At 43.0% G+C, this 144,179-nt stretch overlaps 2 protein-coding genes across 4 annotated transcripts in view; both read right to left on the bottom strand.

The window, feature by feature from the left end:
• LOC147102833 (archaemetzincin-2) overlaps positions 1–24,115 on the bottom strand; it is a 133,510-nt gene extending 109,395 nt beyond the window's left edge. For 2 of the 3 annotated variants that reach the window (XM_085963714.1, XM_085963712.1), the window contains exons 1-6: positions 23,776–23,970; positions 21,663–21,967; positions 17,108–17,281; positions 15,483–15,611; positions 14,217–14,380; positions 10,180–10,356 (exon numbers count right to left, since the gene is read on the bottom strand). In XM_085963714.1, the coding sequence (XP_085819840.1) occupies positions 10,180–10,356; positions 14,217–14,380; positions 15,483–15,611; positions 17,108–17,281; positions 21,663–21,945 (927 nt within the window). In that variant the 5' untranslated portion in view covers positions 21,946–21,967; positions 23,776–23,970. The other variant, XM_085963713.1, reaches the window with a different exon arrangement.
• A 34,966-nt stretch (positions 24,116–59,081) lies between these two features.
• gna13a (guanine nucleotide binding protein (G protein), alpha 13a) lies at positions 59,082–139,033 on the bottom strand. The gene is made up of 3 exons (XM_085963686.1): positions 138,431–139,033; positions 96,252–96,302; positions 59,082–67,895 (listed from the first exon to the last, which is right to left on the bottom strand). Exons 1-3 carry the CDS (start codon positions 138,950–138,952, stop codon positions 67,323–67,325), a joined length of 1,146 nt encoding a protein of 381 aa, XP_085819812.1. The 5' UTR covers positions 138,953–139,033; the 3' UTR covers positions 59,082–67,322.
• Positions 139,034–144,179: the final 5,146 nt, after the last annotated feature.

The following is a 144,179-nucleotide window of genomic DNA, read 5'->3' as shown; positions in this document are numbered from 1 at the left end:
AGTAGGCCATACGGCCCCTCGGGCCTGCTCCGCCATTCAATAGGATCATGGCTGATCCGAATCTAGACTCACGTCCACTTCCCTGCCCTCTCCCCATAACCCCTAATTCCCTTATCTGCTAGGAAACTGTCTATCTCCATTTTAAATTTATTTAATGTTGCAGCTTCCACAGCTCTCTGGGGTAGCAAATTCCATAGATTTACTACCCTCTGAGTTAAGAAGTTTCTCCTCATCTCAGTTTTGAAAGGGCAGCACCTTATTCTAAGATTATGCCCCCTAGTTCCAGTCTCACCTGTTAAGTCTGTGTGTTATAATGAGAATTACTACACAGACCACAAGAGTAACTTTTAACAGGTCTTTACTAGTCGAAGGTCAGGGCGGAACTGCCCAATAAATCATTACACAGCACTTATATACCGGTGTGGTCACCGCCGGTATTACAGTATACAGCAGCCAAGATAAAGTAGTGCAACTCTTAAAATAGTTCTCTTAAAGGTGGAACGGTTACATACACTACAATCCTCCCTTTTTAGCTTAACAGTATATATATTCCCCATTAAACATAACATATATACACAACTTCATGTAAAAACAGTTCACAGATTCAGTCTCTGCGGAGGCGCCTCCTGCGCTTCCTGACTCGGTCCGGATAACTCGGTGGTGTAGTAGTTCTCGGTGGTGTAGTAGGTTCGCGTTGCTGGGGTGACTCATCTAATAGTCCTTCACTGGACTTAACAGCTTGAACTTTCGTAACTTCAGAACCAGCATTGCTGACTTCTAAAGGCTCGAGCACCTTGGGAAGTTTTTCTACTTCCAGACTGATTTGGCTCAGTTCGGAGGGACCACGTGCGTGACCTGGTAGAGGTGATAATGGTTCAGATGAGTCATCATCTTCTGCTTCTTCTCTATTGTCTTCTATTTCCTCCATCACTTCAGCTTTTGCCTCTGCCACCAATCCCGAGTGGCTTATTGCTGCTGACACTGCTCACAAAAGGGTACTCTTTCTTCTTAGCTTTCAACTGATCGATGAAGTTGACATATTCCCTTTCTTGCTCAGCTTTGATTCGTTTGGCCTCATCGTGTATTCGGTTTGTGTGTTCCTGTTCCATTTTCTCAATCAGCTGCTTCTGCTGTCTTTCCAGATTCTCCCACTCTGTGTCAAAGAACTTTTTCTTTGCATTCATCTCTTGCTCAAAACGGCGAATCATTTGTTCTAATTGCTGTTGTAGTTTGAAATTGAGTTGAGTTCGAGCCCGGTGTTCCTCAGAAATGTGCATGTCTGTAGACTGGACAGACTCAGAATTCTCTGTCAAACTATGTTGTTGTTGTTCAGTGGAGTTCTGTTCTGATACTTTGTTCGCTTCTGAAGCATTTATGCACTCCTTCGTTTTTCCATCATTAGTCTGCAAGTCCATTTTAGACTTGTCTTTTGCACATGGGCTGGTCTTACCATCATCAGTTCCAGAGTCTGAGCTGATTGTCTTCACTGAGTTCTCACTCTCTGCTTTGTCACTGTCACTGCTGCATATGCCCTCATCCAGTACTCTGGACAATCGTTCAGGTTTGACATCTTTTCTTTTTCCAGAATCTACCGTCATTGCTTTTAGGGGGTGCCAGTCCATATTTATTTTCCTGATCCACTCCCGTCCCAGAAGTGGTGGACCTCCCTCAGGTACTACATATAAGTCCATTCCTTGGTGTTCTTTGCCCTTGTGTCTCACCTTGACTTTTATCTTTCCGATGGGGTATACTCTTTGCCCCGTGTATGTCTGCAATACTATCTCCGTATCCCGTAGGGGAATATGTGTGAATAACTTTTTGTAATCTTGCTTATTCATGACCGTCAACGCCGATCCGGTGTCCAAGTACATCTTCACGTGGACTCCTGCTATCTGCAGTGTGGCCCAGATAGTTTGTCGGTCAGCTTCCTTACTCACATTGTGAATTCTCAGACTACCCAGTTCCTTGCTGTTGGAGTCTGAATCCGAATTCTGTTCATCCGAACTCTTCTCAGCCACCTGATGTACCTTTCTGCACTTTTCCTGCGGTGACTTTTTGTTGCTGGTCTTCTTTCCTGACCGGCATACTTTAGCTATGTGACCAAGCTTGCCACATTTTCTACATTCCTGGTCTTTAAACCAGCATTGGTTCTGATCGTGTGTTGTCTTTCCACAACGATAACATTTCGTTGTACCCAAAGCCATTTGATCTACGCTGAGTACCGCTGCCTTAGGCTGCATTTCCGCAGTGCCTCTCGCTGCGGCTTCGTGCGATGCTGCAATAGTGACAGCCTTATCAAGTGTAAGATCATTCTCTTCAAGCAACCGCTTTTGTGTTCCTTCTTTCGACAATCCACACACGAATTTGTCTCTCAGTGCCTCTGTCAGGCTTTCCCCAAACTGGCAGTATTTCGCTAGCTTGCGCAGTTCAATTAAATACTCCGCGTTGCTTTCCTCTTTCAGTTGCGTTCTCGCATAAAATTTAAATCGTTCCGCTAACATCAGCGGTGTGGGGTTCAAATGATTTTTCAGGACAGCAACAATTTTAGCGAAAGTCTGATCCGCCGGTTTAGCTGGTGATAGAAGATGCTTCAATAGCCCGTATGTCTTCGCACCCATTGAGTTTAGTAAGGTTAGTGCTTTATCTTCATCTGATATTTTATTTGCCTTACAATATATCTCTATGCATTCTACATACGTGGCCCAATCTTCAACATCGGGATCGAAATCTTCGCAACCTTCTTGAGAAACAAAAAGAATTTTTTTTTTTCTTTTTTTTTTCAAAATGGCGGTTTCCCGCGCTTGTCTTCTTCCCCCGCCTATGAAAATGGCGGCTTCCCGCGTTTTGCCTTTCTCCCCCGCTGGCTGTAATGGCGATTGCCGAATTGCTGCGTTCGCCCTCCCCAGCGGTTTTCAAATCGTGCCTCCCAGCCCCTCTTGCAGTCCGGTCCTTTCCCCCGGCTGCGGCTGAGTTCTCCGCGGTTTTTTTTTTTAAATTTTCTCCCGCGTTTACGCTGTCCCGGTCGCTGCGCCTCGCAGCCTCGGTAGCTGCCCGGCCTTTTTCACCGGTCGCGGTCGAGCTCTCTCTCGACGCTTTTGCGTCTCCCAGCCCGCTATTTTCTCCCGCGCCTTACGCTGTCCCGGTCGCTGCGCCTCGCGGCCTCGGTAGCTGCCCGGCCTTTTTCACCGGTCGAGCTCTCTCTCGACACTGTTGCGTCTCCCAGCCCGCTTGTAGCCCGGTCTCTCACACCAGCTGCGTTTGCATTCACCGCGGCTTCCGTGCCTTACGCTGCCCCAGTCTCAGCGCCTCTGGCCCCGACTTCTGTCCGGCTCTTATCCCCGGCCGTGGTCGAGTTCTCCGCCCTTATATCCTCCGTTTTTTTATTTTCTCCCCTACTCACAGTCAACGTGGCCGACTTGCTGCTCGTCGCTGGTCGGCTTACCCACCACCGTGATAGAAGGGATGATCACTGCCTGTTGCTGATGGAAGGCTTCGTGTCAGAATTCTTCCTTTGCTCTGCAGACCCGAGTCTTTTCTCAGCAGAATGATGAGGGCGGATGCCTCTTCTCGACGCCCGTTAAACTGCCTTGGATGTATCTCTGCCGCAGGGTAAGATCCCATCCTCGTCGCCACTGTTAAGTCTGTGTGTTATAATGAGAATTACTACACAGACCACAAGAGTAACTTTTAACAGGTCTTTACTAGTCGAAGATCAGGGCGGAACTGCCCAATAAATCATTACACAGCACTTATATACCGGTGTGGTCACCGCCGGTATTACAGTATACAGCAGCCAAGATAAAGTAGTGCAACTCTTAAAATAGTTCTCTTAAAGGTGGAACGGTTACATACACTACATCACCCATCAGTGGAAACGTCCTCACCGCATCCACCCGATCAAGCCCCCTCACAATCTTATATGTTTCGATAAGATCGCCTCTCATTCTTCTGAACTCCAATGAGTAGAGGCCCAACCTACTCAACCTTTTCTCATACGTCAACCCCCTCATCTCCGGAATCAACCGAGTGAACCTTCTCTGAACCGCCTCGAGAGCAAGTATATCTTTTCTTAAATATGGAAACCAAAACTGCACGCAGTATTCCAGGTGTGGCCTCACCAATACCCTGTATAACTGCAGCAAGACTTCCCTGTTTTTATACTCCATCCCCCTTGCAATAAAAGCCAAGATTCCATTGGCCTTCCTGATCACCTGCTGCACCTGCATACTAACTTTTTGTGTTTCATGCACCAGGACCCCCAGATCCCTTTGTACTATAGCACTTTGCAGTTTCTCTCCATTTAGATAATAACTTGCTCTTTGATTTTTTTCTGTCGAAGTGCATAACCTCACACTTTCCAACATTATATTCCATCTGCCATATCTCTGCCCACTCACTTAGCCTGTCTATGTCCTTTTGCAGGTTTTTTATGTCCTCCTCACTCACTGCTTTCCCTCCCATCTTTGTATCGTCGGCAAACTTGGATATGTTGCACTCGGTCCCTTCCACCAAATCGTTAATATAGATTGTGAAGAGTTGGGGTCCCAGCACTGACCCCTGCGGAACGCCACTGGTTACTGATTGCCAGCCCGAGAACGAACCATTTATCCCAACTCTATTTTCTGTTAGATAGCCAATCTTCCACCCATGCCAGTATATTACCCCCAATCCCGTGATTTTTTATCTTGATCAGTAATCTTTTGTGTGGAACCTTGTCAAATGCCTTTTGGAAGTCCAAATACACTACATTCACTGGTTCCCCTTTATCCACCCTGTATGTTACGTCCTCAAAGAATTCGAGCAAATGTCAAACATGACTTCCCCTTCATAAAACCATGCTGACTCTGTCCTATTAAATTATGTTTATCCAAATGCTCTGTTACTGTTTCCTTAATAATGGACTCCAACATTTTGCCAACCACAGATGTTAGGCTAACTGGTCTATAGTTTCCGGCTTTTTGTCTACTTCCCTTCTTAAATAAGGGCGTTGCATTAGCAGTTTTCCAATCTGCTGGGACCTTTCCTGAGTCCAGGGAGTTTTGGAAAATAATCACCAATGCATCCACAATCCCTACCGCCACTTCTCTCAAGACCCTAGGATGTAGGCCATCAGGTCCGGGGGATTTATCCGCCTTAAGTCCCATTATTTTACTGAGTACCATCTCCATAGTGATTTTAATCGGGTTTAGCTCCTCCCCCCCCCCCCCCCCCCCCTATTGGTCCAGTGTTGGGATATTTTTAGTGTCCTCTACTGTAAAGACTGATACAAAATATTTGTTCAGCGTCTTTGCCATCTCCATGTTCCCCACCACTAGATTCCCAGTCTCATCCTCCAAGGGACCAACGTTCACTTTAGCCACCCTTTTTCTTTTTATATAGCTGTAGAAACTCTTGCTATCTGTTTTTATACTTTGATTGCTCAATATTAGCACTTTACAAAGTTACTGGAAAGTGTGCCAATCAGTTTGGGGTTGTACGCAATTTTTGGAGGTATCCACAATTCACATCTGTGCAGTGCTGTATGATGACCTGGCTTGAGTTGCAAATCAGCACGGAGAATGTGGCAACTCCAGAGCACTGTAGTCTAGTCATAGATTCATTAACTCTGATCCAAGGTGAAAGTTTTTTTTGAAGCTCTTATTAAAAAAAATAACTGGAGAATTATACACACAGCATAGCTTAATAGCATAATTTCACACAACTGTTTCCTACTCCTGCCAAATTGCTTCAGATGTCAATGAAGCAAGGTAACTTGTCTCTTTCTCTATGCTGCTACTTTGATACTTTTACACATACAAATCAGTTAGAGACATGAAGACATATTTACGTGGCATGATCCCCACAAGTTTCATGGACTTTTTCTACCCCCTGCAATATACTAGACAGAAGACTGGATATACCTGCAATTTGATGTATACAAGACTAGCTGGGGGGGCCCGGCGTTGCCAAGGCTTTTTTGTAAAACGGCAGTTTACAGGGCTGCGCGTTTGACAGCCGGCCGCTGCAGCTCCCCCACTCTGTCTCGGGCCGAGCGGTTGTCAGGCCCGGCCCGGCGCGAGTGACCCCAACTCACCTCCTGCTCCGGCGGGCCGCCGCAGCTGTCCCGCTCGCTGTTGAGTAAAAGCAGTGAAAAAAATGGCGGCTACATTTCGGGAGGCTGCAGGATTAGGTCCCGCCCACACACGGAATGAAACGCCCCCCGTGACGCACCGATTGGTCAACCATCAGGTCACTGAACTGTAGGATTGGTCAACCATCACGTCACTCAACGCTAATGAGCAGATTTTTGAACGTTTTTTGTATACTGTCCGAACAATTTTTGTCTGACCAAAAAGTAAATACGCCTATGAGACTCCCCTAATCATAAGCTTTCTTTTGATATAACATGTGTAGGTACGCTCTATAACTTTTGAGTGTATAGCAGACAAACAGACAGACATACAGACGGACGGATATATAGATGCAGATGGCCATTTGGCCCATCACAGTTCATCCATTCACAGAGATCCTAATTCCTCCTTTCTCTCTTGTAGCATTGTTTCTTAAATGATTCTAGTGTATTTACCTCCACTACTCTTCCTGGAAGTTTATTCCACATATTGAAAGTGATAAGCCCTTTTCCAACTGCATCTTCAATGTAACAGTTTGGATTATAAGAACATAAGACGTAGGAGCAGGAGGTGGTCATTTGGCCCCTCGAGCCTGCTCCGCCATTCAATAAGATCATGGCTGATCTGATCTTGGCCTCAACTCCACTTCGCTGCTCACTCCCCATAACCCTTGACTCCCTTACCATTCAAAAATCTGTCCATCTCCACCTTAAATATATTCAATGACCCAGCTTTCACAGCTCTCTGGGAAAAGAGAATTCCAAAGATTCACAACCCTCAGAGAAGAAATTCCTCCTCAATTCCAATTTAAAAGGGTGCCCCCTTATTCTGAAATTATGCCCTCTAGTTCTAGATTCCCCCACGAGGGGACATATCCTCTCTGCATTTACCCTGTCAAGCCCCTTCAGAATCTTATATGTTTCAATAAGATCCCCTCTCATTCTTCTAAACTCCAATGAGTATAGGCCCAACCAACCTGCTCAACCTTTCTTGAGATAACCCCTTCATCTCCAGAATCAGCCTCATGAACCTTCTCTGAACTGCCTCCAATGCAAGTATATCCTTCCTTAAATAAGGAGACCAAAACTGTGCGCAGTTTTTGAGAAGTCAGCGATTACTAGTTTCCTAAGTTGGCATATAACTGAACTTAGTGTAAACAGGGCTCATTACATTATATTCCACCAACTCTCAGTAAACAAAGCTATGGTGTTCACTAGCGTCCTCTCCTGACCACTTAGATGCATTGCAATAGTTAAATCAGCTGACAAAACGAAATGGTTTCACTTCCTCAATAGCCTCAAGACTTAATCATGAAAACGGTCTCTTATTCGCTTGCCATGTGCGTCAGGGAATCTGTGGTTCTTTTTCAACAGGAAGTAAAAAACATTGACGATGTTGATTCTTGTTGCGTCTTCTCTGCCAGTGTGTGGGAAGGGAAGAGAACAATCAAAGCAACAATCCCAGTCACCCGTTTCATCATTCCCTGCCCCACGGGCTAGCGATTCAAGGGTTAGCTTCTTCTACACAGTACACCTTACGTATAAGATATTGTACCTGTACTGATAATGACTACTCTGCTGCATTTGCAAATGTCTCACATTTCTGGATACTCAACACTGTTCTTACAGTCCCTTTTCTTTTTACCTTGCACATCGCCGTTTCTTTTTCAGCAAGAGAAAATCCTAAATTTAAAAAGTGTTATAAAAGTAAATCAGAAAACATCAGATTTTTAAAGATTTGGATATGTTTTGTGACTACTAAACAGTGACAGTAGTATTAACCACAAATGTTATTTTTTTTTTTTAAATATCATTTTTTCTCTGTTTCTAGAGAAGTATATTCTTCTTCAGTGGTTATGTCTTGAGTATTTTCCTTTCCAATTGATTTTATACTTTTGTTATCTTATGATATTGTATAAAAATGTTCTTCTTCAATTCTCCCCAATCTCAATGACAAAAAATAAAATTCCGACGATGAGGGACTGAAAACTGGCCACCAAGGAAAGAGTGAGGCCAATCTATATAAATCCATAAGCAACAACTTAGTTTCATGGAACAGTGGAATTTTATAACACAGGTGGTGGTAATCTGATCCAGCCCGCTTGCATGGCTCTCTGAAAGAACCTAGTGCCATTCCTGAGTCATTTCCCCATACCCTTTAAAATTTTATTTTTCAAATAGTTATTCACTTCCATTTTAGAGCTAGTATGGATTCGGTTTCCACATTGTTTCTGTTACGGTATTCCATGTCCTAACAACCCTCCATGTAAAAAAAACTCCTAATCTTTCCCTTCATTTTCTTAGTGAAGATCTTAAATTTATTCCCTCTAGTTACCAATTCACCTACCAGTGGAAATAGTTTTCTCTATTTACTTTCAGAACTCCTCAAAATTTTGAAAACCTCTATTATATCTCCTCTTAACTGTGTCTAGTTTAAAAAAGAGCCCAGTTTCTTTATATCATTGCCACACCGTCCTCCTCCAACACCTCACCTCTGTGGGACATCACAGTGGCACTGCCCTAACTTAGTTCCACCCTTACCTAGCCACTGCATCTCCAGTAATTGCTTCTCTTTCTGCCCCCGCACCATTACCTCTGGAGTCCCAATCTATCTTCCCAATCTACTAATCTATGTCATTTGAAATTGCATACACTCCCCTTCAGTTATCCACACTTCCTATTTTTGTGCTGTCTAAAAATGTTGATATTATATTCCCTATATCAAGAGTCCAGATTATAATATATAATATATATATAAGTGCCGTGGGACATTTTACTACGTTAAAGGTGCTATATAAATACAGATTGTTGTTTTTATTGAGAAAAGCAATGATCCCATCACTGACTCAAAGGACACTGCTGTTGACATACCTCCACTATGAAAAGTATCTGTTTTCGCTCCTTATTATAGCACAGAAACAACAGTGGGAGTTTAAAATCAAACCAATGTAATTTAAGATCAGACTATCAACTGATCAGCTGTGGCTCAGTTGGTAGCACTCTCGCCTCTGAGTCAGAAGGTTGTGGGTTCACGTCCCACTCCAGGGACTGGAGCACATAAATCTAGGCTGACATTCCAGTGCAGTGCTGAGTGAGTGCTGCACTGTCGGAGATGCTGTCTTTCGGATGAGATGTTAAACCGAGGCCCCGTCTGCACTCTCAGGTGGACATAAAAGATCCCATGGCACTATTTCAAAGAGTAGGGGAGTTATCCCTGGTGTCCTGGCCAATATTTCTCCCTCAATCAACATAACAAAAAACAGATGATCTGGTCATTATCACATTGCTGTTTGTGGGACCTTGCGGTGCGCAAATTGGCATTTCCCACATTACAACAGTGACTCCACTTCAAAAGTACTTCATTGACTGTAAAGTGCTTTGCGACGTCCGGTGGTCGTGAAAGGCGCTATATAAATGCAAGTCTTTCTTTAGTTAACCTCTTATCTATGCTGCCACATTTCCTTTAATACCATGCACCTTAATTTTATCAACAAGTCATTTATGTAACACTGTTACAACTTTTAGATCTGCCCTAGATATGGCACTGGTCATTCCCATAATGCATACTAAGCATCTTAAGTTTAGGAATGTGCCCATGCTGCCCAATATCCATTATACCAATGTACTGTACTACTTGCTTTTGTTTTGAATAGTATAATGGGTTCCTGAATTTAAAAGCTAATCTATTAAAATTAATCCACACTGTAAGAACTACAATTATTACAAAATTTGCTATTTATAATGTAAAATGAGTTATACAATTTATATATTTGAGAAGGAGACATATCATTCATGTTATATTAGAGACAAATGAGCTAAGTGAATTCCACCACCAAACTACTAATGTTAATTCATTCTTGACATTAAAGCTTGACATTTTTCAGTTCAAAAGAACATAATTGTCTTTAACCTCTATTTGGAAATATTCTAAAGAAAACCACTGTGATGAAACTATATAGCACTAATCAATCAATGTAATTTTCACAATAAAACAATTTTTCCATCTTTTATTTCAAGCCTTTCATAATACTTCTGAGAAAAAATAAAAAGATTAGTAACTTATACTCTACCTTATATCTCTCTTTAATGTCAAAGTTAATGGCACACTGCAGCTTTCGTAGGCAAATAGGGCAAAGATCAATTGGGCGTCGGTCAGACTCCTCTAAATGGTTGGAACCCTGCATAACACATTGCAACCACTGGCAGTGTTGCATGCCGAAAATGTGTCCAATCTCATGAGTTAAAGTCTGAAAATACAGCAAATTTTATTTAACTGAAGAGGACATAAAAACTTGAAAATAAAATTCTTAGAGAATCAATTTTTAAAAAATTATTCAGCAATGCTATATTTTGCTATCCCATATTATATCTGAAAAAAAGACTGAGTTCATATTAAGATATATCTCGCCACTTTAACAGACCCCAGCATATTCCCAATCCAATTTCCATTCTCTATAAATTTAATGCAGACTATGATATTTCTGGTGCAATGACATTGCCCAGAGATTGTATTTTTTTTTTAAATCTTCTCCCCTTCTGAATTCATGGCTGTAGAGGTTTCAACAGTTCTCCAGAGACAATGACCAGTTAGTCTATTTTTGCTGGTGTCAATTGAGGGATAAATGTTGGCCAGGTTATCAGGAGAACTCCCTTGTTCTTTGAATATTGCCACCTGAAAAGGGGCCTTGATATGACGTTATTCCAAATATACATGAAGGAATGTGAATATAGCACAGCCAAGATAACTAGAAACAGCTATCAAACTTTGCTCAACACAAACTTTTTCAGGTGCTTACAGGTAATTAAATCAAGATTTTTATTTAGGTGAGAAACCAAAAGTGCGTCAATGATTAAATCTACACTTCCCACTCCCTCCCATGGCTCAGAGAATTGACTCAGAGAGCAGCTGAGCAATACAAACCATCTTAGCCAAGGTTGTGTCAGGAATATTACAATTTACTTCAGCATTTCTGACTTAGGATGGGGAAATAAGTAAATGTCCCAAGGTTCTTGCTCCTGGTTACTACACAGGTGGAACTGCATGTTTGTGAACATTGGTTAAGGGTAGTACTTGGTTTGGCTGTTAAGCCCCCTATGATCAAATAGCCTACTGACTCTCACGGTCAAGACTCATATGAATAATAGCCACTTAGTCAAGTTATCAAGAGGGTATCTGTTGAACCGTATATACCCCAGCTTGGAGTCAACACCTTCAGCAGAGGAAGATAAATTGGTGAAGATAAGATTTCACATTTTTGTGTTTATATGGTTATTATTGGTCCTTGAAACAGTTTCATCACAATCAGATAAGGCCTTGGTTAGTGAGAAAGGTTGACAAAGAAAGAAAAAATTATTTGCATCTTTCATATTTCCAAGGATGTCCAAAAGTGCTCACAACTAATGAATTTACTTTGGAAGTGTAGATATTGTTGTGTAGGCAAACATGTAGCCTATTTTCCCACAGCAAGGTCCCTCAAACCTTATTTATGAGAAAAATAACCAGATAATCTATTTCCTGTGATGTTTGTTGAAAGATGAATGTTGGCTGGGAGATGGGGAGAACTCCGATCTTCTCTGAACAGTGCTATTGGACCTTTCACATTCACAGGAAGATAGGGCCTCAGATAATATCTCAACTGAAAGGTGCCATGACCGTCAATACAACACTCCATAAGTACTACTGCACAAGAGAGTGAGCTTAGATCAGCATTGTCCAATCGACTATGGTGACACCATTTTAGCCACATGCATTAATTTTAGTAGAAAATGTCTTACATAGAATATACAGCACAGAAACAAGCCATTTGGCCCAACCAGTCCATGCCAGCATTTATGCTCCACTCGAGCCTCCTCCCATGCTTCCTCATCTAACTCCATCAGCATAACCCTCTATTCCCATCTCCCTTGTATGCTTATCTAGCCCCCGCTTAAGTGCATCTAGACTATTCGCCGCAACCACTCCGTGGTAGCGAGTTCCACATTTTCATAATTCTGGGTAAAGAAGTTTCTTCTGAATTCTCTATTTGATTTCTTGGTGACTATCTTATATTGATGGCCTCTAGTTTTGCTCTACCCCACCAAGTGGAAACACTCTCTCTGTGTCCACTCTATCAAAACCTTTCATGATTTTAAAGACCTCTATTAGGTCACCCCTCAGAGCCTTCTCTTTTCAAGAGAAAAGAGACCCAGCCTGTTCATCCTTTCCTGATGAGTATAACCTGGCATTTCTGATATCATCCTGTAAAACTTTTTTGCACCCTCTCCAGTGCCTCTATATCCTTTTTATAATATAGCAACCAAAACTGCACACAGTACTCCAAGTGTGGTCTAACCAAGGTTCGATACAGGTTTAGCATAACTTTACTACTTTTCAATTCTATCCCTCTAAAAATAAACCCTAGTACTTGGTTTGCTTTTTGTATGGCCTTATTAACCTGCGTTGCTACTTTTAGTGATTTGTACTCCCAGATCCCTTTGCTCCTCAACCCCATTTAGATTCTTAATTTCCAAGTAATGTGAACTCATTTTTCTTACCAAAATGTAATATTTCACGTGTTGAAATTCTTTTGCCAATTATATGCCCATTCTGCAAGTTTATTAATGTCTTCTTGTAATTTGTTGCATTCTTCCCCAGTAATGACTACCACCCCCGCCCCACCCCCAATTTGGTGTCATACACAAATTTAGAAATTGGGTTTTTGATTCCAAAGTCTAAATCGTTAATATAAATTGTGAACAATTGTAAAGCGTGATGGAATACTCTCCACTTGCCTGGATGAGTGCAGCTCCAACAACACTCAAGAAGCTCGACACCATCCAGGACAAAGCAGCCAGCTTGAAAGGCACCCCATCCACCACCTTAAACATTCACTCCCTCCACCACTGGCACACCGTGGCTGCAGTGTGTACCATCTACAAGATGCACTGCATTAACTCGCCAAGGCTCCTTCGGCAGCACCTCCCAAACCCGCGACCTCTACCACTTAGGACAAGGGCAGCAGGCACATGGGAACACTACCACCTCCAAGTTCCCCTCCAAATCACACACCATCCTGACTTGGAAGTATATCGCCATTCCTCCATCGTCGTTGGGTCAATATCCTGGAACTCCCTCCCTAACAGCACTGTGGGAGTACCTTCACCACACAGACTGCAGCGGTTCAAGGCGGCGGCTCACCACCACCTTGTCAAGGGTAATTAGGGATGGGCAATAAATGCTGGCCTTGCCAGCGACGCCCGCATCCCATGAAAGAATTTTAAAAAAGTGGTCCCAGCACTGAATCTTGTGGGACCCCACTTTCCATCTTCTGCCACTCTGAATAGCTACCTTTACCCTTACTCTGTGCTTTCTGTCTTGCAGCCAGCTAGCTATCCATTCTGCCACTTGTCCCCTGACTCCGCATGCTCTGACCTTATTCATTAGTCGATTATGTCGCACCTTATTGAAGGCTTTTTGGAAATCTAGATAAATTACATACAGTACAAATAAAGAGACTTCACATGTATATTTACTTAAAAAATGTCTACCACCATTCAGTATGAAACTTCGTAGTTTTTCTCTTTCACCAAAGTTTTGGAATTCGGGCATTAATTTGTCAGAGACAGAAAATCTTAGTGCAGCTTCTAGGTTTTTGTACAGCAGTTGTGAGCAGTACTTTGATTTCATCAGAGTGATTGCAGAGAATGTTGACGTACAAGATGTGCCAGACTTGCCCCTGCTCTCCATCCAGAATGCGGTCGGATGCTGATTTTCTTTGCAATAATCAAGAAAATAAAGCGCAAACAATCATGAATGGTTGAGTGCACATATATACCATATGCCAATGAGTATTGCAATCATGTGGCCAATGACAATATCTATTACTCATTCTTTATTTACTAAGCAAAAATTTTTATTAGCCACATCTGGATTTCTCCATTAGCCGCATGTGGATAATGTATTGGACAACACTGGCCTAGATTATGGCTTCAACCCACAACTATCTGACTCAGACAAGAGTGCTTTCAACTGAGAAAGGCTGATACGAACTCTAGAAAGCAAAACTCTACTGTTATTTAAAGCAACTGTCTCCAAATGCAGCATCTTCAGTTCTGCATACACACCCACCTTACATGATCTTAGCAGCAGCTTGCTTGTAATGGGTGGTGTGTAGTATCCATCAAAGACCGAATAATCGTCAGGAACCAGATGTTGCTTTTTCTTCAGCTTTCCTTTATAATTTGTGGTGTAAAAATCATCATCATATCTAGCAAAGCTAAAAATGCCCATCCCTGTAAAAGATCCATGAAAGGGAAATAGTTTAAACCATCATACTTCAGCATTTCTTCGACTGGCCTGTACAAATAAATCAAATGCTTTAAAAGAAAATCACATCTACAATTAGCTAACTCATCTATTGAAAATCTGTTATGGTAAAAAATATATAAAGATTCCATTGTAGCGTTCCAATAAATTGCACTTTATTTCTGAAGCAAGAAATGCTCCTAATTTAGCAGTATAAATATTGAAAAATGTTCACAAGTCAATCAGGAGATCAAATGAAATTTACTCACTTCCCACATAGTAGCAAAAATGTCACAATTCCCTGCTGTAGTGAACAGAAACTGGATGCTGCAGTTCATTAGAACAACTGTATTCAACTGCTGCCCGGAATTTGGCTCACTTCCCAGTTTCATTCAAATTAGTGGAAAGTGCCTCACTTTTTTTTTTAATGCTCCACCTCTTAACTTACGCACCCAATCAGCACAGAGCCACAAATAATTGAGGTAAGCAATTTTAATGACAACCAGTCACCTGTGGAAAATGTGCCGGCAAAAACTATGGATTTGGCAGCTTTATTCATGGAAATAAAACAGACAGCACTGCTAAGCCTCTACAAGGGCACAGTAGACCGATCTCAGTCTCAGATTTCCAGCAGAGCATTTCTTCCCTCCGATTTAGACCAAGAGTATTACAGATTTCTGAGGCAACTCTCAAGTGGAGAGATGGAACACTAGGCAGGTGTCAGCCCCGTCTGCTCCTACTAAGAACGTGCAACATGAAACTGATTGTTTCATTTCTCACTGACAAATCAGCTGTTTCTACCAGCACCTTTCCCCACAGATCAGCCTTTCATTAACAGCACTTAGTTATTTTGCTCTGGCTCGGTCATGAGTTATTCAGAGGGCACATAAGAAGGGCCAGGATGAGAAACTGAAATGTATTCATGTACTGTAAAGGTTGTTTGAGGTTTGGATGGGTTGTTAAGGACACAAAGCTGATGATCATATAAATTAACTTCCTTTACAGGAAGATGAGAGTCACTAAAAAATTCAAATGTGAACTGAAACAAAAGGGGCAGGGGAGGAGAATGTACTTCCTGCGTTTCTTTACCTTCGGTGAGGGACGCCTGTCCAAACACAAAATTCCAGGAATCTTCTGGATAAAGGTCGATCATTGTAATTCCAACAATACAGAAAGTATCTTTCAGCTTTTTCTTCTTCAGGTATTTAAGAATACTACCTATGCAAAAAGCAAGACATTGTAAATGACACGCTTGAAGATACATACTACCAATAAAAATATTCAAAACTAGATACAATCAGAAACTTATGCACAAGCTTATCCATAGTTAACAAATCTTCAGTTGCTTCCCCATTAAAACAGAACACAAGGGACAAAACATTTCTAGCCCCACTTGATTGCAGGCACAAAGTGGTGGTGCAGAAGCAGAGAAGGAAACATTTTCAGCCTCTTTCAGGAGTAATTTTCAAAGGCCAATATATCTTTCCTAAGTAGGGCACCTAAAACTGAACATATTATTTCAAACACAGTCAGACTAGTGCTTTGTACACAGTAATTGCAGTAGCAACTCTTTGCTTTCCTATTCTTGAAGTCAGCTTCAGCTTTTTTGATCACTTTTTGCACCTATGAGCTAACTTTTAATTACTTCAGAACCTGGACTTCTAAATTATTTTGTTCATCCATCATCCCTGATGCTTCCCCATTTAGATTTTACTACCATCTGCAGTTCTTAAATCCAAAGTTATGTTTGTTACATTAAACTGCAGCTTCCATTTTGCTTGATTTATTTGCTATTTTGCAATTTTCTGCTCTCATCTTCACAGTCCACTATATATCCTATATTAGTTTCATCTGCAAACTTGGATATATGCCCTTTATTCCCAATTCCAGGACATTTATAGTATGAAAAGCTGGGGCCTCGGCATTAATAGCTGAGAGAACAGTATGTGTCACTGCCCAGCAATCCGAGACACTGCATTTGATCCCATTCTCTGCTTCCTACCACCCAGTTTCCTATCTATGCCACCATGTCCCCTCCAACTTCAATTTGCCAGTTTTCAACTTATGTTCAGACATTTGAACTAGGGCAATAAGAAATTGATGGGCAGGAAAAGACCAGCTGATCCATCAAGCCTGCCCCACACTGTGATGGCTGGAGCATCATGATTTAACATTTCTTCCCACCCTCCTCCCCCTTTTCAGAATGTAATTGTTAAGAGACTTTACTACTAAGAAGGTTCAGTATTTGGATACATTTATGCAATGCAATTGTGACTAATTGTCTGATGAGAAATCAGAAATAGCAGGGATAATTGCCCTAAGCCACTCTCAATTACCACCAAGCCGTAATAGGCAAAATTCTGGGAACTGACTTGCCCCTCATCTAAGGATTGATATGCTACCCCAGTAGACTTAGAAGATGGAAAAAGTGATAACTTGATGGTATATTTTTTTTTAATTTTTTTTTAAGTAAAACATTATTTTATTGTATTATAAATACACACTTTGAAAACCTTCAATCCAGCTCGTTCCATCAATCTGTATGCTGTCTCTAGAGCAGGCACAATGTCAGACTGTGGCTATATTCATTTCTTCTTGTTTTGTTTGAAGAACCTTAACTTGATATACTGTTAACAGTAGAAACACTGTAACAATGTGATAACTAGCAAGTAATTCCTAATGCATGCGCCCCTTTAAACAAAACTGAGTAGTACCTGTATGAATCTGCAGATTGTGTGAATACGTATTAATACGGAACGTACAACCGGTGTGGGATATTGGAACAGGATCGTGGAATTTGACCTTCAGACCATAGAAAAATGCCTCACAGTATTCCTTTAACCAGTAGATATATGTCTTAGTAGTTGCTTCCGAGTCACCAAATGAACCTGAACACAGAAAATACAGCATATATAGTAAGCAGCAAAAAAAATCCAAAGAGTTTTAAACCTTTGGAAAATTTAATTTACTAGCTATCCAACATTAATTGAAGGCTGATTTTATTATAAAACTGCATCATAAACCATTCATACAATTTCACAAAAAAGTCACAGGCTGTGTCTAAAAGCCAAAAATAATTTAGATATATTGATGCACGTGTCTTTGCACAAGTTTATTTACAGTTAACTGGTAAGATCTTGTAAAAGTTGATTGACAACATCTGTATGTTTGTGGATGGGACTGAGAGACAGAATAATTGTTACAAATAAATTGTAAGCAGTTTTCATAACTATACTGTTGCTGTAACTACATTCAGTAGATGAAATTAATTTTGCAATAGTTTTTAACCCTTTTCTGGCAATTATGATAACCAAGGCTCACTAATCCATCTTCTCATTTACATATGCTCACATCCAAAAATTGTTAGGCTGAACACCAATGAATTTAGATGTTTTGTAGCTTACTCAATCCAGTTCTCACAAATCTTTATAAAATATTTATGTTCTGTAAATTTCACATATTTGAGTAGTACAGGTACATGCTCTATAGCTTTAATTCTTTCCACAATGGGCACCCAAAACTGCACACAGTATTCCAACTGTATTTTGTACAGATTTATCTTTACACTCGTGCTCTATGTCCCTATTTATAAAATTCAAAATGCTACTGGCATTTTATGGATTTATCGACCTGCACTTATGCTTTCAACGAGTTATCTATCTGAACCCTTAGGTTTTTCTGTTCATCTACACCCTTCAGTTTCTGTCTATAAAGTATATAGTCCGATTCTTTATTTGCTATCCCAAAATGTATTACCTCCCACTTTTCCACAATAATTGCATGTCACCTGTCTGCACATTCCACTGACCTATATCTTCCAGACGTCCTTTAGTCTTCCTCACTGTATGCCAAACCTCCTACTTTTGGGTCGTCAACAAATCTCAAGATTGCGTCCCCTCTAGCCAAGTTCAAATCATCTAGATATACCAAGAGCAAAAGTGGACCCAACACTGACCCTGTGGTACACTTCGAACCATTCCCTAATCCAAACAACATCCATTTATCCTAACTCTTCATTTCTTGTCCATCGACCAACTTTCTATTCATGCGGCAACATTTCCTACCATACTAATTTTCTTTTTTAAACAAGTCTCGTGAGATACTTTATTAATTGCACTCTGACCATCCAAATACACATTGGCTGCATTCCCTTTATCTATGCAATCACCACTTCAAAAAATTCTGTTAAATTTGTCAAATGCAATTTGCCTTTAATAAATATTGTTTGCTGTCCTTCATTAATCATGCATTTCTAAATGCTCACTACTGTACTATATCTCAAATAATGAATTCTAAGCATTTGCCCACAACTGACAGACTAATTGGCCAATAGCTTTGCTATCCAATAGAAAATGGTGTCTAGGTGTGGTTACGCCCACACTTTTAGCCATATGCACAAATTTTAGTAGAAATTGTCTTACATACACTCAATACTTCGCATGTGTATATTCACTTAACATCTATCCCATTCAGTAAACAAATAAAGCACACACAACGATCAAAAAATAGACCTAGTCTGCTTTTCGGCATACCATTTTAGCAGCAAATGTACCAAAAAGGTTAAAGTACACATGCAAACGGCGTGCGAATCTGAGTGTTAAAATTACGTGTCCAGCAACGGTGTCTATTACTCTTGTTTAAAATTTACTAATCAGTAATGCAATTAACCACATCTGGATTCCCCATTATCTCACACATGTTGCTAATGGCTAATGTATTGGACAACACTGGTCTATCGTCATTTAATTTGTCTTTCTCTCTCTTCTTGAGCAAAGATGTTATATCGGTTATACTTCAATCCCAAGGCACAATTGTATTTTTTCTGCAGTATAGGCTGAGGAGCTGGGAGAACATTTGCAGCGCAGAAAGAGACCAGTCAATCTACATATAATTTATTTAGGAAAAAGTTCTAAGCTGTGTGCATCACACTTCAAGTCACACATGTAAATGTCTGTGTCATACTTTGAAAAAAGGGTATTAGAAACAGCTCATAATTTACAATAGACAAAGAAACTCCCTCATCAACACAATATAATGGACTTCAGGAATGATGGCTAGAAAAATACAAAAAAAGCCAATCTGATCTCTGATTGACCTGAAGCTCTGCGTATCAGCAATTAACATCTAAGTGATCCAGGAAAGTGTAAAGTCTGTAGGTATTATGGCGAATTAATGCACAGACTACAAGAGTAACTTTAACAGGACTTTACTATTCGAAGGTCAGGGCGAATCTGCCCAATAAATCCTGACACAGCACTTATATACCGGTGTGGTCACCGTTGGTATTACAGTATACAGCAGCCAAGATATAGTGCCACACCTAAAATAGTTCTCTTAAAGGTGGACGGTTACATACACTACAGAAAGCACAGTAATTATCCTTTGCGGTCTTAAAAGTTCACACTACTTTACACTTTTAACATTGTTTGCTATGCAGTATAATGCGGCTGTCTTTATAAAACAGCATGTCCTCTGACCTACCATGTTCAGCATTATTGGCCACTTCTACAAACAGACCCCAACAAGTTAGTATGTACTTTTTTGCCCAATATCTAGCTAAACAATCGTGAGACCTAGGGACTGGAATAAAAGAAACCTGATTCTCCATCACATGCCGTCATGATTCTCCTCTCTTTAAAAAGTGAATAGAATTTTATATACTTAGGGTCTAAACCAACAGTTTATTTCAGTAAAACAGGCAAATGAACAGTATAATTATACACTGCGTTATCTTTCTCGATGAATACAACAATGTTGACACTCACTTTCTCTCTAATGAAAGACTTTAAAACAGAAGTGCGCTTCTTACACTGAAACATGCTGCCGTTTCAAAACTAGACCAGCTTCGCTGCTGGCTGGAATCTGACCGTTTTCTAGTATAAAGGCAGCCCAGAGTTGTAATTTCCAGTAGTGTGTGGAGACAACTTGTACCCTGACTGCCTGTAACTAAAGTATCAAGTTGAGCAAATTCAATAGAACGCATCATCTAAGCAGCAAGCGAAGTTTCATGACGTGCTTCTTAGGTATAATGCATCTGAAGTAACCCTTTTGCATTCCAGACTGTAAATTGCCTCCATCTTGCAGAAGATAGCTAGCCATGGCGGACCTTAATCCTGTCTGATGTTTTTAATCCCTCACGTTACTTCTTGTAATAAGAAATATAAGTATAAATAAAATTGAACAACAAAATTCATTTTTTTTTTTTTTTTTTAATAAAAGTGACTTTGAACAGTTGGCAAGCAATTCGGAACACAAATGGCATGTTGGCCTTTATTGCAAGGGGGGTTGGAGTACAAGAGTAAGGAAGTCTTACTACAATTGTACAGGGCTCTGGTGAGACCACACCTGGTGTACTGTGCACAGTTTTGGTCTCCTTATCTGAGAAAGGACATGCATGCCTTAGAGGCAGTGCAACGAAGGTTCACTAGATTGATCCCTATGATTAGAGGGTTGTCCTAGGAGGAGAGATTGAGCCTATACTCTCTGGAGTTTAGGAGAGGTGATCTCATTGAAACATATAAAATTCTGAAGGGGATTGTCATGGGAGATGCTGAGAGGTTGTTTCCCTTGGCTGGAGAGTCTAGAACTAGGGGGCATAGTCTTAGGATAAGCGGTCAGCCATTTAAGGCTGAGATGAAGAGGAATTTCTTCACTCAAGAGTTGCGAATCTTTGGAATTCTCTACCCAAAAAGGCTGTGAATGCTGATTCGTTGCGTATATACAAGGCTGAGATGGATTGATTTTTGGACTCATGAGGAATCAAGGGATATGGGGAGCTGAGATCGAAGATCAGCCATGATCTTATTAAATGGCAGAGCAGGCTCCAAGGGCCGTATGGCCTGCTCCTGCTCCTACTTCTTATGCTCTTATGTTGTGTCTCAGTATTGTGAGCAGAGTAAAAACTGTATTGAAGGTTTTGAGCAAGAGTAGCAGGAAAGCAGTTTCAACAAAACATTCCAAGATTTTTAAAATGGGAGATTGGAATCGATGGTAATTGCGAAACATTGAGACAGGTTGACGATGTCAGTGAGCAGGAGGCTGAGGGGGGAAAGTTAGGTAGTCAGGGAAGGGAACAAGGGAGCAGGTGGGGCCTTTACAGGATTCAGTGACGGCGGTGGAGGGAGATGGGGGAGAAGCTGTGCAGCATGCAAGGCCTCGATTTTGGACACAAAGAAGTCCTTGAATTAATTAGAAAATTAATTTTTCAGGGAATAGATAGACAGACTCCTTATACAAAAATCTGAATGAAATAGTTTTATCGTATCATACCAATGATCTGAATGTAAATAATGTTTTTCCCAGGAACTGGTGCTTTCCTGTGCAGGCTGTTGTAAAATGTGTAGAAATCTTGCTTTGGTTCAGGGTGGCTAAGGATCCAGTCAGACTTCAAATGCAACTGAATGGGTTTGAAGAGGATGCTATCTGGCCGAAACGCTTCTTCTAGGAGTCGTTTCACCTTTGGACTGAATTTCTGATACAGTTCAATTAGGTCCTTGTGGTTAGATATCAGGGCTGTCCTCAGCGTCTCCTCACTGTGTCTGACAGTTTCCATCAGGAAAAACAAATAAAAGTCACTAGAAACAAAATAAATTAAAACTCGGTGTTAATTTCATTGGAATAGTTTGGTTCAATTTCTTTTGCTTTCACACAAACTTTTAACAGGCAACACTTCACTGCTTCCAAAATCAACGTTTTGTAATCCACTCACATAATCTATGAATATCTCTTTGCAACTTTCTGCTCCCAGCTACACTACTTACTGTGCCATTTAACTTGGTGTCGTCAGCAAACATGGGTATATGGCTCTATATTCCTTCAATTATAAAACTGAGGCCCCAGTACAAATCCCTGGGGGACACCACTAGTCACAGTCTACCAACTGGAGTACATGCTCATTATCCCTAATGTCTATCTCCTAACCAATTTCCTACCCAAAAGGTTGCCTCCAATTCCATTCACTTCCATTTTTGCTCAGTCTCTTGCGTGGAATCTTCATGAATGCCTTCTGGAAGTCAATATAAATAACATTCATACAGTCTCCCTTATCTACCACGTTAGTGACCTCCTCAAAAACTTCAGCTAAGATCTGGTCCAGCCAGATCTGTTGATCGATGGCTAAACTGGTTGAGTACCAGATACATTCAAGTCTGCACTCCTTAAACTTGAGGAATTGAAGATGGGAGCCAAACCAGGGGACATTTTCCTGACAGGTTCTTCCACTCACATTTCATTTTACTCCATTCCTTGCTGTACTCACATTTTTCACTCTCCCTCAGTCTCAGACATTGGTATATCATTTAGCATTTTTCATCGTTCCAGTTTTTAAACAAAAAAATTCCTTGCTATGAAATGTATTTTTATCTTTGCCTGCAGTTTTCCCCTTCCCTCACTATGTGGATCATTCCTACGATACTTGCATATTTTCCCTTTCCAGTTCTGATCAAGATTTTTAGCTACTGATAGGCCATTTTCTGTATTCATTGCTACACCTCGAGATGTTTAATTGCTTTGGTAGCATCATTTCCACAGACAGCTCTGCTGTGATTTCAGACTTACTGAAATAGAGCTTATGGTATAATAAACAAGGTTTAAAATAATCAATGCAGCTTCTCCATCAAAATAAGTGAATACCCGAGTAATACGATTACTGGGAGTTGCTGCTTTGGTGGGGGAGGGGGGAGGGGGGAGGGTTTTCCGCTAGAGATAGGCGAGTAACAAACAAGCGAGGATTGGGAGTTTCAGAAACCAGCAAAGGATGACCAAAAAATTGATAAGGGAAAAAATAGAATGAGAGAAAACTAGCAAGAAATATAAAAACAGATTGTTAGAGCTTCTACAAGTATGTAAAAAGGAAGAGTAGCAAAAGTAAACGCTGGTCCCAGGGAGGCGGAGACAGGAGAAATTATTATGGGGAATAAGGAAATGGCATTATGGGGAATAAGGAATTAAACAAATATTTTGTATCTGTCTTCACAGTTGAAGACACAAAAAGCATAACAAAAATGATGGGGAACCAAGGGTCTAATGAGGGAACGTAATTAATAAGTAGAGAAAAAACGCTAGAGGAACTGATGGGACTAAAAGCCGACAAATCTCCTGGACATGACAGCCTACATCCTAGGGTTCTAAAAGAGGTGGCTGCAGAGATAATGGATGCACTGGTTTTGATCTTCCAGAATAAAAATCGTTTAAAGTCTTAATAAATAAGAATAAAACACAAAAGTGATAGCAAAAAAAAAAACTATTTAAAGAACCACGATTTTTCATCTGCACCGAGTTCTCGCTATTTCTTGGCGGCCCACTTAAAAAAAGTCGGTAACTTTCTAGTTGATGATCGCTACCCTTTAACTGATACCAAATAGGGGCGTCTGCAAAACCTCACCTTAACACCACCCAAGGCCCTCAATCCACGCCCTGAACAGGAAACTCCGCCAGCGTTGCGCCTCGCCACAACCGCGTTTCATTCCACCCATATCCTCCGCAGTTGCAACCCATAAACTCGAATCCACACTCTTCCTTACACGCACAACTTCATAAACATACAAACGAGAAATAAGCAACCTTTTCTCAAATTAAATCGTCACCTTGTGTTTGGCGGGGGGGGGGGGGGGGGGCTTTTTTTTGTTTCATACGCAAAACAATGACATTATGACTTGACTCCCGGGACAGCGCCACCGCTCGGTCTCTCGGCTACTTCGCGCGAAGCCTCGTCAGGCACTAACGGCCAACGAGCGGGCGGGGACTCAGGGAGGCACGAGCGGGGCGGGGTCTAAGGGAAGCACGAGCGGGGGCGGGGTCTCAGAGAGGGAGGGGCGGGGTCTCAGAGAGGGAGGGGCGGGGTCTCAGTGAGGCAGGGGCGGGGTCTAAGGGAGGCACGAGCGGGGGTGGGGTTTCTGAAAGGGGCGGGGTCTAAGGGAAGCTCCGGCGCCTCAGGGTCGGCCGCTCGACCAGCCTGCATAAGATGGAGGGCTGCGGATGTGCGTAATGGCAGTTGTGGGGTTTTTCCCCATCCAACAACTGCATTTGGGTTTTCAGACTTTCTTTTATCATCTTTATGTTTGGTTAAGTAAGGAGAATCAATGGTTTTAATCTATAGTAAGTCAATTAAATAGTTTTTTTGAGTGGAAAAATATATAAAAACAGAAAATGCTGGAAATGGCAGGGCAGGTTGTGGAATGCAGTTAAAAAGGCTTATGTGATCATAGAATCACAACAGTGCAGATAGAGGCCATTTCGGCCCATCGAGCCTGCACCGACACATATCCCACCCGATCCCCGTAACCCCTACACCAACACATATCCCACCCTATCCCCGTAACCCCACGTATTTAATCCCCCCTAACACTAAGGGTCAATTTATCATAGCCAATCAACCTAACCCGCACATCTTTGGACTGTGGGAGGAAGCCGGAGCACCCGGAGGAAACCCATGCAAACACGGGGAGAATGTGCAAACTCCACACAGACAGTCACCCGAGGCCGGATTCGAATAGAGTACTTGATTGAGTTCTTTGATGAGATAACAGATAGAGTTGATGAGGGTAATGCGGTTGACATAGTGTACATGGATTTCCAAAGGGTGTTTGACAAAGTGCCACAAAGTTGAAGCCCATGGAATAAAAGGGACAGTGGCAGCATGGATACGGAATTGGCTAAGTGATTGGAGACAGAGAGTAGTGGTGAACAGTTGTTTTTCTGACTAGAGGAAGGTATACAGTGGTGTTCCCCAGGGGTCGGTTCTAGGACCACTGCTTTTCTTGATATATATTAATGACTTAGACATGGGTGTACAGGGCACAATTTCAAAATTTGCAGATGACACAAAACTTGGACATATAGTGAGGAGGAGAGTGATAGACTTCAGGAAGATCTAGACAGGCTGGTGAAATGGGCAGACACATGGTAGATGACATTTAACACACAAAAGTGTGAAATGATACATTTTGGTAGAAAAAATGAGGAGAGGACATATAAACTAAATGGTGCAATTCTAAAGGGGGTGCACGAACAGAGAGACCTGTGGGTATGTGCACAAATCGTTGAAGGTGGCAGGGCAGGTTGAGAAAGCAGTTATAAAGGCTTACAGGATCCTGGGCTTCATGAATAGAAGTATAGGGCAGGAATTTAACTCAGGGGTCAGGTTGGAGGCAGGACTACAACTTTTGGGGTTGTAGTCCCGCCTCCATCAAGATGCGGCCAATCCACGTGATTTTAACTTGATTGACCTTGTTGAGCCCACCCAGCAGGCTCAGCAAGCCAATTAATGGCCACCCGGCAACAGGTGACGTCACAGACTGAAATTTCATCTGTCAAGAGCTTTTGACAGATGAAATATTAGTGTTTCACAGCTGTTTGAAGCTGTCAAACACTGACAGTCTTACTTCTAACCTGAGTCCTTCTCCACAGACTCAGTTAGAAACCTCTCCTGCACAGATAGCTGAAGGCTGTCACTTTTGACAGTTCGCAGCCATTCTGTGCCGGTGAGATGAGGGACTCCCGGAACCTGAAGGAAGGCTGAAAAGGTAAGAAAAGGTATGTAAAACTTATTTAATAACTTTAGACACACCAAACACTTACCTTTACACTCATGCACACATCACTCACCTGAACACTGACATCTCGACCCCTCCAAGTCCTTCAACCTGACGGCCCGCCTCCTCTAACTTGCCGTGGTTTGGAGCCGTTGGGAATCCCGCACTTCAACATCAAAAATAGGGATTAGGCTAAAAACTGCCTGTTAACAGGCAGTTAATTGGCACTAATCTCTTCCTGCCTCAGGTAGGCGGGTCCCAGTGCGGGGCAGGTACCCGCCTCCTTTGAAACTGGCATGGTGCGGGAAGGGGTCGGGACCCCTGATTTCGGGATTTTAACCCCCCCGCATACCTCCAATCCCGATTCCACGGCACAATGAAAATCCTGCCCATAGAGTCCAAAAGTGTGGAAATTACGATGAACCTGTATTAAACACTGGTTCGGCCCCAACTGGAATACTGTGTCCAATTCTGGGCACCGCACTTTAGGAAGAATGTGAAGGCCTTAGAGAGGGTGCAGAAAATATTTACAAGAATGGTTCCAGGGATCAGGGACTTCAGTTACATGAATAGACTGGAGAAGATAGGGTTGTTCTCCTTAGAGCAGAGAAGATTGAGAGGAGATTTGATAGAGGTGATCAAAATCATGAGGGTCTGGACAGAGTAGATAGAGGGAAACTGTTCCCATTGGCAGAAGGGTTGAGAACCAGAGGATACAGATTTAAGGTGATTGGCAAAAGAACCAAAGGTGACATAAGAAAAAACTTTTTTACACAACGAGTGGTTAAGGTCTGGAATGCACTGCCTGAAAGGGTGGAGGAGGCAGATTCAATCACGGCTTTCAAAAAGGAGTTGGACAAGTATCTGAAGGAAAGAAATTTGCAGGGCTAAGGGGAAAGGGCGGGGGAGTGGGACTAGCTGAAGTGCTCTTGCAGAGAGCCAGCACAGGTTCGACAGGCCGAATGGCCGCCTTCCGTGCTGTAACCATTCTATGATTCTATGATGATTCAGGTGAGGCAGCACCCGCAGAGAGAGAAACAGAGTTAACGTTTCAGGTCGATGACCTTTTGTCAGACCTGAAAAGAATATACAACTTGATAGGAAGAGCTCAAAGCAGATGTGTGGGCAGAGCTTTTGAGGCTCCAACCTCCCAGTCAGCTAAAATGCGGGACTGTGCCCCTCCTGTGTGTTATTAACCATAAAAAACAAACATCACTTGGACAGCAACTTACTAGACTAAAGCAAAATAATTTCCAACACACTGCGCAGGTCTTATCAACAATGGTTGGCTGTTATTTGCACGTCATTCTAAATAAACCAGCACTGTATTCTTGCATCAGATATCAGATATTCATCTCATTCTTAAACAGCTTGAATTCAAGTTACATTTAACTACTATGGTGACTAAAGAATTTATGTCAAAGTTTGAACAAAAGGCCCATTTTGAGTACATGGGTATTGTATGTCACAATCATTCTAAAACTGTTAGAGCTGAATTGAACAACAAGTGTGCAGGAACCTCTACAGGTGCATTTACAGAACAATCGGATCAGTGGAATGTAGTTTTGCTAATATTTTGTAATGTGAATCCAGAGGTCAGGCCCTCCAAATGTACACTACAACTTTAGTGTCAATGAGAAATAAAATCACTTTTGTAAAAATGGTACCATTGTAGTAGGGTTGCAAAATTCTGGGAATTTTTTTAAAGAGGAAACTTTCCATGGGAATTTTTGGGTATTTAGAGTTTTTTTTGCACACTGATGGTTTTTGTCTCTGACCCTTATATTATCTTTCATCAAAATAGACATACTGTTCCATACAAATAAAAACAGGCTTTCAAAACTTTATTTAGGTAATAATTTTGAACTTTATTGAACCCCCACAAAAAAACCCATCTAAAATAAAATAAAAAGAGCGTCAGCTTATTTAGCCTGTAATTTGTCCTTATTTTGTCCCTTTGAGTCTTCTACTCGTGAGTCTTCTGAGTCTTCTACTCATCATTGCTCCTCCTGATTCTCTGACTCTGGCTCTGACGTTTCCAGTTCCTCCTCTGTGTCACTGTCTAGCTGTGTGGTGGACACTTCTGTATCTGGCTCAATGAAGGTGGGATTTGGAGTATCACTGATGCAATGGGTGACAGGGCCTCAGATGCACAAAGTCCCTTCCACCAGGTATGTGCACACTGATATGCTTGCATGATTCCCATATCCCGTCCCCATTCCAAAAACCTTGCTTGGTAGAGAACTTTGCCAGACTTCCCAGAACTTTGCCCACGTCCAGATTGAGGTGGCGTGAGAGGGTAGAAATCACACTAAGCGCTGTTGATCTGTTCTCCAGAAAGTATTGATCTTCCAACATGCTTTGGGTCCAGCATGTATGCTGCAGCATGAATCGGCTTGACACAAAATTCTTGACGAGTCTGTATGAATTGAACAATTGCCTTCTCCTTTGCTTTGAGCAGCAGGGATGTGGGTAGGGCAATGCTGATTTGTTCTGTTAAATCAGCAAAAAGCCTGAGAACATCTGACAAGACAGCGTCATCTCCTTCAATCTGAGCAATTGCAGATGCTACTGGTGAGAGTAGTTTAAGGCTGCTAACCACTCTCTCCCAAAATACATCATCCAGCAGTATTTTCTTGATGGTGATTTCCATATCCCCAGACTGGGATATTGCCACTTCTTGCAGCGACTCCTTACCCTCCAGAAGGTTGTTGTACATTATGACAACGCCACCCCATCTAGTGTTGCTGGGCAGCTTCAGTGTGGTGTTCTTGTTCTTTGTCGTTTGCTTGGAGTTGTAGGTTGCTGCAACTACCTGTTTTCCCCTGACATACTTAACTTGTAATTATTAAAACAAGCCAAGTAAGAAGAAAAACATATATTGATTAAGAAATTCCTTAATAATTAAGATTCCATCTCTGTTAGTAATTTTAAGAGAGGACTTGTGGAAAAAAAATGAAAGAAATACAAAAAAAAATATGCTAGCATGTGCTTTTTGGGCAAAATTCCCAAGCTAAACTTCCCCTGGAAATTTTCCAGAAATTTACCGGAAACTTTCCACCCCTTCGCAACCCGACATTGTAGTGCAAATCATCTCTGAAGGCAGAAGAACGAATGGTCTCAATCTTAGTGACAAAGAAGTCCATGGGATCCTTGCACTTGTTAGGGGCGAGAGCGGAGAGCTAGTTGGTGAAGCTGGGAGTTATCTTTAACAAGCTTTTTACAGCATCTTTGACAGTGCAGCATTTCCTTAGTAGTGCGCTGGTGTCAAAAGTAGATTGTGATCCAAGTCTGTGGAGTATGGCTTGAACCCACAACCATCTGACGCAGAGGCAAGAGTGCTACCATTGAACCAAGGCCAACACCTATCTGAAATAATGGCCCGTATTTTCCGATTGCAAGCCTCCCGCAGGCGGAGGCCTGCAATCTGGAAAAATCTGCGCCTTTACCTGAGGGCTCCCGGGACGCACACTCTCCCACTCCTGGGCCTCACCAAACTTGAAGTGCACAGGGCCCACGTATCCCAGAGGCGCAGGTAGTTCGCAGCGTCCCTGGGATCACGTGGGCCATGGGGAGCCAATCACAGAAGGGAATCTCCCTTCATACATTTGACAGGAAGACCTGGCAAATATATGAATGGAGATCAATGAAAAAACATAGTAAAACTTTAAATACATTTTTTTTTAATCACATTTTTAATATCACTTGAAATTACAATAAATTAAGTATTTTAAACAAAAATGTAATTTTTTGAAAAAAATAATTAAAGTTTTTTACGGGGCTAAAAATAAACTTACTTTTTTTTAAGTATTTTTAAATGATAAATCAGTGGGGAAAAAAATATTTTTTTACTTTTTTGAACTCTTATCCTGGTAAAAGCAGGCCTTACGCAGGCTTTTACCAGGCATAAGAATTGTAAGGGTTTTCTGCAGGCGGAGGGTCTCCAATAAGCAGAACTATCCGCCCACAGAGGCCCTTCTCCAGGGCAGCCGGAGGATCTGTCAAGAGCATTCTTGACAGATTGGAATTGCCGGTTTTCAGCGCATGCGCTGTGCATGCCTGAAACCGTCATTTCCGATGTCCCTAAGGGTGGGTACACAGCGCGTACCCACTCGTAGGGATCGGAATATCTGGGCCAACATCTTAAATTCAAGGGGACAAAGGTTCAAACCTGGCTCAAAAAAGGGCAGGATTGGGTATTAAACATTCCTGATTATAACGTGTTCAGAAAAGATAGGTGGTGGTGTGGCAGTATTGGTTAAGGAGAATGTTACAGTGCTGGATAGGGAGGATGTCCTGGAGGGGTCAAAGACAGAATCTATATGGCTAGAGTTAAGAAATAATAGAGGTGCCATTGCACTACTTGGTGTATTCTATAAACCACCAAATAGTGGGAAAGATATGGAGGAGCAAATTTGCAGGAGATTACAGAGAGGTGCAAGAACTATAAAGTAGTTATTAGTTCAGGAAAGTGAAGATGAGGTAGAAGGTCAGCCATGATCTTATTGAATGGCGGAGCAGGCTCGAAGGGCCAAATGGCCTACTCCTGCTCTTGTTTCTTATGTAGTACAGGTACACTATCCCTTATCCGAAAGCCTTGGGACCAGCTGAGTTTCGGTTTTCGGAATTTTTGGGATTTCAGAAGGTATTTTATAAGACTGGGAAATTTGTCGGGGGTCGGGGTCGGCGGGGGGTCGAGGGGGGTCGGCGGCGGGGGGGTCGGAGAAAAGAATATCGGACAGGCCGCTGCAGCTATCGGACCGGCCGCTGTATTGTTGGGTTCACTCTCCCGGTACCTCCTTCACACTGCCCAGCTCAGCCTGCAATCTCCTACCCAGGAGGGAACTCTGTGACCCTCTGCCCTGCTCAGCGTAAGTCGTGCGCCACTCTGGTCATGTCGTGCGCACGACTTACGCTGAACGAAAAAACTTTCGGGTTTTTAGAGGTTTTCGGTTTTCGGAAGTTCGGATAAAGGGTAGTCTACCTGTAGTAATAATGGGGGACTTCAACTATCCTAATAAAAACTGAGATCGTAATAGTGTAAAGGGCAGAGAAAGGGAAGAATTTCTGAAGTGTGTTCAGGAGAACTTTCTTGGTCAGTATGTTTCCGGCCCGACGAGGGAGGAGGCATTGCTGGATCTGGTTTTGAGGAATGAGGTAGATCAAGTGGAGCAAGTGTCAGTAGGTGAACATTTAGGGAACAGTGACCATTTTTTAAAAATTCATTCTTGGGATGTGGGCGTCACTGGCAAGGCCAGCATTTATTGCCCATCCCTAGTTGCCTTTGAGAAAGTGGTGGTGAGCCGCTGCCTTGAACCACTGCAGTCCGTGTGGTGAAGGTACTCCCATGGTGCTGTTAGGGAGGGAGTTCCAGGATTTTGACCCAGCGACGATGAAGGAACAGCGATATACTTCCAGGTCAGGATGGTATGTGACTTGGAGGTGGTGGTGTTCCCAAGCGCCTGCTGCCCTTGTCCTTCTAGGTGGTAAATGTCGTGGGTTTGGGAGGTGCTGCCGAAGAAGCCTTGGCGAGTTGCTGCAGTGCATCTTGTAGATGGTACACACTGCAGCCACGGTATGCCGGTGGGGGAGGGAGTGAATGTTTAAGGTGGTGGATGGGGTGCCAATCAAGCGGGCTGCTTTGTCTTGGATGGTGTCGAGCTGCTTGAGTGTTGTTGGAGCTGCACTCATCCAGGCAAGTGGACTATTCCATCACACTCCTGACTTGTGCCTTGTAGATGGTCGAATGACTTTCAAGAGTCAAGAGGGGAGACACTTGCCACAGGATACCCAGCCTCTGACCTGCTCTTGTTACCACAGTATTTATGTGGCTGGTCCAGTTAAGTTTCTGGTCAATGGTGACCCCCAGGATATTGATGGTGGGGGACTTGGTGGTGGTAATGCCGTTGAATGTCAAGGGGTGGTGATTAGACACTCGCTTGTTGGAGATAGTCATTGTGTGGCGCGAATGTTACCCGCCACTTATCAGCCCAAGCCTGAATATTGTCCAGGTCTTGCTGCATGCGGGCATGGACTTTGTCATTTTCTGAGGAGTTGCGAATGGAATTCAACACTGTGCAGTTATCAGCGAACAACCCCACTCTGACCTTATGAAGGGAAGGTCATTGATGAAGGAGCTGAAGATGGTTGGGCCTAGGACAATGCCCTGAGGAACTCCTGCAGCGATGTCCTGAGGCTGTGATGATTGACCTCCAACCACCACAACCATCTTCCTTTGTGCTAGGTATGGCTCCAGCCAGTGGAGAGTTTTCCCCCTGATTACCATTGACTTCAGTTTTACTTGGGCTCCTTGATGCCACACTTGGTCAAATGCTGCCTTGATGTCAAGAGCAGTCATTCTCACCTCACCTCTGGAATTCAGCTCTTTTGTCCATGTTTGGACCAAGGCTGTAATGAGGTCTGGAGCAGAGTGGTCCTGGCAGAACCCAAACTGGGCATCAGTACCAGGTTATTGGTGAGTAAGTGCTGCTTGATAGCACTGTTGACGACACCTTCCATCACTTTGCTGATGATTGAGAGAAACTGATGGGGTGGTAATTGGCCAGATTGGATTTGTCCTGCTTTTTGTGGACAGGACATACCTGGGCAGTTTTCCACATTGTCAGCTAGATCAGTGTTATAACTGTACTGGAACACCATGGCTAGAGGCGCAGCTAGTTCTGGAGCACAAGTCTTCAACACGACAGCCGGGATGTTGCTGTATCCAGTGCGCTCAGCCGTTTTTTAATGTCACGTGGAGTGAATCGAATTGGCTAAAGACTGGCTTCTGTGGTGGTGAGGACCTCAGAAGGAGGCCAATATGGATCATCCACTCGGCACTTCTGGCTGAAGATGGTTGTAAACGCTTCAGCTTTGACTTTTGTACTCACATGCTGAACTCCACCATCATTGAGGATGTGAAGAGAAAAAAATTGGTAAAGTCAAGCGTAGGTCCCTTGCAGTCAGAATCAGGGGAATTTATAATGGGGAACAAAGGCATGGCAGACCAATTAAATACATACTTTGGTTCTGTCTTCACAAAGGAGGGCAGAAATAAACTCCCAGAGATGTCGGGGAACATAGGGTCTAATGAGAGGGAGGAACTGAATGAAATCAGTATTTGTAGGGAAATGGTGTTAGGGAAATTGACGGGATTGAAGGCCGATAAATCCCCAGGGCCTGATAATCTACATCCTAGGGTACTTAAGGAAGTGGCCCTAGAAATAGTAGATGCATTGCTGATCATCTTCCAAAATTTTATAGACTCTGGCACAGTTCCCATGGATTGGAGGGTAGCTAATGTAACCCCACTATTTAAAAAAGGTGGTAGAGAGAAAACGGGGAATTATAGACCGGTAAGCCTGACATCGGTAGTGGGGAAAATGCTAGAGTCCATTATAAAAGATGTAATAGCAGAGCACTTGGAAAGCAGTGACAGGATCGGACAAAGTCAACATGGATTTACAAAAGGTAAATCATGCTTGACTAATCTACTGGAATATTTTGAGGATGTAACTGCTGAATAGATCACGGAGAACCAGTGGATGTGGTGTATTTGGACTTTCAGAAAGCTTTCGATAAGGTCCCGCATAAGAGACTAGCGTGCAAAGTTAAAGCACATGGGATTGGGGATAAGGTACTGACTTGGATAGAAAACTGGTTGGCAGACAGGAAGCAAAGAGTTGGAATAAACGGGTCTTTTTCCCGAGTGGAAGGCAGTGACTAATGGGGTACCGCAGGGATCGGTGCTAGGACCCCAGTTATTCACAATATATATTAATGATCTAGACAAGGGAACTAGATGTAATATCTCCAAGTTTGCAGACGACACAAAGCTGGGTGGGCGTGTGTGCTGTGAGGAGGATGCAGAGAAACTCCAGTACGATTTGGGCAGATGCATGGCAGATGCAGTATAATGTGGATAAATGCGAGGTTATCCACTTTGGTGGCAAAAAAAGGAAGGCAGATTATTATCTGAACGGCAATAGATTGGGAAAAGGGGAAGTGCAACGAGACCTGGGTGTCCTTGTGCACCAGTCGCTGAAGGTAAGCATGCAGGTGCAGCAGGCGGTTAAGAAGGCAAATGGTATGCTGGCCTTCATAGCGAGAGGATTCGAGTACAGGAGCAAGGATGTCTTGCTGCAGTTGTACAGGGCCTTGGTGAGACCACACCTTGAGTATTGTGTGCAGTTTTGGTCGCCTTATCTGAGGAAGGATGTTCTTGCCATGGAGGGAGTGCAGCGAAGATTCACCAGACTGATACCTGGGATGGCAGGAATGACGTATGAAGAGAGATTGGGTCGATTAGCCTCATATTCACTACAGTTTAGAAGAATGAGAGGGGATCTCATTGAAACTTATAAAATTCTAACAGGACTAGACAGACTAGATGCAGGAAGGATGTTCCCGATGGCAGGGGAGTCCAGAACCAGGGGTCACAATCTAAGGATAAGGGGTAAGCCATTTAGGACTGAGATGAGGAGGAATTTCTTCACCCAGAGAGTGGAATTCTCTACCACAGAAGGCAGTGGAGGCCAGTTCATTAAATATATTCAAGAAGGAGTTAGATATATTTATTAAGGCTAAGGGGATCAAGAGATATGGGGAGAAAGCAGGGACAGGGTACTGAATTTGGATGATCAGCCATGATCGCATTGAATGGCAGAGCAGGCACGAGGGGCCAAATGGCCTACTCCTGCTCCTATCTTCTATGTTTCTATGTAGGATGGGGATATTCATCCTCCCGTTAGTTGTTTAATGGTCCACCACCATTCACAACTGATCCGTTGATTGTGGGATCGCCTAGCTTCCGCTTTTGAGCATGCATGTAGTCCGGTTTTGCAGCTTCCCAAGGTTGGCAGCGCATTTTTAGGTGCGCCTGGTGCTGCTCCTGGCATGATCTTCTACACTCCTTATTGAACCAGGGTTGGTCCCCTGGCTTGATGGTAATGGTAGAGTGAGATATGCCAGGCCATAAGGTTACTGATTGTGGTGGAATACAATTCTGCTGCTGCTGATGGCCCACAGCGACTCAAATGCCCAGTTTTGCGCTGCTACATCTGTTCTGTATCTATCCCATTTGGCACAGTGGTCGTGCCACACAACATGATGAAGGGTGTCCTCAGTGTGAAGACGGGACTTCGTCTCCACAATGACTGTGCGGTGCTCACTGCTACCAATGCTGTCATGGGCAGATGCATCTGCGACAGGTAGATTGGTGAGGATGAGGTCAAGTAGGTTTTTCCCTCATGTTGGTTCTCTCACCACCTGGCAGCTATGTCCTTCAGGACTCGGCCAGATCGGTGCTACCAAGCCACTCTTGGTGATGGACTTTGAAGTCCGCCACCCAGAGTACATTCTGTGCCCTTGCTACACTCAATGATTCTTCCCAGTAGTGTTCAACATGGAGGAGTACTGATTCATCAGCCGAGGGAGGGCGGTAGGTGGTAATCAGCAGGAGGTTTCCTTGCCTATGCTTGACTTCATGGGGTCCGGAGTCAATGTTGACTCAGGATCATGGTATCATAAGGTTTAGATTAGCTATGGAAAAGGACAGGGAGCAATCTAGAATAAAAATACTGTGGAGGAGGAATTCCTGGAGTGTTTACGGGATGGTTTCCTGCACCAATATGTCGAGGAACCAACCAGAGATCGGGCCATCTTAGACTGGGTATTATGTAATGAGAAAGGATTAATTAGCAATCTTGTTGTACGAGGCCTCTTGGGTCGGAGCGATCATAATATGATCGAATTCTTCATTAAGATGGAGAATGAAGTAGTTGACTCAGAGACTAGGGTCCTCAATTTAAATAAAGGAAACTACGATGGTCTGAGGAGCGAGTTGGGTAGGATTGATTGGGGAATGGCACTCAAAGGGTTGACGGTGGATAGGCAATGGCAAACATTCAAAGACCGAATGGATGAGCTACAGAATTTGTTCATCCCAGTTTGGCATAAAAATAAAACAAAAAAGGTGACTCAACCGTGGCTAACAAGGGAAATTAGGGATAGCATAAGATCCAAGAAGAGGACATATAAATTGGCCAGAAAAAGCAATAATCCTGAGGATTGGGAGCAGTTTAGGATTCAACAAAGGAGGACAAAGGGATTAATTAAGAAAGGGAAAATAGAATATGAGAGTAAGCTAGCAAGGAACATAAAAACTGACTGTAAAAGCTTTTCCAGATATGTGAAGAGAAAAAGATTGGTGAAGTCAAGCATAGGTCCCTTGCAGTCAGAATCAGGGGAATTTATAATGGGAAACAAAGAAATGGTAGACCAACTAAATTCATACTTTGGTTCTCTCTTCACAAAGGAGGACACAAATAACCTCCCAGAGATGCCGGGGAACATAGGGTCTGATGAAAGGGTGGAACTGAAAGAAATCAGTATTTGTAGGGAAATGGGGTTAGGAAAATTGATGGGACTGAAGGCCGATAAATGCCCAGGGCCTGATAATCTACATCCCAGGGTACTTAAGGAAGTGGCCCTAGAAATAGTAGATGCATTGCTGGTCATCTTCCAGAACTCGATAGACTCTGGAACAGTACCCATGGATTGGAGGGTAGCTAATGTTACCCCACTATTCAAAAAAGGTGGTAGAGAAAAAGCGGGGAATTATAGACCGGTATGCCTGACATCGGTAGTGGGGAAAATGCTAGAGTCTATTATAAAAGATGTCATAGCAGAGCACCTGGAAAGCAGTGACAGGATCGGACAAAGTCAACATGGATTTACAAAAGGTAAATCATGCTTGACTAATCTACTGGAATTTTTTGAGGATGTAACTGGTAAAATAGATAAGGGAGAACCAGTGGATGTGGTGTATTTGGACTTTCAGAAGGCTTTCGATAAGGTCCCACATAAGAGATTAGCGTGCAAAATTAAGGCACATGGGATTGGGGGCAAGGTATTGACTTGGATAGAGAACTGGTTGGCGGACAGAAAGCAAAGAGTTGGAATAAACGGGTCGTTTTCTGAGTGGCAGGCAGTGACTAGTGGGGTACCGCAAGGATCGGTCCTAGGACCCCAGCTGTTCACAATATATATTAATGATCTGGACGAGGGAATTGGATGTAATATCTCCAAATTTGCAGACGACACAAAGCTGGGTGGGAGGGTAAGCTGTGAGGAGGATGTCGTGAAACTCCAGTACGATTTGGACACGTTGGGTGATTGGGCAGAAACATGGCAAATGCACTATAATGTGGATAAATGTGAGGTTATCCACTTTGGTGGCAAAAACAGGAAGGCAGATTATTATTTGAATGGCAATAGATTGGGAGAAGGGCAAGTGCAAAGAGACCTGGGTGTTCTTGTGCACCAGTCGCTGAAGGTAAGCATGCAGGTACTTGGATAGAGAACTGGTTGGCGGACAGAAAGCAAAGAGTTGGAATAAACGGGTCGTTTTCTGAGTGGCAGGCAGTGACTAGTGGGGTACCGCAAGGATCGGTCCTAGGACCCCAGCTGTTCACAATATATATTAATGATCTGGACGAGGGAATTGGATGTAATATCTCCAAATTTGCAGACGACACAAAGCTGGGTGGGAGGGTAAGCTGTGAGGAGGACGGTTCTTAACAGCAGGCGGTTAAGAAGGCAAATGGTATGTTGGCCTTCGTAGCAAGAGGGTTCGAGTACAGGAACAAGGATGTCTTGCTACAGTTGTACAGGGCCTTGGTGAGACCACACCTTGAGTATTGTGTGCAGTTTTGGTCACCTTACCTGAGGAAGGACGTTCTTGCCATGGAGGGAGTGCAGCGAAGATTCACCAGGCTGATACCTGGGATGGCAGGAATGACGTATGAGGAGAGATTGTGTCGATTGGGCTTATACTCACTGGAGTTTAGAAGATTGAGAGGGGATCTCATCGAAACCTATAAAATTCTGTCAGGCCTGGACAGACTAGATGCAGGAAGGATGTTTCTGATGGCCGGGGAGTCCAGAACCTGGGGTCATAGTCTACGGATAAGGGGTAAGCCATTTAGGACTGAAATGAGGAGGAATTTCTTCACCCAGAGAGTGGTGAACCTGTGGAATTCTCTGCCACAGAGGGCGGTGGAGGCCAGTTCATTAAATATATTCAAGAAAGAGTTGGATATATTTCTTAAGGCTAAAGGGATCAAGGGATATGGGGAGAAGGCAGGGACAGGGTACTGAATTTGGATGATCAGCCATGATCCCATTGAATGGCGGAGCAGGCTCGAAGGGCCGAATGGCCTACTCCTGCTCCTATCTTCTATGTAACTGAGGGAAGGCCAATTTCAGTGGGATGAGAATGGATCTGGCCTGGGTAAACTGGAATCAAAGATTGGCAGACAAAACTGTAATGAAACAATGGGCTGCCTTTAAAGAGGAAATAGTTCAGGTACATTCCCAATCGGGGGGAAAGGCAGGGCAACTAAAGTCAGGGCTCCCTGGATAACGCAACAGATAAAGAATATGATGAAGCAGAAAGAGCACGTATGACAGATGTCAGGTTGCAAATACATCTGAGAATCAGGCTACATATAGAAAGGTCAGAGGAGAAGTGAAAAAGAAAATAAGAGGGGCAAAGAGAGGGTATGAGAATAGAATGGCAGCCAGCATAAAAGATAATCCAAAAGTCTTCTATAGACATATAGATAATAAAAGGGGAGCAAGAGGAGGGGTGGGGCCGATTAGAGACCAAAAAGGAACCTATGCATGGAGGCAGAGGGTGTGGCTGAGGTACTAAATGAGTGCTTTGCATCTGTCTTTACCAAGGAAGAGGATGCTGCCATAGACATAGTAAAGGCTGAGGTAGTGGAGCTACTTGATAGGATCAAAATTGATAAACATAGAAGATAGGAGCAGGAGTAGGCCATTCGGCCCTTCGAGCCTGCTCCGCCATTCAACGAGATCATGGCTGATCATCCAAACCCTAGCACCCGGTCCCTACACTGACAGCCATCCCACCCAAGCCCTATCCCCGTAACCCCACGTATTTAATCCCCCCTAACACTAAGGGCCAATTTTTATCATAGCCAATCAACCTAACCCGCACATCTTTGGACTGTGGGAGGAAACCGGAGCACCCGGCGAAAACCCACGCACATAAAGAGGAGGTATTAGAAAGGTTGGCTGTACTTGAAGTAGATAAATCACCAGGAGCGGATGGGATGCATCCTCGGATGCGGAGGGATTTGAAGGCAGAAATCGTGGAGGTACTGGCCATAATATTCCAATCCTCCATAGATATGGGGGGTGGTGACAGAGGACTGGAGAATTTCAAATGTTACACCATTGTTCAAAAAAGGGTGTAAAGATAAACCCAGCAACTATAGGCCAGTCAGTTTATCCTTGGTAGTGGGGAAGCTTTTAGAAACAGTAATCAAGGACAAAATTAACAGTCATTTGGATAGGTGTGGATTAATTAAGGAAAGCCAACACGGATTTGTTAAAGGCAAATCGTGTTTAACCAACTTGATCGAGTTTGTTGATGAGGTAACAGAGGGTTGATGAGGGTAATGCGGTTGACATAGTGTACATGGATTTCCAAAAGGCGTTCGACAAAATGCATGCCAGCAAAGTTGAAGCCCATGGAATAAAATGGACAGTGGCTGCATGGATACAAAATTGCCTAAGTGACAGGAAACAGAGTGTAGTGATGAACGGTTGTTTTTCGGACTGGAGAAAGGTATACAGTGGTGTTCCCCAGGGGTCAGTTCTAGGACCACTGCTTTTCTTCATATACATTAATGACTTGGACGTGGGTGTACAGGGCACAATTTCAAAATTTGCAGATGACACAAAATTTGGAAGTACACTGAACAATGAAGAGGAGAGTGATAGACTTCAGGAAGACATAGACAGGCTGGTGAAATGGGCGGACACGTGGCAGATGACATTTAACGCAGAAAAGTGTGAAGTGATACATTTTGGTAGAAAGAATGGGGAGCGGACATATAAACTAAATGGTACAATCCTAAAGGGGGTGCACGAACAGAGAGACCTGGAGATATGTGTGCACAAATCGTTGAAGGTGGCAGCGCAGTTTGAGAAAGCAGTTAAAAAGGCTTACGGGATCCTGGGCTTCATAAATAGAGGTATAGAGTACAAAAGTGTGGAAATTATGATGAACCTGTATAAAACACTGGTTCGGCCCCAACTGCAGTACTGTGTCCAATTCTGGGCACCACACTTTAGGAAGGATGTGAAGGTCTTAGAGAAGGTGCAGAAAAGATTTACGAGAATGATTCCAGGAATGAGGGACTTCGGTTATGTTGATAGACTGGAGAAGCGAAGATTGAGGGGTGATTTGATAGAGGTGTTCAAAATCATGAGGGGTCTGGACAGAGTAGATAGAGAGAAACTGTTCCCATTGGCAGAAGGGTCGAGAACCAGAGGAGACAGATTTAAGGTGATTGGCAAAAGAAGCAAAGGCGACATGAGGAAAAACTTTTTTATGCAGCGAGTGGTTAGGATCTGGAATGCACTCCCTGAAAGGGTGGTGGAGGCATACTCGATCGTGGCTTTCAAAAGGGAGTTGGATAAGTACCTGAAGGAAAAAAATTTGCAGGACTACGGGGAACGGGCGGGGGAGTGGGACTAGCTGAAGTGCTCGTGGAGAGAGCCTGCACGGGTTCGACAGGCTGAATGGCTTCCTTCTGTGCTGTAACCATTCTATGATTCTACAAATGGCTAAATTGAGATGAACCTGTTGAGTCTGTGTGTCCCAGTTATGCTTATGATCAATCACTGGACACAGACAACAAGAATAACTTTTAACAGGTCTTTACTATTCGGAGGTCAGGGCTGAACTGCCCAGCAAATCCCTACACAACACTTATATACCGGTGTGGTCACCACCGGTATTACAGTATACAGCAGCCAAGAGAAAGTAGTACATCTCTTAAGGTAGTTCTCTTAAGGTGGAACAGGTTATATACACCACAATCCTCCCTTTTTAGCTTAACAGTTATATCCCCATTTAACATAACATAATAACATATATATATATATATATATATATATACAACTTCATGCAAAACAGTTCAAAGATTCAGTCTCTGAGGAGGCCTCCTGATTCGAGTTGGATAACGCCTTTCAGGGGTCTCTGATTCTCGTTGCTGGGGTGACTCATCTAGTTGGTCTCTTATGGATTGGACATCATCATCAGGTACATTCACTTCTGAGGTAGATGCTTCAGGTTCACTAACTTCTTCCAGGGTTGTCTCTGCCGTAACCATGGGTTCGACCCTTGTTCTCGATTCTACCAGTTGGTCAGCATGACGCCGTATTACATTTTCACCAATATCTACCGTGTACATCAGGGGTCCTTGTCTGGCCCGAATTGTTCCAGATTGCCATTTCTCGTTTTTATAGTCCCGGGCTAACACTGGTTGTCCTATTTCGAAGCTTCGAGTGGTCTTGTTATTTATATGCTGCAACTGTTTGTTTTCAACTTCCCTCCGCACATTTGGTTTTAACAAGTCCAACCTGGACCGCAACCTCCTGTTATAGAACATCATGGCAGGACTTTGGTTTGTCACTGCATGAGTGGCGTTTCGATATGCCAGTAGGAATTTGTCAACCTTGTGTTGTAGTGGAATCTGATCTTCGCTCATGGCCTTTATTGCTTTTTTAAACGTTTGTACAAATCTCTCGGCCAACCCGTTTGTAGCCGGATGATATGGGGCAGAGGTATAATGTTTCACCCCATTCTTCATGAATTTCTGGAATTCTTCTGACACGAACTGCGGTCCGTTGTCTGAACATATTTGTTCTGGCAATCCATTTCTTGCAAATATCGTTCTTAGCACCGCGATCGTCTTTTCCGAGGTAGTGGTAGTCATCTTAATCACTTCTGGCCATTTAGAATGTGCGTCCACCGCAATTAAAAACATGGAGTCCATGAATGGACCAGCAAAGTCAATATGTACACGTTGCCATGGGGTTGAAGGCCATTCCCATGGATGCAGCGGTGCAATCAGAGGTGCATTTTGCACTTTTTGGCACCCTGAGCAGCTTTTCGTCAGATCCTCTATCTGTTGGTCGATACCCGGCCACCACACATAAGCCCTAGCAAGGCTTTTCATCTTGACTCCCCCCAGATGACCTTCATGCAGTTCCTTTAGAACTCTCTCTCTTAACTTAGGAGGAATAATCACCCTTGTTCCATACATCAATGTTCCTTGACAGACGGACAGCTGTTCTCGTCTTGCTGAGAATGCCGGTAACAGTGGATCACCATGTGCTGGCCATCCCTTCACTGTCACTTCGTAGACCCGGGACAGTGTCGGGTCGTTCCTGGTTTCTCTTTCAATACTTGCATTGGTGACTGGTAAACATTCGATGATGGTCGAGTGAAATAACTCAACAGGGTCAACCGTCGGTGCCTCCTCCTCTGTAGGTAGTGGCAGGCGCGACAGCCCATCAGCATTACCATGCTGCTTTGTACCTTTGAATTCAATCTGATATTGATGTGCCCCTAGGAAAAGGGACCATCTCTGGAGTCTCTGTGCTGTCATCACCGAAACACCCTTCTTAGGGTTAAAAATGGATACCAACGGCTGGTGGTCTGTCAGAAGCGTAAACTTTTGGCCCTGCAGGTAATGATTAAACTTCTTTACTCCCCACACAAGGCTGAGAGCCTCCCTATCTATCTGAGCATAGTTGCGCTCCGTGGAGGTCAATGATCTGGATGCGAACGCGACTGGCCTCTCCAGGCCATTTGGCAACTTGTGAGAGAGTACTGCCCCAATACCATATGGAGAAGCATCACAAGCCAAACGAATAGGCAGCGTTGGATTGAAGTGAGCCAACACTTCCTCTGAGGTGATCAATGCCTTGCTTTTGCGAAAGGCCCTCTTACAGTCCTCGCTCCACTTCCATGGTACTCCCTTCTGCAAAAGAGAGTGTTCAGCGGGTGCAGCACCGTGGATAAATTTGGCAGAAACTTATGGTAATAGTTAATCAACCCTAGGAACGACCTCAACTGGGATACATTATCCGGAGCGGGAGCCTTCACAACAGCTTCGATCTTGTCAGGAGACTTATGAAGCCCCTTCTGGTCAATGACATAACCACAGTACGAGATCCGCTTCTGAAAGAACTCACATTTCTGGCGATTAACTCAAAGTCCATATTCTTTCAATCTGGTGAGCACCAGTTCCAAATTTGCAAGGTGTTCCTCGTCATCATCTCCTGTAATCAGAATATCATCCAGGTAACATTGTGTGCCTGGAATTCCCTGTAATACCTGCTCCATGGCCCTCTGCCAAATTGCTGGAGCCGATGCCACTCCAAAAACCAGCCTATTATACCGGTACAAGCCTCTATGCGTGTTGATCGTGAGATACTGGCGTGACTCTTCCTCAACTTCCATCTGTAAGTACGCCTGCACCAGGTCTATCTTGGTGAAGTGTTTCCCGCCAGACAACGAAGCGAAGATATCCTCAATCCGCGGAAGCGGATACTGCACCGTGTGAAGCACCGGATTAACAGTGATCTTGAAATCTCCACAGATGCGAACATTCCCCGGTTCCCCCGGCTTGTTGCTCGATGAACGCTTCATGACGGGAACAATGGGCGTGGCCCACTCACTCCAGTCTACCTTAGACAGTACTCCTGAACGTTCTAGCCCTTCCAGCTCAGCTTCCACAGCAGGTCGTATCGCATAAGGTACCGGTCTGGCTTTGAAAAATTTCGGGTTTGCATGTTCTTCAACCTTGATGTTTGCCGTAATTCCTCTCAGTGTTCCCAGTCCCTGTTGGAACACCTCTTTAGCATCGTCCAATATTCTGGACAATCGTTTAGGTTTGACATCTTTTTTTCCGGAATCTACCGTTAGTGCTTTTAAGGAATGCCAGTCCATATTTATTTTCCTAATCCACTCCCGTCCCAGTAGTGGTGGACCTCCCTCAGGTAGCACATATAAGTCCATTCCTCGGCTTTCTTTGCCCTTGTGGACCACCTTTACCTCTATCTTCCCGATGGGGTATACTCTTTGCCCCGTGTATGTTTTCAATACAATCTCCGTATCCCGTAGGGGAATATGTGGGAATAACCTTTTGTAATCTTGCTTATTCATGACCGTCAATGCTGATCCAGTGTCCAATTCCATCTTCACTTGGACTCCTGCTATCTGAAGTGTGACCCAAATTGTTTGGAGGTCTGCTTCCTTACCAACATTGTGTACTCTTAGACTACCCAGTTCATTACTGCTGGAGTCTGAATCTGACTTCTGTTCGTTCGAACTGTTCTCTGTCACCTTGTGTACCTTTCTGTACTTTTCCTGCGGTGACTTTGTTGCTGGTCTTCTTTCCTGACCGGCATACTTTAGCTATGTGACCAAGCCTGCCACATTTTCTGCATTCCTGATTTTTGAACCAGCACTGGTTCTGATCGTGCGTTGTCTTTCCACAACGATAACATTTTACTGTACCCAAGACCATTTGATTGGTGCCGAGTTCCGGTGACTGTAGCTGCATTTCCGCCGTGCCTCTCGCTGTGGCTTCTTGCGATGCTGCAATAGTGACAGCTTTATCAAGCGTAAGATCATTCTCCTCAAGCAGTCGCTTTTGTGTTCCTTCTTTTAACAATCCACACACAAATTTATCTCTCAGCGCATCTGCTAGTCCTGTTCCAAACTGACAGTACTTTGATAGCTTACGCAGTTCAATTAAAAATTCAGCGTTGCTTTCGTCTTTCAGCTGCGTTCTTCTGTAAAATTTAAATCGTTCCGCTATCATCAGCGGCATGGGGTTTAAATGATTTTTCAGGACAGTAACAATATTCGCGAAAGTCTGATCCGCCGGTTTATTTGGTGATAGAAGGTGCTTCAATAGCCCGTATGTCTTCGCACCCATTGAGCTTAATAAGGTTAGTGCTTTCTCATCATCTGGTACCTTATTTGCTTTACAATAAACTTCCATGCGTTCTACATACGTGGTCCAATCTTCGATATCGCTATCAAAGGTATTAATGTTCCCATGTTTAGGCATCCTTGCAAGTTTTAAAATTTTTCTTTTTCTCAAAATGGCGGCTTCCCGCGCTTGTCTTCTTCCCCCGCCTACTAAAATGGCGGCTTCCCGCGCTTGGCGGTCTTTCCCGCGCTCGTCTTCTTCCCCCGCCGACTACAATGGCGGATTCCCGCGTTTGCCTTCTTCCCCCGCTGGCTGCAATGGCGATTGCCGTGCTGCTGCCGTTCTCGCCTCCCCAGCGGTTCTCAATTCCCCGACGCTGCTTTGCCTCGCAGCCCCGCTTGCAGCCCGGTCCTTTACACCGGCTGCGTTTGAGTTCTCCGCGGCTCTCGTGCCTTAAGCTGCCCCAGTCGCTGCGCCTCTCGGCCTCGATTGCAGCCCGGCCCTTTTTACCGGCCGTGGTCGAGTTCTCCGCCCTTATTCCTCCGTTTTCCCTCCCCTACTCCACAGCCAACGCGGCCGATTTCTGCTCGTGTCGCTGATCGGCTTACCCACCACCGTGGTAGAAGGCATGATCACTGCCTGTCGCTGATGGAGGGCTTCGTGGTCAGAATTTTTCTTTTTAACTCGGGTTCTCGATGCCTCCCGTGCGATGGTGCTCAGCAGGATGATGAGGGCGGATGCCTCTTCTCGACGCCCGTTCTGAGGACGAAGCTGCCTTGGATGTAAAACTGCCGCAGGGTAAGATCGGACTCGTCGCCACTGTTGAGTCTGTGTCCCCCAGTTATGCTTATGATCAATCACTGGACACAGACAACAAGAATAACTTTTAACAGGTCTTTACTATTCGGAGGTCAGGCTGAACTGCCCAGCAAATCCCTACACAACACTTATATACCGGTGTGGTCACCACCGGTATTACAGTATACAGCAGCCAAGAGAAAGTAGTACATCTCTTAAGGTAGCTCTCTTAAGGTGGAACAGGTTACATACACCACAGAACCAAATTACCTTCCTCATCCGTAAGCATCTGGTGCTCTAATAAGAGTACGAAACCAGAAAAAGCCATTCACCCTGCTTCTTCCAACAGGCTATGTGCACCATGAAACAAGAGCATAAACCAGTTTCTAAAGAACTATGTGAGCTAGGACAGTGAGTGACAGCTAGCTATTCAACCAAGCCTGATCCTGTCTTCACCCGATATCCCGACAAGCACTTTCCAGTGAGGTGAAAGGATAGCAATCAGAAGCCGAAACTCTGGCTGATTTCCTCCTCCTAACCCAGGAACACTGAAAACAATTCCAACACATTTTTTCCACCCTAGGTGTGATCAGGTATCTCAGGAAGAACTAGGAATCAAACCTGGCACTTTCTAGTTTGTGAACCTCAGTACACAATTTTTTAAACCAACACAGCCATTTGGGGTACTGCACAAACTATGAAAAATGAGAAAAACCATGTTGCCATCATGTGAAAATGACACAATGATGTGTATTTCATCATTACACTATATGTATGTAAACAAATTGAGAGAGAGTTTGGAAAATGTTTTTCCTTGAAGTTGATGCACCTTTAATCCCATGAAGGATATTGAAAAACAAAACTTTCAATTAAACAATAAAATTTCTCCCTAATCACAAAAGGTATTATGCAAATCTATAGCATATCAACTTAACATTACAAACTACATTATTCAAATGTTATATTCCAGAAATTATATTCCTATAACCTCCACAGGGCTAAGTCACAGTATCCCATAGGAACAGACTGCCATGTCAACTCTAGAAACATAGAAGATAGGAGCAGGAGTAAGCCATTCGGCCCCTCGAGCCTGCTCCGCCATTCAATGCGATCATGGCTGATCATTCAAATTCAGTACCCTATCCCTGCTTTCTCCCCATACCCCTTGATCCCTTTAGCCTTAAGAAATATATCCAACTCCTTCTTGAATATATTTAATGTATTGGCCTCTACTGCCTTCTGTGGTAGAGAATTCCACAGGTTCACCACTCTCTGGGTGAAGAAATTCCTCCTCATTTCTGTCCTAAATGGCCTACCCCTTATCCTTAGATTGTGACCCCTGGTTCTGGACTCCCCGACCATCGGGAACATCCTTCCTGCATCTAGTCTGTCCAGTCCTGTCAGAATTTTGTAAGTTTCAATGAGATCCCCTCTCATCCTTCTAAACTCCAGCGAGTACAAGCCCAATCGACCCAATCTCTCCTCATACGTCATTCCTGCCATCCCAGGTATCAGCCTGGTGAATCTTCGCTGAACTCCTTCCATGGCAAGAACATCCTTCCTCAGATAAGGCGACCAAAACTGCACACAATACTCAAGATGTGGTCTCACCAAGGCCCTGTACAACTGCAGCAAGACATCCTTGTTCCTGTACTCAAACCCTCTCGCTATGAAGGTAAAATTTTGGAGTCCATTATTAAGGAGACAGTAACAGGACATTTGGATCATCATAATTTAATAGGACAAAGTCAGCATGGTTTTATGAAGGGGAAGTCATGTTTGACAAATTTGCTGGAGTTCTTTGAGGAAGTAATGTATAGGGTGGATAAAGGGGAACCAGTGGATGTAGTGTATTTAGACTTCCAAAAGGCATTTGACAAGGTGCCACACAAAAGATTATTGCTTAAGATAAAAAATCACAGGATTGGGGGTAATATTCTGGCATGGATAGAGGATTGGCTATCTAACAGAAGGCAGAGAGTTGGGATAAATGGTTCATTCTCAGACTGGCAATCAGTAACTAGTGGTGTTCCGCAGGGGTCAGTGCTGGGTCCCCAACTCTTTACAATCTATATTAACGATTTGGAGGAGGGGACCGAGTGTAACATATCAAAGTTTGCAGATGATACTAAGATGGGAGGGAAAGTAGTGAGTGAGGAGGACATAAAAAACCTGCAAGGGGACATCGACAGGCTAAGTAAGTGGGCAGAGATTTGGCAGATGGAATACAATACTGGAAAGTGTGAGGTTATGCACTTTGGCAGGAAAAATCGTAGAGCAAGTTATTATCTTAATGGCAAGAAACTTGAAAGTACTGAAGTACAAAGGGATCTGGGGGTCCTGGTGCACGAAACTCAAAAGGTTAGTATGCAGGAGCAGCAAGTGATTAAGGCGGCCAATGAATGTTGGCTTTCATTGCTAGGGGGATAGAATATAAAAATAGGGAGGTATTGCTTCAGTTGTACAAGGTATTGGTGAGACCGCACCTGGAATACTGCGTACAGTTTTGGTGTCCACACTTAAGAAAGGACATACTTGCTCTCGAGTCAGTACAAAGAAGGTTCACTCGGTTAATCCCGGGGATGAGGGGATGGACATATGAGGAGAGGTTGAGTAGATTGGGACTCTACTCATTGGAGTTCAGAAGAATGAGAGGCGATCTTATTGAAACATATAAGATTGTGAAGGGGTTGGATCGGGTGGATGCGGGGAAGATATTCCCGATGATGGGTGAAACTAGAACTAGGGGGCATAGTCTTAGGATAAGGGGCTGCTCTTTCAAAACTGAGATGAGGAGGAACTACTTCACTCAGAGGGTGGTAGGTCCATGGAATATGCTGCCTCAAAAAGCTGTAGAAGCTACATCATTACATAAATTTAAAACAGAAATAGACAGTTTCCTAGAAGTAAAGGGAATTAAGGGTTACGGGGAGCGGGCAGGAATTTGGACATGAGTCTAGGTTCGGATCGGTCATGGCCCTGTGGGTAGCGGAGCGGGCCCAGGGGCCGTGTAGCCTGATCCTGCTCCTATTTCGTGTGTCTAATTCTGTTAGATTCAGGAGATGGTTCTGTGATAGTGGATTGGCGGTTAGGATCAGATCAGCCATGATCTTATTGAATGGCGGAGCAGGCTCGAGGGGCCGATTGGCCTACTCCTGCTCCTATTTCTTATGTTCTAACATGCCATTTGCCTTCTTAACCGCCTGCTGCACCTGCATGCTTACTTTCAGCGACTGGTGCACAAGGACACCCAGGTCTCGTTGCACTTCCCCTTCTCCCAATCTATTGCCATTCAGATAATAATCTGCCTTCCTGTTTTTACCACCAAAGTGGATAACCTCGCATTTATCCACGTTATATTGCATCTGCAATGCTTTTGCCCAATCACCCAACCTGTCCAAATCATCCTGGAGTTTCTCGGCATCTTCCGCACAGCACACACGCCCACCCAGCTTTGTGTCATCTGCAAATTTGGAGATATTACATCTAGTTGCCTTGTCTAGATCATTAATATATATTGTGAATAGCTGGGGCCCAAGGACTGATCCCTGCGGTACCCCACTAGTCACTGCTTGCCACTCGGAAAAAGACCTATTTATTCCAACTCTTTGCTTTCTGTCTGCCAACCAGTTCTCTATCCAAGTCAATACCTTGCCCCCAATCCCATGTGCCTTAACTTTACACGCTAATCTCTTATGCGGGACCTTATCAAAAGCCTTCTGAAAGTCCAAATACACCACATCCACTGGTTCTCCCTTATCTATTTTACCAGTTACATCCTCAAAAAATTCCAGCAGATTAGTCAAGCACGATTTACCTTTTGTAAATCCATGTTGACTTTGTCCGATCCTGTCACTGTTTTCCAAGTGCTCTGCTATTACATCTTTTATAATGGACTCTAGCATTTTCCCCACAACCGATGTCAGACTTACCGGTCTGTAATTCCCCATTTTCTCTCTACCACCTTTTTTGAATAGTGGGGTAACATTAGTTACCCTCCAATCCATGGGTACTGTTCCAGATTCCATCGAATGCTGGAAGATGATCAGCAAAGCATCAACTATTTCTAGGGCCACTTCCTTAAGTACCCTAGGATGTAGATTATCAGGCCCTGGGGATTTATCGGCCTTCAATCCCATCAATTTTCCTAACACCATTTCCCTACAAATACTGATTTCTTTCAGTTCCTCCCTTTCATCAGACCCTATGTTCCCCGACATCTCTGGGAGGTTATTTGTGTCCTCCTTTGTGAAGACAGAACCAAAATATGTATTTAATTGGTCTGCCATTTCTTTGTTCCCCATTATAAATTCCCCTGATTCTGACGGCAAAGGACCTACGCTTGACTTCACCAATCTTTTTCTCTTCACATATCTATAAAAACTTTTACACTCAGATTTTATGTTCCGTGCTAGCTTACTCTCATATTCTATTTTCCCTTTCTTAATTAATCCCTTTGTCCTCCTTTGTTGAATCCTAAACTGCTCCCAATCCTCAGGTTTGCTGCTTTTTCTGGCCAATTTATATGTCCTCTCCTTGGATCTTATGCTATCCCTAATTTTCCTCGTTAGCCACGGTTGAGTCACCATTTTTGTTTTATTTTTATGCCAAACTGGGATGAACAAATTCTGTAGTTCATCCATGCGGTCTTTGAATGTTTGCCATTGCCTATCCACCGTCAACCCTTTGAGTGCCATTCCCCAATCAATCCTACCCAACTCGCTCCTCAGACCATCGTAGTTTCCTTTATTTAAATTCAGGACCCTAGTCTCTGAGTCAACTACTTCATTCTCCATCTTAATGAAGAATTCGATCATATCATGATCGCTCCGACCCAAGGGGCCTCGTACAACAAGATTGCTAATTAATCCTTTCTCGTTACATAATACCCAGTCTAAGATGGCCTGATCTCTGGTTGGTTCCTCGACATATTGGTCCAGGAAACCATCCCTTAAACACTCCAGGAATTCCTCCTCCACAATATTGTTACTAATTTGGTTAGCCCAATCTACATGTAGATTAAAGTCACCCATGATGACTGCTGTGCCCTTATTGCACGCTTCTCTCATTTCCCTTTTAATGCCGTCCCCAACTTCTGCATTGCTATTTGGAGGTCTATATACCACTCCCACTAACGTTTTCTGCCCCTTGGCATTTCTCAGTTCTACCCATACAGATTCTACATCATCAGAGCTAATATCCTTCCTTACAATTGTGTTAATCCCTTCTTTAACCAGCAATGCTATCCCACCTCCCTTTCCTTTTTGCCTATCTTTCCTGAATACTGAATACCCCTGGATGTTGAGTTCCCAGCCTTGGCCACCCTGGAGCCATGTTTCCGTAATCCCAATCAAATCATATTCGTTTACCTCTATTTGCGCAGCTAATTCATCCACCTTATTACGAATGCTCCTCACATTAAGACACAAAGCCTTCAGGCTTGTTTTTTTAACACTCTTACACCTATTAGAATTATTTACTGTGGCCATGTTTGATTTAAACCGTTGATTTCTCTGACTGCCACTTTTGTTTTTCTCCTTCCTATCTTTTGCTTTAATCCTTGTTTCCCTTTCCTCTTTCCCATTGCTCAGGTTCCCAACCCCCTGCCATTTTAGTTTAAACCCTCCCCCAGAGCACTAGCAAACACTCCCCCTAGGACATCGGTCCCGGCCCTGCCCAGGTGCAAACCGTCCGGTTTGAACTGGTCCCACCTCCCCCAGAACCGGCTCCAATGTCCCAGGAATTTGAATCCATCCCCCTTGCACCATTCCTCTAGCCACGTATTCAGCTGAAATGTCCTTCTATTTCTACTCTGACTAGCACGTGGCACTGGTAGCAATCCTGAGATTACTACCTTTGAGGTCCTATTTTAAAATTTACTTCCTAACTCCCTATATTCTGCTTTTAGGACCTCATCCCGCTTTTTACCAATATCGTTGGTACCTATATGTACCACGACAACTGGCTGTTCACCCTCCCCTTCCAAGATGTTCTGCAGCCGCTCAGACATCCTTGACCCTTGCACCAGGGAGGCAACACACCATCCTGGAGTCTCGTTTGCGGCCGCAGAAACGCCTATCTGTTCCCCTTACAATAGGATCCCCTATTACTATAGCTCTCCCCCTCTTTTTCCTCCCATCTTGTGCAGCAGAGCCAGGAAGTTGGCTGCTGTTGCCTTCCTCTGGTAAGCCATCCCCCCCAATAGTACTCAAAGTTTTGGTGTCCATACTTAAGAAAAGACATACTTGCTCTCGAGTCAGTACAAAGGAGGTTCACTCGGTTAATCCCGGGGATGAGGGGGTGGACATATGAGAGGTTGAGTAGATTGGGACTCTACTCATTGGAGTTCAGAAGAATGAGAGGCGATCTTATTGAAACATATAAGATTGTGAAGGGGTTGGATCGGGTGGATGTGGGGAAGATGTTCCCGATGATGGGTGAAACTAGAACTAGGGGGCATAGTCTTAGGATAAGGGGCTGCTCTTTCAAAACTGAGATGAGGAGGAACTACTTCACTCAGAGGGTGGTAGGTCCATGGAATATGCTGCCCCAAAAAGCTGTAGAAGCTACATTACATAAATTTAAAACAGAAATAGACAGTTTCCTAGAAGTAAAGGGAATTAAAGGTTACGGGGAGCGGGCAGGAATTTGGACATGAGTCTAGGTTCGGATCGGTCATGGCCCTGTGGGTAGCGGAGCGGGCCCAGGGGCCGTGTAGCCTGATCCTGCTCCTATTTCGTGTGTCTAATTCTGTTAGATTCAGGAGATGGTTCTGTGATAGTGGATTGGCGGTTAGGATCAGATCAGCCATGATCTTATTGAATGGCGGAGCAGGCTCGAGGGGCCGATTGGCCTACTCCTGCTCCTATTTCTTGTTATGTTCTTATGGTGTATCTATCTGTTTGAGAGGGGGATGTCAACAGGGGACCCCTGCACTACCTGCCTATGCCTAGTACTCTGTCTGTTGGTCACCCATTCCCTTTCTGCCTGTCCAACCTTTGCCTGTGGTGTGACCAACTGATCAAATGTGCTATTCACGACCTCCTCAGCCTTGCGAATGGTCCAGTATGAATCCAATCGCAGCTCCAGTGCCGCAATGCTGTCTGCCAGTAGCTGCAGCTGGACACACTTCCTGCACACATAGTTGTCAGGGACACAGGAAGTGTCCCTGAGTTCCCACATAGCGCAGGAGGAGCATACAACGGGGCTGGGCTGTCGTGCCATGACTTACCCTTTAATTAATTGCAATTAAATTAAATCAAATCAATCCCACCAATTACACTACCGTTAAATAGTATATTTAAGGGCCCTGGTTTATAAACAGTCCTCGCTACACCACAGAGACTTTAGAAACTATAAACCACAGAGTTAAAGTTTATAGAGAGAAATACTCACCAACCAATCACTTACCTGCTTTCTGGTGACGTCACACTTCGATTACTTTTTACTTCTTTCCGTCTGAGATTGGAGATTGGAACGCTCCGAGGCCTACCTGGTCTCCTGGGGCCTTTTGTACTGCCGCCGCTCCGCGATTCCCACCGAGATTTCACCCGCTGATGCTCCGAGGCCTACCTGGTCTCTTGGAGCCTTTTGTACTGCCGCCGCTCCGTGATTCCCACCGAGATTTCGCCCGCTGACGCTCCGAGGCCTACCTGGTCTCTTGGAGCCTTTTGTACTGCCGCCGCTCCGCGATTCCCACCGAGATTTCGCCCGCTGATGCTCCGAGGCCTACCTGGTCTCCTGGGGCCTTTTGTACTGTCGCCGCCCCGTGATTCCCACCGAGATTTCGCCCGCTGATGCTCCGAGGCCTACCTGGTCTCCTGGGGCCTTTTGTACTGCCGCCGCTCCGCGATTCCCACCGAGATTTCGCCCGCTGATGCTCCGAGGCCTACCTGGTCTCTTGGAGCCTTTTGTACTGCCGCCGCCCCGTGATTCCCACCGAGATTTCGCCCGCTGATGCTCCGAGGCCTACCTGGTCTCCTGGGGCCTTTTGTACTGCCGCCGCTCCGCGATTCCCGCGATCTAGATTGAGTGGATCAGAGTCCAATCTGAATATATTTATTATTTTAATAGTAGCACTGCTCATCAATCACCCCTGTCCTCACTGACCTCCAATGGCTTTCCAGCCCCAATTCATTGATTCATAATCCTCATCCTTGTCTTCAGTCACCTCTCCTAACTCTTAAATTGTCCATTTCCTGACTCCCCTTTGATGAAGTACCCTGGAATGTTTCTATGTTAAAAGGACCGTATAAAAGTTGTTGTAATAAATAATTAATTAAATCTTCCCAAACTAATGGCGACTTTCTTCAAGTAATAGTTACAACTTACTACTAGCACACATATTAGCATTGGCACATCATTTTTGGTTTATGACAGAAAAAGGCTATAGTACTGATTGGCTCACTTGGAGCCTCATTTGAGAAATATAATGCTTGGTATCATTGTTGGGTTGGGAATTCATGTACCTGTATTAGAATGGTGATAATCAATATTGTTCATCAAAGATTTGCTTGATGGGAGTTTATCAAGTCTTCTCTGGGTTTCAATTCTCACCTTTGTAAGCTTAAAAAAAAACTGTGAAAATATGGTGCAAGATGTCAATGGTAACAAGGTCTGAAAGAACAAATTTAAATGTTAACAAAAATGATTTGGTTTAAGGTACCAGTAGCACCCCATCAAACAGAACCAACTACAGTAAACAGGTGTTCTAGGACCCAGCAACGTAAAACAATATTCAACCACACTTGATTGAAATTGTAAACTGATTTTTCTTGTGTGCAGTAAACTGAAATCTTGTTTCAAGTGCAATTGCTGACTCGAGTTCAACATTATTTATCATATGCCTTTGTCAAGAATCGGCTAGAAGCTGAGTTACAGCCGTCATCTTTTTGTAATGCTACTTTGCATGATTCTGAATTGGTGTCTGTAACAAGCGGATCTACATTAAAGTCACTACCAGAATGACACGAAAATCTGTGGGTGTTTGTGTGTGAATGGGTAATTTGCCAGAGCTTGTTTGTTTTATTTTTAAACATTACGTCAGCCAGAATCAAATCAATCTTACGTCAGATGGTTTCAGCATTTCCTCTGGAACCCATCTGAGTCTCTGAAATGTGGCTTGCAGAGAGGAAGCTACTGGGAAAGATTGACAAATCAGACTAGCTTTGACATCAGCACTTAATCTCTTTTTTGGCTTGGTTTTATGTGGGTCAAGTGTTGCATCGACTAAAATCTTTAAGTATTTTGATTTTAGAAAGAACAGCAGCATCCTGTGATACACATTTAACCTTTTAATTATACAACTACCGCTAACTTTTCTTTGACCTGCCAACCAGTTAACTTTTGCTGGATTATAAACATATTTTTAGGTTAATTTTATTTTTCAGTGAACTTTAAGAACTTTAAGATTACTATCTGAACAAAATATTTTAAGGCCTACTTTTAAAAAGACATGTAGTCGATGGCATGATGATTTGTGGCCATTTAATAGATTGTGTCAGAATCAGTAAATGTAATGTCTGTTTTAATATTTTTTATAAAAATTGTAACTTTTTACACCAGTAATTGCTTTCTTTGTCAAACAGAGCACTTCTATATTCTTATGCTGGGTTATGGTATCACTTTTCCCCTTAGTAGGGGGGTCAATAACAAGGGGGCATAGATTCAGGGTAAGGGGCAGGAGATTTAGAGGGGATTTGAGGAGGAACTTTTTCACCCAGAGGGTGGTTGGAATGTGGAACTCAATGCCTAAAAGGGTGGTAGAGGCAGGAACCCTCACAACATTCAAGAAGCATTTGGATGAGCACTTGAAATGCCATTGCATACAAGGCTATGGACCAAATGCTGGAAAATGGGATTAGACTGGACAGGGATGGATGGGCGGCGCAGACACGATGGGCCGAAGGGCCTCTTTCTGTGCTGTAAAACTCTATGACTCTATGAGATACTGTCAGCCCTCTGGGTATCTTACTCAAGTGGCCATTCTTCATGTGCAATTAGTGGCAGTTTTTTTTAAAACTGTGGAGTGCTATTTTGCACTCAAGGATTCTAACCAAACATCCCTGTGTATTATATACTCTCCAGGAGGAGCTAGTGATCAGGGGATTTTTTTCCTCCTTAGCTTTCAGGTCACAAAGGGCAATTTTACTCCCCCCACTTGTGTACCAGCTGACATTAATTCATCAGAGCCCAGGGATTGAATCTGGCACCTTCTTGGTCTGTATGGCGCAGTACTAGACCTGTGGAGACAGATGAGATTCATCAAAGAATGGAATGACAGTTTGACATTGCAGCATTATTAAAATACATCTTTTTTGGTTTAGCAGGTCTACAAGATTCAAGCATTGAAATCTCTTATTACAGATGCTCTTCATCCTTATTGTTTTAACTCAGGAAGGGCAAAATATTCAAAGCTGTAGCCTTTTCTATAATTACTGTCTTTTGTCTCTCCCCAATTCTCTCCTCTCCTGAAAGTAGTGATTCATGCTTGGAATAAGTTTCACAGGAGCTGGAAGCTCTTCAGTAATTTTTTTCAAGTAGCAATTCAGGTGAATACTGCCATAACGTTCTTTTGACGGGCAAAGGGAGACATGGAACTTAAGCTTCCTATTTTCTGCTCGAGAGTCAATAGCCCAATTACTTGACCCAGGAAGCCTCTTGCTGATATGAGTTTCTTCAAACATTACTTTTCAATTGGCATCAGTTACAATGGCTTCAACGTTATGTACGAGAACTCAAGGATATTTAGGAACATAAACTGCTAGCAGACCCATCCCTTTTTAATAGATCTCACTGACCCAGCATTTCCTCTACCACTACTTTCCTCAAAAATGTATCTAATTGCATATAGGACCCATTTATACTATTCACTTCCCTAGTAAATTATTCCACAAGACTGTTACCCTTGATGGAGAAAGATTCTGCTTGAATTCTCCTCTTACTCTTAACTTTCTAATTTTTAAACTTGTGTCCCGATAGTTGAAGTCTTTGGCATAATGAACAATTTGCCTGGACCAGCTTGGTCAAATCCCTTCATAATCTAGAAAACATCAATTAAATAATCCAAAATACATTCTTAGGCAAACAGCCTTGACACAAAGCATCAAGGTTATTTGACCAAGAGGAAGAGCTAAGCACAAACCTACCTTTGCCCCAAATCTCTGTTCAATCACTCCCAGCAATGATCATCGGATAATGATCAGGAATAGGAATCCATAATAAAAAAGACTATTGTAGAATACTATGTGCTGTTGCATTCGTATCAACCACTGATTTTGCCAAGGTTATCTCTGGGGAGGGAATGATGCTCATGGCTTCACTTGTGAATACTTGGAGAAAGATTCACTCATCAACTATCTTGTACTCGTCCTCTGTTTCAAGACTATTGGCATCTTTTATGGTTTGTCTACAGCTGCAAATTTTGTTGAGGGGGCAGTAAAAGAGCTCTGTGACTTCCTTTGCAGGATGTTGAGGCTGCAGAAATAGTATAGCTTAATTCCTCTAGGTACAAAGCTTGGATTCTCATCGTAACCTGCGCTCACTCCCAATTTTCTTTGCTCTCTTGTGGGTGGTTGTTTGTGAGAGAATACTGTGCCACAGCTGTCAGCAATTCTCTACTGCCTTGGCAAAGGGTCCATTCTTTAATGTGTGAGCTAGACAGTGAAAGTTGGCAGGCTAGACAATCATGGGTGACATCAGAGCAGAGTCTGATCTTGTCCTCAAGAGGTAATGTGATAAATAAGATGGGAGTTCTAGACAACCTAAAAAGGACTTGAATCAATTGCTATGGATAGGTGGTATTTACCTCAATGTTGAGAGACTAGGGAGAATTGTGAAGTGCTAACAATCATTATGAGGGAATCAGTGAGAAGGTAACAGATTGGAAACAGTCTAACATTTTCAAAAAGGATGACAAAAAAAAGACGTGGGCAACTACAAACCCATGAATCTTCACTTCTGCATAAATGAACGGACTCCGTCCGTCAGGATTAAGCCCGAGGAATTTCTATACAAAAATAATCTAATAAACAGCAGTCAACATAGATTCAGAAGGCAAATATTCTGCCTGACCAACCACTTTGAGGAAGTGACAATCCAAGTGGACAATGGAAATCCCTACAATGTGGTGTACCTACACTTCCAAAAGCCATCTGACAAAGTTCCATAGCAAAGTCCATTAATTAAGCTGGGATCCAGAGTAAATCTTGGGAGGAGAAACTGGCCGAAGAGTAGAAAACATTGGGTACTTGTTAGGGGAGTATATCAGGTGGGGTGGGAAGGCACTGAACACATTCCACAGGTGCTGAGGCCGTGACTGTTTCTAATTTATATCAATGATGACTTGGATTTAGAAACTCAATGTAAATTGGTTAAATTTGTAGATGATGCCAAACTAGGAAAGGTAGTGGAATTGGAGGATACCATTCAGAAATTACAAAATGAGTTGGACAAAATATGTAAAGTGAGTAGAACAATGGCAGATTAAACTTTATTTAGACAAGATCTCCAACATAGGAAGCAAAATAGGTAGTACACTCCATGAATGGTGTTGAGAAGCCAAGGATGAAGCTTAATGAACCTGAGTCTTTGTAGACTCGACACATGTTGAACTAATGTAGAGGCAAATACATGTTTTTCTTCTTTTAAGGTAGGTCTAAAAAACATGTACTGAACTTTCTCTACTTGTCTCAATCGCTCCTATGTCAACGTAGATACTTGAATTTTTTCAGCAATCAACAAATGCAGTAAAATTCTGAACAATGTAGCCAAATCAGCGTAGAAGTCAAGAGAAGATGTGATCAAACTATACAGTTCTCTGGTCAGATCACACATTGAGTAGAGTGTCTAGTTCTGGTCACCGAGATACAAGGGAATTATTCACACTGCAGCCAGTGCAGAGAGCTGCAAGGCTGAGCCCCAGCATCAAAACTCCAAATTATGATGAAATATAGGAGATTCTTGGGCTTTTCAGCCTTGCTAGGGAAAGCATCAGAGAGGTGATCATATTGTGAGGTTTACCAAGATACTTAATGGTATGAAAAAAGTAAATTCAGAAAATTACTTTAAACTAAATTGAGAGTAGGACAAATGAACAGAGATTCAAACTAGTAAAGGCAAATTTAAAACCGATGTCAGCAAGTTCTTCTTTACAAAGAATGATTAATATATGGAATGGCCTCCAGGATAAAGTAGTGGAGGTGAACACCTTAGAATCATTTAAACAACTGGATGCTGCAATGGAAATCTTTCTGGATGTATGAAAAATGGACCAAATGGTCTTTCTCACTTGTGACTCTTTAGTTAGCAATCCAGGAGAAACTCCTATTGATGCAATGGAAAAGCTCAAATCAGGATTAGGACTGATGCTCGCCTTTCAAACTCAACATAGTTACTATTGGAAATCATGATTAACTAATATATGGACACCCTTCTCTACAACTTTGCACATCCAACCATTATAACTGACCTAGATTTATGCGGAGACATTTATCCAACATCCACCCATACAACAGTCACGACAGACCAATCAGAAGTTGTAAATGTTTTTAATACACGTCAGTAAATTTATACAAGGCATTAATGGTTGCAAAGACAAACTTTCTGCATTGTATGTACAGAGCAATATACAAATACAGTATAATGGGAACAGCATCACTATTAGTAACTAAAGCATTAAATCAAAACAAGCAAAGTTACTCTCAGCTTTCCAATCTGAATAATTTACTGCCATTTCTGAACAAAAGAAAATATACAACAAAGTAAAATGTAAAAGATTCAGTCCATTTCCCCCCAAATCCATGAAGATACATATATAAAACCACAACACATTTTCCTATACAACGATACTATATATTTTTAAATGAACAGTTAAAATTATACTTTTAGCTAGAGCACTGTTTAACCAGTTTTGCTGCTTTTTTAACCATGATTGTTGAACTAATCCCTGTGCTGAAAGCAGATTTTCCACAAATTCAATTTTGTTGCTCGAAATATTTTCAATTCAAGTAATGCCACTGAAATAATCAAGGGATAGACAAGAATTTAACTAGACTGATGGAGCACAATGTACACGTGCTTATAAAAATGTGCATGTTTCTAAAATGTAGTAATTTTTAGAAACTAAGCAATATGATCATATAGGCACACACCAAAATGTACAGAAAGCACATGAATTCTTCCAGCAGTACCTTACTGCTAACATGCACCACTACGGAAAGAAGTCGCAATGTCAACTGAAAAGAATGGTGTAACTGCTTGATCTTCAAGATCATGTATCGCATTTAAACCCCAATTCACTCACACCTAATGTTAACTGAATACTGCACTAATGGTGTATCAGAGACACTAATGGGTGTCAGTATGAAGTACAAGACACACTAGAAATTAAGGCTTTTATAACTGGGAAAATTGGCAGACATGGGATTTCAGAACTAGTTAGAGAGGGCTGTAGGCAAATAAATGTTTTTCTTCTTTTAAGGTAGGTCTAAAACAAAAAGTGTACTGAACTTTCTCTACTTGTCTCAATCGCTCCTATGTCAATGTAGATACGTGAATTTTTTTTCAGATATTTGAATACAAAATATGGCTGCTATCTGTTAAGTATTTAGAATTCAGGAAGTTTTTGGTATTATGAGGGGGCAATACAAATTATTTTAAACCTTTGGGTTGCACAGTAAGGAATCTCCTAACAACAGACTGTTAATTTTCCACCCTGACACACAATCAAGAATTCAGAGATACCACTTTATCAACTAACAGAAAATCAAGACACCAAGCAGATGTCTTAATATAAAACCTTTTTCTTACACGTGGCGTAGTTGTATATATTGAATACTTCTAGGTATCTATGCCATCTCATTTACACACACATTTGATTAAGAATGGAGGAACCTCCCATTTGGTCTTCTGAAAAATGGCACCTTCTGGTTTACCACCAAATCAGAGACCTAAAGGTTCCAGGTTTCATTCCCAGTCTGTGCGGAGGTGTCTGATCTCAGGTGGGGACATCATAATTGGCTAAAGATGGAAGAAACAAAACCATGATCCACCGCATCGCTACGGATTACTAACCAGTGACCTTTGCTGGAAAGTGCACATCTGGTGATGATAGGAATGGGTTTTAGTTGCAAGACCATCATGGTTGAGTAGCCTATCCAAATCAACAGATGAAAAATGGCTACTTAGCAAAGATAGTAAGGCTTCCGACATTCGGAAAAACATACCCCAGCATGTCAGTGCCTTGAGAGGAGATACAATTGTGGGGGGGAAATGGAGGCAGAGATTAAACACCAGGCCCTTTAAGTATCAAGTTCTATTTTTTTTTTTTTTTTTTTTTAAATACAATTTTCTCGGTTAATTTTTTTTAAAATTACTTTTCTTACCAATCTCCGTGGAGGAAAAAAAAAAGAGAATGCTAATTTAAGGTATTAAAACATCCATGATTCTATGGGTAAATGTATGAACTTTACAAACTAAAGTGATCACAACCCTGGAACCACACTCCAGTAACACCCTTGTGAACACTATCTGGTTTAGCCAGGATGCCACCATGGAATAGTCTGTAACAGTATTTATGTTCACAAATGAAGAGTGACCAGTAAGGCAGGGTACCTGAAGGCTGTTGGCACCCATGAAATAGTACTTCTGCAAAAGTCAGTGCCTTCACAGGAAAATAATTCTGCAGGGTAACAGAATACCACTCCGTGGAATAAAATATAGCAACAGTCACAAGTTGAGCACTGCGTATGCACAAGTTTCTGCAGTTGCACAGCTGCAATTTACACATTAACCTGCTTTGAAAAAGTCACATGGAAAACAAGCATACGAGCATACTTGCGTGTGCTGCCAGCTTGGATTTCCCAAATTGATGCCACTTGTAGACCAGAATTCCATTCCAGAGAAGTTCGAATGTATGAACTCATCCAATAACTAGTTCCATTTTTAAGCTAAACAGATACTTGCATAGCTCACACTTGAACTTCATGCACACTTCTGAGGGGAGGGCAGTTTTTCAATCATTTTTGGGTGAGAGTTAAGTTTATAGGCATGTCTGCTCTTTTAATGCACAATAGGATTCAGTATGTAAATTCAAGGATAGAAGTCATTTTGCATTCATCTGCGTTGTGACTCATGAAATTAAACAAACTTTTACTTAAGGAAAGTCAGTTTGGTTTGTCCGTGCAAGATTTCTAATCTAACCTCTATATAATCATTCTACAACCTAATGACCTGATATTGCTCTTAAGATAGGTCACTTTTCTCAAAGGTTGAACTCAGATTTTACTTATCTGTAGAGATGCTATGATATAGCTCGACAAAATAACTGTTTAAAATATAATTGCTTTGTGAAATAACCATATTACAGTAGTCACTAGCTGTAGATTCCACAAACTTAAGTTTTAATTTATCACACTTGTGTTTAGCAACAAAGATGTAAAATGACAGCTTTCATTCTTTTTTTAAATATATAAATGTTTATACAATTCAATCCTTTTTGTACTTTAACATAACTGATAGCAACCAGTGCAATATAAATGTAACGTGCCTAGAGATGGTATTCTCAACCTATACATAAGTCTACTGAACTTATTTCTGTAGGTGCTTTATTACAGACTGGTAGACATCAGTTTGTGTATACACAACCTTCCAAACATTACTGAAACGCAAACACAGGTCAATTTGCTACTGCTGGCTTATTAAAATGGGAACAGTACTTCGCAATACTGCAGTTAATACATTGACACTGTACCACTGAAGATAGAAAAGAATAGACCAACAGTTCAACTAGGAATAAAGTAAAAAGAATAAGCACTATATTACACAGCAAGAAACTGACCGTGTAAATTTAACCTAGTCCTGGTAAATAGGATCAGTCTTCTGAAAATAGCTTTTATGTTTAAGATTGTTGTGGGTTTTATATATTGCAATGTACTGGTATATTAAGACTATAACATTAATTTTCTAACCCTTCTCTTAACTTCTCAAGTTTACTGGAAAAGTGCATTTCATTAATCATTGCATGCAAATACACCAGGAACCTATACAAATAAGCCAAATAATAGACACCACTCCTAAACAAAATGTCTTTTGATTTGTGTAAAATGATAGGGAACCAATTCTACGTGGAAATGGTTACTTAAAGTAGGTTGCCATCTAGTCAAGACCTAGATAAACCTAAAAATTGGCAAAACTATTAAATAAATGCTGCTCACTTGTTGACGATCAGTAAGTACTTGCATGTAATGTTTAAATACTACTAGTTTTGATTTGGGTCGAAGAATGAATCCAGTATCAAATCAACTGAGCTAGTGTAAGAAGTGGTACACGAATTTAGAGACAGCCTCTAGAAGTTGCTTTTATTTTAGAAACATACAAATAGAATTTATCAAAGGGCTCATAGGATTGTTTTAACCAGACTTTAAAAAAAACTTTTATAACTTTTTTTTAATATAAATGAATACACAAATGAAACATCTACAATACTAAGCACTCCTATTTTCAAACAAGTGAAGCAGCTGCTACCCAGTTTCACCACAATGTAGAACTAAACATATCTATTCTGGAAATCTAGGATGCAGGATTAAATCAAGTGGCTTCATTAAAGAAAATGGTGGCCTTGTGTAAAAAGGAATGGAAGATGAAAATTGGTATGCAAGTGTTGCCTGATCTTAATTCTCAAATCTTACAGAATTAACAAGCAAGTAAATCGCATTTTTGGAAATTAAACACAAATTCCCATCAGGAAGCTTCTCCACTTCTGCATTACGTCAGATGTCATTAGTTGAGGCTCTTACATGTTTGCAAATTAAAAATGAAGAGGAAAAGGTTGAAGAGTGTCATGATTCCATTCAATAAATCAAGCCATTGTACAACTGGCACCAGTTACTGCTACCATATTAGCTTTACCAGAGCCACTTGCTTGCGATTTTGATCACATTACAAAAATGAAGGGGCACAAAGTTTTTGGGTCTGAAGCTGAACAGCCAGCCGAATTATTTGTGCAGAGCTGGAGGAATCTTTTTGCAATTTTTACATGGCTATGCATGACAGCTAGCAAGCAGCAGAACAATGTAATGCGTCACACATGATACTACAATGGCACTAGGAAGATACCCTTTGGTTTAGTGTACAAATGATTGATTCTGCTCAGAAGGAACAGCTTTCACAAACTTATGCCAACAAGTTCAACTTCAAATGTTTTGCATCAGGTAAAGGTCAGGAGAATTTTAAGAACATTCAAGTACCTCACCTTCACTGCCTCTAAAAATGAATAAATGATTACACTTTCAATGGTCAAATTAGTGAAAATGGTTTGTTGCTGCTGGCCTTAACGATAGCTAGCAACAGTGTGGAAAGTTATTTTTCTACGGTGTTAGCAATCCTAAGTTGGCAATCACAATGGAAGGTGCTACAACTGAAAGCAGCATCCCAGGGTAATGAAAGGTAGAGAAACACCATTATAAATACAGCCAAGTTGGATCTTGTCCCTTCAGTGTCCAAATGCACACTTAGAGCAGGGGTATAAGTGTACATGGGGCACTGAGAAGAGGATCCAGCTCAGCTGTAATGGCCTCGTTCTGTTTACTATTTCTTCAGGTCACATACGAAAAATGGCAATTTGGATTAAATATCAGAGGTGCGACCCAACACTTCAAAAGGTAAGGAGAGAAAAAGGAATGTGCATTACATCAGAACATGGATAATACTAGTTACTTCAGAAAAGCTATAGATAATTCAGTATTACAGCATTTGTTATCTGTTCAATTTAAGGGTTTCTGTATTTGGTTCTTGGCACAACTGACAATTTATAGTCGATTTGAGCATGTGGTTATTTTGTGATGTCTTAAGATCAGTCAGATGAGAAACTACTGTTTGCAGTCTCCTCCCACAGGTCTGTAGTAGCTACAGTAGAAAATTAAGGCTCTTGCATTGTCAGCATAAAATTTCTGCATACAGTTACTCCAGTCTCAATTGTCTAGCGCGTCACAGTACATTATATGAAGTTCTGTAGACTATGCTATAACAACCTACTTTAAAGTAGTTAGATACAGCAAAGATTTCCTCCAGGTCCTAGTTCTTGCCAAAATGATTTTCTTCAAAAACTACATTCACCACAAGATACTTTATGCACACAGTCTCTTAGGGCATAAATGAGTAGCTATTGCTTTTTAATGAACAAAACATTTAATAAAATTCTGTAAATACTGAATTACTTTCTTCTGTCTTGATAAAGGCTTGGAAGCAGCGGTAGAGTTCAACAGACCAATAATAAATGTTGTCTCCAGTTTGTGTATTAACTTTGTTAACAGAAACCTGAATTGCAACAGAATTATTTTTCAAGAAAGGGGACTCCTGCTTAGGGGCTTCCTTCTGGTTCTGGTGTCCACTAAATTAGCCGCAAGCTTTTTCTTTGGTTCTCATCATACAGCTGACAGCCAAATGGCTCAACTAACTCCAAATTCCAAATACAAAAGCAAAATACTGCGGATGCTAGAATCTAAAATAAAAGCAGAAAATGCTGGAAATACTCAGCAGGCCAGGTAGCATCTGTGGAGAGAGAAACAGAATTCGGTCATCGACCTGAAACATGAACTTTGTTTCTCTCGCCACAGATGCTGCCTGACCTGCTGAGTATTTCCAGCATTTTCTGTTTTTATTCCAAATTCTCAATTTCCATTCAACAACTAGGTTTTGGCTAGTCTTCGAAATGACCTGTCAAACTGACCGTTTGGAGGCCTATAGTCACTGAACTGACCTTTGACCAAAACCACTGAAAGACAAAACCTGGGCGGAACTGACTGCATAGATCTGCAAATGCCACAGTAACGTTGAAAATATACTGCGCATTATCAAGTTTGTAGAGAAACGAACATTAAACACAGCATGTAAGAAAATTTTAAAAACATTTGTAGATTTATAAAACTATTCAGAGAGGTCATTAAGCAACACATTACTATACAAGTGTGGCAAGCCTATTATTCAACAAAGTCAGGTAGTCAAAGAAAGACGTGGCACTGTAGGTACACCAGGGTTAGAATTTACTAGTCTGACAGCCCCAACATTAATTGAGGTAAATGTTTAAACAAAGGTATTACCACTAAAATAGATGACAGCAGCACAATTTTTTAATGTATGCTGCAGTGCAGAAATCCCACCAGTGGTGCAGATCGGGTTCTTTGTAATCTACAATTAACAGTTAAAGGTTTCACATACTAAACCCATTATTAACAACCCGAACTTGTAACAAAAGTATGAAAAAAAATGCTTCTGCACTATACATTGTATATTGCTAGATTTAGTAAGGTTTCTGTTAGCAATTACTGACCAACTGTAAAGGGGTTTGCAGATACACTAGTGAATTCTAAACCCTGAATTCAAATAGGATGTATTTAAAACCAATTATAAAAATCCAACTGTTTAAAAAGCAAGTATTTTATCCATGATCAGCATCGCAAAAAATGTATTTTGGCACGCTGCAGTTTTTAGAAAGTGAAACCTAATTTTCCACATCTCCTCTTTGAAAAAAGGCAGCATTAATCACAGATTGCATCACAAATCTAAGAATTAGGTCATTACTATTTAAAATAAACAGCAGGGTTATTTCAGGCATAGAGCAATATTAAATACCTCAATACCAAGACAAATTATTCAGCTACAATTTGCATTGAAGAGCTCATGGGTTCAATTATAAAATAGCTCTCATTGCTCAATATTCGTTTAATGGTGCTTTTACTGAGGTGAGATCCACAGGTCAAATACACAGATGTTAATCACGCTTTAATAAAAGTTTAGCTTAAATCGGATGCTTTCATAAAGTTGCTGATGAACACTTTTTAAGGTCATGTTTTAGTAATTTTGCAGGGGCACGATATAATAAAACAGAATATTGGTTTACTACTACAGGTTAGGATCAGACAGTCAGTAAGGCATGTTGTACCTGTATTATTCAATCAAAAGAGTAAATTTTAGGTTAGGCCCTAGACGCCCATACAATTATGAAGCAATTCTGTGAAATTTGGCATTTATGTACAATTCCGATAAAAATACTATGTAAACATTGCAAATGTTATGTAAATACTGTATTAGTTCTGTAAAACTTCCATTAGGGAGAGGTTTCACATACTAAACCCAATATTAACAATCCTAACTTGTACAAATTGTGACTGCTTCACATTTCAATAGGTTATATATGTACCACTCTTTGACTACTGCACCTATCAGTAGTAAACCAAATAGCAAACTTTTAAGCAATTTTGAGAAGATTTTGAAAACACTTTGAATGTGACAAAAGCAAATTTCACTTCCAAAGGGAATATTTAAGGCCAAGATGTTGCTAACCTGTTTCAGTAATACTCAAAACATTTTGTTGGAATGAATAATTACTTTTGCTTTGTAATAGCCCTTTTTTTTTGTTTGGGGGAGGGGGGGTAGGAAGAGGGAGAGAACAGATATTAACTAGACACAATCCCCATATTGAACACCACAGCTTTGCATTATCTGGCAATTTTTCACATATCTTCATTTTCGAAGAAACAAGATCGTAAACTTTGTCGGGTTGCCTAAGTGTACACTTGATTAGAATACCCTCAGTAAAACCCAACTGGGAGCAAAAGCAATTGCAAGGCCAAAGTCTGGAAAATAAATTTGGCATTAATCTGGTTGAGCAGTTTACAGCAGCTGCCTCAAGTTTCTGAAGGAACTGTAACCTTAATCCCACTCTGGTGTAAGCTGCTGTCAGTGCCAGAAATTAAAAGTAACAAAGTAACTGGTCGTCACTGGAGCATCAGCTGTTTAAGGTTGTCATGGAGGATAGTGTCCTTGACGTCGCGGAAGACCAGACGAATGTTTTCGGTGTTAATGGCGGTGGTGAAGTGATGGTAGAGTGGTTTGTGCTGCTGGTCTCGGCGTTTGTCGCGGAAGCACTGCACAAGGAACTGTTGGACATCCGAGAGCTCATGGGGGTTTCCTTCATATAGAGGAAAGTAGTCTCTGATGCTGACAGTTTTAACCTTCTCCTCCAGCAAGTCCGTCTTATTAAGGAAAAGAATGATGGAGACATTGCTAAAGACCCTGTTGTTGACTATCGTCTCGAAGATGTTTAGGGACTCACTCAGGCGATTCGTCTGCCGGTCCTCCATGAGCACCTGGTCAAATTCACTTGATGACACCAGGAAGAGAATGGAAGTTACGCCATCAAAGCACTCAAACCAACGCCTTCGCTCTGACCTTTGTCCACCCACGTCCACCATCTTGAAGGGCACATTTTTTATTTCAAAGTCGTATTCGTGAATTCCCTTAGTGGGCCTTCGTGCTAGTAGAATGTCCTGTTGTGTTGGAAGATATTCCTAAAGAAGAAAACAGAGTTAAATTAATACTGGGTGCAGATGGCATAGTTTTAGACAGAATCTAACTAATTACTATACAAAAGCATGCAACTTAGTGATAAATTAAAGAGTTCATTTTATGACACCCCATAGCTCCTATTTAGTGAAAATGCCCATAAATATATCATAAAACCGAATCTTATTTAATCCTTAGAATGCTGGGAATTTTCAGGCTTCCTGCGTGGTGTGAGTTTCAGCTCCTGCACCAGGTTTTTTTTTTTTAAAAAGCAGCCGGTGTCAGTAGATTTTTATACATGGAATCGCAGGCACAGCCCACGTTTTAGTCTGACCATGCCATTCTTCAAACTCCAAATTTCAATCACCAAACCTTATACCCTCATTAAGAAACCCGATGGCAAGGTGAAGTAGATCACAAATACATAGTTTTATTGTCCCCCTTGAGCAAGGCTAACAGCAGCCCCACAGAATCAGACCCAATAGCTGGCTGCTAACAGCTACTTCAAAAGCTGCTGATGCCCATAATTTTTTTGAGGGGTACGTACAACAGGGTAAAACTTTTATTTGTATTATTTTTATCTGGACCTCCCATTTGAAAAAAATATCGAGCATTATTTCCAAAATATGGTAAATTAGTTACTAGTTTTACTTGAAGCCTTGACGACTATTTATAAAATGTCGTAGTGAGTAATTAAGTATGCAAAACAGAACTCAAGGTCACCGTGACAGCAGTTGGCTAAACAAAGATCGTTTCATCAGAACCAAAAGGAGTTCCCCATTTATTTAGAAATGGCCTACGTCATGACAAGAAAGGAAATGCCAATAACAACTGTCAGCAATAAAAAGTAATCATACGTATGGATTAAGCAGTCTCTTTGCCCACCCACAAACTAGCAGTGTCAGGTGCTTTTATGCTGATGTTTCACTTTGGATTTTGGGAGATTGGTGACCATGAGCTGGCTCCCTGCTTTTACACCAGTAATTCACACCTCATACATATCACCTTCATACTCAAATCCTGTTTATAGTGGGTCTACAAAGTCTGCCGCTGGAATAGGACTTAGCTTTATAAACGCAATAGTGGTATCTAGAATCCAATTGAAAATACTGCCAAAATAGAAGTTTTTTTAAATTGCCTGTCAAATGACAACTGGGTGCCAGTTAGTGGACAATATCACGTCATGGTTTGAAAAATATTAAAATAAAGTTATCAATGGGAAAACTGCTGGCAGATGTGACAGCTTCTACAATGTAGGTTGTTCTTGGTACCTAATCTTAGTGTCCCCATCATTTACAATTACCTACACGTGTTTTGTAGCATCACATTTAGGGAAACACCTCTAATCTCAACAGTCACGAGTGTCAAACAAGCTGTTTGGTACAGTTACTAATTGATCATTTACTTTAATCGCTGATGACAGCTTTGCCATCTTTGGCTGAGCCACAACATAAACCAGGACAGCCAAATCTAAAACACTGCATAGCACCAAAACAGCTCATTTTGGTTGGTGTCTCCAGTAGTAACTCTGTTGTATGAGGTAGCCATTTTATGGCCACTGGCAGGTGGGAATGACTGAACAACCTTTCTCTGGCTTCTAAATTTCTCATCCTCATTTCTTCTTAGGCTAGATAGAACGAACTTGCATTCATATAGAATTTTCCACGACCTCAGGATGTCCCGAAGCACTTCAGTCAATTAACTACTTTTGAAGTGTAGTCACTGTTGTAATATAGGGAAACACGGCAGCCATTTTGCACATATTAAGGTTCCACAAACAACAATGAGATAAATGACCAGATAATCTGTTCTTGGTAGTGTTGGTTAAGGATAAATTACAGCCAGGACACATACTTTTAAGATAAAGAAAGTAGCATTCAACAATACATCTAAACCAAAACTGCTTTTATGTTTAGCCCTCATTTGTTTTCCTTTTACTTGTTCTCAGATGCAGGTGACCAGCACTTGTGGGAGAAGGAAGAGGAAAAAAGAGATAATGCAAGGAGGAATCAGGAATAAAATGGGTGCAAGTATAGCATACTATAAGAAACCTTGCTGAAATGGCTTCACAAGTGCATTCAAGTAGTTCAAAACCAAATTCAGCTTCAAGTTTTTATAAAAATAATAATGTTCCAATACAGGGATGCTGAAAACACAGCTCCCCAAATCCCACTCTGCTGTGTGTTAGCTGCATGCCTAGCTTCTGTATGTTTCACACAATTTATAATCAGCATATAGTGGCAGCTCTGTATAATTTTTTTTTAAACTACCTACAAGATTCCAAACAACACAAATACATTTATTTGGGTGGCTCGATTATGGTGCTCAGATATTGCATCAACAAAGCAATGGGGCTCAGTCAAGTCTACAGCTCCCGAGTTACCAATTTTAGCTGGGCTGTCATGGAAGTGTGCTCGGAAAAAGAGGGGTTGGGAAGGTAAACTGCAGAGAAGATTCACCTTGTGTTATTCTCACACATCTAATACAAGTTTTACAACAGTATCGGCAGAGACTTGGGACTGCGTTGCATGCCCATTCTCTCAACCATGAATGTGACATGCAAGTCATTAGACAGGAAAGAGAAACAAGTATTTTCCAAATTCTGAATTGAAAATATGTCTGGAATCAACAAGAGTAAATCAATCCCATCTCAGAGGTTGGTCTTAAGACGGCCAATATAAACTGTCTACAGTTCCATAAGGTAATCTCCATACTGCTTACTATTCATTCATACCGTTGATCCTCAACTCCCTAAATTATTTCCCTTCCTCTCCAAGAGCTTTCGTTTTGCCACTTCAGCTAGAACTGAAGATGGGTGGGCAATCTATACATTCAGCTCGGTCACAGCACTTTGAAACTGGAGCCAAAGTTCAAGACAGTATCCAGGATAACTTACTGATTTTCTCTGCATGGAAAACACTTGGCTTCCACTCTTAAGTACCCCAACTGTGGCACTGCTAAGATTAGAAACTTACAGGGATTAAGGGCACAAAGTCATGTTTTATCATTTACCATCAACATATACTGCAATGTGTCACATATACAGCGTAACCCCGAATCAGTCAATAGAAACGGAGCAGCTCCTTCTAAATCGAGTTGATTATTGTACAGCACTGTAATCCAGGATAAACAAAGTACTGTACAACATTGAAAATCAGGAATATTAAAGTGAAAAACAAAACTTGAGGGAGGCGGGGGCAGCAAGGCAGTAACTCCAGTAACAAGTTTCTAGGTAAGCACCCTTTTTAAACTATTAAATAAAAACAGAAACTGCTGGTAACATTCAGCAGGTCAGGCAGCATGTGTGGAGAAAGGATGGTAGTGTTAATTTTTCAGGTCGATGACCTTTCATCAGAATCCCACTCCACGATAGCAGGTTTTCAGCCTCCCTCACATTTTAAAGCATTTCTTTGCAAATTTGCTGCCAACTAAGGGATGCTATAGTAGATTGAAAAAGGACAGGCAAGACAGCCATAAGAGGGAAAAACTGAGGAAAACCGAGCTGGTTATCTTCCTCCTGCCAATTCCTGGAACAGTTACTAGAAAATAATCAGTTGTCCTTGTATATGCTGCCAATAAAATATTGCAGCTGAAATGCCCGATAGACAAAACAATTGTATGCCAGCATGATCTGTTGGCCTTCATATTACTACATACATTTTTGCCAATTTTCTCTCTGCTCCTGAAGGCACTAACTCTTGCTGGCATAAGATTGCACAGTGCTGGAAGTGCTTTGATACCTCGGGTCGTGGTCATTCACCATGCATGAACCCAACTCACTTCCAGAATGGTTCACTGGAGAGCAATCAGAAGCAGGAGCCATGTCCAATTTTCTTCTCCCTAACCTGGGCTTTGGAGGCTGATTGTAGTGCCCCTATTATCCTGGTTGGGGAAAACTAACCCAGCACAAACCAGAATCAAACCTGCTCTCTGTTTGCTTTAGTAATTCAACACCTTAACGAGCTCAGCCACCATGGGCAACATAGATATTTAATGAATTTGCTATGGGCTTGAAATAACTTCTAACCCGGTATTAAGGTCACTGGTTTTGCCTGTGCATCTATATATGCATTTTCTCCCCCCCCCCCCCAAAAACACATAATCAGACAAATAATTGAAACTGACAAAAACTTCAGTTCTTCTGCAGTAAGTACGCCATTAAAATCCCCACTAAAAGTTAGACCCAAAAGGATTAGCTGTGACTGGGGTTTTGATAGTGTTATTACTGCTAAACAAATGTTATGGGACTAGAAAACTAATTTAATTTTGTGTAGTGTGAAATCTGTCCATTTTAATAAAAATTTAAAATTTAAGAACCTTTTCCTAAATTTTTTAAAAAAGTTTATCCATCTTTATTTTAGGTTTGCCTTTTCCCCCACGTGAGAGCCCCAATCTTTGTTTTGCTCTAACTATTTTCAAAAGTTAAGAATTTTAAGAGCTTATTCACTTCCGTGTTCGCAGTCTGAGAATCCTGCCTTTTGATTGGCTGCTTAGACAGCCTGTTGATGTCAAAGAAGTTCGCACAAAGGGATCCCCACTCCAGTTCGTTGATTTGAACTCACGGTCGGCAAACCCAAAGTTCTCAACACAGGGATTGCAAGATCCTTGTGCGAAGCGTACTTTGGGGCCAGCAGCAAACGCCGTTGCTGTAACAGTATGCAAGAGTAGTCTTTGATTACTTGTCCTCCCTGCAGGAATGTGTCTGGTCTTTGGCAAATACCTCACTGAGCAGGAACTCAACAAGTGGGCCCACAACACAAACCCGTATCTGACCACCCCATAGTGCAAGACACTTCTGCTGCAGTACCATCGTGCCACCTACCCACATCATTTAACAGCTTGTGCAGAGTAACAGGCAGCCACCAGTTCCTGTTCACACCTTTGTAATAATTGTAAGAAGTCACACAACACCAGGTTATAGTCCAACAGCTTTATTTGAAATCACAAGCTTTCGGAGCGCTGCTCCTTCGTCAGGACACTTCACCTGACGAAACAGCAGCGCTCTGAAAGCTTGTGATTCCAAATAAAGCTGTTGGACTATAACCTGGTGTTGTGTGACTTCTTACATTTGTCCACCCCAGTCCAACTCCGGCATCAACACACCTTTGTAATAAGTTGCTATACATCAAACACAAATTTGTGTTCTACTACATTTAGGCACACACCCTGGAATCCATTTTAAAAAGGTAATCTATTACAAAATAATAATCTGATACACCCAACATTTTGCATACAGCTATCAATGGGCTTGCAAAACACAATGATCTATTAACTACATCAACACTATTATGTATATTTTAAGAACATAAGAAATAGGAGCAAGAATAGGCCATACAGTCCATTGAACCTGCTCCACCATTCAATAAGATAATGACTGATCTTTTACATCAACTCCACTTTCCCACCCTATCCCTTGATTCCTTTAGTGTCCTAAAGTCTATCAATCTCAGTCTTGAATATACTCAATGGCTAAGCATCCACAGCCCTCTGGGGTAGAGAATTCCTAAGATTCACAACCCTGAGAGAAGAAATTTCTCATCGGTCCTAAGTGCCGACCACTTATCCTTATTCTGAGACTATGACCCCTAGTTCTAGACTCTCCAGCCAGGGGGAACATTCTCTCGGCATCAGACATTTTGATGTCTGACTCTGCCCAAATAATAATTTTAACAATGTAATCAGATCAAAACTAGGTCACCCAACTGTTGTTAAATTGATGCTATACTGTACAATACGGAAGTTCACAAATCCCTCAAAAAATACCCAAAAAAATAGCTTTTGTACAAACTTTAAGCACACAGCATCAATTGGTCTTGTAACCATGGCAAATTCAGACTGCCAAAGAAAATGGATACTGGTCCAAACCATGGAAGTTTTCTCCGATTTTTGAAGAAATAAGCATTTTTAACTTTGCAAAGAATATGCTGTTATTCAAAACTAGAACATACTTTGCATCAGTGAAGGGCTCAATTATTTGTTCAAGCTATTGTTTTGGATGCAAATCCAGGGCAAACATTACTCTGAACATGAATCTCATTCACATGTAAATATATGCAGTACTTTAAACAAGAGGTTTATTGACAGCAGCTTACTGCCGAGTGGAGTACTGGCAGTGGCAACATATTAACATGCATTTCTAACTGACCTAACTGAGTACATGATTAATGAAACATTTATTTGGATGCAGAAAATTCCCCTTATATGAACCAACATGCTTCATATCTAATAAGCGCACACAATTATAGAAGAAGCACTTGAGCCAGTTTAATCATCTCACTGGAACCAAGAATCAATAGCATAACCTCTCACCAAACAAAAGTTGTAGGGAATTCACCCCAATTTATATTGTGGAAGAATTTCCACAGGAACTGATTACACAACTAATGCAGCTGCGTGTGTTCTATATTTCCTAGTTTGCACTAGAGGGTGGATCCAGAAATCAGCACCGACATCAAAATATAATAATCACATGAAGAATTGGAGCACACACATTTTACTCAAGTCGTGATTGTGACTTGAAGACAACCGTTAGGGCAAGTTTGTGACTTCACTTTGCCAGTTGCAGACTTTCTCGGAGGTCGAGCTAAATCTGCAAAGCCCAATGCAAAAAATCATACTGCTGAGGCAGCAAGAAAAAAAACAGCATCCCTGATAGCAAGCACATTTACATTTTATAAGCTTTTGAATTGGGATTCTACACAGAGAATGTGCCAAAGAAAACAGATTATTTTCCAAAAGTATAACACAACTACATGCTATAATGACGCGAAGTTTGTCTAAAAAAGAGGTACACTGTGGGCAAGTATAATAAAAACAGTAATATTTGAATATTAAAAATAAAATGACATTTCTGCCCAGTCATTGCTTGTGTGGCAGCCTAAATCAATGTACAGTTTAGAATCAATAAATGTAGTTTTACAAAGTTAACATCTTGACTTGCATTACACAGCTGATTCAATAACTTAGTTTGTAAAGGCAACACAAAGTCACTCAAACCTTGGTAACACAAAGTTACTCAAACCATAAGGTTCGATTCCTGGCCTGTACTAATTTAACCAGGGCGGCACTAGTACAATTGGCCTCAGTGTCCAGCACTGGAGAAGGGAAAGAAGGAAAAATAAGCCAGGGCTCCTGTTTCTGATTGTGATTCAGTGATTCCACCTGGAAGCCACACCTGTGACCATCAGGTGAATCCCATTCCTGGTCACTGTCCAGTGACAAACAACAACGACAACTTGTATTTATATAGCACCTTTGATGTACGTCCCAAGGCGCTTCACAGGAGCGTTATCAAACAAAATTTGACACCAAGGCACAAGGAGAAAATAGGGCTGATGACCAAAAGCTTGGTCAAAGAGGTAGGTTTTAAGGAGTGTCTTAAAGGAGGAAAGGGAGGTAGAGAGGCAGGGAGATTTAGGCAGGGAATTCCAGAGCTTAGGGCCTAGGCAACAGAAGACAACCAATGGTTGAGCGATTATAATTAGGGATGCTCAAGAGGGCAGAATTAGAGGAGCGCAGATATTGCAGGGGGTTGTGGGGCTGGAGGAGATTACAGAGATAGGGAGGGGCGAGGCCTTGAAGGGATTTGAAAACAAGGATGAGAATTTTGAAATTGAGGCGTTGCTTAACCGGGAGCCCATGTAGGTCAGCGAGCACAGGGGCGATGGGTGAACGGGACTTGGTGCGAGTCAGGACACGGGCAGCCGAGTTTTGGATGACCTCTAGTTTACGTAGGGTAGAATGTGGGAGGCCAGCCAGGAGTCCGTTGGAATAGTTAAGTCTAGAGGTAACAAAGGCATGGATGAGGGTTTCAGCAGCGGAGGAGCTGAGGCATGAGCAGAGACAGGCGACGTTACGGAGGTGGAAATAGGCGGTCTTAGTTATGCCGCAGATATATGGACAGACTAGATGCAAGAAGGATGTTCCCGATGGTCGGGGAGTCCAGAACCAGGGGACACAGTCTAAGGATAATGTTTAAAATTAATATTGAACGTACCAAATGAAGTACAAAGACTGTTTAAAATTAATATTGTTTAAAAGTAATATTGTATGTACCCAACAAATGTCAAATCGATTGACACCTACAGAATGTTGGAAAACTGTACCTTTTTGCTATGTAAGCTTTGGCAATATGGTTCTCTGTAAACTTTCATGCCAATAAAGCATTTTAATTGGAATTGGAATTGGAATTGGATAAAGGGTAGGCCATTTAGGACAGAAATGAGGAGGAATTTCTTCATCCAGAGTGGCGAACCTGTGGAATTCTCTACCACAGAAGGCAGTAGAGGCCAGTTCATTAAATATATTCAAGAAGGAGTTGGATATATTTCTTAAGGCTAAAGGGATTCAAGGGGTATGGGGAGAAAGCACGGACAGGGTACTGAATTTGGACGATCAGCCATGATCGCATTGAATGGCGGAGCAGGCTCGAGGAGCCTAATGGCCTACTCCTGCTCCTATCTTCTATGTTTCTATATGGACAAGGCCTCCTCTGCCTCCTGGCTATTTTAGAAATGTCAGATATTTACCTATGAATACATTTTGCAACTCAAAAGTGGTAAATGTTCTACATAGTAACTTTACTCATTATGCAGACACGGTGGCATAGTGGTTAGCACTGTTGCCTCACAGCACCAGGGACCCGGGTTCGAATCCGGCCTCGGGCGACTGTGTGTGGAGTTTGCACATTCTCCCCGTGTTTGCGTGGGTTTCCTCCGGGTGCTCCGGTTTCCTCCCACAGTCCAAAGATGTGAGGGTTAGGTTGATTGGCTATGATAAATTGACCCTTAGTGTTAGGGGGATTAAATATGTGGGGTTACGGGGATAGGGTGGGATATGTGTTGGTGTAGGGGTTACGGGGATCGGGTGGGATGTGTGTCGGTGCAGGCTCGATGGGCCGAAATGGCCTCTATCTGCACTGTGGGGTTTCTGTGATTTCTGTGATTATATTGACACCATATATTTAGACCACCTGGCTCCCACTGTTCACATTACGAAATTGTGCTCTCTTATCCCAGAAGTCTTGGCTCCTTGTGGGGAGGCCAGCTGATGTGGGTGTGGGAGAGAGATCAGGAAGGGAGCTTGCACCTTTTTTTGTCTGCTGCTGATTCTCCGGCACTTCTCTTAACTTTTTCTATTGTTATTATTTCAGTTTTCCTGCATGCTTCCTGCTCGTGTTTTTTCACTGCTTTACTTGACCACTTTTACATGTTTTTTAAGCCTTTTTTCTTTCAGGTGGACATTAAAAAAAAATCCCACGGCACTAAGAAGCAGAGCAGGGGAGTTCTCACTTTCTTTATTGAAACTAACCAGGAGAATACTCTGAATATTTGTGATCTACTTGCAGGTAGAGAGTCAGTTATGATCAGGCATAGTCTCCCATGTCTGAGATTTGGGACCTTTCCATTCATAATTCACAGTCAGAATTTGAATGAGCAGAATTCCAAGAGTATCGACAAGCAAGACTGGTGATCCCAGGCAATGTGCTTTGTGAAACATACACTGGGAATATACTCCACTTGCTGAAATGCTAACATTTTAACTCCTGCTATCCTACCAGCCGAATATGGTGATTGAATGATCCACAGTCGGGGAATAGTTCAGAAGCAAGACATAGAAGTGCCCTTGAGTTACTTCAGTCTCTTCAAAATACACATCGCAGCATTGGCCACCAATAGATTCCTCAATTGCTAGAAAGCAAAGTCCAACAATTGTTACTTGCTATCGCATGACTGCAGACTTCTCACTCCCCTACCTCCTGAAGGCACGCTCATATGCTATAGAGTATAATTCCACAGGCATTGGCAGCCCTCCAGTACATTGGCCCTTCTTCATACGCCTCAGCAGAAAGTGCTGGCAGGCTATTCAATGATGGAAGGCAGTCTCTTCTCTCTTAGGCAGTCCCTCAGAACCGAGGATGATTGCTTCCACATTAAAAATGAGTTCGCAGGTGACTGATGAGTCCAATGCAGGACCTGCAGTCTCTGTCACAGGTGGGGCAGACGGTGGTTGAAGGGGCGCTTGGGTTGACGTGCGCTCCTTGCGCTTGGCTTCCGCTTGCTCCCGACGAAGAGACTCGAGGTGTTCGGCGCCTTCCCGGATGCTTCTCCTCCACTTTGTGCGGTCTTGGGGTTCCCAGATGTCGGTGGAGATGTTACACTTTTTCAAGGAGGCTTTGAGGGTGTCCTTGAAGCGTTTCCTCTGCCCACCTGGGGCTCTCTTGCCACGCCGGAGCTCCGAGTAGAGCGCTTGTTTCGGGAGTCTCTTATCAGGCATGCGGACGACGTCACCTGTCCATCGGAGCTGATCGAGCGTGAAGCTTCGATGCTGGCCCGAGCGAGAACACGGACGTTGGTGTGCCTATCCTGCCAATGGATTTGCAGGATCTTGCGGAGGCAACGTTGGTGGTACCTCCCCAGTGCTTTGAGGTGCCTGCTGTACATGGTCCATGTCTCGGAGGCATACAGCAGGACGTGTATCACTGCTGCTCTGTAGACCATGAGCTTAGTGCCGGGTTTGAGGTCCTGGTCTTCAAACACTCTCTTCCTCAGGCGACACAAGGCTGCACTGGCACACTGAAGGCGGTGTTGGACTTTATCATCAACGTCTGCCCTTGCTGACAGTAGGCTCCCGAGGTAGGGAAAGTGGTCCACGTTGTCCAAGGCCTTGTCGTGGATTTTGATAATCAGGGGGGCAGCACTGTGTGGCAGGGGTAGGTTGGTAGAGGACCTCTGTCTTACGGATGTTTAATGCAAGGCCTATGCTCTCGTATGCTTTGGCAAAGGTGTTGATGATGGTTTGGAGTTCGACCTCCGAGTGAGCGCAGACGCAAGCGTCGTCTGCATACTGTAATTCGACGACAGAGGATGGGACGACCTTGGATCTGGAGGCGATGGAGGTTATACAGTTTCCCGTTTGTAAATTAGCTCTACTCCAGTGGGGAGCTTACCGAGGGGGAGATGGAGATTTTCGGCAAGGAAGATTGAGAAGAGCATTGGTGCGATGACACAGCCTTGCTTGACCACAGCTCATACGTGGATTGGGTCTGTGGTGGAACCGTTGGTCAGGATCACGGCTTGCATGTCGGCATGAAGCAGGCGGAGGATGGTTACAAACTTTTGAGGGCAGCCGAATTTGAGGAGGACACTCCATAATCCCTCGCGGTTGACAGTGTCGAAGGCCTTTGTGAGATCAAAGACTGCCATGTACAGCAGTTGGTGCTGTTCCCTGCATTTCTTTTGTAATTGACATGCGGTGAAGATCATGTCCATTGTGCCCGAGTGGGCAGAATCTGCATTGCGACTCTGGGAGGAGCTCTTCGGCCACTGGGAGAAGGCGATTGAGGAGGATTCTTGCGATGACTTTCTCTGTGGCAGACAGCAGGGAAACTCCTCTGTAATTACCGCAATCGGACTCGTCACCTTTCTTGAAGATGGTCACAATTACGGCATCTGAGATCCCCCGGCATGCTCTCCTCCTTCCAGATAAGAGAAATTAGTTCATGAATTCGCGCCAGTAGTGCTTCTCCACCATGCTTTAGTGCCTCGGCGGGGATCCCATCTGCTCCTGAGGCCTTGTTGTTCTTCAGTTGTCGGATGGCCTTTTCAACCTCATGCCAGGCTGGGGTTGTGCTGAGATGGTGGCGAGTAGCATGCTGCGGGATGGAGTTGAGGACACTCGCGTCGAAGACAGAGTCTCGGTTAAGGAGATCTTCGAAGTGCTCCTTCCAGCGGGCACTGACTGCCTCCCTGTCCTTGATAAGTACCTCTCTGTTCTTGGCCTCAGCAGAAAGTGCTGGCAGGCTATTAAATGATGGAAGGCAGTAAAACCGCACCAAATACTATACTCATCCACCACTTACATAGATGACCTTTCCAGTTGAAAACAAAAAGGGGGTGGGGTCACTGGGTAGCAAATTAAGAATGGAAACACCAATTAGATTAATTAATTCAGATGTAGTCCATGGCCAGGGTCAGGATGGTGTGACTAGAAGTGAGGCAGGTACGGGGATCCAGGAAGTAGTGTTGGAGGAGCCGCAGCCCTTGCACTTGTCCAACAGGTTCGAGGCTCTTACTCCCTGTGGGGACAGGAGCAAGGACTGCAGGGAGGATGAGCAACCTGGCCACAGCACCGTGGAGCAGGGGGCCATTCAAGTGGGGGGGGGGGGGGGGGGGGGGGGGAGTTAAAAGAAATGTTGTAGTGGTAGGGGATAATATCGTTAGGGGGATAGATAGAGTTCTTTGCAGCCGAGAGCGAGAGTCCCGAAGGCTGTGTTGCCTGCCCGGTGCCAGGGTTAAGGACATCTCCTCTGGACTGGAGAGAAACTTGGAGTGGGAGGGGGAGGATCCAGTTGTTGTGGTCCATGTTGGTACCAACGACATAGATAGGACAAGGAAGGAGGTTCTGCTGAGGGAGTTTGAGCAGCTAGGGGCCAAATTAAAAAGCAGAACCACAAGGGTAATAATCTCTGGATTATTACCTGAGCCACGAGCGAATTTGGCTAGGACAAATAAAATGAGAGTTAAATGCGTGGCTCAAAGACTGGTGTGGGAGAAATGGGTTTTGCTTCCTGGGACACTGGCACCAGTACTGGGGCAGGAGGGAGCTGTTCCGTTGGGACGGGCTTCACTTGGCCAGTGCTGGGACTAGAGTCCTGGCGGATCATATAACTAGGGCTGTAGAGAGGGCTTTAAACTAACTAGTGGGGGGGGGGGGAGGTTCCTAGAGACCAAATAATAAAAATGACAACAGAGAAGGTCATAGACTTAGGTAGCAGTGGGGAAATTAAAAACCAGAGCGTGTCAGGAAGGGGCAGAAGGTATGGAGTAAAAGGTAAAGTAATAAAAAGGGCAAAAGCAGGAACTAAGTGTCACAAAACATCTTTGAAAGTTCTCTATCTGAATGCACGTAGCATTCGTAACAAAATAGACGAGTTAATGGCACAAATAACTACATATGGGTATGATCTTGTGGCCATTACAGAAACATGGCTGCAGGGTGAAAATGCCTGGGAATTAAACATACCAGGTTATTTAACGATCAGGAAGGACAGGCAGGAAGGAAGGGGAGGTGGGGTGGCTATGTTAATAAAGGAAGGAATCACTGTAATACAGAGAAATGATATTGGGTCAAAAGATCAGGATAATGAAACAGTTTGGGTGGAGGTAAGGAATAATAAGGGGAAAAAAACACTAGTGGGTGTAGTCTATAGGCCTCCGAACAGTGGCAACTCTGTTGGACGGAGTATCAGTCAGGAAATAGTTGAGGCTTGTAATAAGGGAACATCTATAATTATGGGGGATTTTAACTATCATATTAATTGGACAAATCAAATTGGGCAGGGCAGCCTTGAGGATGAGTTCATTGAGTGTATTAGGGATGGGTTTCTTGAGCAGTATGTAACTGAACCGACCAGGGGGCAAGCAACCTTAGATCTGGTCCTGTGTAACGAGACGGGATTAATTAAAAATGTCCTAGTAAAGGATCCCCTTGGAATGAGTGACCATAACATGGTTGAATTCCATATTCAATTAGAGGGTGAGAAGGTTGGATCTCAAACAAGCGTGCTAAGCTTGAATAAAGGAGACTATGAAGGTATGAGAGCGGAATTGAGTGGAGTGGATTGGGAAAATAGATTAAAGGGTAAGACGACACATGACCAGTGGTGTACATTTATTTTACAACTTCCAAAAAAAATATATTCCACTGAGAAGGGTGTAAAAGAAAAGACAGCCATCCGTGGCTAAGTAAAGAAATTAAGGATAGCATTCGACTAAAAACAAGGGCATATAAGGTAGCCAAATCTAGTGGGAGGATAGAGGGTTGGGAAAACTTTAAAAGACAGCAAAAAATAACAAAAAGATTGATTAGGAAAGGGAAGATAGATTATGAAAGTAAATTAGCAAAAAATATAAAAACAGATAGTAAGAGTTTTTATAGTTATATAAAAAGAAAAAGGGTCGCTAAAGTAAATGTTGAGGAGGAGACCGGGAAATTAATGGTGGGAAATATGGAGATGGCAAAAACACAATGAATATTTTACATCAGTCTTTACAGTAGAAGACACTAAGAATATCCCAACACTGGACAAACGGGGCTAAGGGGGGGGGGGGGGGGGGGGGGAGCTAAACACGATCAAAATCACTAAGGAAGTGGTACTCGGTAAAATAATGGGACTCAAGGCGGATAAATCGCCTGGACCTGATGGCTTACAGCCTAGGGTCTTGAGGGAAGTGGCGGTAGGGATTGTGGATGCATTGGTAATAATTTTCCAAAACTCCCTGGACTCGGCAAAGGTCCCGGCAGACTGGAAAACTGCTAATGTAACACCCTTATTTTAAAAGGGCAGTAGACAGAAGGCTGGAAACTATAGACCGGTTAGCCTAACATCTGTGGTAGGTAAAATTTTGGAGTCCATTATTAAGGAGACAGTAACAGGACATTTGGATCATCATAATTTAATAGGACAAAGTCAGCATGGTTTTATGAAGGGGAAGTCATGTTTGACAAATTTGCTGGAGTTCTTTGAGGAAGTAACGTATAGGGTGGATAAAGGGGAACCAGTGGACGTAGTGTATTTAGACTTCCAAAAGGCATTTGACAAGGTGCCACACAAAAGATTATTGCTTAAGATAAAAAAAATCACGGGATTGGGGGTAATATTCTGGCATGGATAGAGGTGATGCGCTATCAATTACTCATAAAAGACTGAGAGTTAAGAGAGTAACTAAAGGCTTTTATTAACAAAAGAATGAAGGTCTGCCTCGAGTGGTCGACCGGTCCAGAAATACAAAGGGCTGGGGAGCAGTCACCTTTATACTAGGACTTGTGGGAGGAGTCAGCCGAGGCATGTCCAGGCATGTACACAGTGGAATACAAACAGTGGTTTACCACATTCACCCCTTGTTTAAAATTGAGTCCGGCAGGGTGAAGTGTATTAAAAGTTAGTGTATTGGAGTCTCTCCGGAGGTCTTGTCTGCCGCTGTGATCGGCGTGGCGACGGCAGGGGTAGTGGAGCTTCCGGCGTCGAGTCCTGCGTGGGCTGTGGCACAGGCGTGTCGTCCTCGTAGATGTCGAGCGGGTCGCGGGGCCCAGGCCTGCCGTCTGCTGGGGCTGGATATCGGATCGTTGGGGGGGGGGGGGGGGGGGGGCGGTGGTAGTGAGTAGTGGGTTACTGCGGCCCCCGAGGGTGCAAGGTCTCTTATGGAGACTGTGTCCTCCCGCCCGTCCGGGTGTGCAATGTAAGCATACTGGGGGTTGGCGTGGAGGAGGTCGACCCTCTCGACCAGGGGGTCCGTTTTATGGGTCCTCACGTGCCTTCTCAGTAGGACCGGCCCTGGGGACGTCAGCCATGGCGGTAGCGATGTCCCCGATGTGGACTTCCTTGGGAAGACAAGCATTTTCTCATGAGGGGTGGTGTTAGTGGCAGTGCAGAGCAGTGACCGAATAAAGTGGAGCGCATCGGGGAGCACATCCTGCCAGCGGGAGGTTGGAAGGCCCCTAGACTTTAAGGCTAGCAGGGCGGCCTTCCAAACTGTCGCATTTTCTCTTTCCACCTGTCCGTTCCCCCGGGGGTTGTAACTGGTGGTCCTGCTTGTGGCAATACCCCTAGTTAGCAGGTACTGACGGAGTTCGTCGCTCATAAACGATGAGCCCCGGTCGCTATGGATATAGCTGGGGAAACCGAACAGGGTGAAGAGGTCGTTCAGACATTTAATGACCGTGGCACTGGTCATGTCCGGGCAGGGGATGGCGAACGGGAATACTCATCAATAATATTGAGGAAGTACACATTGCGGTCGGAGGAGGGGAGAGGCCCTTTAAAATCAACGCTCAGGCGCTCGAAGGGGCGAGTGGCTTTTATCAGGTGGGCCCTGTCTGGTCTATAAAAGTGCGGTTTGCACTCAGCGCAGACTTGGCAGTTCCTGGTCATGGTCCTGACCTCCTCAATAGAGTAAGGCAGGTTGCGGGCCTTGATGAAGTGGAAGAACCTGGTGACCCCCGGGTGGCAGAGGTCATTGTGGAGGGCCCGCAGTCTATCGATCTGCGCGCTGGCGCAGGTGCCACGCGATAGCGCATCCGGGGGTTCATTGAGCTTCCCGGGCCAGTACAAGATCTCGTAATTGTAGGTGGAAAGTTCGATTCTTCACCTCAAGATCTTGTCATTTTTGATTTTGCCCCTCTGCTTGTTGTTAAACATGAAAGCAACTGAACGTTGGTCAGTGAGCAGGGTAAATCGTTTTCCGGCCAGGTAGTGCCTCCAATGACGCACAGCCTCCACAATCGCCTGGGCCTCCTTCTCAACAGCGGAGTGTCTGGTCTCCGGGCCTTGGAGGGTTCGTGAAAAGAAGGCCACGGGTCTCCCTGCCTGATTGAGGGTAGCGGCCAGGGCAAAGTTGGACGCGTCGCTTTCCACCTGGAAGGGGATGGATTCGTCCACTGCGTGCATGGTGGCTTTGGCAATGTCTTCCTTGATACGGTGGAAGGCTAAGCGGGCCTCTGCCGTCAAGGGAAAAGAGGTGGACTTGATCAGCGGATGGGCCTTGTCCGCATAGTAGGGGACCCACTGGGCATAATAGGAGAAAAACCCTAGGCACCTCTTCAGGGCCTTGAGGCAGTGGGAGTTCCATAAGGGGACGCATCCGGTCGGGGTCGGGGCCGATGACTCCGTGTTCCACAACACAGCCAAGGATGGCGAGGCGGTTTGTGCGGAATATGCACTTCTCCTTGTTATATGTCAGGTTCAGGAGTTGGGCGGTGCGGAGGAATTTTTCGAGGTTTGCGTCATGGTCCTGCAAGTCACGGCCGCAGATGGTCACATTGTCCAGATATGGGAAAGTGGCCTGCAACGCATTTTGATCTACCATCCGGTCCATCTCCCTTTGGAAGACGGAGACCCCGTTGGTGACGCCAAAGGGAACCCTAAGGAACTGATAGAGGCGGCCGTTTGCCTCAAAGGCAGTATACTGGCGGTCCTCAGGGCGGATAGGGAGCTGGTGGTACGCTGATTTCAGGTCAATGGTCGAGAAGACGCGGTACTGCGCGATCTGGTTGACCATGTCAGCTATGCGGGGGAGTGGGTAGGCGTCCAGCAGGGTGTAGCGATTTATTGTCTGGCTGTAGTCGATGACCAGGCGCTGCTTCTCGCCGGTCTTAACGACCACAACCTGGGCTCGCCAGGGGCTGGTGCTGCCCTCAATAATCCCTTCCTACAGGAGCCGCTCCACTTCGGTTTTAATGAAAACCCTGTCCCCGGCACTGTATCGCCTGCTCTTTGTGGCGATGGGCTTACAGTCGGGGGTGAGGTTAGCAAACAGTGGGGGGGGGGGGGTGACTGAGTGTGGAGAGGTTGCACCTGGTGCGCGGCGGGCAATTTGGGAGCTGCTGGCTGCGGACTGTGAGTGGGGCTAGGGGTCCACCGTACGCCATCGTAACACTTTTAAGGTGGCACTGAAAATCTAACCCCAGCAGGACGGCAGCGCAGAGGTCGGGCAGGACCAGAAGTTTAAAATGATCGTACACGGTCCCGTCTACTACGAGTGTCACTACGCAGTAGCCACCGATGTCCGCCGACTGGGACTCGGAGGCCATAGAAATCCGCTGGTGCGCAGGCAGGACTGGGAGAGAGCAACGCTGCACCGTGTCGGGGTGGATGAAGCTCTCCGTGCTCCCAGAGTCAAAAAGGCAGATTGTATCATGGCCATTTACCTTAATGTCCATTGTGGAACTGGCCAGCTGGTGCGGTCTCGCTTGGTCCAGTGTAACGGATGCCAGCGTAGGGGTCGGTGTGTCGCTGCGGGTATCAGATGAGGCGGTGTTGGGGGCCTGCTGCGTTCCGGCTGTCGTCCAAGATGGCGGCGTCCATGATCCCCATGTGGCTGGAGGCGTCCAAAATGGCTGCTGTACCGGTGGTTCGCACATGGCCGGGGAGGCCCAAGATGGCGGCCCGCATGGCCCACACGCGGCGCTGCTGGGGTTCGGGGTGGCTTTCACAGAATCACAGAAACCCCACAGTGCAGATAGAGGCCATTTCGGCCCATCGAGCCTGCACCGACACATATCCCACCCGATCCCTGTAACGCCTACACCAACACATATCCCACCCTATCCCCGTAACTCCACGTATTTAATCCCTCTAACACTAAGGGTCAATTTATCATAGCCAATCAACCTAACCCGCACATCTTTGGACTGTGGGAGGAAACCGGAGCACCCGGAGGAAACCCACGCAAACACGGGGAGAATGTGCAAACTCCACACAGACCTGCAGACGTTAGCGTAGTGTCCCTTCTTCCCGCAGCCCGAGCAGATCGCGTTTTTCGCCGGGCAGCGCGCTCTGGGGTGTTTTGCCTGGCCACAAAAGTAGCATTTCTGGCCTTGGGGCACTGCTGTCTGGCCTTGGGACACTGCTGCGGTAGTTGGGCCGTTGCTGGGGTGTGGCTGGGGTGGCACGGCGCTATGAGGCGGTCCTACCGTGTCCCAGGCTGTCATTCCCCGCGGCGTCCACGGTGCAGAGGAGTAGGCATCCATGCCCCGGTAGGCTGCATCCAATGATAGTGCGAGTTCAGAGGCCTTGTTGAGGTCGAGGTCACTCTGCTCCAACAGTCGCTGTCGGGTGTAATTGGATCTGCGGCCCGCTACAAAAGCGTCCCGGATAAGTTCCTCTGTGTACACGGCGGCCTTTACATCCTTACAACCACAGGCCCGGCCAAGCACAGACAGTGCCTGAAGGTATTCCACGGTCGATTCCCCAGGTTGTTGTTTACGACTCCCCAGAAGGTGCCTGGCGTACACTTCGTTCACTGGGCGCGTGTACTGGTCCTTGAGGAGCTTGATAGCGTCCGCGTACGAGGTCGCGTCTTGGATGACCGAGTACACTCGGTGGTTCACTTTGGAGGTCAGGACATCCAGTTTGTCCTCGTCCGATTTGATTGCTGCGGAGGCGGTCAGGAATTTTTCGAAACACTTATGCCAGTGAGTAAACTTGGTGGATGAGTCCGCCTCCCGATGATCTAAGTCCAGGCATGCTGGTGTGAGGATCTTCTCCATTATAAAAATTTTGTTAATAAAATTGATGCGCTATCAATTACTCATAAAAGACTGAGAGTTAAGAGAGTAACTAAAGGCTTATATTAACAAAAGAATGAAGGTCTGCCTCGAGTGGTCGACCGGTCCAGAAATACAAAGGGCTGGGGAGCAGTCACCTTTATACTAGGACTTGTGGGAGGAGTCAGCCGAGGCATGTACACAGTGGAATACAAACAGTGGTTTACCACAAGAGGATTGGCTATCTAACAGAAGGCAGAGAGTTGGGATAAATGGTTCATTCTCAGACTGGCAATCAGTAACTAGTGGTGTTCTGCAGGGGTCAGTGCTGGATCCCCAACTCTTTACAATCTATATTAACGATTTGGAGGGGACCGAGTGTAACATATCAAAGTTTGCAGATGATACGAAGATGGGAGGGAAAGTAGTGAGTGAGGAGGACATAAAAAACCTGCAAGGGGACATCGACAGGCTAAGTAAGTGGGCAGAGATTTGGCAGATGGAATACAATACTGGAAAGTGTGAGGTTATGCACTTTGGCAGGAAAAATCATAGAGCAAGTTATTATCTTAATGGCAAGAAACTGGAAAGTACTGAAGTACAAAGGGATCTGGGGGTCCTGGTGCACGAAACTCAAAAGGTTAGTATGCAGGTGCAGCAAGTGATTAAGGCGGCCAATGAATGTTGGCTTTCATTGCTAGGGGGATAGAATATAAAAATAGGGAGGTATTGCTTCAGTTGTACAAGGTATTGGCGAGACCGCACCTGGAATACTGCATACAGTTTTGGTGTCCACACTTAAGAAAAGACATACTTGCTCTCGAGTCAGTACAAAGGTGGTTTACTCGGTTAATCCCGGGGATGAGGGGATGGACATATGAGGAGAGGTTGAGTAGATTGGGACTCTACTCATTGGAGTTCAGAAGAATGAGAGGCGATCTTATTGAAACATATAAGATTGTGAAGGGGTTGGATCGGGTGGATGCGGGGAGGATGTTCCCGATGATGGGTGAAACTAGAACTAGGGGGCATAGTCTTAGAATAAGGGGCTGCTCTTTCAAAACTGAGATGAGGAGGGACTACTTCACTCAGAGGGTGGTAGGTCCATGGAATATGCTGCCCCAAAAAGCTGTAGAAGCTACATCATTACATAAATTTAAAACAGAAATAGACAGTTTCCTAGAAGTAAAGGGAATTAAGGGTTACGGGGAGCGGGCAGGAATTTGGACATGAGTCTAGGTTCGGATTGGTCATGGCCCTGTGGGTAGCAGAGCGGGCCCAGGGGCCGTGTAGCCTGATCCTGCTCCTATTTCATGTGTCTAATTCTGTTAGATTCAGGAGATGGTTCTGTGATAGTGGATTGGCGGTTAGGATCAGATCAGCCATGATCTTATTGAATGGCGGAGCAGGCTCGAGGGGCCGATTGGCCTACTCCTGCTCCTATTTCTTATGTTCTTATGTAAGTTGCAAAGATTAATCAGAACTGTTATAGCTTCAGTGTATAAATACCAGAAAATGGTTCACAGGCAGCCACAGTTGATCGTTAAATTTATTTCCCCACTAACAGAAAAAAGTCTTTGGTATGATCTTTTTTATTCTGTATATATAGTTTATCTTTAATATGTATCCCAAAAGATCACAAAGTGTCTTTCAAGTAGTACTGTCTTTCAATCTTTGTAAAAACTGCGGAGCATAAATGCATTGCACAGGATCTTTTCTCAGCTTCCGCCCTCCGCCCCGCCACCCCAACACAGTATGCAGGTACAATAGCAAAATACTGCAGATGCTGGAAATCTGAAACAACAGAAAGTGCTGGAAACACTCAGCGGGTCAGGCAGCATCGAGGAGAGAAACCGAGTCAACATTTCGGGTCGAACCCTTCGTCAGAACTGGAAAAAGTTAGGGAAGAGAGATTTTTAAGCAGGGGCAGGGAGGAGGGGGAACCGTATGCAGGTTGTAGTTACAAAGCAAAGGGAAGATTTTGCTGGAATAACTTCCAAATACACCAAAATCAGAGTTGTAAGCAGCAGGGTTGTAAGCTACATTCAAAGTATGGGGATGATACCACGGGTGGGTAATCTTGATTTCTTCGTACCATGCCACACCACTGAAACATAGGAGTCAGTGACCTCAAGATGAATGCACTATAAAGAAGATCATCTTCAGAATGCAAGTTCAGACAACAATGTTCAAGGAAAGAAATGAAGATTTATACAAATCGGCTCCAAAGTAAAAAGCTTTGGGACATCCCGCGTTCTTGAAAGGTGTTATAATAGGTAAATTTCACAACTCTGACATATTAGTTATGGAGTTACCTAAAATTGTTTGCCAAATTAAATTAAGTGGTTCAGATTTACATAAATTTTTAATCCCACTAACTCAGCATAGCAAACTCTAAAGACCACTAACCAGCAAAGTCAGCTTTTGCTCACCAAGGAACACTGTTGCAGAAAGAATTTGGACACTAATCTAGATAATAAGCTAAACCGATAATCTTAGGTAAACATAATTTGTCTAATAGCAGCCCAATCGAAGAGACTCAAAATATCGCAGATCTACTAAAAGGGTCTGAACATCAACTTGGCATGCCAAAATTTTCAGGAACAGAAATGTCTTTAAGTGGAAGAAAACAAGGCAACTCAGGAAAAATAACATCCGAGAAACTGTTGAGAAACCAACAAAAATCTCAACCTGCTCATCTACTTACATGAACCTGTACACCAGGAAGTGCTTTCTACATATTGTTAAGTCTGTGTGTTATATTGAGAATTAATACACAGACCACAAGAGTAAACTTTAACAGGTCTTTACTAGTCGACGGTCAGGGCGGAACTGCCCAAGAAAGCATTACACAGTACTTATATACCGGTGTGGTCACCACCGGTATTACAGTATACAGCAGCCAAGATAAAGTAGTGCAACCCTTAAAATAGTTCTCTTAAAGGTGGAACGGTTACATACACTACAATCCTCCCTTTTTAGGTTAACAGTATATATTCCCATTAAACATAACATCATAACATATATACACAACTGCATGTAAAAACAGTTCACAGATTCAGTCTCTCTGGAGGCTTCCTGACTCGGTCCGGATAACGCCTCGTTGGTGTAGTAGTTATCGATCGTAGAATTTGTTACTGGTAGACATTCCACTATGGTTGAGTGGAACATCTCCACTGGGTCCACTGTAGGCGCCTCTTCTACCGTTGGCAACGGTAGGCGCGATAAACCGTCAGCATTCCCATGCTGTTTTGATCCTTTGTATTCTATGTCATATTGGTGTGCCCCTAGGAAAAGGGACCACCTCTGTAGCCTTTGCGCTGTCATAATGGAAACACCCTTTTTAGGGTTGAATATGGATACCAACGGCTGGTGGTCTGTCAGCAGTGTAAACTTCTGGCCCTGCAGGTAATGATTAAACTTCTTTACTCCCCACACCAGGCTGAAAGCCTCCCTATCTATCTGAGCATAGTTGCGCTCAGCGGAGGTCAATGATCTGGATGCAAATGCGACTGGCCTTTCCGAGCCATTTGGCAACTTGTGTGAGAGTACTGCTCCAATACCATAAGGAGAAGCATCACAAGCTAAACGAATAGGTAGCGTTGGGTTGAAGTGAGCCAACACTTCCTCTGAGGTGATCAATGTCTTGCTTTTGTGAAAGGCCTTCTTACAGTCCTCGCTCCACTTCCATGGTACTTCTTTCTGCAAAAGAGCATTCAGCGGGTGCAGCACCATGGATAGATTTGGCAGAAACTTATGGTAATAGTTAATCAACCCTAGGAACGATCTCAAATGGGATACATTTTCCGGAGCGGGAGCCTTCACAACAGCTTCGATCTTGTCAGGTGACTTGTGCAGCCCCTCCTGGTCAATGACATGACCACAGTACGAGATCCGTTTCTGAAAGAACTCACATTTCTGGTGATTAACTCGAAGGCCATATTCCTTCAACCTGGTGAGCACCAGTTTCAAATTTGCAAGGTGTTCCTCATCGTCATCTCCTGTAATCAGGATATCGTCCAAGTAACATTGAGTGCTTGGAATTCCCTGTAATACCTGCTCCATGGCCCTCTGCCAAATTGCTGGAGCCGAAGCCACTCCAAAAACCAGTCTATTATATCGATACAAGCCTCTGTGCGTGTCGATTGAGAGATACTGGCGCAACTCTTCCTCAACTTCCATCTGTAAGTACGCTTGCGCCAGGTCTATCTTGGTGAAGTGTTTCCCGCCAGACAACGAAGCAAAGATATCCTCAATCCGCGGAAGCGGATATTGCACCGTGTGAAGCACCGGATTAACTGTGATCTTGAAGTCTCCACAGATGCGGACCTTCCCCGGTTCCCCTGGCTTGTTACTCAATGAACGCTTCATGACGGGAACAACGGGCGTGGCCCACTCACTCCAGTCCACCTTAGACAGTACTCCTGAACGTTCCAGCCCTTCCAGCTCAGCTTCCACAGCAGGTCGTATCGCATAAGGTACCGGTCTGGCTTTGAAAAATTTTGGGTTTGCATGTTCTGCAATCTTGATTTTTGCCTTAATTCCTCTCAGTGTTCCCACTCCCTGTTGGAACACCTCTTTAGCCTCATCCAATATTCTGGACAATCGTTCAGGTTTGACATCTTTTTTTTCCCCGGAATCTACCGTTATTACGTTTAAGGAGTGCCAGTCCATATTTATTTTCCTGATCCACTCCCGTCCCAGAAGTGGTGGACCTCCCTCAGGTACTACATATAAGTCCATTCCTTGGTGTTCTTTGCCCTTGTGTATCACCTTGACTTTTATCTTTCCGATGGGGTATACTTTTTGCCCCGTGTATGTCTGCAATACTATCTCCGTATCCCGTAGGGGAATATGTTTGAATAACTTTTTGTAATCTTGCTTATTCATGACTGTCAACGCCGATCCGGTGTCCAATTCCATCTTCACTTGGACTCCTGCTATCTGCAGTGTGACCCAGATAGTTTGTCGGTCAGCTTCCTTACTCACGTTGTGAATTCTCAGACTACCCAGTTCCTTGCTGTTGGAGTCTGAATCCGAATTCTGTTCATCCGAACTCTTCTCAGCCACCTTATGTACCTTTCTGCACTTTTCCTGTGGTGACTTTTTGTTGCTGGTCTTCTTTCCTGACCAGCATACTTTAGCTATGTGACCAAGCTTGCCACATTTTCTACATTCCTGGTTTTTAAACCAGCATTGGTTCTGATCGTGTGTTGTCTTTCCACAACGATAACATTTCGTTGTACCCAAAGCCATTTGATCTACGCCGAGTACCGCTGCCTTCAGCTACATTTCCGCAGTGCCTCTCGCTGCGGCTTCGTGCGATGCTGCAATAGTGACAGCCTTATCAAGTGTAAGATCATTCTCTTCAAGTAGCCGCTTTTGTGTTCCTTCTTTCGACAACCCACACACGAATTTGTCTCTCAGTGCCTGTGTCAGGCTTTCCCCAAACTGACAGTATTTCGCTAGCTTACGCAGTTCAATTAAATACTCCGCGTTGCTTTCCTCTTGCAGTTGCGTTCTCGCATAAAATTTAAATCGTTCCGCTAACATCAGCGGTGTGGGGTTGAAATGATTCTTCAGGACAGCAACAATTTTAGCGAAAGTCTGATCCGCCGGTTTAGCTGGTGATAGAAGATGCTTCAATAGCCCGTATGTCTTCGCACCCATTGAGTTTAGTAAGGTTAGTGCTTTATCTTCATCTGATATTTTATTTGCCTTACAATATATCTCTATGCGTTCTACATACGTGGCCCAATCTTCAACATCGGGATCGAAATCATTGATGTTATCACGCTTAGGCATCCTCGCAATCTTCTTGAGAAACAAAAAGAAATTTTTCTTTTATTTTTTTTTTCAAAATGGCGGTTTCCCGCACTTGTCTTCTTCCCCCGCCTCCGAAAATGGCGGCTTCCCGCGTTTGCCTTTCTCCCCCGCTGGCTGTAATGGCGATTGCCGTATTGCTGCGTTCGCCCTCCCCCAGCGGTTTTCAAATCGTGCCTCCCAGCCCCTCTTGCAGTCCGGTCCTTTCCCCTGGCTGCGGCGGAGTTCTCTGCGGTTTTTTATTTTTTTATTTTCTCCCGCGCCTTACGCTGACCCGGTCGCTGCGCCTCGCGGCCCCGGTAGCTGCCCGGCCTTTTTCACCGGTCGCGGTCGAGCTCTCTCTCGACGCTGTTGCGTCTCCCAGCCCGCTTGCAGCCCGGTCTTTCGCACCGGCTGCGTTTGCATTCACCGCGGCTTCCGTGCCTTACGCTGCCCCAGTCTCAGCGCCTCTGGCCCCGACTTCTGTCCGGCTCTTTTCCCCGGCTGTGGTCGAGTTCTCCGCCCTTATATCCTCCGTTTTTAAAAAAAAAATTTCTCCCCCACTCAGTCAACGTGGCCGACTTGCTGCTCGTCGCTGATCGGCTTACCCACCACCGTGATAGAAGGGATGATCACTGCCTGTTGCTGATGGAAGGCTTCGTGTCAGAATTCTTCCTTTGCTCTGCAGGCCCAAGTCTTTTCTCAGCAGAATGATGAGGGCGGATGCCTCCTCTCGACGCCCGTTAAACTGCCTTGGATGTATCTCTGCCACAGGGTAAGATCGTACTCGTCGCCACTGTTAAGTCTGTGTGTTATATTGAGAATTAATACACAGACCACAAGAGTAAACTTTAACAGGTCTTTACTAGTCGAAGGTCAGGGCGGAACTGCCCAATAAAGCATTACACAGCACTTATATACCGGTGTGGTCACCACCGGTATTACAGTATACAGCAGCCAAGATAAAGTAGTGCAACCCTTAAAATAGTTCTCTTAAAGGTGGAACGGTTACATACACTACACACATGGGATGGGAAGCTGAAATGTGCGTCAACTGGAGGGGCTAAATCCAAAAAATCTAATATATACTTGGTTAAGCCGCCCATGGAGAATTCCTTGAATGTAATCCTGATCTGGAAAAGTAGATCTGATTAATTCTTGTGGATCCCATCTGTTTATACATTGTTGAAATTTATTTTCTCCAGCAATATTCTGATTTTTTTTGAGTTTGAGATAAAATAATTTATGTTAAGCATGTAATTTTTATTGAATGTGGATAAATTTCACTTTTTAATATTAGATCACTGTGCAGCACAAATGTGTCGTGGTTCCATTACGTAGATCAAGCTAACATTTATTTAAAATGCATTTTAGAATTTGATTCTAAAACTCAAGCCTATCCTTTGTACTGAACTCCGACCACTGTTTGCAAAGTACAGATAAAATAAATGCTTTTCTACAATCTGAAAATATTTACTTTTATCTGTAAATACATTGTTGTATACAAACAAAAATCTAAAAGATGGGGTTTGAACAGTTTATTAGGGGTTGATCAGTACTGGTAGATTTTAAACAAAATTAAAACAAGCAGGCTTTTGTTTAAAGAGCAACCAGTGCCTAATGCACGGAAGTGGCTCGAAGTTTGATTCAAATCTGTTCAAATGTTCGAGGGGATCTCGCCATCAGAAATCCTTTTTCTTAAAAATTAAGAATTTTGCTCAAAATTTGTTCAGCCTCCTAAAAAGTTTATTTTGTTTAAATAGTAAATGTTCATGCCTTGGATAAAAGGCTCAACCTTCTAAGGGCTTAGAAGGTTGAGCTTGACACAAAGAGCTGATCATTAACCTCCATTAATAATTCAGTACTTGGCCTCAGTAATTTCTTTAGATGGCAATCACAGCTTGGTGGTAGCATCTCACCTCTACGTCAGGAGATTGTGGGTTGAAGCCCCATTCCAGAGACTTGAGCACAGTCTAGGTTGACACTTCTATGCAATACTGAGGGAGTGCTGCACAGTCAGAGGTGCTGTTTTTTAGATGAGACCTTAAACCAAGGGCCCTACCGAGGGATGATGTGGAGCATGGGTCAAGTAGAGAGGGTAACATTGTCAATGTGCAGTAAGATTCTAGGCTCAGGCCATGAGTGATTGTGCATATTTGGATTCGTGCAGATTTCTATCACGTGGTTAAAACATGAGAGAGAGAGAGAGAGAGAGAGAGCGCGCGAGCGGGAAAGTGAGCGCGTGAGAGTTGAGTTTACTGAGATAGTTACAGGTCATCGTAGTGCATCCACCCAGAAAAGTCCAACATTCCTCTCCCCATTTCAGCATCCACCTGTTCCTGAAAAGATTGCCAAGGTTTTTGACTCCACTGCTCTTCGTAGAAGCCTATTCGATACATCTCCTGACAGCAGTCCTGAATTTATCTTGTAGCAGTTGGAACGCATGGTGAAAAAAATTCAAAATATAGTAGATACTTTTATTGTGCGGACTATATAATCTTGTGAAAATCGGGTTAGAAAACTCGAGTCTAAAAAAAATGCTACAGCAGAGTATCATCAAGTCGTATTTACTAAGCTACTAGAACTGTAAAACATTAGTAAATTTCTTAGCGAGATGGTTAAAAGTACAATGGCCTGGTTTCCTAACAGACATTAGTGAATTGTATTTTACATTTATAATAGTAAACTAGAGCTGCAACATAGTTGGCATGCTCATGCCACAATTACATACAGCAAGTTTCTTTCCTTGGCTATGCAGTTCCAGGCAATATTGAGCGCAGGGAAGGTAAAAGTAGAGAGAAAGACAGAATAGGAGAACACGGGAGAAAACTCATTCCAGGTTGTTTACTTGTCCTTAGATTGACTTAAACTTCCGTCAAAGATCACTTGCCAAAACCACAAAAAAAACCTAGCAAATAATGAATAGCACAACCAGAGACCTGTGAACAGATGGCCTGCTACCACCTCAGCTAAAAATGGTGCATGGCACAGGGGAATCAAAAATGGGCAAAGTAGAATGAAATGCCTGCAAAACACCAGGCAGCATTACTGATAACAGATCGAGAGAGAAACACTAATTTCACTCTAAGTGAATAATAAGAGTATGATTTAACCTTATGGAATGGGCTACGGATTGTCATCAGGTCCTGCTGGTTGACAGCAATAAATGCTGTTATCCCAATCATGTCAGCATTACAGGGATACCTACACTGACTGGCTTCAATACAAAAGAATCAAAGCAGCATAGCCCATAAAAAGCCATTTGGAAAAATGTTTCCTCATTTATCGAAAAGTTTAATCAGATTTAAAATCAATTCCGTTTGCAACAATTAAGGTTTAAATTGTCACACATATGCTGCGAGTCCTCATTCTCTCCAACCAAAAGTATAAAGAAGGTGTCACAATATGGAAAACAATGAAATGTAGATTTTATTCAGCCAAGTCAAATTTACCCTAGCAAGACTGAATCTTTAAGATAGTAGAGAAAACTTTATATTGACTGACAAGTTACTTACCGGATCCCCTAATCTTTCCAAATTGTCCAGGAAATATTTCACAGATTCTCCCTGAAAAAGGAAAAAAAAAATGTCATTTAGTACACCACCAGATGCGTTTCTTTAAACTTGTAGAGGAAAGCTAGCAACAGTTGGTGCCAATTATTCAAATGCTCACACAGTATAAATCTGAAACAGCTTTGCAGAGCTGTTAAATTGTGTCATTCTTCTGCAAATGAGGATCTGAACAATTAAATCGGGTATGCGTGCCATCTTGTACACCTGCGAAGCATCTTGGGACCTTTTACTACGTTAAAGGCGTTACACAATTGCAAGTTGTTGTACAGGAAACTTTTTTTTAAATCCGGCACCGACGTGGTGCCGGTTCATCAAAAATTCCGGATAACCGAAAGCTATAGTAAAAGATACGGAGCTGAGAGCTCCGTATAAAGCAACAAACCCTGTTGCTTAGCTTCAGAACAATGGCCACAAGTTGCAAGCATCTCTGTAGCTTAGCAACAGCTGCAGCCACACCCTTGCACAGCAACAAATGGAGGAAGGCAAGTAATAAAAGTTACCTGAACCTACTCAAATTTTGCCGGTTAACCGAGATTTCCGGTTATTTAGGTGCCGGTAAATCGAAAGTTTCCTGTATCATGCTTACAGACAAAAACATGAAGTTGTCATAAAGTGCACCATTAAAAAATAATTTACCCACATCAATCTTTACAGCAATGACTCAAATGCTTTGCTTAACAAATTAATTTTAAATGATCGTAAAAATATTTGAGCAAAAGACTGGAAGCCAAACATTTTAAAACAATCATATTTATGCTGATATTTATATACAAAAATAAAATTACTGTAAATTACAAGCAAAAATGAATGTTTCTGGGACTAAAAAATATCTGCAATCTTCAGGGCATAAAGAAAAAATGTATTGGTTATCAAAACCAATAGTCGCGGTTTTGGGTTTGTACACGAGATACTTGCTCGGGTTCAATGTACCCAGCCCTTCCTGTAAGTGGCCCTCATTTGGGCAGAGGTCAACAATGGCAAAGATGTTTGAGATTCACAGTAATGGCCTCAAGTTGATTTTCCAAATTAATACTTCAGGCGACCACTGCACTGACTAAAAAAAAAACTTGCACCTTGCAGATTCCAGACTATTTGTCTCCTGAGCCGATGGCTTTCTGCTTTTAGTGACCATGGGTGTTAATCTAGCAATGGAAAATACACGTTGAAAATTCAACACAGGGCTTTTGCCACACTGATCATTAAAAAGACTCATTTGAAAAGTTGAAGCACATCATAAAGCAACTGTACCCTATTGAGGAAGGTAGGGTTAACATTTTAGGTTGATGGCCTTTCATCAGAATTTGGATTCTAACGAAAGGTCATTGACCTGAAACGTTAACCCTACCTTCCTCTGATTACAGATACTGTTTGTCCTACTGAGTGCAGCCAGCATTTTCTGTTTTTATTTCAGATTTCCAGCATCTGCAGTATTTTGCTTTTTGCTCCTTATGCAAGTAAAAATAGGACTTATTACTGCACAATGTTTCTTCATAGTAATTTGGAGCCACTGCTACTCATTAATACAATTCCTTCAAAATTGCTCTTATGGTACAAACATAATGAAAATATATGTTTGAAACAGGAAATGCTGCTGAGATTGCTATTCCTGATATACTATAAGCTTTTGAATGCTGGCCTAAATACCAGCTTATCAAAAATGAAAGTTGCAGTATGTTTGGACAGAATACTAATGAAAAAATTGGCACTTTTAGAATAAAGCTGTAGATTATCTTAGATTTTGAGTACAAGAATCTGTTGACAGTACACATTGACAGCAGAATAGCATTTGAATTATGTACTTTAATGGAGCATAGATCACTCATTTCTAAAGCTTAATTCTAAAAAGTATGGCAGTTAAGTCCATCTTTTCAGAGATAGCCAAATTAAACACTTTTCAGAACTGCACTTATTTTCATTCTAGAATTTGTGCTTCCCCTGCCCCACACAAACAGAAAGACAACTGCACAATAAACATGGTAGTTAAACAGCCTCTCTATAATGAATAGTGCGCAAAAAACAAGTGTTTTTGTTCCAAAGCATTCTGGATATATTTAACATTTCTACCCTAAAACTGTAAAGCCCAATACTGTACTTCAAATGGCACTATCCACTTAACAGCAGCAAGGCATTTATCATGGAGTGCAATTCGTCATCCATCTTTGCCTCATCCTGTTAAGCCCTCTAGACTGTAGTTTTAATTAATGATACTTCCACTGAATTTATTTTAAAAAGATTGGTCTGCTACACACAATGCACTGGAGTTACAACACTAACAGCTGGATCTGTCCACATGCATTAATCAAAATTTCTTGCATATATCTGACCAATATACAATTGGATAGGAGTCATAAACCATTTGAGGGAGATGGAGAATATGGGGAAGAAAGGAAGTGACTCTCAACTGTTAGATTACCTGCAAGCAGATCTGTTGCTTTATTTTCTATAAGGAAACCACAATGTTTTAATTTGCAAACTTATGAAATATTAGTCTAGCAATTCCATAGTTTACAAACTCATCTCTAAGCCGGAGTCAGAAAGTTGTGGGTTCAAGTCCCATTCCAGGGACTGGAGCACAAAATCTAGACTGACACTCCAGTGCAGTACTGTACTGAGGGAGTGCTGCACCGTCGTAGGTGCTGTTAAACTGCCGTCTGCGGTGGATGTAAAGATTCCATGGCATTATTTTGAACAGATGGGGAGCTCTCCCTGGTTTCCTGTTCAATAGCTATCCCTCAACCAACATCACTAAATCAGATTATTTGGTCATTATCACATTGCCATGCACAAATTGGCCACCCCATTTTCTATATTACAACAGGTACTACATTTCAAAAGTACTTCATTAGCTGTAAAGCCCTTTGGGACGTCCAGAGGTCTGGAAAGGCGCTATACAAATGCAAGTTCTTTCTTTAAGGAGGACTGCAACAATTTCCTAGCTTTGAGTTGAAACTCTCTAGCATTATTGCTGAAGAAGTGCCTTGCAGAGCGAGAGTCAGGCAGTATTAACTAGATAACAACAGAAAATGCTGGAAAAACTCAGCAGGTCAGGCAACATCCGTGGAGAGAAATTTGAGTTGACGTTTCGGGTTTGACCCTTCTTCAAAACTGGAGAGAAAAGGAACTAGATCGAAGGCAGGACTGCGATCGGACAAAAGAATAAAAGAACCAAAAGAAGTAAAAGAGATTAGAAGCTAGACGAGATGGTAATAGGCTGGGATTAGGTGTAAAGTGTACTGGCAGGGCAAAAGATAGCTGCCAGGTGTGAGAGAGAAACAAAAGGAAAGGGCGGGGGGAGGAAAGGAGTGGAAAAATATAAGTAAAAATGAAAGGGGGGCCGAGGTTATGATCTGAAATTGTTGAACTCGATATTGAGACCGGAAGGCTGCAGAGTGCCTAATCGGAAGAGGAGGTGCTGTTCCTCGAGTTTACGTTGAGCTTCCGTGGAACAGTACAAGAGGCCAAGGACGGTGAGGTCCGAGTGGGAATGGAGCGGTGAATTGAAATGACAGGCGACCGGAAGCTCGGGGTCACCCTTACGGACTGAACGGAGGTGTTCCGCAAAGCGGTCACCCAATCTGCGTTTGGTCTCCCCAATGTAGAGGAGACCGCATCGTGAGCAGCGAATACAGTATACTAGATTGCGAGAAGTACAAGTAAATCGCTGTTTCACCTGGAAGGGGTGTTTGGGGCCCTGGACAGTGGGGAGGGGGGGAGGTATAGGGGCAGGTGTTGCATCTCCTCCGCTTGCATGGGAAGGTGCCAGGCGAAGGGGAAGGGCTGTTTGGGGTGATAGAGGAGTGGACTAGGGTGTCTCGGAGAGAGCGGTCCCTGCGGAATGCTGAAAGGGGAGGGGAGGGGAAGATACGTTTGGTGGTGGGATCACTTTGGAGGTAGCGGAAATGCCGGAGGATGATCCGTTGAATGTGGAGGCTGGTGGGGTGAAAGGTGAGGACAAGGGGAACCCTATCGTGGTTCCGGGAGGGAGGGGCAGGGGTGAGGGCAGAGGTGCGGGAGATAGAACTGATACGGTCGAGGGCAGTGTCAACCACGGTAGAGGGGAATCCTCGGTTGCGGAAAAAGGAAGACATGTCTGAAGCACTGGTGTGGAAGGTGGCATCGTCGGAGCAGATACGGCGGAGGCGGAGAAACTGGGAGAATGGAATAGAGTCCTTACAGGAAGCGGGGTGGGAGGAAGTGTAGTCCAGGTAGCTGTGGGAGTCAGTGGGCTTGTAGTAAATATTGGTCGTTCCAGCATTTTCTGTTGTTATTTCAGATTTCCAACATCTGCAGTATTTTGCTATCGTACTAGTATTAACTAGATAACGAGTCTAAAACTGAACAATTCTAAAAAGAAAAGATTTGCATTTATATAGCGCCTTTCATGACCACCGGGCATCTCAAAGCGCTTTACAGCCAATGAAGTACTTTTGGAGTGTAGTCACTGTAGGAAACGCTGCAGCCAATTTGCACACAGCAAACTTCCCACAAACACCAATGTGATAATGACCAGATAATCTGTTTTTGTTATATTGATTGAGGGATAAATATTGGCTATGTCACCGAGGATAACTCCCCTGCTCTTCTTCGAAATAATGTTATGGGATCTTTTACGTCCACCCGAGAGCAGGCAGGGCCTCAGTTTAACGTCTCATCCAAAAGACGGCACCTCCGACAGTGCAGCACTCCACTGTAGTGTCAGCCTAGGTTTTTGTGCTCAAGTCCCTGGAGTGGGGCTCGGACCCACTACAGTAAACTCTTTCTTATCCAGCACCTATGTGACCGGGGTGGTGCCGGTTGATGAAAAATTCTGGATAACAGAGGTATACCTACCACGGCAATTTTTAACACAAACAAAAATAAAAACCACTGACTAACTTGGCCACCACGGGAGACACTGACTCGGCAAAACAAGTGCTGGATGGATTCGGCAAGATTACCAGTTATCTATTTTGCCGGTTATTAAAGTATTCCAGATGATTAAGTGCCGTTTATTTTAGTGACGCCATGAAAAATTCGGAAATTCACGAATCAAAACTACGACTTCTCTCTATACAGTACTTAGCTGTACATGATTTTTTTAAAAAATTAACAGCTGCTTTTAAATGTCAAACCTCATTCAAAAATTACTATTTGAATATTCCTGCTTTGCATTGATGAATGGTACAGCACACCATTTTAGCCCATAACAGCAGGTTTCACAATGCAATCATTCTACTTTAAGGCCTTTCATCAAAAACCAGGATACGTTGAAATTGGTTAACCATCTGATTTCTGTTCTACATAGTACCTTGACCTAGAATGCAAATTGGATCACAGAAGGTGCAACACCTATGGCATGGAAGCCCTGATTCATGTGTACTTGCTTCCTTTTGATTCAGTCACGGCCATTAAACAATATTTGGCCCGAGACGCAAAATTCACCAGAACCCATTAATCAGAATTACTTTTGATAATCTTCTCACCATTTTGCTCAATAAAGTAAGAATGTGGTGAATATGACCTGGAATCAGGCTAACTAGGAGACAGCCACCTTACTTCAACATCAAAAAAATTAAGAGTAAATACCAGGGTAGCCAAGATCTCCAAATTAGTGAAGAAAGCGAGATAGGATGGCAAGGAGATTGAAGGCAAGTTGCAGCTGAGATCAACTAACTCAGCACAGACCAAGGACTGAATCACTGGCCGCCTGCTCTTTTTATGGGCCAGTACCATACAGAGGATGCATTTACCCACCACGACATCTGGAAGCACCTTAGAAGAAATAAGGGCAGACTGCTAAGTTTATTGGATGGTAGAGTAGAGGGGAGAATAAATCTCGTTAGAATTTGTTGGAAAGGTAGAAAAATAATTCTGGATCCTTTGAACAGCCACCTACAATCATAGAATGATACAGCTCAGAAGGAGGCCATTCAGCCCACCATGCCTGTGCTGGCTCTTTGGTAGAGCTATCCAATTAATCCCACTCCCCTGCTCTTTCCCCGTAGCCCTGTGTTTTTTTCCCTTCAAGTATTTATCCAATTCTCTTTTGAATGTGACCACTGAATCTGCTCCCTCCACCCTTTCAGGCAGTGCAGTCCAGATTACTTTTGTCCTGGATTATTGTCTCCAAAAGTTTCCCCACCACCAACGTTAGGCTGACTAGCTTGTAGTTGCCACATTTAACTCTCTCCCCTTTTTTAAATAGGGGTATAACATTTGCATCTCCAGCACCACTCCCATATCGAAGGAGGATTGGAAGATTGTGGCCAGAGCCTCCGCAATTTCCACCCTTACTTCCCTCAGTAAGCTAGGGTGCATGATGCACACAAATATATGAAACCTTGGCCAAGATGCAGCCATCCGCTAACAGATTACCTCGAATGGAGGTACTGCTGCGGAGTGGTTGGAAATGTAGCCATAATATATTCTTCTTCCCATGTTCAATAGTAATATGGATTTGGAGCTTGCAAGCTCTGATATTTAAGCAAATGATATCTTGACACTTTGTTGATTCTCTAATTTGAAGTCAAATTTGTTTGAACAAAAGTATTTTTGAGAATCATTTGTCCATTATTGCCTACTAATAGTGATGCAATTAACTCTTTCCACATTTGTAGGTTTATATTCTATTCATGGAAATATTTTCAGTAAAATGTTTTTAAAATCATATCATTTACAAATGTTCAACGCCAATTTCCTCTCCCAAAAGTGTTCGACACCTTGTTGAGTTAGTTATACAAACTGTGATTTGTATACGCCAGTACTGTGCCCAAATGTGAGCTCGTCAGAGAGCATTTGCAAGTTATTCAACCTCTGGTCAGTTTGGGAGATCAAAGGCAAGCCGGACCCTTCCCTACAACAATCACTTACTTGCATTTATAAACAATGTCCACACACACACCCTTCCAGGAGGAATCGCTGCACATCAAAAACAGAAACCCGGATCAAATTTTGCCCTTGCTAACTCGGCTGTTACTTCCATCCCAGCACAGGCCAGGGATTATACCTGGAACATTCTTGGTCTGTACAGCTTAGCACACTATTTTGCCATCAGCAGAGCCTCTGATAGGTTTAATAAATCTTAGTGCACAAGCAAGTCTATTTAGAGGATGTGAAAACCTGTGAAATTTATTTAGTTTTAATGGTGTACACAAATCAAATAGTTCTACAGGAAACTCTTTTTTATCCGGCACTGACGGGACCGACGTGGTGCCGGTTCATCAAAAATTCCGGATAACCGAACGCTATAGTAAAAGATACGGAGAGCTCAGAGCTCCGTATAAAGCAACAAGCCCTGTTGCTTAGCAACAGGTGCAGAACAATGGCCACAAATTCCAAGCGTCTCTGTAGCTTAGCAACAGCTGCAGCCACACCCTTGCACAGCAACAGATCAAGGAAGGCAAGTAATAAAACTTACCTGAGCCTACTCCTGAATTTTGCCGGTTAACCGAGATTTCCGGTTATTTAGGTGCCAGTAAATCGAGAGTTTCTTGTATGTTGTTCAGTTAGAACATTAAGCACATGCAGAAGAAATACATGCATCATCAATATCTGGGCATTATCAAACCTAAAAGTAATCTGAGCATGATAACTGCACATATTATTGACACTAATGGTTAAGTTAAAATAAAAAACTAATTTGAAAAAGGCTTTGTAATAGTCTTATGGTAGCTTTGGAACTTCTTGCCTGCAAGCATCAGTCCTCACATCTTGCAGGTACCAGCCGCAATAGTCTCAACCTCAAATACAGTACAAATTAATTCTGCAGTGGCCACACAGCTAATCCAAATTTATAGCTCAAAGAATATGTAGGTACAAATTTTTCACTTCCCTACTAAAATGCAAACCTCAAATAACCAGGTCAATTTTATCCTGGAAACCACAACTGCAGCAATATTATGGTATTTTGATTTTATGGTAAATGGCTACCTGAACAGAGCTGAAGCATTAATCACAGATTTCTACAATAGCTGCTAGCAAGAAGTACTTTTTATTTACAATCACAAAAAGTAACTGCGTCAGAAGGTTGTGGGTTCAAGTCCCACTACAGAGACTTGAGCACTTCTGTGCAGTACTGAGGGAGCGCTGTACTTTCGGAGAGAATTTAAACTGAGGCCCAGTCTCCCCCTCAGGTGGACGTGAAAGATCCCATGACACTCTAACAGGGGAGTTCTCCCAGTGTCCTAGCCAGCATTTATCCCTCAACCAACATCTCAAATAGATGATCTGAACATGATCTCATTGCTGTTTGTGGGACCTGACTCTGTGTAAATTGGCTTCCGCGTTTCCTACATTACAGGAAACTTTGGTTTATCCAGAGGTTAACTGTCCGGAATGCTCGAGCCACCGGCAAAAATCAGGAGCCGTTTCGTTAGGTTTTTTTTCTTTTCGTTGCTTTTTTTACCACCAGTCAGGCTCTGCAAGGTCTCGCTGAAGCTGTTGCTAAGCTACAGAGACGCTTGCAAGGTATGGCCGACTGTTTAGAAGCTGTTAAAGCAACAGGGTTTGTTGCCAGATACGGAGCTCAAAATCTCCATATGTTTCAACATTAGCACTGGTTTGTCCGGCAGTTTTGATGGGACGGCAACAGCTCGGTCCCGTCGGTGCCAGATATCACAAAGTTTCCTGTATAAGTGACTACACTTCGAAAGTACTTTATTACCTGTGAAGCACTTTGGAATGTTGAGGTTGTAAAAGGCGCTATATAAATACAATTCCTTCTTTTAGCTGTATAACCTATGCTGAATAGTTTTATACAGGCCCAGTTTTGTTATTAATCTCTAGTTAGTGAGTTTGAAGACTGAAGCTCTTCACCTCAAGGGAGGGGTTACTCACAATGTACCAGGGAATAGTTTAAACAATTCAAATGCGTGGGTAACAGAAAAAGAATGATTGTCTAATCCAATAAATACTTCTATTTGCAAACATTATTGAAACCCAATCTGCTTACCTGTGGAAACAAATATGGCCTACTAAGGTTGAAAAGGTTCTTCCTCAAGACACTTGTTAAGCTCTGTGCAAACTCAACTCCCATTTATTCTATTAACAGCTCAGAGTTAGAACATTTCACATACGTACAGACATTTCAGACAGGTACTGACAAGGTTTCTTCTTAAATTCCCAAGCTTAAAATTTTTTTTAAACATTTAGAATTTGACTCTGTATAGTGAGGATTTATTTCCATTCTAATTTTACAAGACAGCCTCAGGGCAACATTAACTTAACAGATGGAAAAGATAAGTCTGAAACATTAAATTGTGAGACAGTCAAGTGCCACAGGTTCAAAATAGCAAAATGTAAATTTAGAATGGATAATCACAGTGACCACCGTGTGCAATGAACTTAGAGAAGTGGAGGCCAAAACCCTGGAACCATTTAAGAAACACTTGGATGCTGCAATTAGGGAACTTGAGCCTGCTGAATGAATGAAAATGGCCTTCCTCATTCATAATTATCTTGAAGTTCTCCTTACTTACCGGTCTTAGAATGATTGCTATGCTGCTGTGATTTCTGCTAAAATTCCTACCAAACTGTATCGAGTTTTACACATTTCACTCGGTGTCAAACATAATATGACTGCACAAAAATATAGATCTAGATTCTAACTTATGATGGGTGCTTAATTGGAATACAGTTCTGTCAAGTAATACCAGTTTCCCTCTTAATCACTATAATCCAAGAAGAAAATTGCTGTACAAGATGGAGTACAGGCATCCAATTTGTATCATTATGGTTGTATGAGCTCCACCCAACATATACAGGAAATGATAGGATCGCTATCAAAACATCGAGAAACAAGCACGTATCAACAGAAATCTGTATTTTGGGTATACCACAGAGTCCGAGGAGGTCTTTCCTCTGAAGTATGCATACAAATTCTGCAAAATGTTCACCAGTTTTTCTAAGGCAAGCGAACTTCAAGTATGTGAACTCATAAATGTTTGTGTGATACACATTACATGAATAACTATACATCAAAACTTTCAATCTCGAGGTTGATTCGTAATATTAGTGAAAGAAAAAATTGCACCTGCTTTGTACATCTCAAATCAAAATTTCAAATGCAAGATTTCCTACACAAATCAAAGAGTGGGCACCCTAGTCCACTCCTCTATCGCCCCCAACACCCCTTCCCCTGGCACCTTCCCGTGCAAGTGCAGGAGATGCAACACCTGCCCTTATACCTCCCCACTTCCCACTGTCCAGGGCCCCTGCACAAGTGCCATGGGATCAGAGCGACACCGATAGCCTTTAAACCATACTCGGCCCCAAAGTGCCACAATGCAATACCAAATTAAGCTTTAAACAGTTATATCTACATTTATTTATTTGACTTTTTGTCTTCAAGACTATTTAGTTCAATTGTTCAAAAGAAGCTGCAGTACACACTTGCCTTAGATAAGACAATTAACACCATTGACAGGCAATGGTTGATCCCACATTCAACGGATCATCCTCCGCCATCTCCAGCGTGATCCCACCACCAAACGCATCTTCCCCTCACCTCCCCTTTCAGCATTCTGTAGGGACCACTCCCTCCACGACACCCTAGTCCACTCCTCTATCGCCCCCAACACCCCTTCCCCTGCAAGCGCAGGAGATGCAACACCTGACCTTATACCTCCCCACGGCCCCAAACACCCCTTCCAGGTGAAACAGCGATTTACTTGTCCTTCTTGCAATTTACAGGAAACACTGTTTTTATGCAGCACCCTTGTGCAGGAGTCCTGGTTACACGGCCACAGATCCAGGAGTCCCTGGTGCATGGCAACACAGACAGACACACACAGACAGACACACACAGACAGACAGACAGACACACACAGACAGACAGAGACAGACAGACAGAGACAGACACACACACACAGACAGACACACACACACACAGACAGACACAGACAGACACACACACAGACAGGCACACACAGACGATATAGATAGATATATACATCATACAACATGGCCTAATTAAAAATGAGGGTTGGGACATAGGAATCCTAACCATCATTTATTGAATTCCTACTGATCTTTTATCTGCTACTAAACAAAATAAAAAATATATTACAGCTGCAATTCATCAACATGACAAAGTCCAGCCATTTGCAAAACAAAGGGTAATATCTATAGAATCCAGAAGCCACAAGTTTTGGCAATCCAAGTATCCTATAAGGCAAGTGAAAGCCTGTACCACCAGGGGATACAGTGCAGTACTGATTACCATTATAAAACAGATGGAAACCCAAAACCTTTGCTTTGCCCATTTTTTCCACACATGCAAATATTGAAATCATACTTTTTACATAAATATAGAAGTAGAATAGCTCAACTGAAATAACAATAATTTTGGTTAAAAAACTTGTGTCCATCCAAAATAAATCAATGTTTTATGTTTCAGCACGCATGCTGGGTTTAGGAAAGGCTTCTTAAATATAAAAGGAGGGTAAAATATGTGCAATGACCAAAATCTACTGAGAAAGCTGATGTAATATTAGTATGGAACGTGCATTCAGCGTAACAACTTATACCATGAAATCAGTAAATTGGTCTATGTGGTGATTATTTTTTATGTTTAGTAAGAAGTATTGTGATTGGTTGTTTGTTTCCTGCCTTGGGATATATGCTGTAATCTCATTGGTAGTTGATGTCATGTGATTTGTGGTGGCCATCTTAAATTCAGTTCTTTCCAGCCTTTAGTTGGGACTGGGTGTTGAAGATGTGCTACCGGATTTTTAAGTTAATAAAGCCTAGATTAGAAAGGCAAATCTATTCTTTATTTCAGTCTACTATTGACTTGTTTGAGGAAAGCTTAAAATTTCAATAACAATTGTTACAACATCAGTCAAAAAGTTGTGTAACTGATATACTGGAAAAAAACCAAGCAGCAGAATTTAGAATGCAATGTGCATAGTCCTGTGCTTTCTATTCAACAGACCAATCCAAGACTTTTCCAAATTAGATGTCTACTTGCTATAAAAGACAACAAACTGAGCTGCAGATTTAGAGTGCATTCACACTACAAGCTCAGCGCTAGTGAAAAGCTGTTTCAAGGAGTGTAAAATGACATCAAAGCTCCTCTTCACTCGTGTCAGGTTAGGCCCTAAATGTGGATTCAGACTACAGGAAACTCTCGATTTACCGGCAGCTAAATAACTGGAAATCTGTTAACCGGCAAAATTCAGGAGTAGGTTCAGATAAGTTTTACTTCATATATTAGTGACCGTTCCTGGATCTGTGGCTGTGTAACCAGGGTTCCTGCACCTGTTGCTATGCAACAGGGACGCCTGGATCTGTGGCTGTGTACGGGGCTCTCGTACCTTTTACTATACCTCGCTGTAATCCGGACTTTTTGATAAACCGGCACCAGGCCGGTCCCGTCGGTGCCGGATAAAAAAAAGTTTCCTGTACATTTATGCTATGACTGCAGTGCTGGAAGGAACAGAGACCACTTTGCACAGGCATTACAGTTAGTATGAATGTACCACTAATTGTGGTTTATTGAAGCCTATTTAGGATTGCTTTAACCTGGTTGGTACAGAATGAAGCTGTATTAAAATTTTGCATGATTTTGTTCTTAATTTTCTTTTATGGGACAGCACTGCACTGAATCCTTATACTTTCACTGTGGATAAATATTATAAATTTAGAAATTTTCACTATCAAATTTTGCTATTTTTGTTTCTTTAAACATGGTGAAAATTTAGGTTTATCTACATTATTGGGCAAAATTAAATTTGCACACCGGTGGTGTCACGCTTCTGTCACACCAAATACTTTTTGCGGACAATATATTCTGGTTTACAGTAACTTTTTCTTTACCAAAAGAAATTAAAATTGATCAATTTTATTCACACAACTCAAAATACACAAGCCTGTAACTAGGAAAGTTTCATTCAAGTGAACTAAAAAAAGTCCCAAATGTTACATAGGGGTGAAAGGAGTGTGATTACTTAGAGAGTTGTCCACAGATGATCAAAAATGACAAGTCATTTTAAATAAAGAACCCTTCTGTATGTAATGGGAGAATTAACCCCTTCACTGGTCTAGATATATTTCTTAAGGCTAAAGGGATCAAGGGATATGGGGAGAAGGCAGGGACAGGGCACTGAGTTTGGATGATCAGCCATGATCGCATTAAATGGCGGAGCAGGCTCGAGGGGCCGAATGGCCTACTCCTGCTCCTATCTTCTATGTTTCTATGTCTCTTGTTCTAATTAGACTTAGACATAACCAGCCACACCTATGACAATAAAGGTTATGTTGCCATATAGCTTAGACAATAAGGTATTATTTACAAGCAGCAATAAACCACTTCCTTGTTTCAGTTCTCCCTACCTCAAATTCCTTTAACCTACAGCTACTTTTAATTTGATTTATTCTTCTAACCTTCACAACTGACAATTTTGTACAAATTAAATACACTCTACAAAAGGGAAATTCAACTTATTTAAACATTTTGGCTGTGAATTTTTTCCTCATCCTCCATAAACTCCAACATTTTAAAATTCTGTAATCCATATCCTGTCCCACTCATCAATCTTGACCTCGCTGCTTTACATTGGTTCTCAATCATTTTAATTTATCATCTTCAAATCCCTCATGGCTTTGGCCCACCCTATCTCTGTAGGATGATCCAGCCTTACATATCCCCGCACACCCTTCCATCTTCTGTAGCATTTAGTGCAACTATTGGCGAGAGCAATAGCCACATCAGCCCTGCTCTAACTCCCTGCTTAAACCTCTCCACTTTTTCTCCACCTTTTAAAATTAATTTTTTTCAACCAAGCTTTCAGCCATCTCTCCTAACCCTTACATAATTGGTTCAGCAACTGATCCTTTATTCCTTTTAACTATCTCCTCTCTCTTTCCTCCCCCCCCCCATGTAAAGTGCTTTGTAGTGTTTTTACATTAAAGGCATTATATGAATGCAAGTTATTGCCGTAATCTCAATAAAAGACATCAGCACTTGAAAACATCACAAATGACTATTTCTACATTCAAGCATTGTACAGGCCAGATGTAAAGTTCCCCCTGCTCTGTGCCAACGTGCCTCGAGCTCTATTTTAAAAGCATACTCGCTCAAATAAACCAGTTTTTCAACATCCCACATAGGCCATTCTTATGACCCATGAATGAGGCCATCACAGTTTGAGCCAAATTACATGCATTTGTATTTGAGCCAGGAAATTAGGCAGAGACTGCCACAACTCAGTTCACGTATCACCCTTGCAGACCAGAGGGAGAAAACTTGTGTGTGTCTGGTCTGAAAAAGCCCTCCCAATGAGGCATATGATCTTGCAACAAAATTATCTGCAATCAGCATTGTGCCAAATTTAATAACTGCATAAAACAAAGCTTACAGTTGATTTCTTAAACAGGAACACACTGTGGTAAGCTCTCAAACATTTTAATTGTTCTTGGGTTAGTCCTTAATTTCTTTTTGCGTTGAAGTACCACATGAGCCTAGTTACGATGCTATTTAACTTTGAATACATTTATGCTACTCAATGGCCACAAACCTATTAGATAATTGTAAAACATGAACAAGGGGACCCAATAGCAAATCTCTCGCGTTGGCCTTGTTTCAGGTAGCACGCTCGCCTCAGAGTCAGAAGATTATGGTTTCAAGCCCCACTCCAGACACTTGGAGTACATAATAGACAGACCTTTCAGTGCAGTATTGAGGGAGTACTGCACTGTCAAGGGTACGGTCTTTGGCCTCACATACCCTCTCAAAAGTTCGAATGGCAATTTTCAAAGAACAGCAAGGGAGGTCGCCAGGTACAGTATTCATTTTTGGTTGCAAGTTTTTTTTCCATTTAAAAAAAGTAATGCCTTTTTCTCTTCCCTGGCCATGTGTAATCAGATTTTTGACACCCCTAGTAAAAATGTAAACAAAAAAAAAATCAAGAGCTTTATATCCCTTTAAAAAGGTCAGTCACATCTGAACTGCTTACCCAATTGTTTCATATATAAGCTATTTAAGTAAACTGGAAGCTACGCCACATTGCCAAAATTTTGGATTAAGTTATGTTCTGTAGTATTAAAATCATGCTTTACGTATTAACAGGCTTAATAAATGTGATTAAAACCCAAGAACCACATCTGATGTCAGTATGACAGCAAGAGATTGCAATAATTAGTTTGTCACTACAGATTGTAAATTCAGGAAATGAACTTTAGATTTTCGGTTCCTTGTCACGCTAATCAGACTCGTCCCACGCTTTTAAAAGAACAGTATTATTTACTATATTAGAATTTCGCAATATCCATTTTATTATACATATAGCTTAGAGCAATGCATTTGTGCCATTGAAAACATTGGAACAAACATTACTGTGCTCCAATAACATTTGCAGAATAGGTAAACTAGCCTCCAAAAATAAAACAATTGTACAAAACTGATAATTCTATGAAGCCTGCTCAAATCAACCTTGGTCTTTTTGGCTTGTATCAACCATCATGGGAGGATACTAGATACTTGTTTTCCGAGAAGGGGGGTAAAGCACGGAAAGTATTGCACTTTCGGACATCGCTTTGCTATCCAATCAATACCCATCTCCACTCAACCAACCTGAGCCGTTCTTCTGATGAAGCAGCACTAAGCTGTCTTTTGTCTCCACTGGCCTATTACCATCTCGTCTGGTTTTGAATACCTTTTAATGTCTCTTTTACTTCTTTTGTTCGATCGCAGCCCTGCCTTCGATCTATTTCATTTCCTTTCCAGTTTTGAAAAAGGGTTTCGACCCGAAACGTCAACTCAAATTTCTCTCCACGGATGTTGCCTGACCTGCTGAGTTTTTCCAGCATTTTCTGTTATTTCGGATTTCCGGCATCTGCAGTATTTTGCTATCACACTAAGATTTACATTGTATGTTATGCAAATTCCCACCCTTCTGAGGATCAACTTCCTTCATTTCATGTAAAGCTTAGATATTTCAATTAACAAATCCAAGCAGCTCAGCTGCTCTTTAGTGCTAAATATTTTGTCCCCACCACCTCCACGCCAACCCCCACCCCCCAAACAACTCACCTCTTCATAAAGCTTAAAATGATCCCTAAAACAAAAAGGTTCGGCTTACACTTGCATGCCTTTGGACAGGATACAAGAAAAAAGCTGGGCATTTTATAGGTGATCTTTAGCTTACCTATAGCCTCTAACTTATTCTGCTCATTCCAACAATAGTCACTGTTACTAAAAGTCCTTCCCTTGTTCCTTCCAAACTTTAAATCCACTGTCCCACATGATCTCTTTCCCACACCATGCTAAATTCAAAAGATTGGTTACGGTGTAACTTATTCTTTCAACCCCTCAAAAACTGTGGAACTCTCTATCTCTCTCCTATAATCTATAAACGCCGAAGCCATTTCCTGATTGGAAGTGCAGAACATGAACTTGCACTTATGTAGCATTATATCATGCCTGAAAATGTTTCACAACCAGAAAATTGATCCTGATGTGCAGTCAACTTTTTTGCACAGCAAGATGCCAAAGATAGCAAATTGACAAATGACCAATTCATTTTTTTTGGCTGGGCTGGCTGAGGGGCAATGTTGGCCAGGACACCAAGGAAACTCCCTTCTCCTCTTCAAATAATACCAGGGAATCTCAATTTGAAAACAAAATCCTAATTAGTAAGTTTACCAGATGCCTCCTGTGTGTGGTTTGAATGATGAAAGTTACAGAGTGATCCAAAGTTTAACAAAACTGTTGATCCACACAATGCATCATACCAATAATTTATTTTAAAATGAAATTCAAATAATTGATGAAACTATCTTCAAATCAGATAGATGAGCAAACTCCGTAGAGGTAAAGGCTTCCACCAGGAATTCACAGAAATGCCACTGGCAAGAAAAGCAGGATTTACAACATTTTATATCATATAATAAGCCTTTCTAACAAGAGGAGAATGTGGGATCTGGCGTCATCAACCATCTGCTTGCTGTAGGGAAAACAAGTTAAACTTGATTCTGATACATCAAGTTATTTTATATCTCACTGACGGTAGAAACATCAATGCTGTCAATAGTCTCCCAAGACCATAGTTTTCAACGTGGAATGCTCAAGTGCACCGCAGCCTACCTAGACCTTTCCAACAGTTTACAAAGCGTTCACAGGACAGCAAACATAATAGGCTCACTATCATATCACTTTGGGTGGTCTCCAGGGTAAATGGACCATTAGTTAGCAAACTTTTCAAGTACCCTCTGGAAGGGCAAGAGTGCTATATATATGTTTTTAAACTAATTCAAATAAAATACACAGCTTCTTCAAAAAGGAAAATTAGACACATGGGATATTAGTCTTATCCAAGAAACACACAAAACTAAACAGCTAACCACAAAAATACGATTTTTATACCCTGTTTACAGTGACATTTGAAGAATCCTGCCATTATAGTCACTGTTTCAGCACTCCCGGAGCCAAACTATATATACTTTGTCCACATATATTCATGTGTTACTAAGCTACACAACTTAGAATTTGTAAATCTACAAATTCTTCCCTTGAGCTTCCCATCCTGAAGGCAGTGACTCATATTGGGGAACAGTTCCACAGGTGCCAGCAGCTCTCCAGTAAGTCACTCAAGCAATCAATCTTCATGCAAGCTCAGACAATAAGTTTGTAAGTTACAGGAAACTCTTTTATCCAGCACCGACGGGACTGGCGTGGTGCCAGTTTATCAAAAAGTCCGGATTACAGAGCGGTATAGTTAAAAGGTACGAGAGCTCTGTACACAGCAACAAATCCAGGCTTCCCTGTTGCTTAGCAACAGCTGCAGGAACCCCGGCCGCAGACCAAGCGTCCCTGTTGCTTAGCAACAAATGTAGGAACCCCGATTACACAGCCACAGATCCAGGAACGGCCACTAATATGAAGTAAAACTTAGCTGAACCTACTCCTGAATTTTGCCGGTTAACAGAGGTTTCCGGTTATTTAGGTGCCGGTAAATCGAGAGTTTCCTGTATTCATTTCTCGGCAAGCGTAAAGGTGGTAATCAGATTGTTTACATACAGGAGATTAAAGATTAAATTATGGTTTCAATTCTATCCCTTCAATATTTAATTTCCTGTGCATCTTTCAAACTAGCTTATGGTTCTAAACTATATAAATGAACATTTACACATGATGTTGCTCAAGTAGAACTTAAATTCCATCCTTGAATACAGCAAAAGATCTCTTCTCTGCTCTCCCAAAACAATTAGAATGGAAATAAATCTCTACAGGTGGATTATGAGGATTGCTACTTGAAATAATTTGCCCGTGTCTTTTAAATAACACTTTCAAAATTAATTATGTAAAAAGAAAAGCACAACTGTATGTTCATGTTGCAGCTGGACTGATCTACACTTTTATCCTCCCTCCAAACAATCCCGAGAGATAAACCCAATAAACCATTTCCAATTCTCAGCAGTCTTTGAAGAAACTATACTTTAAGTCTAGCGCAGAAATACTAATGTAGGCCTCATGTTTTCTTGGCCAGTAGGGCAAGACTGTACCAGCCAGTTTTAGATTGATAGCATGTTATCCACAGCAAGAGTGCAAAACCCCCACTATCTATAAATGAAGTAAGTTCCAGACCTTCAATACCTGGAACCAGACGTTGAGAGTCTAGGCAAATGTTAAAGACATGGAAAACATTTCTAATGGCCCTCCAACAGAGGCAGGTAGTGTGTAGAGACAGTAAAACGGATGCAGGTCCCGCTTCAGCCCTTCCAGAGTCTGAAGACCAACATAAACAAAATTGCATTTTAACATCGTCCCGCAAAAATCAACATTTTGCTTAATGTCCCTTTCTAACAAACCTGCAAGAATCAGTTATACTAGAATATTTTGTATTTTGTTACCCACACTACAATTAAACTATATATTACCAGTTATACTAATTAATTAAAACACATCAAATCACAAGCATCTATCCCTAAGCCATTCTTTACTATTACAATTTTATAATCTTTCATTGGAATGCTCGAGGCTCCAGATAGATGTGGCAATCTCAAATGAGAAGCAACAAAAAGTATCCAATGATCGACGGTGATATGTCCCAATACGTTTAACTCCTGAAAAACCTTTGATTGAGAAATCACTTTTCATGCTTTTTACACATTATCTGCAAGATCCAAGTATTTGAAAGCACTACAGCTAAATTTTAAACAGAAAGCCTTGCTTCTGGCAAAGTTGAAGTAATTTAATCCTAGCATTTTAGCTGTAAACAGATGCTTCAGTTAGTTGCGATGGCAGTCAATTCACTGCAGTTTGACATTCCTAACAGCTTGCACCAGCTGATGAGGGGGTGGAAGTGGGGAAGAGAGGAAGAGTGCCGCCTTTTTCTGGTTTTTTTTTTAGCCTGGTTTCCTCAAAGCATATGTTCAATATCTCTCGCTTTTTAAGGGACTAAAACTGGTGAATCATCAGTGCTGGGAAATACAACTTCTCATTTGGTCAAGAGTCCAGCAATGATGTATCCAAGTCAGCCTCACTACAGCACCACCCATTAGTACCGCTCAGTGTGCACTTTTTCTGTTTCGCACATCATCTGATCTGGTTCCAATATTTAAGTGCCAATCTTGTTTCACATAGAACCCTTAAAACCAAGGAGGCACAACTTGCATGTAGTCTGTACTTAATTAAAACCCAATCGCAGAGATGAAAAGGACAGCTCATTAATCAAATACTTTTAATTCTCTTTCCAAACAAATTTCTCATTTACCAGCAATTAGGCAAGTTAGCTGCAACAAGAAGTGGATATCTCAGAAAATATCCAAGTCATGAATCCAATTCAGTATCACTATTTTCATTTATTTCTTTGTGGCTACCAAATAAGATAATCAGTTGTACAGAAAATATTTGTATTCATACATTCTTATGGGTTTTAGCATTTCAGAGGCAAATAGCTCTTAGCTGGATTCGGCCTCACGTGCCAAATAATAGCAGCTTTGATTGCTTTAGCAAAGTGGTGGCACAGATACAATGGGACAAATTGCACCTTTCTACGCTGTAAACTTCTTTGGTTTTAATAGCAAAATTACAATATTAAGAACTCTTTCACCAGAATCTCCCTGCATCTGCAGTCAAAGACTTCACAGAGCTATGAAAAACATTTACAAAGTAGCTGTATAGAAAAAAAGACTCTCCAAGTCAATACTAAGCACACTTTCAAACACCTTTAGCCCTCCATCCGCTACAATACCCCTGCAGCTACTAATTTCCAAACCACTTCCTCGCATCTATTTTTGATGCAACTGACCCAGCAAAACCTTTATCGTCTCCCATACTTGATGATTCCTCGGTACGGCCCCCATTTTCGCTCGAGTACAAAAGGTGTAAACGAAAAGCCCTCATTCACAACTGGCTTAGATATCCACTGGCAGCTCCAGCTTGACTACATGAATTACTATGGAGCCCCAACTCTGCTGAAACTGACCACGACAGCACCATGCTGGAGAGCAAAGATAACTCCAGGCTCTTTTTCTCTACCACCAACCAACTCCTTAAACCCCTTTCTCCTGCCTCCACCACCCTCATCTCGAACAAGTGTGAGCTGACTCTGCTGTTTCCACTTATCCCCTAAGCCAACTTCCACCACCACCCCTCTCCAGCTACTCCAGCCTGAATCCCCATCACTCTCGTTTCTCCCTGCCGATTTACAACCTCATTCCAAACACCATAAGTGGTTCCTTCTCAGTTTTTGATCACCTACCTCAAAAAAAAAATCCTTGCCCTCACTAACTAATGACTCATCTCCAACCTCCCTTTTCTCTCCAAGGTCCTTGAACACCTTGTTGCCTCCCAGCTCAGTGCCCATCTCTCCCACAATTCTTTCTAAATTCCTCTAATCTGTCTAGCTGTTGAGGTGGACTCGACATCCCATGTCACTACTCGAAGAGGAGGGGAGTTCTCCTGGTGTTCTGACCAACATTTATCCTTCAAATGACACCATCAAAAACAGAATAACTGCTCATTTATCTCAATGTCATTGGTGGGATTTTGTTGTGCACAAATTAGCTGCAGCACATGTCTACACAATAGTGCCTAGACTTAAAAAGTAATTCATTGGCTAAAAAGCACTTTAGAACTTCCCAAGAACATATACAAATACATTTCTTTAACTTCCTCCAACTCAAAATTAGAAAGACTGAACATCATAATATTCAACCATTGTCACAAACTCAGCACTCTTGCTACAGACTGCATTCTCCTCCATGGCCACTGACACGGGCTGAACCAGACTGTTTTCAATCTCAATAATCCTGTTCAACTCAGTTGTCTTGAACCACATATTCTCTCCATCACAAAGCCCACCTACATCCACCACTAACACTGCTCACCTCTGCCCCTACCCCAGCCCATCCTACCACAAACATCTTCCTTGCCAGCCTCCTATCCTCCACTCTCTAGAAACTCCAGCACATCTTTTATATCCTATCCCGTAGCAAGTCCCATTTGCTTATTACCTCCATCCTTATGGATCACAATAGCCTCACCTAACCAAACTTTGTAACCTCCTCCAGTCCTCCTTCCACCGGCACCACCCCCCCCCCCCCCCAAATCCACATCAGAGGCAGTGCCTTCAGCTGCCTAAGTCCCACTCTGGAAATTCTCCCTTAATCCCTGTCTCTTGACTTTCTTTCCTTTCCTTTAAGGCTTTCCTTAACACTCACCTCTTTGACCAAGCTTTTGATCACTCTTCCTAATCTCTCCTCCTTTTGGTTACCACACACCTGTCTAGTACCTTGGGTTGATTTTCTACATTAAAGACAATACATAAATGTAAATTGTTGCTGTATGCATGCACCTTTCAAAGCAGTTAGTTGCTGTAAATTCTTGCATTAAGTTCTGATCTGTATTTTATTAACATTCCCTGTTCCTTGGCTGCTCCCCACACACAAACCTGCTTGTAGCTATAAAACATACCTTCCAACTCACATGGAGACAATCCTTTATAGAAACATAGAAGATAGGAGCAGGAGTAGGCCATTCGGCCCCTCGAGCCTGCTCCGCCATTCAATGAGATCACGGCTGATCATCCAATTTCAGTACCCTGTCCCTGCCTTCTCCCCATATCCCTTTAGCCTTAAGAAATATATCCAACTCCTTCTTGAATATATTTAATGAATTGGCCTCCACTGCCTTCTGTGGTAGAGAATTCCACAGGTTCACCACTCTCTGGGTGAAGAAATTCCTCCTCATCTCTGTCCTAAATGGCTTACCCCTTATCCTTAGACTGTGACCCCTGGTTCTGGACTCCCTCGCCATCGGGAACATCCTTCCTGCATCCAGTCTGTCCAGTCCTGTTAGAATTTTATAAGTTTCAATCAGATCCCCTCTCATTCTTCTAAACTCCAGCGAGTATAAGCCCAATCGACCCAATCTCCCCTCATACGTCATTCCTGCCATCCCAGGTATCAATCTGGTGAATCGTCGCTGCACTCCCTCCATGGCAAGAACAGCCTTCCTCAGATAAGGCGACCAAAACTGCACACAATACTCAAGGTGTGGTCTCACCAAGGCCCTGTACAACTGCAGCAAGACATCCTTGTTCCTGTACTCGAACCCTCTCGCTATGAAGGCCAACATACCATTTGCCTTCTTAACCGCCTGCTGCACCTATGGAGAGTGATATACCAGAAAATGTTCCACTCATTAGAGCCTAAACAACCTCGTCTTAAAATTTACTACATCGAATTGTTAAATGTCCTATACTTAAATCAGATTAACAGGTCATTTATGATTGAAACACAACAGTTATAAAGAAAACTGGGGCATCTAGTAACAGTGCAGTTACGCGGCCACATTCACACTCTGCTTTGCAGCGGTGCAAGTGAGCATAATATGGGAACTGGGTCCCAAAATGTCTCCATAAAAAAGCCATGAAACCACATGGAGAAGGTAGTCTCACACCTCGAGTTTAACACTGCGTGGAGTACAACACGTGAAATGGGTTTAAAAAGTATTAAACATCAAGGCTGTGGACACTACTATCCGCACTTTCAATATATTTAACAATTGGGGCAGAGATCCAAATATGCGCTTAAATACACATGCTAAGCATTCACTTCCAGTAAACAATCAAGAAGATTTGAATTCTAGATTTCATGAAAAACACAGAATATCAAGAATGAATTACTTTGTAAAAAAATTAAGAGCTTCCATATTATAAATTGCAGACACTAAGAAACTTAATTTTTGAACTGCACAATTCCATGAAACCTTTATACTGAAGAACATGCCCAAATGACTGCGATAGTGGCTAAATGCTGAAAAAAAACTTCATCTAATCAATTTAGGAAGTAAACTAATGATTGTTCAGTCATTATTCATCTAATATTTTTTATTTGTTATTTTTTTTATTTTATCAAATCCTAAAGTGGACTTGAACCTACTTCCTTGTGACGCAGACAAGACTTCTACCAACTGAGCTAAACTATCAAGGGGGAGGGGGGTGAAAAGAGGTAGAATAACAAAGAGGAACGTCAGAAAAGAATGAGGTCGATTTCAGAAAATGCTAGAAATACACAAGTCAGCTAGCATCTGTAAAGAAGACACGTTATAATGATTTAGATTTCTCAGCCTTCTGTTCTAATGAAGGGTACACACACCCAAAATTTCATCATCTGTCTTCTCTCTTTACAGATGCTGGCTGAACTGCTGAGAATTTTCAACACTTTATTTTTATGTCAGATTTGCAGCTTTTCCAGTAAAATCAATTAAAAAGACCAACATAGGGACTACAAAATAGATTTCATCGATCCCTCTGGTCTAAATGAGATTTGAGATGTTACAACCTAGAAACAGTATGACAATACAATCTAAATATGAAACAAACCTGCCTCATAACATGTAAATACTTGGTTCCTGATGAGGAAATATCCCCTCTGGTAGCAAAAATTCAAAGTGCAACATGCAAATGTCAGGACCTGAAGCCCAATAACTTACCAGATGGAACTTCAACACCGCATTATGGGGGGAGAGTGTACTTGGCGTTATGATAAATTGAATGCAGAGATTATACCTGTATTCCACTCCATTGTTAATCTATCTTTTAGAAAGGTCAGTTCATAGCTCACGAGGCACATTAGGCATTCCAGGGATAATATATTACCTGCAACTCCTGCTACATACATAGATACATAGAAGATAGGAGCAGGAGTAGGCCATTCGAGCCTGCTCTGCCGTTCAATGAGATCATGGCTGATCATCCAAATTCAGTACCCTGTCCCTGCCTTCTCCCCATATCCCTTGATCCCTTTAGCCTTAAGAAATATATCCAACTCCTTCTTGAATATATTTAATGAATTGGCCTCCACTGCCTTCTGTGGTAGAGAATTCCACAGGTTCACCACTCTCTGGGTGAAGAAATTCCTCCTCATTTCAGTCCTAAATGGCTTACCCCTTAACCTTAGACTATGACCCCTGGTTCTGGACTCCCCGGCCATCAGAAACATCCTTCCTGCATCTAGTCTGTCCAGGCCTGACAGAATTTTATAGGTTTCAATGAGATCCCCTCTCAATCTTCTAAACTCCAGTGAGTATAAGCCCAATCGACACAATCTCTCCTCGTACATCATTCCTGCCATCCCAGGTATCAGCCTGGTGAATCTTCACTGCACTCCTTCCATGGCAAGAACGTCCTTCCTCAGGTAAGGCGACCAAAACTGCACACAATACTCAAGGTGCGGTCTCACCAAGGCCCTGTACAACTGCAGCAAGACATCCTTGTTCCTGTACTCAAACCCTCTTAACAAGATTTGGTTTCATACTAATGGAGGCAGACATCCATATGTTCAATTTGCAAATCAACTCAAAACAGTTTTAAGCTCATTAATTGCTGATAAATTCTGCCTCTCAAAATTAAGTTTACTCTCAACTCGTTGAGGTAGAAGACAGAGAAGCGAAACAAACCAACAAAGGAAAACAGAAAAGTCTATAAAAGAATCCAAGATTTTTTTTCAAGCAGTTGCATTTGGGACGGAGAAGGTACCCTGGTACGAGCACACAACTCAATACCCACAACCTCCCAAGCTTACACAATCAACGGCTTCAGTCACCTTCCTGCTCATCCAGTTTAACCAAGAATGATCCCACCTCAACAAATACTATCCAAGTATATGAACTGTGCCCCTCGATGTTTATATCTGCAAGTGGGATGTAATCTATTCGTCAAGTTATATGACACTTGGGTATCATTATCCAAGAAAGCATGTAAATTTTGTAGAACTCAACTTAAAAAAAGAAAATACTGCACACAATGTGTGGGTACACCCTTTATTCTTGGCCAAATTCTTAGTGACAGCCCTCAAATTTAAACTTTAAAAACAGCCTTCGAAAATGACTTGTACTATTTGAGTTAACCACTCCTGAAGGTTGCCAACAGGCTGCTTCCATGACTCAATGCAAAATACCCTTTGGCCTCAATAGACCACATACTAAAATGTAGAATAAAGTTAGAAAGCTTGTGTCATAACCAGTCATAGGAACAGGAGCCTGTTCTGCCATTCATTGCAGTCAGGGTTATCATTAGGCTTTCAAAGTATAGCATAATTGAGGGTGTATGAAATTTTTGCACTACATCCACTTAAGTTGTAGAAAAACAACCCAGCAGTACAATTAGAGATTTGTCTTTACAAATGCTGATCATGTCTAGAGAAAGTACTTGGACATACACATTAGAGTGAAGCACTGATGGTAGTGGTAGAACTGGTGAGAACAGCAAAGCGAAGAATTAAAAGCATCACATAAGTAGCATAATGGCACAAGTGTGCTGACTTACTGATAAAGTGGAACATCCTCCTATACTATACTGATACCAATACATTAAAAAGTCGTAACAAAAATGAACATGTTCCATTTTCCCTCCTAAAATAATATTCTTAAATGTCCCAAGTTTGTTTGTACTTGAATTCATTTAGAATACAAAAGCAAAATACTGCAGATGCTGGAAATCTGAAATAAACACAGAAAATGCTGGAAACACTCAGCAGGTCAGGCAGTGTCTGTGGAGAGAGAAACAGAGTTAACGTTTCAGGTCGATGACACAAAAGGTCATCAACCTGAAACGTTAACTCGGTTTCTCTCTCCACAGATGCTGCCTGACCTGCTGAGTGTTTCCAGCATTTTCTGTTTTCTTTCTTTTAGAATAGTTGGGTCAATGATCTGGCTTACATCAGTACTAACAAGATTGTTGTAGAGATGTGCTCTGGTGAAAACTCAGTGCAAGTAAGTTATTAATTAGGCCGCCACCGACAATGAGAAATACTTTTCACATACTAGTCATGAGACTAACATCAATTCCATTGTGATGCTGGCCAAGCTTCACTTGCAGGATATAGGTCTGATTTTATTGGCATCTAACATTTCTTCTTATTTAGGGTATCTGCTCTTGATTTGGGCTCATGACTACAGCAGTTCATGGGAAGATTCCATCACTGAGAAAAATCTTAAATCACCAGTGTTAAAATTATTAATTCTACTAGTATTAAACTCTACTGGTTTTCATTACAAATGCAGTGTTAAAACAGTGAAGACTGACAATCATAGAATCATACAGCACCAAAGGAGGCCATTCGGTCCATCATGCCTGTCCAATGGTCGAGCTATCCAATTACTCCCACTCCCCTGCTTGTTCCCTACAGCCATGTAAATTTTTTCCCTCAAGCATTTATCCAATTCCTTTTTGAAAGTTATGACTGAATCTGCTTCCACCACCCTTTCAGGTAGTGCATTTCAGATCACAACTCGTTCCATAAGATTTTTTTCTCTCATGTCACCTCTGGTTCTTTGGCCAATCACCTTAAATCTGTGTCCTCTGGTTACCAACCCTTCAGACACTGGAAACAGTTTCCCCTTATTTACTATAATAAAACACTTCATGATTTTGAACACCTTTATCAAATCTCCACTTAACCTTCTCTGCTCCAAGGAGAACAACCCCAGCTTCTCCAGTCTCTCCACATAACTGACGTCCCTCAACCCTGTTTATCTGTTAGATAAATGATATAGTACTGTTCTGTAGAATATACATGTACGTAAAGATCTCTGGTGGACATTGAGATCTTGAGGTTTGCAAATCATAATACAAAATGGAGGCTGCGAGGCTTCTTCCATTTTTAATGAGGTCTTTTCACAGCAGAATACTGCTAATAAAGTGACTGCTTCAAGCCCTTTTAATACCAATTTTGATTTATCTGTCAGTAGATTCAGAGGCGTGGTCAGAGTTGCCTTGCCTAACTATTGCTTTTCTCTCCCTAGAGTGAAACCCCTGGCTTGCACTTAGTGACTGCACTAATGACATCTGAAATCAAAACACACCATGTTGGAGAATATAATAATGGGGTATGTAACAAGTGTTTTGTAGTAAAATATGCTAACTGAAATCCTACATTTCAGTAACAAAAACAATACTTGGCTTGCCAATTAATTGTTTGAACAAAATTACTAAACAATGTAGTTGGAATCACAAGTAAAAACTTCAACTATGGCAAAGGTTACAACAGCCAGTGAATCCACAGCAACATCAACTTCTCATTTGGTAACAATAGCAGATAATGTAAAAGGCTAGACAGTTCAGTATCAACTCTTAAAAGTCAGTTCAATACTGTAATGTCACAGAGATGCTTGCTCAAAGAATATGTTCCAATTCAGCACATGTAATCGGTTTTGATGACCAATACAAACTTCGTACAGCCTCAAGCATACGGTGTTTTGCACCACCGTGAACACTTTTCGTTGCACAATCTAGGTTGATTTTTTTTAATATATATAAACGGACTTCAAATCAGAACCAAAGTTGTTTATTTAAAACAGTGAAAGAAGGTTCAGCCAGCAGTTTTTCCAAGAATCTTAAAGTTGACCAAACAGAAAGCTGACATAATACAACCCCTCCAAATTTGTCCACAACTTACTGCAGTAGTTTCTTTTCTTGTTTAAAAAAAAGTTTTATGTTGAGAATTAAAAAATATATACGGGCATCAGCACTCCAGAGCCACAACATACAAATGGGGTGTTCCAAGTTAGTGGCTGCTACAGGCCCGAGAATAAAATATTTTGTAGCAACAGCATTATTCCTGCTCATTTCACCCTTGCTGAATCAGAAGGTGCCTATTCACGCACAAATATACTACACATAAAAAAGCCAAGGGACCTGCAGTATTTTAACTTTTCCTCAGTTTCAAGGCACTGACACATGTTGAGGTTGTTTCCAGGCAGCAGCAATCCTCCAATATATTAACTAAGTACTAACCGTTCTGCTATTAAGAAAAACTGGCAGGTTATTTAATTAGGAATCATCACAGCCAAGTTTGATACTGCCCTACCCGACATCCACATTCAAACAATTTTAGCACCGTTCACAAGAAAGCAATCGGGAGTGGGAATCCAGGCAAATTTATTTTCACCCTCCCCCCTCCCATTGCAGAGGGGCTTTGAAGCTAACTGTCGAGACCCTGTCACTCCACCCGAGATCAGCTAGCTCAGCACAGACAAATGATCAAACTTGGTACATCAACTGGAGGATCACAAATGTTACAGGGATATAAAAAAAACTAATCAAGAAAAGACAAGTGCTCTGTATTGCCAAGTGCCACACAAGGTACAGTCCACATCACTTACACTGTCCCCGTTTATCCCGGACAGTCGCCTATAATCAGGCAAATGCAGCTAACCATTTGCTATTACCATAGGTGCCAATTACCATGGTATCGCTTAAACCATATTAAGCACATCGGCTATTTCGGGCAGTTCCAGCAGCTGTTTGTACCTCGTTGAAGTGCAATTACCTGTCACTGTCCTTTCAGGCAGCCCCACCACTTTCAGTCACCCCCAGTGGCCTCTAGAGTTCCTGCAATAAAATGCAGGAATAAAGCAATATAAATTATAACAAAAGTGGAGATAAATGGGATTATAACCACTGCATAATTCGGACCCATTCAACTCTCCATAGCTGAAGAGCAGTTTTCTCTGCACTGTTATTTCAATCCTAAACCAGAGGTGAAAATGACCAGACTGCAGTGTACTACAGCCCCGTTCAACTCTTCAACACTACAGAAGGTGACCAGACCACCATCTCTCCCTCACGGATCATTACCGTGGTGAGTAACAACACTGGGGCATTTAGACAGAGCGGGAAGTGGAGAGACGGAGGACAAAGATTTCCCCTCTGCTTTTCAAAAATGTCTTGGGTTACACCGGCCACAGCGTACAGCAAGTAAATTGCGTTGACACCAACACGCCCACTATAAGTGGTGGGGAATGTAATGCATTTACCCACTAAGCCATTTGGGTTGCTGCTTTTACCTCAATACCTGAAATATAGCTCCTGTAGGTCAACCAAGTGTAGCAGTCTCTATGCAAATAAATATTTGCAAACATGTAATATGACCACTCTTCCTCAGGAACTTCCATGCCTTTACAGCAATTGTCAGTGACATCCCAAATATATTTAAACTAGCTGTATTTAAATGTATTCATAGTGAGAAAGGTTGTTAAATAAAACTTGCTACACAAGCTTCCTTACAATTACTTTATATAAAACTCTCAGAATATAACTATCTGCAGGAAACTTCGCGATATCCGGCACCGACGGGACCGAGCTGCTGCCGATCTATCAAAACTTCCGGATAGACCAGCGCTAATGTTGAAGGATACGGAGGTTTTCATCTCCGTATCTGACAACAAACACTGTTGCTTAGCAACAGCTTGTAAACACTCGGCCCGTACCTTGGAAGAGTCTCTGAAGCTGTTGCTAAGCTACAGGGACGCTTTCCAGAGCCCGACTGTTAAAAAATGCTAGAAGAAAAAAAACCTAACCAAAACGGCTGCTGATTTCTGCCGTTAGATCGAGGTTTCCGGACATACAACCTCCGGATAAACCAAAGTTTCCTGTATACTTCTACTTCCTGAGCAAGCAACTTTAAAATATAAATTTTGATGTAGCTGCATAAACTGTTGCGTAACACAAGTCAGCTACGAAGTGAACAGTTCAGATCACATGAGCACTGCAAACTCAGCAGAAGCATCTCATTGCTGTGCAGTATAATGCAAAGTAGTAGTGCAGTGGCCACTAACAATATTCCCTTCTCCAAGGTACAGCTGTATGCCACAAGGTACAGGAAACTTTCGTTTAACCTAAATGTCCGGAAAGCTCTATCTACCAGCAAAATTCAGGAGCCGTTTCCTATAAGTTTTTTTTTACTTCTCGTTGCTTTTTTTTTTCCAGTCAGGCTCTGCAAGGTCTAGCTGAAGCTGTTGCTTAGCTACAGAGACGCTTTTAAGCTGCGGCCGACTGTTTTGAAGCTGTTGCTAAGCAACAGGGTTTGTTGATTCACACGGAGCTCAAAAGCTCCGTATGTTTTAACATTAGCGCTGGTTTCTATGGCAGTTTTGATGGTACGGCACCAGCTCGGTCCCGTCAGTGCCGGATACCAGAAAGTTTCCTGTATCTGGTAACCAAGCTCAGAACTGTTGAAACTCACCGCAAATGTAATTGAGGGATTCAAATCTGCAAGTTCAACTAAGGTTTCCCATAGATAATTTCGTAACTACCTCAGATTATGAACAAGCAGTTTAAAAATTACATTTGAAAGGTCACTATGTTAACCCACCTCAATGGAGAGCATTTTACTGATTACCCGGAGAAAAGAAATGGTTTAATTCCCAGGTGATAATAGCACAAGAACTGGCAGATTTCTTTTAATCAATCGGCCTTTTGTAAAGTTGCGGCAAAGACAAAATCATGATGTAAATAATGCTGCTTATTACAATGAATGGCTTCCAGTTTTTGAGGTAGATCTTTTAATCAGGATTATGTTTGAACCAAAGTGCAAGAATTCAGTTTTTTCAAAAAGACAGTGGCCAGAATTTTGCCTACCTGGGCGGGTCCGGTGCAGGCAGTGGCCATGGCGGGTCGCGACCCCACTGTCGAAAATGACTTTCCCGTAATAGGGCTTATTAAAGCCACCCTGCACATTACCCAGCCCAATTAAATGGTGCAGGTCTGGTGATGTCATCGATGCCGCGTTTTCAGCCAGGATCTTTACAGGGCTCGTGGCCACATTGGATTTAAATGTCAATGTAACATAGTGCTGTCAGTGCACTACAGCATTGGAGTGCTGCAAACACTGACAATGACTGCACAGAGGCAGAGGGCTGCACCCAGGTTCTCCGATGCTTATGGAGAGAGTCAGAGCACGCAGGAAGGTCCTCTTCCCTTCCAATGGGGGGAGACACCTCCCCAGGACTCCAGAACAGCCTGATTGGAGATTGCAGAGGTGGTCACCAGCAGGGATGTGGTCAGGAGGACCTGGGTGTAGTGCCGCAAACATTTCAATGATCTCAGTAGATCAGGAAATGAGTACAAAGCCACACTCACCTTCATCCTGCTGTGCCTCTCATCACATCCCCATCACTCTGCCTTCCCAACCCTACACCTGCACATCCTTACTCACACCAACATACCTTGCATGTCCACCCATCCCCATCTCACTAGCCACCCCTCACACTCACCCTCATCCTAGTACAATCATACCAACTAACACACAAGGCCACTTGGATGTTTTATCCAATGTTTATGTAAAGTTTCCATTAATGTGCTGTCAAACATAAAAATCTTTATTTTCAACACTTTCCGGTGTTGAACAGATTTGTGTGCACTTTTGTAAGTGGCTTAATGAGTTGCAGTGAATGGCGAGACATAACGGTACCTCCAGCAATGGTGGGGAGTCTGAAAGGAATGGCTTGGTCATTGCAGGGATGCTTTATGGTGTTGCTGTGGGGTGGTGCCAATCTGGCGCATCAGGTGGCAGCCATATGGTTATACAGTGTCAAGTGAAGTAAATCTGGCCATGATGAGGCCATCCCTTGCAGCAATGTGTTCAGGTGCTGATGCCCTCTGTTCTGTGCAGCATCAGATGATTGCGGAGAAGGTTGCTGGTGTTGGGGTGCATCATGGTCCGATTCTGAGGACCAACGTGAGACAGTATAAACAGCATCCATGCTGATGGAATAGATGGCAGGTGAAGTGGAGATGACAGAAGCAATCTGTCAATGGCGAGAGGTTCTTCCAATGAGGTGACATTGGATAGAGTTTGCTGGAAAGACTGCAGCCTGCAGAATCTGTGCTGGGAATGCAGTGAGAAACAGCTTCTGCTGAGGAAAGTGATCATCTGTCAGGTGGGAGCTTTTCCTATACATTTGATGCTGTCAACTAATCAGCTGGAGCAATGGCCACTCAACTCCTGCCTCAGGTTCCTGAGCAGCATGTTTCCTGTGGCCATGCAGTTAAATTTAAATGGTAAAGTTAAAACCACTCTTAATGGTCTGACAACTAGCTACTACAGGTAGACTATCCTTTATCCGAACTTCCGAAAACCGAAAACCTCTAAAAACCGAAAGTTTTTTCGTTCAGCGTAAGTCGTGCGCACGACATGACCAGAGTGGCGCACGACTTACGCTGAGCAGGGCAGAGGGTCACAGAGTTCCCTCCTGGGTAGGAGATTGCAGGCTGAGCCGGGCAGTGTGAAGGAGGTACCGGGAGCGTGAACCCAACAATACAGCGGCCGATCCGATAGCTGCAGCAGCCCGTCCGATATTCTTTTCTCGACCCGCCCCGCCCGATATTCTTTTCTCCTCCCCCCCCCCCCCCAAATATTCATTTCTCCCCCCTGACCCCGACCCCCCCCCCCCCCCCCCCCGGCGGCCCGTCCGATATTCTTTCTCTCTCTCCCCCTCCCCCCCCCCTCACCTGACCTGATTTGCGGGCCAGCTTAGTAGGAGTCAGCCGATATCCGGCTTTCCAGAGAAGCAGGAAGGGGAATGAGACACGGAACAGTCGCAAGAGGTAGCCTGAACTTTTAAAATTTATATTAAATACAAATTTCCCAGTCTTATAATAATACCTTCTGAAATCCGAAAAATTCCGAAAACCGAAACTCAGCTGGTCCCAAGGCTTTCGGATAAGGGATAGTGTACCTGTAATAATTTAAATTGGGTCGCCCGCCTCTGCCAGTCGAGTCGGGTCCACTCCTGGGAGTGGGATGATGCTCCCAAAAATAACAACTTTCCCACCAGACCCGCCTCCGATTGCGCCTGCTACCACAGCGGAAAATTCCAGCCTGAATGTTTTTTAATAACTTTAAAGTTAACAATGGATATTTTGATCGTCCCAGCCATTACCCCCCCCTCTTCTACTTACAACAGGTCAAAACCACGCAGCGGTTTTTACCCCTTCCTTCCCCACTTCTGCTTTGGTAATAAATCATTCTGTATCTTCAACAGCTAAAGATGATACTGAAGCCTGCACCAGACTTGTACCAATACTGCTTTGTACAAGTGCATCACCGGGTGCCTGGATCTCTATTCCTTCCCTGAAGGGAATGCTAGCTGTAATCTGGAATTCATTGAATGGGGAACTGCAAACCTGTAACCTACCATTCTTTGGAGACTGCCCAACCCAACCCCACTTAATCAACCTTGGATAGTTCCCTCAAAATAGTCTGGCTATTATACTATAATGTGTTTTTATCCAGAAAGGAAAACCAGCATCCAGTTTTAGTTAAAAAACAGAAAATGCTGGAAATACTCACGTCAGGCAGAATCTGTGGAGAGAGAAACAACACTGGACAGTCATTTGTACAAACTACATTAAGTGGGGCACACAATATAATCTGGTTACACAATCAGAATAGTTTCTATTTAAAAAAATGAAACACCATTTGTACTTAAAAATTCAAACATGGCACCAGAAGTATCATACGGATCATGTGTGAGTGACAAAGACACCAAGTGCACATCCAAGGATTGTCTCTTTCCCTTCTCGCATTCAACATCCTGCCCCAAGACCAGTTCAACTAATTATACCTAGCAGACCGATTTATGTAGAAATTAGAAAGCAGTGTCAGCATTAAGCACTGGATAATGTAAAGTAAAAGTCCCTCTATTGAGTGCCAACAATGTATCTTAAAGTCAACCTCAGAGTACCACTGTGATTTTTCACTTCCCCACACCAACTGTCTTCAGGACCCCTCCAAGTGAGTATGCTTTTTTTCTTGTGAACAATAAGCAACCTTGTGCTAAAAACCAACAACCACTAGATACTGGGGTTGAGAATTCCTGAATGTATTTCACATTAAACCCCTACGGTCAGTGATGGCTCAAGAATTATTTTCCATTAGTCTAGGCTACATTCAATGCAGTTCCCAGAGCTAACAAGGTTAAACCATGCTCCTAGGTTGTGGTATCCAAAGAAATGCAAAATTTACAAGTATCTGTCCCAGTAGACTAACACCTATTGAGCTCAGTAAATTCCACTGTACACTACAGGACTCTCAATAAGACCCCAAGATCACATCTCAGGTCTTCACTCAAAATATTTTGCCAAACCAAGAATCATATTTTCCTTTTGACAGAACAGGGAGGTAAGTAATAAAAATGTGAAACACGGGGATTCCATTATGTGTCAACTCAACTGCTTCAGAAAATCCTAACCAAATCAAGGTTTTGATCTTCATTACAAATCTAAAACAAAATCAGCCACAGATATTTTGATATTTAAGATATCAAACTACTGAAATTGAATCAGAATTCAGTAACAATTTGGCAGTAGTGAAAATACAGAGAAAGAACCAATTGAGGGAATATTAAACTGATAAAGAGCCAAGGAAAATTCAAGTACAGTAATGCATGTTAAAAAACAAAAGCAGAGTAAAAAAACAAGTAAAATACAGAAATAAAAGGAAAAAAGTGCCACTTTTATTAAGAAATGCTTTTATTTTAAGAAAAAAATCATTTTAGTCCAGGGCATCAGTAAAAATTCCCTGATGTGGACTCCAGAAAACTGAAAGAGACCTAGTTCCTTCAGAGTTTTCTCATTGTCCTATAAACAGTGGTGTCCATACGCTTACATTTTAGCCATACTTAATTTTCTCTCTTTATATAAACAGAAAATTTCAATTCATGTTTACTTATAAGTTCAAACTACTACAATCTGTAGAAGTCCACGCTTATTACAATTCAGAAAGGCTTTAAAGTAAAACGATTAAATTTTGAAAATCCGATGCAGAAATGTTGGCAGCAGGCAGGAAATCAATGAACATGGTGTTCGGAACATCGAACCCCCCTCCACTGTTACTCATCTCAGGAACACTGCCCAGTCAAATAAAGGGAAGTGAGGAAACTGGTGGCAGCAATGACTAACATTTTTCAACTGCTACATCTTGTTCCAACAGTTACTGTCAGGGATGTATGACCATATCGTTATATTCCCTACAAAACTCAAATCAGCTTTCTCAACAATACAAAAAAAAATTTCATGAAGCAAATATGTCTAAATTATCTTTGCTTTCTTCCAACTTTTGACATTTAAAAAAATCTATGAATTCTTTGTTGTAGAAGTGAACGTACTCTTTGAAATTTTTTTAACTCAAAATATTCTCGCAACTAGGAAACAAATTAACATAGAAATGCTACTACAGACTTGCGGCCATATACAGGGTATTGAAGAATTTCAAGCTTTCAAAGTAAACATTCCTTCAAGTAAATAGGAACCAACGTTTTGAGAAGCAGGTTCAAAACCTGCAGCAGCTGTGCACAGTTGCTCTAATTTTCACAGCTGTATTTTTTGCCCACTTTGCTCTCCTTTCTTCCCTGCTCTGTCAGTGACTGGGTTAGTGTCACAGGCACTGCCAGCCTTCTCATGCCTCACCTAAGTGGGCAACTCAGTGAGTTGGCAGACTATTCAACTGTGGAAGACTTCAAAATGAGCTAGATACAGTCATATACAGGAAACTTTGGTTTATCCGGGAGGTTAACTGTCCGGAATGCTCGAGCCACCGGCAAAATTCAGGAGTCGGTTCAGTAAGTTTTTTTTCTTTTCGTTGCTTTTTTTTCCCCCCCACCAGTCAGGCTCTGCAAGGTCTAGCTAAAGCTGTTGCTTAGCTACAGAGACGCTTGCAAGCTACGGCCGACTGTTTAGAAGCTGTAAGCAACAGGGTTTGTTGCTAGATACGGAGCTCAAAAGCTTCCGTATGTTTTAACATTAGCGCTGGTTTGTCCGGCAGTTTTGATGGGACGGCAACAGCTCGGTCCCGTCGGTGCCGGATAGCACAAAGTTTCCTGTATGTGTATACTTTCCACCAAAAATCAATGGGTACCATAAATTAATTCTCCTACCATCTTGACCCCCAGCACTGTTGCCCAAACTGAAATCAGCCAAGAACACAGAGCAAGGACTGAACCAGGAACTTCACTAGCCTGAACGGCTCAAGACCTCACTAAGTAATGAATTTAACCCAGTGAACTACAGCAATATCTCAGTTTTAAAGATGTAACATATTTTGGAAATTGTTCAAAGTTAATTCGTAAAAGCCTCTTTTTCTCCCTAGATATTAAAATAGCGTCTTTCCCAATCCAAAAGTGCCCTAGGATTCTGGCAACCACCTATTCAAGATGCCGAAAAAAAGTTTAACATCTTTTAAATTTATAGGAAAACTCAACTTATCCTGACAAACTGTATCACAGTATGGTATGGCAGCTGTAGCTACTATGACCGGAAAGCCCTGCAGCGGGTAGTCAAAACTGCCCAACGCATTACCGGCACCCGGCTACCGACCATAGAGCACATATACCAGAAACGCTGTTTACGGAGGTCACGGTCCAGCATCAAAGACCCTACCCACCCCAGCCACAGTCTGTTCGCCCTCCTGCCATCTGGGAGACGCTACAGATGCATTCGCACCCGTACGACCAGATTTAGGAACAGCTTCTTTCCCAGGGCTGTCATCCTACTGAACTCCACAAATAAACTCTAAAGCCTGCACATCTGCCAATGCACTTTATTATGGTTATGTTTATGTTAATGTATTACAAGCCAAATGTATGTTGAATGTTTAAATGTCTTAATCTAAATGTACGCTCTCGGGAACGCAAGCCTACATTTCGTTGTACTGCACTTGTGCACTAACAATGACAATAAAAGTTGATTTGATTTGATTTGAAAAAGTTCTGACATCTCAGCCGTATTAAAGAGTATTGTACACGGAACTTCCAGTAAATTAGTGACAGTCGTTAACCTAATCCAAGATTTTCTGCAGTATTATACTAAGCGTAGTCAGGAATCAAACACTTATAAATTTGAAAGTAGGAATTTGCAGCTGAGCAGGAGGATTCAATTCTTGAATGTATTTCCTGCAATCAAGTTTCATTTCCAAGCTTCAAACATCTACACCAAAAGGTTATGAAGCGTCCAGAGTCAATAACCTTTGATTGGTATTTTGGCTCAATATTCACATAAATCTTAAATTCTGGAATCCAGAATATATTTTTTCTTGTCCATGTATATCTAAATATACAGACTCCAATGTTCTGGTTTTCTATACACTTTCAAGATTAAATAATAAATTAGAGTCCAACATCTGCATTTGGCTCCTAAAGTCTGAAAAGCCCACCACAACCAGCTTTCAGGACTCCTGAACCCGGATTCACAGACACTGCTACACTGGATTAAGCATATGGTAACAGAAGTCTCATGGTTGACGACGTTAGGCATGCAACTTCAAAAAGGAAAGTTTTAACATTTTAGCAATTAGAATTTTAAATGTGAAACACTTCACTCAAACATACAGATTTTAATTTTAAATGTTTGTTGGAACTAGCATGTGAACCAAGCTGTAGTCCAAGATTCCAGTAAAGCACTGAAAAAAGCTATGGTAGCAAATGGCACAAATTCTAAACCTGCTTTTGTAAGTGCATATTTTGAGTTAAAATAAAAACTTCTCAAATCAGAGGGACTGATTTGAGTCAGGAACTTAACCTTTCATCTTTAGGATAGCAACTTTCATTTCACTAGCACCTTTAACACAAAAAAAACTCAAGGTACCACAGAGGTGAAACAGACACCCAGAAGGACTGAGAGATGACCAAAAAGATCATTTTGAAGATAGTTTTAAACGAGGGGAGAAAAGTAGAAAGACAGAGGAGCATTCAAAAGAATAAGACTAACACAGCTGAAGGTTTGCTATTGACAATGGAGCAGAAAAATAATACGCACAGCCAGAGTCGTAGGACCAAAGGGCAAGTGGCCGAGATATTGGACTGACAGAGGCTGCTGAACCAGGGCAGAGTGAGGCTAAGGATGGATTTATAATTTAGTGTGTTGTGGGACAGTAAACGAATGAAGGTCAACAAAGATAGGTGATTGGTGAATGGGACTGGATTTCGACAGTAGAGTTTAGTTGAGTTGAAGTTTGTGTTGGGTGGACTTGGCAGGCTGGTAAGGAGGGAATTGGAACGAGTCCAAGGGCAAGAAAAGCATGGCTAATGGTTTCAGTGGCGATGGAGGTAAAGTGAAGATCAGCGTTCAAATTCAGATAGGTGTTGACATTTTCTTCTTGTAGTTATCACTCTCCTTGGTGATCAAATAGGACAAACCAGCAAAAAATGAAATATAACTGCAAATGGGAAAGATTTAGAAGCCTGGTTATAAGAGCATTTTGAATTATGGACGGAATCTGCATGCATTGCAAAAACAAAAGCTGCAACTATTAAAACTGTCCATTCCAAATCTGTCAAAATGTAAACAAAATCCTGAACCCTAAGGTAACCTAACTAAACCTAGTGTGTGCAACCATATGCAGAACAGGAGAGTTGTTGACCTGAATCATGAAATATACATTGCAAGTGTGATCCTTCAAAGTTATTATTCCATAAAATCATTTTTAAATATTCATACTTACCAAAGTGATAAACTTAATTTTATTAAATATGCATAGATCCAAGAAAAGTCACAAATCTAAAATTTAAGAGGGCAACTTTCATAAAATCTGACAGGTGAAAATCCAGAGACACTACCATTTGTCCAGCTGAACAAGTCTTAACAAATTGCATTTATATAGTGCCTTTAACTTAATACTTCTGTGACGTGCCTTCGGATGTTCTATTATCAGACAACATTTGATACTGGGCCACATAAGGAGATATTAAGACAGGTGACGAAAAGCTTGATCGAAGAAGTAGGTTTTAAGATGCGTCTTAAAGGAGAGAGAGGCAGAGAGGATTTAGGGAGGGAATTCCGCAGCTAGGGCCTAAATAATAGAGAAGGAAATCGAGGGTACACAACAGGTGAATTGGAGGAACACAGAGCTCTCAAAGAGATGTAGGTCTGGAGGAGGTTACAGAGATAGAGAAACGGTAAGGTCATCAAGGGATTTGAGCACAAGGATAAGAATATTAAATTTGAGTCGGTGCTGGACCTGGAGCCAATGTAGCTCAGCGTGCACAGGGTAATGGGCGAACCTGACTTGGTGCAAGTCAAAATATAGGCAGAGTGAAATTATCATAACTTCATCTCAACAATATTGTAACTCTTATCTTGCCCTTATGCAACCTGGGGGCGGAAGGAAGAAAGGGCAAAGAGAGAGAGAATATACTCCTATCACTTTTATTTGTTGCACTTGTAGAAATTAGATGTTAAATTTGTACACTTGTGCACAAGTATCAGTTCCAATTTTTAAATGCAGTTTTTTCTACATCATTTTAAACCTAAAACAAGATTTGAGAAGACGCACAAATTGTGCATTTCCTGAAATGTAGGTCAATTGCAGAACCTGTCCCCTTACGATCAATCTGTGCGTGTGAGCAGTAAAATGTTCTATTTATCACTTGCATTACAACTCCTGGTTTGTTATGCATTTAACTGGAGTTGATGTTTCAGTAATTTTCCTAAATAGTATAGCCAATATTTACGAAGCTTTGCTTTTATCTTCCTATGATGCCTCTTGCTTCATGCCGTGCTTCCTCCTTTACCCAGAATGGTGGAGCACATGGAGTCTGACATTTCTCCATAACTGCTGATGACTCTTCACGGTTTCTACAGTCCCCTCAAAAGAATTAGTAAAATATAGATGTTAGCACCCAAATACAATGAATCATTACACGAATGGCTAACCTAAAATTTTTCATTTAATGAGCCAGTAACTATTTCATTTCTTCAAATTTTCTTTCAAATTCTCTAACAGATTTTAAGTATGTCAATTTAAATATTTAGTTTTATGCTCAATTCTACTGTCAGAATATTCAAGAACAATGAACTTGATAATAGATCAATATGCAAACAAGGCCCGGATGATATTCCAAATTACCTGACCAATATGATCAAAAGAGAGAAAAGAACCCACTTACAATTATTTTTAAATGTCCCAAATCAGTCAGTTTCATCTTAAGAAGAATGAGTCTACATTAAAGTCAAGTTCTCTTTGGTTTGGGTTAACAGAACTGGTTTTACCAGAGTTCTAATTCATGCAGCTTGTAAAATTCAACAAAATTGTTCTAAATGGATGTATCTCCAGTTCAAACAGTGGATACAATTAGCGCACCACCAGAAAGTTAGGAATTCAAATTCCTAAATTGTCAGAGACTCTAATCCACTCACCTTTGTTGAATTCCATCAGCTCTTGACCAAATCACTATATACAAATTCAGAGTAGGAAAAAGCAGGCACAGGATCTCTCATCACTCAACTGCACTCAGCAACTAATCATAAAGCAGCAGCATGTCAGAGGCCACAGATATATGCTTCACTGAGACCAACCACCCTCCCAGCTGATGAGATCTAGGATTATAAAGTAACTACCTGGGCCGAAAATACAAGAATATTGCAGATTAAGGGATATGGGGATAGTGCAGGAAAGTGGAGATGAGGTAGAAGATCAGCCATGATCTTATTGAATGACAGAGCAGGCTCGAAGGGCCAAATGGCCTACTCCTGCTCCTATTTCTTACGTTCTTATGTTACAGTGACTGATAAAGGAAACAAGTCACTTTCTGCTAATTCTAATGTACTGTATTACTTTTGTAGCAATATTGTAGGGAAAGTAATTTAGGTCAGGTAATTCCCAACAATGCCGAAGTCCCCTTCTACTCTAAATGATTCAACTAATTTTTGATTTCACTTCCACTCTCGCCACATTTGCTAATTATATCTACCTACTCAAAAGAAATCCCTTTATTATAGTAATGAGCAAGAGCAATGTGACATACACATCACATCCACCCAAACTACGTACTGTAATGTCAATGTGCACACGAAAGCGTTGATTTCTCTTGATTTGAAAACGCTTTGCATTTCAATTTGGTTAGACTGGAAAAATATGCACTGCCCAGTTGTCTGACAGAGGGACACAAAGTTTGTAGCGGTTTAGAATTACACTAAATCTTGGAAATTCAATATAAAATAAATCAAAGGACATAGCTAAAATTATTGAAAATCATAAACTGGCGAACTATTTTACAACATGTAGCTCAAACTCAGCAGATAAAACGTTGGTTGCAATAAATGTGCCAGGCACTGACGTTAAACGGTTTTATTTCAGTTTTATTTTAAACAGTTATAATTTTCATGAATCATAAATATACTGAACATTTGCTTTCCAAATCGATCAAATAAATTTTACAAATACACAAATATGCTAAATGTGTCACTTGCCTCAATGGATGGGTACACCTTTACAAATCCCTGATCTTAGTAAAAAAAAACTTAAAAGTTGGATTATAATTTTAACAAAATCTTAGGCACAAAAACTTGAAAGTTATCCCATACAGTAATTTCTGAAGATCTTGCGTCTTTCAAAATTACTTATAAATTTCTAACGCTATAATGAACACAAGCGCACAGACTAGAACATTTTCCACTGCAAAATTAATTCAAAACTTACCCCGTCGTCCTCATAAAGGTTTATACAATAAGTCTTTTTAAATTTCTAGTAAACTTCGAGTTTCAATTTTCATGTACAGCAGTGCACCAATAATCGTGCGTGTTTTATAGATCTACGTCCAACAATTACTGAGAGGCGAATTGCGGTTGAACAAAATAATTTTGAATTTAAAAAAAAAGTTTGAAGATCATGGGGAGCAGCTCACTTCCAAATGGATGAACGTACACACACAAAATCTAATCGAAGAACGTCTTTCTTTCCAAAGTTGATTTGAGACTCGAGTATATAAACCATATACAAACCCTCCGCCCGCCCAAAGCTTTGACTCGGAACACACCCTCTTCAGGAAGCCGCTGGCTTCTCGTTCCCTTCCCCAAGGCCAGGCCTTTTCAAAGCCCCTTCCCCGCGCACCTTCCCCGGGACGGCGGCTCCGAGTTACTCACCAGCTGGAACTCCCTGCGTCTGTCGTAAGCGTTCTGGATCCCACTGTCGGCCCACAGCGATCGGATGGCCGGCAAGTACTTCAGGAAAACCCGCGTCTCCATGAGGCCTGCGGCGGCCCCGGTCAACGCCCTGGTGTCGAAACTCATCAGGACCTCGCCGTGCTGCTGGTTGCCGGGGTCGCCCCAGGGGATGCGGAGTTTCTCCCTGGCGTCCACCAGGACGCGAATTCCCTTCAAGATGTTGCTGTAGATGGTGCCCCTGAACTCCTCCTTGGCCTTCTGGTCGAAGTCCTGGCCGTGAATAATTCGCATCTGCTTGAGGAAAGTACTTTTGCCGCTCTCGCCGGCCCCGAGCAGCAGGATTTTCACCAGCCGCCGCACGTAAGTCTTATCCCGCGAGATGAGCTCGTCGATCTGCTTGCTCTTGCGGAGCTGCTCGGCCTCTCGCTGGGTGAGGACGCAGCTCGGAAAACAAGCGGCCAGGAGGGAGCGGGACGGCAGGAAATCCGCCATCTTTAACATTCGATAACATAGTGAGGAGATGCGCAGGGGCGCGCGTTACCGCCGCCGGCGGGGGCGAGCGCTCAACGTCACGCACGCCACCGACGTCGCTCGGTGTCACCTGCAGCGCCTCTAGTGCCTGGAAGAGTAAATGAAAGACTTGCATTTCTATAGCGCCCTTCACCACCACCAAAGCCGGCGGACACCGCGTGCTCCATCTCCAGGGCCCTCTTTTTGTAAGACCAAAATAAATTAAACAAATAAACTGTAACTAAAACTCTAATAAATCTTTAAATAAAACTTAACAAATCAAATTAAAATTTGGTCGTTTAAACCAATTATGCACTCCAGTCCCCGCGGCGCCCACCGGTCACGAAAGTGCTCGAGCGCGCCGGCGGACACCGCGTGCTCCATCTCCAGGGCCACCTGGGCGCGAACATAGCCGTGGAAGATGGCGCCGATGAAGATGGCTGCCGTCCTTGCGGGCTCCGTGCGTACCAGGCAGCTAAGTGTCCTTGCTGCTTGGTGCGCTCGGCTCGTTAAGAAAAAAGCATTTCACTGACTGGATTTCACTTGTTGTATTTGGTTATGTGACAAATAAAATTGAAATTGAAATTGGAAGAGAGGCAGGCAATCAGGCCAGATGACCCCCTCGACCGCCCGCTGCCTGGACCTATTAATGGCCACTTTGGCCAGGCCCAGGAGCAGTCCTACGAGGAGGTCCTCCGACCTGCCCGCTCCCCTCCGCACCGGGTGACCGAAGATCAGGAGCGTGGGACTGAAGTGCAACCAAAAACCGAGGAGCAGTCCCTTTAAATAATGGAACGGGGGCTGCAACCTCTCACACTGAGTATAAACATGGAACACGGACTCCCCTAGGCCACAAAAAAGGCAGGCGGCCTGGGAGTCCGTGAACCTACTTAACATTTTATTGCACGGGACTGCTCCATGCAACACCCTCCAGGCCAAGTCCCCAGTAGAAAAGGGGGGGGGACTCCCGCACCTGCACGACTGCCGACTCGGGTGACTGACGGGGTGCAGGGCTGTGCGTGGCAGGGTGACTAGAATCAGGGACCTGCTTGATGGCGGAGGAGCGGGCTGGATGGCGCCAGAAGAGCTGGCGCCTGTCATTGGCCAATGTCCAGCGCACGGCCAAAGCCATCGAGTTGCTGAAAGCGGCACTGGGCCCTGATTCCACTAGGTGTATCGAGGAGGCTCAGGCACGTGGGGCGATCCCATCCGAACTGACCCCCGTTCGGATGGAATTCCTCATCAGCGCGCGGCCCCGAAACCCCTCTCGGGAACCAGCGCCTCACAACTTGAGCCGCCTCGGGGAAATGCCCTCCGTGCCCTTTAGCTCTGCGCGGAGGGGTTTTCTGTACAGGCTGCTCCTGCACACCCTCCACTTTGTCATCTTCGCCTGCCGACCGGACACGCCTTGGCGTGCCATCTTGCCATCCGGCGGGGGCGGAGGTCCCCAATGGAGGGCTCTCTACATGGGAGTCCTCCCTTTTTCTATTGGGGACTTGGCCTGGAGGGTGTTGCACGGAGCAGTCCCGTGCAATAAAATGTTAAGTAGGTTCACGGACCCCCAGGCCGCCTGCCTTTTCTGCGGCCTCGAGGAGTCCGTGTTCCATGTTTATGCTCAGTGTGAGAGGTTGCAGCCCCTGTTCCATTATTTAAAGGGGCTGCTCCTTTATTTTTGGTTGCACTTCAGTCCCACACTCCTGATCTTCGGTCACCCAGTGCAGAAGGGAGCCAGCAGATCGGAGAATCTCCTCGTAGGACTGATCCTGGGTCTGGCCAAAGTGGCCATTAACAGGTCCAGGCAGTGGGCAGTCGAGGGGGTCGTCCGGCCCGATTGCCTGCCTCTCTTCCGCAGCTATGTTCGCGCCCGGGTGGCCCTGGAGATGGAGCACGCAGTGTCCACCGGCACACTTGAGGCCTTCCGAGACCGGTGGGTGCCGCGGGGACTGGAGTGCATTTGATTTGATAAGTTTTATTTTAAGTTCTATTTAATTTACAGTTAATTTACAGGTAATTTGGTTCAATAAAAGAGGACCACCAAAGCGCTATCCGCACCTCCACGACCGCCGGCTCGAGTGACTGACGAGGTGCAGGGCTGTGCATGGCAGGATGACTAGAATCAGGGACCTGCTCGATGGCGGAGGAGTGGGCTGGATGGTGCCAGAAGAGCTGGCGCAGCGCCTGTCATTGGCCAACGTCTGGCGCACGGCCAAAGCCATAGAGTTACTGAAAGCAGCACTGGGCCCTGATTCCACTAGGTGTATCGAGGAGGCTCAAGCACGTGGCGCGATCCCGTCCGAACTGACTCCCGTTCGGACGGAATTCCTCATTGGCGCGCGGCCCCGAAACCCCTCTCGGGAACCGGCACCTCACAACTTGAGCCGCCTTGGGGAAATGCCCTCCGTGCCCTTTAGCTCTGCGCGGAGGGGTTTCCTGTACGGGCTGCTCCTGCACACTCTCCACTTTGTCATCTTCGCCTGCTGACCGGACACGCCTTGGCGTGCCATCTTGCCGTCCGGCGGAGGCGGAGGTCCCCCATGGAGGGCTCTCTACGCGGGAGTCCTCCCCTTTTCTATTGGGGACTTGGCCTGGAGGGTGTTGCATGGAGCAGTCCCGTGCAATAAAATGTTAAGTAGGTTCACGGACTCCCAGGCCGCCTGCCTTTTTTGCGGCCTAGAGGAGTCCGTGTTCCATGTTTATATTCAATGCGTGAGGTTGCAGCCCCTGTTCCATTATTTGAAGGGGCTGCTCCTCGATTTTTGGTTGCACTTCAGTCCCACGCTCCTGATCTTCGGTCACCCGGTGCGGAGGGGAGCGGGCAGGTCGGAGGACCTCCTCGTAGGACTGCTTCTGGGCCTGGCCAAACTGGCCATTATGGGTCCAGGCAGCGGGCAGTCGAGGGGGTCGTTCGGCCCGATTGCCTGCCTCTCTTCCGCGGCTATGTTCGCGCCCAGGTGGCCTTGGAGATGGAGCACGCGGTGTCCGCCGGCACACTCGAGGCCTTCCGAGACCAGTGGGTGCCGCAGGGACTGGAGTGCATCATCACCCCGGGCAATGTAATTATAATTTAAATTGATAAGTTTTATTTAAAGTTCTCTTAATTTTCAGATCATTTACAGTTAATTTGGTTCAATAAAAAGAGGACCACCAAAGCGCTCCGCCTTGGCGTGCCATCTTGCCATCCGGCGGAGGCAGAGGTCCCCCATGGAGGGCTCTCTACATGGGAGTTCTCCCTTTTTCTATTGGGGACTTGGCCTGGAGGGTGTTGCATGGAGCAGTCCCGTGCAATAAAATGCTAAGTAGGTTCACGGACTCCCAGGCCGCCTGCCTTTTCTGCGGCCTAGAGGAGTCCGTGTTCCATATTTATATTCAATGTGTGAGGTTGCAGCCCCTGTTTCATTATTTAAAGGGGCTGCTCCTCGATTTTTGGTTGCACTTCAGTCCCATGCTCCTGATCTTCGGTCACCCGGTGCGGAGGGGAGCGGGCAGGTCGGAGGACCTCCTCGTAGGACTGCTCCTGGGCCTGGCCAAAGTGGCCATTAACAGGTCCAGGCAGTGGGTGGTCGAGGGGGTCGTCCGGCCCGACTGCCTGCCTCTCTTCCGCGGCCATGTTTGAGCCCGGGTGGCTCTGGAGATGGAGCACGCGGTGTCCGCCAGCACACTTGAGGCCTTCCGAGACCAGTGGGCGCCACGGGGATTGGAGTGCATCATCACCCCAGCAAACCAAATTTCAGTTTAATTTGTTAAGTTTTAGTTAAAGTTTTATTAAGTTACAGTTAATTCACAGTTAATTTGGTTCAACAAAAAGAGGACCACCAAAGCGCTTTTGCCTGCCTCTCTTCCGCGGCTATGTTCGCGCCTGGGTGGCCCTGGAGATGGAGCACGCGGTGTCAGCCGGCACACTTGAGGCCTTCCAATACTGGTGGGCGCTGCGGGGACTGGAGTGCATCATCACGCCGGCAAACCAAATTTTAATTTGATTTGATAAGTTTTATTTAAAGTTCTATTTAATGTACAGTTAAGTTACAGTTAATTGGGTCTAACCAAAAGAGGACCAAAGCGCTTTGCAGCCAATGAAGTACTTTTTGAAGTGTAGTCACTGGCGTAAAGTAGGAAACGCGGCAGCCAATTAGAATCATAGAATAGTTACAGCACAGAAGGAGGCCATTCAGCCCGTCAAACCCGTGCTGGCTCTCTGCAAGAGCACCTCAGCTGGTCCCACTCCCCCACCCTTTCCCCATGGCCCTGCAATTTTTTTTCCTTCAGGTACTTATCCAATTCCCTCTTGAAAGCCATGATTGAGTCTGCCTCCATCGTCCTCTCAGGCAGTGCATTCCAGATCATAACCACTCGCTGCGTAAAAAAGTTTTTCCTCGTGTCACCTTTGGTTCTTCTGCCAATCACCTTAAATCTGTGTCCTCTGGTTCGTGACCCTTCCGCCAATGGGAACAGTTTCTCTCTATCTACTCTGTCTAGACCCCTCATGATTTTGAACACCTCTATCAAATCTCCTCTCAACCTTCTCTGCTCTAAGGAGAACAACTCCAGCTTCTCCAGTCTATCGACGTAACTGAAGTCCCTCATCCCTGGAACCATTCTTGTAAATCTTTTTTGCACCCTCTCTAAGGCCTTCACATCCTTCCTAAAGTGCAGTGCCCAGAACTGAACACAATACTCCAGTTGAGGCCAAACCAGTGTTTTATAAAGGTTCATCATAACTTCCTTGCTTTTGTACTCTATGGGGGTGATTTTGCCAGCCCTGGGGAGGCAGGTAAGGAGGCGGGACTGCCAGGAAAATGGCAGAATTTTGGGGGCGGGTGGCCAACCCGCCTCCAACCCGCCTCCGTGCCATCTTCCCAGGAGGCGGGTAGCCGTCCCGCTTTGGGTCCCGTCTCCTTGGAGATGCAACATTCTCAGATGCAACACCATCTCAATTCTGTAAAAGAAAGAAGGCTGTTGAGGTCTTGTATGCAAGACCTCATCAAACTGCAGAGAATGTCACCATTTGACAGCTTCACAGAGCTGTCAAATGATGACAATTCATCTGTCAATTTTTTGACAGATGAAACGTCATACGTTGACGTGCTCTGCAACCGGCTTTCCCTTAATTGGCCTGCTAAGCCCGCTGGGCGGGCTTAACAAGGTCAATCAGGGTAAAATAGCGTGGGTTGGCCACAAATCGATGGAGGCAGGACATCGACCTGACAAGTAGCAGTCCCGC

The sequence above is a fragment of the Somniosus microcephalus genome, chromosome 21 (genome assembly GCF_052327205.1).
Source record: "Somniosus microcephalus isolate GS21.2 chromosome 21, FLI_Smic_1.0, whole genome shotgun sequence".
NCBI classification, from domain to species: Eukaryota; Metazoa; Chordata; class Chondrichthyes; order Squaliformes; family Somniosidae; genus Somniosus; species Somniosus microcephalus.
Note: the sequence above shows the minus strand (reverse complement) of the source record. Positions and strands in the feature narration are given on the sequence as shown.

What these genes read in the sequence shown, in the direction of transcription:
- gna13a (XM_085963686.1), bottom strand. Translation starts at nt 138,952, where the DNA reads ATGTTAAAGATGGCGGATTTCCTGCCGTCCCGCTCCCTCCTGGCCGCT. An exon ending in GACGCAGGGAGTTCCAGCTG is followed by an intron (nt 96,303 to 138,430) that starts GTGAGTAACTCG and finishes TTCCTTTTTCAG; the next exon opens with GGAGAATCTGTGAAATATTT. An exon ending in TGGAAAGATTAGGGGATCCG is followed by an intron (nt 67,896 to 96,251) that starts GTAAGTAACTTG and finishes TTTCTTCTTTAG; the next exon opens with GAATATCTTCCAACACAACA.